We start from the raw sequence: 144,179 nt of genomic DNA, 5'->3' as shown, positions 1-144,179 counted from the left end.
CCAGAATCCAGTATACTCAGACAAGGAGAAGGCTGAGGCATTGGCAGACACGCTGGAAACAACGTGCGCTCCCAATACCAAGCCTTCCAACGACGAATTTATAGACGAGGTGGAGGAAAATATGCTCGAAGAAGACGACACCCACCCCCGTGTCGACTTTAAATTTGTCACACCGTCTGAGGTCTCGTCCCACATTAAGAGGCTACAGAACAGGAAAACCCCGGGCGTGGACGAGATTTCAGCGGTGTTTTTAAAGAACCGTCCGAAGAAGGCAATCACGTTTCTGACCAAATTATTTAATGCCATTTTTCGCTTCGCACATTTTCCGGGTAGCTGGAAAACTGCGAAAGTGATTATGACTCCCAAACCCCAATCTGACCCGACGTTCCCACAGAAGTACAGGCCTATCTCACTCCTCTCCATCATCTCAGAGCTCTTTGAAATGATACTCCTATCCCGACTCCAGGCGATTACTGACGAGCTTAATCTTGAGCCGGACGAACAATTCTGTTTCAGGAAGAAGCACGCCACTAATCTCCAGCTCCTAAGACTAATAGAAGACATTACTAAAAATTACAATGACAATAGGTACACCGGAGTCTGTTTTCTGGACATCTCACGAGCCTTTGACAAGGTCTGGCATGACGGCCTCATTTATAAAATGAAGAATTTCGGCTTCCCATCTTGTCTTACCGCTCTCATACAGAGCTCTCTCTCTAATAGAAAATTTCACGTATCAGTAAGAAAGGCGCTTTCAACTGCCAGGGAAATCATAGCTGGAGTACTCCAAGGCAGTGTGATCGCTCCGATCCTGTTTTTAAATTTTATATCTGTGACATGCCTAACCCTCCAAAGGCTAAGCTTTATATATATGCTGACGACACGGCTCTCTCCTCGGTCTCATGGCAGGCCCCTAGAGTCGAACAATATCTTCAGGAAAGCCTCTCCACTCTCGAACCCTGGCTCGAAAAGTGGAGAATCAAAATTAACGTAAATAAGTGCCATGCCACCTTATTCACTAAACGCATGGGCCGGCTCGAGGGCGGTCTGAACTTCGGTGAAGTAATCAGATGGTCTTCGAGTACGAAATACCTAGGTGTCACCCTAGACCGAGGACTAACCTTCCGGCAGCATATTTCTCATATTTCGGCCATGGCCCACAGCAGGGTCTCCAAACTATATCCATTATTGAATGCTGAAAACAGCCTATCCCCAGAAAACAGACTCTTACTGTACACTTCACTAGTGCGACCGCTACTGGAGTATGCCTGCCCTATATGGGGCACTGCCGCCGATTGCCACCTGAACAAGGTGCAATCCGTTCAGAACCGGGCACTTCGCCTTGTTACAGGTGCCGATTGGTACGAGCATAATGTTGACATTCACAACGAGTGTGGCATTACAACTCTTAGGGATAGACGACGGAACATGGCTACGAAACTATACAGGAAATTACCCCAAGCGGGTAATCCTCTCATAAATTCCTTAGGCAACTATGAAACCCAAGGCCTCAAACACAAGAGGCCAAAGGACATCTTATTTTTTATTTTTTTAAATTACATTTTGGCATTTGGTCCGTAAGACCATGCTGCCAGCTCTGTACATTTAGAAAACAGGAAAGTCAAAGAGCAACATCTTTACAACATGGGACCGTTCATGGCATTGTGACTAATTGGTGATGGAAAGCCACGGTACAGGAACTTTGGTTGGATGAGAACAGTTTAACTACAGACTACAGAACAAACGTATCACAATGTCAAATTAGCTTCACTTAAAAATTTGGCTATTGCTTGATATATACGGATGTAATAGCTGCTGAACAACGACGAAACGGAAGTGGGAAATGGAACTTTCAGTTGTATAAGCGTTTGATATAAATTGGTCACTTGTGGTTTGTATCTAGTGCATCCTAAAATTGTATGGTTGAGGTCTGCTTCTTGATTGGGGTCAGAGGGACAATTTGGAATTGATGTCATATGGCTGCGAGTTAGAGATAGTAGACTGAACCATGGTTTCTGTGGGATGTGTCTCTGGATAGCGGCGTAATGCTTGCCTTTGATGCGTTGAGTTGTTGCCCAGTAATTTGACCATTCTTTGTAAGCCTGTTTCTTGATGTGGCTTTGGAAGTCCGTGTATGGTAGGCGTAGTGCTTGGAACTGGCCTTCGGTAATGCTCTGCTTTGCCAGTTGGTCTACGGTTTCATTGTGTATAATTCCAGTGTGACCTTTGATCCACATAAGATGAACTTCTTTTCCGTTTTCCTTAGCTTGGTATATGCAACTTAGGATGTCCATGATGTATTTATTCGAACGCGTGTTCCTGCAAGGTTGTTCTAGTTTTTGAAGTGCACTCTTGGAGTCCGTGAGAATTAATATACTGCTGAAGTGCTGGACGCCGTACGTGATGGCTGATTTAATGGCAAGTATTTCAGCTGTGAATATTGAAGCTTCGTGGGGAAGGGAGAACATTTTGCTAGTGTTGAGTGCAGGACAGTAGTACGCATATCCGACTCCTTCATTGGTCTTAGACCCATCTGTGTATATGCCCCAATATGCATCGATAAAATTTGTTACTTTCTCGTTGATATTGGTATTGCAGATTATAAAATCTGGAAGATGAAATGTGGATGGTTGAAATACTGAAAGTTCATACCTCTGTCGAAATACTGGAAGCGCTGTATCTTGAAGAGTAAGGGGTATGATGTGCTGCAATTTCTTGATACTTTTGACCAGTAGAGTTGTCCGTAGTCTTCTGTTTGTTCCTCTGTCACACAGTGGAAGGAGGCGGCGCAGTTTAGATGTTATGGGTTGGCTAGTTATGGACGAGCGTTGCAGAAGAAAGTTGTTGGCAAGCAGATCTCGTCTTATCTGAAGGGGCATTTCTTTAGCCTCTACCAGTAGTGCGTTAGTAGGACTTGAGTTCATGGCTCCGAGACATATTTTGAGTGCGCGGAACTGCAGGACATCTAGTTTTCGAAGAACATACTGCGGTGCGTTGCCGAAGAAGATGCGGCCATAATCTAGTACAGATCGGATTAACGATCTATATAATAGTAATAGGACAGATGGGTCAGCTCCCCACCATACTCGACATAATGCTCTGATTATGTTCAACGTTCGGCCCACTTTAGTTGCCAGGTACTCGACGTGGGTTCTCCATGTAAGTTTACTATCGAGGTATAAGCCTAGTAGCTTGGTTGAAGTCCGTAAGGGGAAGGAGTATGGCCCAAGATGTACAGATGGTGATATTGAGTGGAATTGCTTTCGAGTGAAGACAATAATAGAGGATTTTGTTGGGGATAAATTAAGACCTGTTTGAAATGTCCAGGCGTGGAGTTTCCTTGCAGCGTCATCTAGCCATAAACATGTTAACCAAAGAGACTGCGATGATGCGTAGTTACATACGTCGTCTGCATACTGAAGAACTTTGACTGTTTTTTAAACATGTGATCGAGATCTGCAGTGTAAATGGCATACAGTAAAGGACTCAGTATAGCACCCTGAGGGAGTCCTTTTGTTACTAGTCTGGGCCCATACAAGGTGTTATCTTGGGTTCGAATATAGATTGTCCGCCGAAAAAATAAGTTATATATACCTCGCACGTATATTTCGGGAAGACCAAGGTCATGTAGCTTTTCAGAAAGTACTTGTATACTAACGCTGTCATATGCCCCAGATATATCGAGAAATATGGCGGTAAGGTAACCATGGTTTAGAAATGTATGTTCAATGTCCGTAGTCAGAATGCTAAGATGGTCATAAGTAGAACGACTTTTCCGGAACCCATATTGAGATCGAGGCAATAAATTGTGAAACTCTAACTACCACTCCAGTCTTAGTTTCAGCAGCCGTTCAAAAGTTTTAGCTATGCATGAAGATAGAGCGATGGGTCTGTAAGAAGAAGCTTCGTTAGGATCTTTACCTTGTTTTAAAATTGGGACAATAATCTGCGTTGTCCAGTCGTCAGGAAAATTGGTTTCATTCCAAATATATGTGAAAAGTAAGAGCAATATTTCCTTGGCATTGCGAGATAAATTAGAAAGCATGCAGTAATGTATATGGTCATATCCAGGCGCAGAGTTTGCAGTAGTTTTTAAAACTTGTTCTAATTCATGTAGCGTGAAAGGTGATGTGAGAATATCTCGCGTAGGACGGGAAAGTTCGAACAGTGGACGTTGTTTTGGAGGAAGTGAGGTCGTAGGTGGAGCAATAAGATCTGAAAACTCTTCTGTCCAACATTTAAGTGCTTTAGGGGTTGGCGTTTTTTTCTTCATTTTGTTAACCATCGACCATATTTGCGAAAGGGGTGTATCCTTGGTCAGTTTTTCACAATAAGATCGCCAGCTATTCTTCTTTACTCTTTTCAGAAAACGTTTGACTGCTGCATCTATATTCTTGCAATTGAGGAAATTTTCCATTGTAGTTGCTCGCTTTAACTTGCTGAGGGCCTGATTTCTCTTAGCTATCTGCCGACTGCATTCGGAATTCCACCATGGAGCAGGGAAGCTTTTTGAGATGTTGGTTTGTTTTCGTTTAGGAATGGATATGGCTGCAGCTAAATTAATGGTGTGTACGAAGGCGTTGTATTTATCAAGCGTGGTTTTTTTATGTAATACAGAGTGTATATTTGCGTCTATCGCCCTTCTGTATTTGACCCAGTCAGCGTTTTGAACGTTCCATTTAATAGTGGGTTTGACCGGTGAAGGACGAAATGGTAAAACAGGCGAAATGATGATAGCATAATGATTAGAACCCATTGGATACGGCAAGATTTTCCAATGAAAATCAGATGAGATATTAGAAGAACAAATGGTTAGGTCGACAGCGGAGAGACGTTGTCCCGGTACTGGTAACAGGGTAGCCGATCCATCGTTTAACACAAATTGAACTTATCTACTATTTATAAGCCAGCATCACCATATGTATCATTTATCTCGCAACCCCATGTTGTGCTATGTGCGTTATAATCACCACAAAAGAGAAAGGGTGGCTCTATCTGTTGCGTAAGCCGATATCATTCTTGAAGTTGAATTTTTGTTCGTGGTAGGCTATATAATGAGACCAATGTAATATCTTGGTTGTTAATGCGAACTCTTGCGGCAACGGCCTGAAAACTTGCAATCTGCGAGTGATCAATAACTGCTTCTACGTATGGAATTGTATTCTTTATTAATATTGCTACCCCTCCCTTTGATCTAGACAGCGCCTGGTGCTAGGCCACACACTGGCCAGCCAAGATAAAAATTCCGTAGTCTAACCCACATCTCAAACCATTCAGTCAGGGAATAAAATATCAAGATAGGGCATTCAAGACCGGTACCGGTCGACAAGCCAGTGCCGATGAAAGAAAGGGTGTGGCGTGGCCCAGAGTTTGACATTCCAGGCCCAGCACTCTGCCTGGATGGAGCCTTCCCACCTTGGCTCCCGTTTCTTCGGAAGGGTGGTTTTTCCCTGTCGGTCCTGTCAACCGCTAGCACTCATGAGCTAGCCCCAGCTAAGACTCCCGACAAGATGGCCGCCAAGTACGGAACTCTCCAACTCTCACGGCCGCCCCAGCTGCGCCAGCGGTCCTCGCTGGCCCGCCAAGTTCTACGACCAATCAGAGCCCTCCTGACTGACCCAGCGACCAATCAAGATCTCACTCTTCAAGAAACCGCTGCGAGGTCTACCAAGGCTCTTTTTCAACAGTCCGGCATGCCAAGACACCCAGTCCTACCTGCAAAGAGCAATTTGTCCTGGCGCCCTCGTGTCCTGTGTTCGCGACTTGTCTGTGGCGTTAACCACTTTAAAAACTACCCCTGTTGCGACTCAGGCACCAGGCAGCCCTCTGATTGGTCCGCCAAGTGCGTTTGACCCCTGTGTTAGCGCTCACCTCCCCTCCTCTCCCCGGCTACCGGATCACACCCCGATATCCCTCCTCGACCCCATGTACTCCCCAAAGTTGTACGGCCCTGGCGGACCGCCGGCTGGCCGTTCTCACGAGCAGAGGCCGCCGTCCCGCTGGGGGGAACGCTAGGCTGCGGCCCGGGGGGGGGGGAACCTGTCTCCCAAGAGGGACATGGCTAGATGACTTATCCTGGTGCCTGTGGCCTACCATGTGCGTTTGACCCCTCCGTCCAACGCTCCCCACCTCCCTGGTCATGGGATCACACCCTGATATTCCACCTCAACCCATGTAACCCCGAGGCTGTATGGCCCTGGCGGACTGCCGGCCTGCCGTTCTCACCAACGGGGGCTGGTGGCCTGCTTGGGGGGAACCCTGGGCAGCGGCTCGGGGTGAAACCCGTCTTCCAAGGGGGGCATGCCTAGAGGACTTATCCTGGTGCCTATGGCTTCAAGTAACGTTGAGGTCCACCTTCCCACAGCTCTCCAGCTGTCAGGGGGCCGCTGCGGCGCGATCCCTCTGCGGCTGCTGTCCTGTCCTGCCTGACCTCTCCTTACTAGGGACGAACCTTCCCTTTCTCCTCCCAAGTACAGAGCCCCTCAGTGGATCGAGTAGCTGAGACCCTGTACTCAAGACCAAGTACTGCCTTGCCATTTCCTCCCACCTCACCCCTCTCTTCTTCTTCTTATTCGGCCTTTCCGCTCACCACTTTCCATTGATATCTCCCAGTTAAGCACAGTTACGCAACACTGGACATGGTCAGCACTTGGATAGGTGACCACTTACCCTCCTTTTGCTCTACCTATTAACCCACTAAAACTCCATGAACTTAAAACTTATAAACCCCTCTACGGGAAATTATGACTACCTGGGGCCTGCCCCTAGGCCACTCTTTTGACCCTCCGGGGTCCAGGTCACATTCTGACCAATGCGACACCTTACAACGGTACCCCCAGCAACCAAACCATCCTGTTCTACAACCTACCTGTCGAAAGCAGCACTCAAGACCTTCGAGTCGAAGGGCTAAAATGGCACAAAGGATCCGGGCTCCCGCCCGCATATCCCTTGTGACGCGTGGTCTGTCTGTCTGTCTGTCCCAGAGTTTGACGGGCTAAAATTCTCAAGGTGCTGGCCCCGTCTGCACCAACGACACGGCTACTCTCTCCCGCTGAGTCACGGCAGCACGGCCCAGGCAGTAACGAACATCGAGACTACGGAGCTGTATATCCAAAAGAGCTAATTTGTCGAGATCCCGCGGTGTTCTTTCGCAGTGTCCGCTTGCTTCTTGCCGGGGAGACACCCCTTAAAAATTGTTCCTGAAGCAACGGCTCTGACAAGGCACACTCTCTTGCCCTCCCCTGCTATCAGATCGGCCCCGTGCCCTTGGTCATACCGATAGCTCGTAGAGCGTGCAACTAGGTAAGATTACACAACCTTGTGCACACCACTCACCTACACTGCAAAGACATGTCAGTCCGCAATCATCAGAACAGCACGTCCGGCAAGTCTGGCCGGTCTGGGGTGGATCGAGTAGCCTCGGGCCGTCCTAGCTCTGTCAGAAATACACCAGCACCAGGCTCACATCTAGCCTATAAACTCGAGGTGCGTAAACAGACGTATAATCTGCCGCCGAGGGAAACCAGGCAAGAACCTGTACCGATGACCACTGACTCCTCCCAGTGCGAACAAGAGGACGAGTACGTCGACGAAGGATACGAGGTGTATCTTGGAGACGAACCATCGCATAAACTTGTTAATCATCTATACCAACGATATGTAGATGCAGATGATAAGTTTAATAATAAGAAGAAGAATACTACCGTAGGACGAGCACACCTAAGGCCGTAAGGCAAAAGAAGACCCTGGTATCGGAGACGGTACCAGGCCCAAGTAACGAGGAGAAACTGGTGTGCCCAGTACCGTGAAGAAAAGAACCTTAGTTGACACGTCACCCGTCATCAGTGAGGAACCCCAGCTTCAGACCAAGAAGGTGCACACTACAAAGGACGCTGAAGGTTACCTAACACCACCGAGCAGAAAAACAGCTCAGCCGAAAGGGAAACCTACCCCGAAACCAGTATCTGTAAATAACAGGTACGAACAACTGCAGAAAGTAGGAGAAGAAATGGGCGTGAAGACCGCAAGTAGACCAGCACGGCGCAAACCTCCCCCCATCACCATCAAGGAGGATGCCATGCCTTATTCCTTACGAAGAGATTTCAGTAAATTACACATCAGTGGGCAATTCACTGCGCGGGTAGTCCGAAACAACGTGGTCAAGTACCAAATGACCACAATGGAAGACTACCATGCGTTAGTGAAGGCCCTAAAGGACCAAGGAGTTGCATTTTTTTACTCATCCAGTCGAACCGAGCGGCATGATACAGCCATAATCAGGAATCTCCCGCTCGACACTAAACCGGAAGACATCACCACCGCACTGTCTGAAAAAGGCTACTCAGGCTGTCAAACAGTACAGCTGAGTAAGTCGTACAGAATACGCAGACCTGTAGAAGAAAACGGCACAGAAGAGGAAATCCGAGAAAGGAAACCTATCCCACTGTTCGCCGTAACACTAAAATATTCGGATAAATCCAAACAGATATTCAATGAGAATACTCTGATGGACCTGATGGATCAAGGTAGAAAGACCGAAGAAACCAGTAGGACCACCGCAGTGCAAACGCTGCCAGCGCACAGGGCACACGCACACGCACGCGCTGTGCCCGGGGGCGCACTGCACTGCAGAATGTACCCTCACTGATAGCAAGAAATTTACCTGCGTAAACTGTAAGGGCAACCACACCGCTAATTTCGGTGGCTGCCCTGTCATAATCAGGGCTAAGGAAGGGCAGACCCTCAAGAAGAAGAAGAAAAAGGAGAGAGAGGCTCCCGGTACCGCCACTACACCGACGTTCCAGCTGAGACCGACCGACTTCCCACCACTACCCCAGCATCCAGGACAGGAGGAAAAATAAAAAACAAAGGCGGTTAAACTTGAAACGGGCCAATATATTACGACCTTGAAGAAATACATTTGTATATACACTGACTGACAGAGCAAATGCAACACCAAGAAGGAGTGGTCAGAACTTTATGCCAATTGCAGGGTGGACTGACGTCACTGAGGTATGCTCATGATGTGAAATGCGCCGCTGTGCTGCGCACGTAGCGAACGATAAATGGGACACGGCGTTGGCGAATGGCCCACTTCGTGCCGTGATTTCTCAGCCGACAGTCATTGTAGAACGTGTTGTAGTGTGCCACAGGACACGTGTATAGCTAAGAATGCCAGGCCGCCGTCAACGGAGGCATTTCCAGCAGACAGACGACTTTACGAGGGGTATAGTGATCGGGCTGAGAAGGGCAGGTTGGTCGCTTCGTCAAATCGCAGCCGATACCCATAGGGATGTGTCCACGGTGCAGCGCCTGTGGCGAAGATGGTTGGCGCAGGGACATGTGGCACGTGCGAGGGGTCCAGGTGCAGCCCGAGTGACGTCAGCACGCGAGGATCGGCGCATCCGCCGCCAAGCGGTGGCAGCCCCGCACGCCACGTCAAGCGCCATTCTTCAGCATGTGCAAGACACCCTGGCTGTTCCAATATCGACCAGAACAATTTCCCGTCGATTGGTTGAAGGAGGCCTGCACTCCCGGCGTCCGCTCAGAAGACTACCATTGACTCCACAGCATAGACGTGCACGCCTGGCATGGTGCCGGGCTAGAGCGATTTGGATGAGGGAATGGCGGAACGTCGTGTTCTCCGATGAGTCACGCTTCTGTTCTGTCAGTGATAGTCACCGCAGACGAGTGTGGCGTCGGCGTGGAGAAAGGTCAAATCCGGCAGTAACTGTGGAGCGCCCTACCGCTAGACAACGCGGCATCATGGTTTGGGGCGCTATTGCGTATGATTGCACGTCACCTCTAGTGCGTATTCAAGGCACGTTAAATGCCCACCGCTACGTGCAGCATGTGCTGCAGCCGGTGGCACTCCCGTACCTTCAGGGGCTGCCCAATGCTCTGTTTCAGCAGGATAATGCCCGCCCACACACTGCTCGCATCTCCCAACAGGCTCTACGAGGTGTACAGATGCTTCCGTGGCCAGCGTACTCTCCGGATCTCTCACCAATCGAACACGTGTGGGATCTCATTGGACGCCGTTTGCAAACTCTGCCCCAGCCTCGTACGGACGACCAACTGTGGCAAATGGTTGACAGAGAATGGAGAACCATCCCTCAGGACACCATCCGCACTCTTATTGACTCTGTACCTCGACGTGTTTCTGCGTGCATCGCCGCTCGCGGTGGTCCTACATCCTACTGAGTCGATGCCGTGCGCATTGTGTAACCTGCATATCGGTTTGAAATAACATCAATTATTCTTCCGTGCCGACTCTGTTTTTCCCCAACTTTCATCCCTTTCGAACCACTCCTCCTTGGTGTTGCATTGTCACTGTCAGTCAGTGTACATCATCTTAGACATACATTATTCATCATCATCATCATCATCATCTGTTTACCCTCCAGGTTCGGCTTTTCCCTCGGACTCAGCGAGGGATCCCACCTCTACCGCCTCAAGGACAGTGTCCTGGAGCTTCAGACTCTCTTGGTCGGGGGATACAACTGGGGAGAATGACCAGTACCTCGCCCAGGCGGCCTCACCTTGCTATGCTGAACAGGGGCCTTGTGGAGGGATGGGAAGATTGGAAGGGATAGACAAGAAAGAGGGAAGGAAGCGGCCGTGGCCTTAAGTTAGGTACCATCCCGGCATTCGCCTGGAGGAGAAGTGGGAAACCACGGAAAACCACTTCGAGGATGGCTGAGGTGGGAATCGAACCCACCTCTACTCAGTTGACCTCCCGAGGCTGAGTGGACCGTTCTAGCCCTCGTACCATTTTTCAAATTTTCGTCGCAGAGCTGGGAATCGAACCCGGACCTCCGGGGGTAGCAGCTAATCACGCTAACCACTACACCACAGAGGCGGACCACATACATTATTGACAATGAATATTATATATTAGGTTTGTATATAACTAGTAATAAGCTTAGTTTAATAACTACTGTATCCTCTCCTCTTCAGTCCCGAGCCTGTTAATGCATTCGATGTGTTATATTTTTCTCAAATAATTTTAAAAAATTCACCATAGAAAATTAGTGTGTTTCACTGTTGTTTTATTCGTGTAGCAAATAAGCTACGTCAGGACTCAGAGTTGACTTTCCTACCATTATTACTTAAATTATTTTATTAAATTATTTTGTTTTATTGTAAGTAGACAAAACCACATGTAGAGCATATGCTACATACGGACTGAGGAGGGTATATACCTTAGAACACTCCTGTCACCAAAAAAGAATCTACTGTAACAAATTAGTTTAGTACCAAACATTACCATGAGTTGCACGCTCTACGAGCCTCATATTGTAAGGATCCACTCGGTCGGTAATTCCAAGTTAACCACAGCTGTCGCTCTTCAAGCGGCAGAGGTTCAGGTTCAGGACCAGCATGGGCGCCCATATGACAGTTCGTTGGTTGGGGGTGGGGGGGAGGGCTAGACCTGTGGGTATGTAGTATTTTTAATATTTTGGAAGATGAATGGCGACCTGTATTCCGTGATAGAGTAACACCCACGGTATCTCCTGCCTGTTGGTGGGGGACGGTGCTACCACTTCTACGTAATATCGAATTTTAATCATTCTCTTGAAAGAAAAACACCTGACTGCATTATATTTTTTCCTTTCCCTGAGAGCTAGGGGAACCTCGCCCCCGGGCATGGGCGCCCTTGAGGACCAGAACACAGTGTAGCGCTTATCGCACGACACATGTTCAACAAGGAGAGACCACGACGTTCGGATCACGGATTATCTTCAAACTTTGTATACTTTTAGTAGTCCATTAGGACAACATAATGTGCAAGTAGTAAGGAGTTTTTGAGAAAAGTGCAAGAGAATTTTCGCGTCGAATATGTACCGGTGCGTTGCGGTCACGAGCACGAGATGGCGATTGTCGAGAGATTAGCGTACAAGCTCTGTAATCGCTCGGCGCTGCGTCAGTGGACCGAGTCCCGCTCATCGCTTTTTTTTTTTCATTCAACACTGGTCATATTCTTTCATATATATTGCAGGTCACAGAATCCAGGTGCAAAGCAGTTCCGGGTACCTTAACCGATTTCACTGTCATGTATGAGGGATTTCGCAAATCACGACAGGCATACATTTTCAGGAAAAATGTACATGCATTTGGTCGTTTACATGTTGATAATTATATGTTTTTTGTAGTGCGCCTCTGTGGTGAAGTGATTAGTGTGATAAACTACCACCCCCGGAGGCCCGGGTTCGATTCCCGGCCCTGCCACGAAATTTGAAAAGTGGTACGAGGGCTCGAACAGGGCCCATTCAGCCTCGGGTGGTCAACTGGGTAGAAGAGGGTTCAATTCCCACCTCAGCCATCCTCGAAGTGGTTTTCCATGGTTTCCCACTTCTCCTCAGGCAAATGCCGCGATGGTACCTAACTTACGACCACGGCCGCTTCCTTCCCTCTTCCTTGTCTATTTCTTCCGATCTTCCCATTCCCCCCACAAGGCAACTGTTCAGCATAGCAGGTGAGGCCGCCTGAGCGAGGTACTGGTCCTCCTTCCCAGTTGTATCCCCAACGCATTGTCTCGTACTGCCCTTGAGGCGGTAAAAGTGGGATCCCTCGCTGAGTCCGAGAGAAAAACCCTCCCTGATGGGTAAACGGATAAAAAAGAAGGAAAGAAAGAAAGAATGATTACAGCAAATATTTTATTATTTGTTGTTATTTTTTATTTTCATTATTATTAAATATTGTTTACAATATTTATGCCAACGGCCGTAGCCATGTTGAAACACCGGATCCTGTGAGATCTCCGAAGTTAAGCACATTGGGCGTGGTCAAGATTTGGATGGGTTGCCATGCTCTGTTGGTGGGAATGGAGGAGCGGAGAGGAACTGGCCACCCTACCGTACGTAAACTCCGGCTCAGGAACACCTCTGCGGAGGTTGGTACCTGCCTTCGGCAGAATACACACTTACATTACCTACATCATTTATAATACTTGTCACATTTTCACTGTTCGTCTGACAATGAAACGTTGACCTTGGCCCATTAGTACACAGTGGCGTGCGGTGAACACATTCGTAACCCCAGGTGAAAAAAAAAAAAAAAAAACACAATCACAGCCCCACCACACTCTCTACAGCGTATAAACACACTTGATAACTAAGTGGAAATATAACAAGCAAAGAAATTAGACAATAAATAAATACGACAATTTAGGTATGAAATGATAACTCACTTGAATAAAAATACTTTCAACCACATACTCGCACATATTCAGGGCAATGACGGCACCATAAAAGCTTAAGCTACATCAGACTTTAAATAATGTGCTTACCGTTGCACCCGCTGACGCTTGGTTTTTTTGTTGTTTTTTTTTTTGTTGCTAGTTTCTTTAATTCGCACCGACACAGATAGGTCTTATGGCGACGAGGGGACAGGAAAGGGCTAGGAGTGGGAAGGAAGCGGCCGTGGCCTTAATTGAGGTACAGCCCCAGCATTTGCCTGGTACGAAAATGGATAACCAGGGCTGCCGATAGTGGGGTTCGAACCTACTATCTCCCGAATACTGGATACTGGCCGCACTTAAGCGACTGCAGCTATCGAGCTTGGTCTGACGCTTCGTAATAGTACAGTCATATTATTCACATAAAAATACTGGGACTAACTTTCTTCTTTAACTTAAAAAGCCTAAGCTGAACTGAATGTGCAAAATTTAGAAGGTATTTTACCGTCGCCGAAGTTTAACAGTTTTACTTGCTAACTGAGCGTAGGTATAGCAACGACATCATCATCATCATCATCTGTTTACCCTCCAGGGTCGGCTTTTCCCGCGGACACAGCGAGGGATCCCACCTCTACCGCCTCAAGGGCAGTGTCCTGGAGCTTCAGACTCTTGGTCGGGGATACAACTGGGGAGAATGACCAGTACCTCGCCCAGGCGGCCTCACCTGCTATGCTGAACAGGGGCCTTGTGGAGGGATGGGTAGATTGGAAGGGATAGGCAAGGAAGAGGGAAGGAAGCGGCCGTGGCCTTATGTTAGGTACCATCCCGGCATTCGCCTGGAGGAGAAGTGGGAAACCACTGAAAACCACTTCCAGGATGGCTGAGGTGGGAATCGAACCCACCTCTACTCAGTTGACCTCCCGAGGCTGAGTGGACCCCGTTCCAGCCCTCGTACCACTTTTCAAATTTCGTGGCAGAGCCGGGAATCGAACCCGGGCCTCCGGGGGTGGCAGCTAATCACGCTAACCACTACACCACAGAGGCGGACATAGCAACGACAAAAGAGGTAAAATATTGCTTTCGACCAACCCCCCCCCCTCCCCTCCCCCCCCCCCCCTCAACCCCCTGGCACTACAGCCATCGAAGGGCCTTGGAATACTAAGCGACCGCTGCTGACCAGAAGGTCTGCAGATTGCGAGGTGTCGTGTGGTCAGCACGACGAATACTCTCGACAGTTATTCTTGGCTTTCTAGACCGAGGCCGCTACCTCACCGTCAGATAGCTCTTCAATTCTAATCACGTAGGCTGAGTGGACCTCGAAACAGCCCTCAGGTCCAGGTAAAAAACCATGACCTGGCCGAGAATCGAACATGGGGCCTCCGGGTAAGCGGCAGGCACGCTACCCCTACACCATGCGGCCGGTCCTTCCGACCTACACCACTGTTATATTCACGAAGAATATCACAGAACTCGCGAAAACGTCACCTATAATCCAAGGCGAACGCTACAAAAATTCACATTATACCACTATTACAGGTCAACCTACTCGTACATAGCAACCAAATACAAAAATCTTGTACTTCGCGCTTGGCAACCTAAATATTTTTCCGCGTACGTCGAAAAACAAACTCTACAGGCGCTATCAATGAATCGCTCCCAAAAACTTTATGCATGCCGAAATCCAAAAATAAATAAATAACTTTTATTACAATTGATTTTGTTACTGTATTTTTGTGGTAGGTAGAGGTGAAAGAAGGTGCGGGGGTGAACAGGTCTCAAAATCATCATCATCATCATCATCTGTTTACCCTCCAGGGTCGGCTTTTCCCTCGGACACAGCGAGGGATCCCACCTCTACCGCCTCAAGGGCAGTGTCCTGGAGCTTCAGACTCTTGGTCGGGGATACAGCTGGGGAGAATGACCAGTACCTCGCCCAGGCGGCCTCACCTGCTATGCTGAACAGGGGCCTTGTGGAGGGATGGGAAGATTGGAAGGGATAGGCAAGGAAGAGGGAAGGAAGCGGCCGTGGCCTTAAGTTAGGAACCATCCCGGCATTCGCCTGGAGGAGAAGTGGGAAACCACGGAAAACCACTTCCAGGATGGCTGAGGTGGGAATCGAACCCACCTCTACTCAGTTGACCTCCCGAGGCTGAGTGGACCCCGTTCCAGCCCTCGTACCACTTTTCAAATTTCGTGGCAGAGCCGGGAATCGAACCCGGGCCTCCGGGGGTGGCAGCTAATCACGCTAACCACTACACCACAGAGACGGACAGGTCTCAAAATACGAAGTTAAAGTTAGTTTAAAATTTAACAAGGTTATATTTTCTTTGCAAAATCAAGAAATAACAAGAATGGCAGGTACAGAGTAGCAAGGCAACAAGGATACAATTACAGTATTTACAGGATTTGGGCTTCGAACCCCGGACTCACAATTCTTGAGCAATTAGCCCAACTTTACCCAAAACCACGATTCAACAGAGGGGCAGAAAACCCCAATCATGCCTAGGAGCACTTACTCCTCTTTACACGGTAAAGCCTCCTCGAGGCATACAACAACTCAATTTTCAAGAAAGAGCAACCTGCTCTCAAACTTTACGCCTACCAAAGGCCACACCAAACTCCACATTCAAGTTGTCCTCCAAGGACATAGACACAGGGGTAAAAACACCCAACCTACTGAGGCCTATAAAGAAACAGAAATATTACATGGCCTCGACAATACCAACTTGAGAGGAGGCAAAACTGCACTCCTAATATACCTCTTTCTTAAAACCTAATCTGGCACTAGGCCACTAATGCAAGGGCTAATCCCATACTAAAGAGGTGACTTATATAGGAGACAATTTACATTACGTTAAGGAAGGAACGGTTGAGAAAATAAGTTCACCTCGAAGCAATATGAGTGGGAGCTCGAGAGGGTTAAGCACTCTCTATCCCAATTTGTAATTTAAACAGAAGGAATTGACACCGAGTGTCTTTACATTATTAAGGGAAAGTTACATGGAAATGGCTTCGGACCTGCCCCGAGAGTTAAACTGCTGAGCTAACAAGAAAAGAAGTTACTAAAAGGCCATTACCTAGTTGTTGTACTGTTGCCCGACGAAAGAGGCGCTTCCCGCCCCCTGCTACGTACTTTACACACAGAAAGATGTTACAGAAGTGGCGCCGAGACCCTAAAATCAGCAGTTTATATACTCTCGCGGAAAGTTCGAGGCGTTTCAGGAAAGAAAACACCCGCCCACAATCATTTATTGGTTAGGGTTAAGCAGCATATCCAATTTGAAGAAGAAACACCTTATTGGTCTTAAATTAATTAAAGAAATTCGGGATAGGCTAAATTCAAAACAAGGGGAAAGAAAGGGGTATACAGCCAACTTAAACAATACCAGCAAGAAATTTAACAAGAAACAAACTTTTGAAATAAAAATTTCTCCAAAAAACAGTTCTTTCACCTTGCACTAGGGTGCACTATTGTAGTTCTTCAGTAGTGTCCTCTAGAAGAGAAAGTTCACACTTCTTACTACAAGCAAAACAAAAATACGTCGAAAACGACCCAGTTCAGAAACTTCAAAATTTCCAAGTAGTGACATCTTCTGGGTAACTTGAAAATTAATACATTAGATAAAGTTCGGACTTCCTCCAGCAGAGGATTTTCAACTGGTGCAAAGTTTGAATTAGCGGCGTGGAGGTGTACCGCCCGGTACAGATTTCATGAAACGAGTCTTTTTATTAGCAAGACTATGTGCAAGTGGCTGTACTGTTTTCTTCTTGTAGCCTTTGGCGTGTGGCGCTGAACACTTTGAGTGTTAACTGTACCGGGAGGAACACCTCAACCCCGCGCATTCAAAACTAGCGCCTAAATGAACTCCTCTATTGGTAAAACAGTAAAACTGAAACTACACCAACTTGAAACTTCAATTAGAAGATGTCACCACCTAAAATATTGAGTAATTTTGTCATTGTGCAGTTTCCTAACCTGAGTGAATTTCTTCTTGTTTTGTTTGCCATACATCAAGAAGTTTGAACATTTCTCCACAGATGACACTACCAAAAAACTATGATCATGCACCCTCGTGCAAGGTGTAAGAAGTTATAATTTAAAGAAGTTTTGTATTTCTAGGTTTTTTTAACTTATTGATGTTCATTTATTTGTGGGTTGGCAATATTTCCTTTTTCTTTCTGCCAGTTTTTAATCTAGCCAATCAATAATTTCTGTTGAACGTTTTCATCTTCCGACTACTTTCTCCATCTTTTCTGCAGAGCTATTTGCCATTCAACAGGCATTAATTTACATACAACAGCATTCCTTGCCAAAAGCTACTATTTATACAGGCGCTAAAAGTGTATTACAGGCATTATCATCTGTTACTCCATCCTTAAATTTATATATTTATACTGTCAAATCCCTACTTTATCATCTTGAACAAAATGGCATATATATTACACTCGTATGGATACCGGGACATTCCAATATTCTCGGTAATGATCTTGCGGACACTGCTGCTAAAGAAGCTAGTCGACTTTCAACGCCCCCTTTCATAGTAGCTATACCCCCTCTTGATTTCTATCCCAGTCTTAAGGACACTGCCTACAGCTCTTGGCAAGATGACTGGAATCAATCTGCGCGTTATAGAGGCACATATTATTATCAACTCCAACCACAAATTAATACAAAACCCTGGTTTGCCAGGGGTACATACACACGTCGACGTATCACTAACATAATTAGATTACGTTTCAATCATTCTCTTACGCCGCAATACAAGTTTCGTTTTCATTTAGTTAATCAGCCTAACTGTGTATGTGGTGAATTAAAAGGGGATAGTAACCATCTACTTTTTCAATGTCCTGTCTATTCTTCTACACCCCGGCGTAAGCTACTCACTAGCTTGACACGAATGAAAATTCCTTTTCCTACAAGTCTTACTTGTCTATTGGTTGATCTCTCATCTGCTATCATTGCAGTTCTTAATCAATTTATTGACGATGCTCAATTGATCCTATAATCATTCCACGATTCTGGTCATTTAATTACTTATTTCACTGGTATATACATTTATTCACTCATTTTCATTTGATCTTAGTTTTCTTTTGGCTCCCGATATACTTCACTTTAGTTGCTACTGTTTGTCTCGCTACTTTCCACAGCTACAGTCTTTTGTTACTCCCGCTCCTCGAGCTTCAAACATTATTATACGTAATTCCGGTACATTCGTCTTTCATCAACTCAATCAGAGCATTGCGCATTACTGTTTTTAGGATAGTACTCTCATTTCTGCTCTAAATTCTCTGGTATATACCTCAACTCCTCCATATTCCTTCAATTAATACTCCTATTAGCTTTAATATTTTCCTTTCTCCCTACTACATTTTTTCTAAGTGTTTGTCTACCCCAATTGTAGGCCCGGTGTGTGTTGAGTAGTAGACAAGTCACCAAGACGGGCCACTTCGGCGTGAAGTTTAGTACCTTTGTGTCCCTGTGCTTTTTTCTGTGTCACACTTCCTTATTTTCCCCCTTCTCACCTGCATCAAATTAGTATGATCCATACGAAAATTTACATGACATTTCTGCAGCTCGATCATATTTAATGGTGCTCAATATTTTTTGCTTTCTCCACAAGTTTATACCTATCATTAGACGTTTTGTTCTGGCTTCCATCTTTGAATCCAGTGCAAGTTTTGGTTGTATGTGAACTGTGAACCCTTAGACTGCTTTCTATGACATTAATTTTCCAACCCTCTATAATATGTGCAAAATGCACGTATCCTATGATTTTGAGACTCTATTTGGCGTGTGATCTCCTTTTTTACGCATAGTGGCTGGACGACAGTAAAAAAGTCCATAAGTATCAAAAAGAAGAAGAAGAATAATTTCTGTAATTAATTTTCAACTCGAGTTCGCTTCGAACAGTGGTAGTGTGCGGTTCTACTTTCCTAATTGTATCGTGTGCGACAAGCGCAGCATTCCATAGTGCAAGCATTACGGTTTATGTATGGCTCTCTTCGATAGTGGGGGTGGTGGTACTAACCGTTCACCAGACATGGACATTTCTAGTAATATTGATCATGAAGAAACAGTGCGGTCAACCAATCATAGTGACATCACACCAGCTCTCGGTGGTGAAAACTTTTCATCCAATATACAATCTGACAAGACTGTTATAACTAATCCGATTTACTACTATTCAGGACACCGCGGTCCGTACGTAATCTATGTTGAGTCAGCTGATGAGAAAAATACTGGAAATATTCATCCCATGGCGCTTGGTAGGCTCTTCTACGATAGCAAAATTGTAGGTATAATATCTATCAAACCGAAAGGTGCAAAGCGCATTCAAATTCTATTTGACTCAATGCCAACATTTTTCTCAAACACCCCATTTTGACTTCTCATAAACTTAAAGCTTTCATTCCGGAATCCAGCTTGTATCGCATTGGATTAATTCAGGGAGTCGATAAGAAATTAACTGAGGAGGGCATTATCAAGTACATTGAATCCCCCGTTCCTATAGTTAAAGCCCAACGGCTCAACCGGCGTGTGTCAGTTGATGGGCAAGCTAACTTTGTTCCTACGGGAACGATAAAATCAACCTTCAAATGCCGAACTTTACCTGAATTTGTTAATATTTTTCATGTAATACTAGAGGTTCAGGCATTCATTTCTCGCCCTATTATCTGTGGGAAGTGTCAACGATATGGGCATACAGCCAAAAACTGCAGAACAAAATACCCAAGATGCGGTAACTGCTCTAAGACTCATGAAACTCACACATTTTCTGATTTAATGCGTAAATGCCTACATTGTGGGCTGAATCACAGTGTAGGGTCCGATAGATGTGAAGTTCATCAGCGACAAATCTCAATCAAGCGCATGATGTGTGTGGACAATATTTCCTTCCAGGAAGCACAAGAAAAACTCCATCCGAAAGGATTTTCCCCCCTTAGCGTCCCACATCTATTTCCACGGCTTAGTACAAGCAATTCGACGTCTCCACGTGAGACTCCTCGTAAACGGAAATTCACTGAAGTGATTCAAAGACCAATTCGATCAGCTCCCCTGCCAGGCTATCACGCGATCTCACGCAATCCTATCTTGGAGCATGCTCCCTGGGTATATAGTTCACAGACTCAACAGCCAAAGGGGCAAGTGGAACAGTCAACTAGCACAGTTTCCCCTTCAGAATGTCCTCAGACTTCATCTGATCGCCCTACACTCCCGCGATTAACAAAGAATGTTCAAGCAGAAATACTGCAAGACTTCAAGCGCTTAGCAGACGTTCTGGGTGAACAACCTCAATGGGCTCATTTATTAAAAATCCTCTTTAACAAGGTTAGTCAGTTTTTCGTAGAGGAGGATGCGCATTCTGCAATGGAACAGTAGGAGTATTACCCCAAAAAAGCATGAATTAATACTTCTCATCCAAGAATATCATCCCCATATTATTATATTACACGAGTCATGGTTAAAACCTGACTCCACCTTTTCCGTACAGGGTTATAATGTTGAACGACTCGATGATTGTGGATACGGTTGGGTACTTATTTTAATTGCATTGCAAATACCATATACTAACGTCTTACTACCTTACACGTTTCCTAACACATACTCCTTGGCTGTGAGAGTACATTTCCTTATCGTGAACCTCTACTGCCCACCTTCCATACAAGGCAACGCCTTTCAATGGCATCACTATTTTTCACAGTTTTCAGCCCAAGACAGTTTAATAATAGCAGGTGATCTCAACGGACATCACACTGACTGGGGATGTGTCGATACCACAATAAAAGGACGTCATATTCTTAATGCAGTCTTAAATAACCCTACGCGGCTATCTCCATCCGGGCACCCTAATAGTGCAGTAGATCTATCAATTTGTTCCGAAAATATCGTCCATAAATCAATGTGGTACACGCACGAAGACATTCATCTAAGTGATCACTTTCCTATAATTATTGATATTATAACACAACTTCATCCGCAGAACATAGTTTTAAAACTTCAGCGTAGAACACGGAATCTGCAAGATTTTGATTTTGACCTCTTTCATGATTATATTTTAAATCGCATTAAATTCGCCTCACAAACATCTTCTGCCTATACTTCCTTATATCAGCATATTCAAAACTACCTCGATATATATCACCCTTTTCATTATCGCAAATATAGCAATACTACTAGACGACTTAACATTCACTGGTGGAATAAGCAATGCGCCGCTATAGTGAAATGAAGACGCAGTCTGCTCCGAAGTTTAAATCAAAATTTCACACCTGCCAATTATTTGCAATATAAAAAGTACACTGCCCACCTGAGGAAAGTATTCAACGAAAGACGAAGAGAATCTTGGAAATGTTTTATTAACACCCTCAATAGAAACACCTGTATTAAGGATATTTGGGCTGCTATAAAAAACTAGCTCATACGGGATGCAATAAACTCGACCAACCTCACTTCGAAAGCATCTCCCAATTTTACGACACATTAACTCCGGATTTTGTTGTTCAAGAATTTCAGCAGTATACTACAGTACCTCTTCCAGATAAATTTCTCACTCTCTCCCAACCTACATCTTACCCAGAGTTTTTTAACATACTCCAAAAGAAACCTACTTCTGCTCCTGGACCGGACTATATTACCTATAAAATGCTCTCCCATCTTCCTTACCATGCACATGCAATAATCATAGCGTATTACCATCAAATACTAAACTCAGATGTTCCTCCTTCTGCATGGAATACATTTACGCTTGTGCCCATACCGAAACCAAAACTCTCTACTACCAATCTCATCGAATATAGAGGAATCTGTTTAGGGTCATGTTTAAGGAAGGTCTTCCTCAGTATTCTGTTGGAAAGGCTTTTATGGTGTCTCGCTTATCACAATTTGCTACCCGTCTATCAATATGCATTTATAAAGGGGAGAAGCACAGCGGATCCCATTAATATATTATTAACGGATTTGCTGCTAGCAAAACAACGCAAACATGGAACAGTTGCTGCTTTCTTTGATATCAAAGCTGCCTATGACAACGTGCCCATACACATGTTACTGTCAAAACTTCATAACTTACACCTCCCTGCTAATTTTATTAAAATGTTCCAACATCTTTTATATTTTCGGCGAATGGAAATCACATGCCAAACCTCTACGTCTAATGTACGATACGCGTCTAATGGGTTGCCTCAGGGCGACATTTTAAGTGGCCTATTATTTGCTCTATACTTAAAGGATTTAGAAGGTATCATAATACGCGATGCAAGAATATTACTTTATGCGGATGATATAGTCATTTATTCTTCTCATGAAAGTCTGGACGTCTGCAGAACTAATATTACTCGAGCATTAACTACTGCTAAAGCATGGTTAAACGAGCATGGTTTGGAACTTTCCTCTACTAAAATGTGGCCATGATTTTCATGCATAAACGCAAGTATAATACAGATTATTTCAGAATTGCAAATATTACAATTCCGATAGTCCGGGTTCACAAGTATCTTGGTATATATTTAGATAATAAACTGTCCTGGAAACCCCATTTTGAATACCTTTCGAAAAAGACTCAAAAATTGACCAATATATTGAAATTAACAATTCGACGAAACTGGGGTGCTGATCTCGTAACGGCTTTATTACTTTATCGGCATACAATATGCTCGCATTTAGATTATGGATCATTTTATTTTGATATTGCTTCCTCCACTCTTATTCTTATTCATAAGCTCAACGTAATTCAACATCGAGCACTACGATTATGTATAGGCGCTTTACCCTCTTCCCTAACTAGTTGAAACATGTGACATGCCTCTCCACTATCGCCGTTTGTATTTAGCTTCTAAATTTTTATTGCCCCGAATGGCGCTAGCTAGACATCCTATCCTACCCAAACTACAATTCCTGGAGAAATATCGGCAACGTTCTCAATAGCAATCACGAACTCCTGCTTTGTTAGACGAATTCAACTTGATGCGACAATATCATACTAGCATTCAACAAAATATTTCGCTTCCATACAATACAATGCCATGCAATATTATGCACTACAAACCTAATATTATAGTGTCTCAGCACATTTCCTTTAATAACAGCAAAATGCAACTTTCTGAAATACCTAAACTAACACTTAAAATGGTGATAAATGATCTCAATCCTACTCTCATAATATATACAGATGGATCCAAACAAAATGTAGGCACGGGGGCCGCATATTACATTCCGCAGTTACACATTTGTGAGAAATACACACTTCCAAACTATGCCTCAATATTTACTGCTGAGGCTTTCGCTATACGACAAGCTTTGCTATACCTAAAAAATAACCACGTCTCCAAAGCGATCATTTTTACAAATTCCTTAAGTGTGCTTCAAAGTTTAATGCCACATAAGTCCTATACAAATTGGTACATCTGCAATATTCGATGCCTTTTATTTGAACTCGATGAAAATGGTGCTGATATAACTTTAACATGGATAAAAGGTCATTCGAACAATGCACGTAATGATCAGGCTGATAAAATGGCAAAACAAGCTGCATCTGGAACTGGAATAAATGCTTCCATAGCCCTTCCCTACACAGATTTCACGCCGGTTATTAAACTTGCTATCCAACAAAAATGGCAGCACACTGGACACAATCGGCGAAACTTAAAGGAAAATATTACTATCAGCTGCAACCAAGTATTGCTAGTCACCCATGGTTTTCAACAACAAAATATTCACGCAGACATCTTATAAATTCAAATTAAAGTTAGCAGATTCACCCATGTGTTCATGTAATAATAGTATGGCCGACATTAATCACATATTCTTTCAATGTTCCCATTTTGCCCTACATAGAAAATGTTTTTTTCCACACTTTACGCTCGCAAAAAATACAAGTACCCACAACAGTTGCTCGCCTCGTTCAACAGCCTACACATTCACTTGTTCTTGCTATTCAAGAATTTTTGGATAATTGTAACATTAAACTTTAAATTCTTTTGACTAGTGAGTCTTATGAGCTTCTTAACTCGCATCCTCCTCTACATAACTGTAACCCAATCTCTTTGCTGTAACCAATGATGACGTCACATTTCTCGACCTGTAACCCTGGTGTTTCTACAAGTGTTGAACAACTCTATCCATCATAAGTAAAACTCAGTCTGTTTCTCTTGAAGATTTGTGACAATAAGTGTTGTGACTGGGTAATGGCTTTTCAGCAGCGCCCAAGAAAATCCTAAGAAGAAGAAGAATGTTCAACCTATCACAGGCTTCTTCTTCGATTCTGAGTGTAACTTGGAGTTTAACCAATAAAATTTAGAGGGTGTGGCTGGTTTAGTCTTGAATGATCTCGAACCTTCCCTGAGGGTTTATAAAATGCGGCTTTTCACGTTTCTTGGCCAACTGATCGACATCCATCTGAGTGTGTGTGTTAAGCAGGAGGCGGGCAGCCTCTTTCGTCGGCAGCTAGAACATCTACAAGGTAATGGCCACATAACTTTATTCTTTCTTGCTACATCTGCAGTTTAACTCGAGGGAAAGGTCCAACTCTTTAGTATGTAACAACTTTTCTGAAATGTAACTTTCTTCCGGCTAAAGTAAAAAAGTGATGTACCCTCTTGAGCTCCCCTTCATCTTGGTTTGAGGTGACTTCATTTTGTGACGGTTTTCTGCCTGTTATGTGTTAAAGTAATTTCTATACGAGTCACCTCAGTAGGTTGGGAATAGCCCCTGTTTCATCGACCTAGAGCCCCTTAGGATTTTTTTTAGGGTTCATATCTTGGAGTGCAAGTATACGCCTCCACTCATTTTGTGTTTGGGCCAGTTATCTAACCTGTTCTTTTTCCATGAAGGCCTGGTAGGTTGGGTATTAAATACCCCTGTAAAAGTAAGTTCAATTTATAAATGGTGGTTTGAGAAGACCAGAGATTGATGTAATGTTGCCTTGAGTAGGCAGTAAGAGACCGAGAGCCTGTTAGCTCTTTCTCAAGTTCTGTAATTGTTACGAGTGCCTCTGGAAGGCTAGATTTTGTATTTTGGAGAGCATGTGCTCTTGAATGAGGGTATTTCTGCCCTTGAATAATTTGTGCTCTTTTGTAAATTTGAGCTTAGAGCTCAGGAAAGATAAAGCGAGGGGCTTGAAGCCCAGGACCTGTAGAATTCACTAATATTGTATTTTCCTTGACTTGTTTCTAAATTGCTAATTGTACCTGTTATGTTGTTATTTGTTGATTTTTGAAATTCTAAAGAAATATAATCTTTGTTAAAGTTTTAAATTAATTTTGATATTGTAGATAGACCCATTCACCCCGGCACATTCTTTCACCTCTTTCTGCTCCACAGGTAACCCCATAACATTAATTTTTACAACTACGAATAACATGTACCCAAGCCAGCTTCTCCGCCGCCGTAAGACGCTGTGAATCTCAAGTGAGGCCCACTGCTATCACCCTGCCTCCCCAAGAGAAGAAGGCTTAAAGCATACACGTTAACCAAGCGACTTGAATTTCGCTGGTGTAGCTCTCTTTCGCGCTGGTAAAGGGAGAAGGGGAAGGAGAAGGTGGTAGTGTTTCACGTTGGTATCAACAATGTAAGGCAAGCTGATATAAGTACCAACATAGTTGGAGATGTGTGGGATCTGGTAAATGCAGCACGGGTGGAGTTTAAGGAAGCGGAGATTGTTATCAGTGGAATACTGCGTAGGAGGGACACTGACTGGAGGGTGATTGGGGATTTAAATGACACTATGAAGTTGGTATGTGGGAAAATGGGAGTGTAATTTCTAGATACTAAGGGGTGGGTAGGAGAAGGAGATTCAAGAACTGGAAAAAATCCAAAGAAAAGCAGCTCGATTTGTTCTGGGCGATTTCCAACAAAAGAGTAGCGTTACAAAAATGTTGCAATGTTTGGGTTGGGAAGAATTGAGAGAAAGAAGAAGAGCTGCTCGACTAAGTGGTATGTTCCGGGCTGTCAGCGGAGAGATGGCGTGGAATGACATTAGTAGACGAATAAGTTTGAATGGCGTTTATAAAAGTAGGAAAGATCACAATATGAAGATAAAGTTGGAATTCAAGAGGACAAACTGGGGCAAATATTCATTTATAGGAAGGGGAGTTAGGGATTGGAATAACTTACCAAGAGAGATGTTCAATAAATTTCCAATTTCTTTGAAATCATTTAGGAAAAGGCTAGGAAAACAACAAATAGGGAATCTGCCACCTGGGCGACTGCCCTAAATGCAGATCAGTATTGATTGATTGATTGATTGATTGATTGATTGATAAGGATCTGCGCTCACATGGCCTTCACTTAAACCGCAGTGATACGTATAAGTTAGGAAATTTGTTTGGAAGGGTATTAGGGAGGTACATTCAGGGAAACGGCGTGGCCTACGGAGCGGTAATAACGGAACAGGCAACAGGAAATCAAGTAGGGATGACATAAAAATGTTAGTGTTGAACTGTAGAAGTATTGTAAAGAAATATATTTACCAGATATTGTAATGGGAGTTAAATCATGGCTGAGAAATATAATGGATGCAGACATTTTCTCACGGAACTGGAGTGTGTATCGTAGAGATAGGATAGGGATAGTGGGAGGGGGAGTATTCATTCTGGGGAAAGAAGAATTTCTAAGCTACGAAAAATTTAAAGATGACACACATGAAATTGTAGGTGTAAGGCTCATTTCTAAAGATAATAGGCAACTTGATATCTTTGGAGTGTGCAGACTGGGAAAGGTTAGCACTGACACGGATTCAGAATTATTTGATAAGATAATCAGCTATGTGGGAAACGACATGGAAGGGAATGTGATTGTTGCGGGAGATTTGACTTTAGCAGATGTCAACTGGGAAGGAAATGCGAACGACAGGAAGCATAACCAACAAATGGCAAATAAGTTAATATGGGAAGGACAGCTGATTCAGAATGTGATGGAACCAACTAGAGGGAAAACTATTCTGGATGTGGTGCTGGTAAAACCAGATAATCTCTATAGAGAAACCAAAATAATAGATAGTATTAGTGATCATGAAGCTATTTTTGTCATAGTCAAAAATAAATGTGAAAGAAAGGAAGGTCTTCAAAGTAGGACTATTAGGCAGTACCTTATGGCTGATAAAACAGTTTCTAAAAAGTAACTATGATCGGTGGAAAATGGTGAATAAAAATGTAAACAGACTCTGGGATGGGTTTAAAGCAATTTTTGAGGAATGTGAAAACAGGTTTGTACCTTTAAAGGTAGTAAGGAATGGTAAAGACCCACCTTATTATAATAGAGAAGTAAAGAGACTGAGAAGGAGCTAGAGACTGGAAAGAAATAGAGTTAGAAATGGCTGTGGAAGTAAGGAGAAATTGAAGGAACTTACTAGGAAACTGAATCTAGCAAGAAGGCAGCTAAGGATAACATGATGGCAAGCATAATTGGCAGTCATACAAATTACAGTAAAAAATGGAAAGGTATGTATAGGTATTTTAAGGCAGAAACAGGTTCCAAGAAGAACATTCCAGGAATCATTAATGAACAAGGGGAGTGTGTATGTGAGTATCTTCAAAAGGCAAAAGTATTCAGTCAGCAGTATGTAAAGATTATTGGTTAAAAGGATAATGTCCAGATAGAGGAGGAGAATAATGCTAAAGAAGTATTAAAATTTACATATGATAACAATGACATTTACAATAAGATACAAAATTTGAAAACTAGAAAAGCAGTTGAAATTGATAAGATTTTGGGGGATATACTAAAGACAATGGGTAGGGATATAGTACCATATCTGAAGTACTTATTTGATTATTGTTCGGTCAAAATAGCTATACCAAATGAATGGAGAGTTGCTATAGTAGCCCCTGTGTATAAAGAAAAAAGGTGATAGACATAAAGCTGAAAATTACAGGCCAGTCAGTTTGACATGTATTGTATGTAAGCTTTGGGAAGGCATTCTTTCTGATTATATTAGACATGTTTGTGAAATTAATAACTGGTTCGATAGAAGGCAGTTCAGTTTTAGGAAAGGTTATTCCACTGAAGCTCAACTTGTAGGATTCCAGCAAGATATAGCAGATATCTTGGATTCAGGAGGTCGAATGGACTGTGTCGCGATTGACCTGTCTAAAGCTTTTGATAGGGTGGATCATGGGAGGCTACTGGCAAAAATGAGTGCAATTGGACTAGACAAAAGAGTGACTGAATGGGTTGCTATATTTCTAGAAAATAGATCTCAGAGAATTAGAGTAGGTGAAGCTTTATCTGACCCTGTAATAATTAAGAGGGGAATTCCTCAAGGCAGTATTATTGGACCTTTATGTTTTCTTATATATATAAATGATATGAGTATAGGAGAGGAATCAGAGGTAAGGCTTTTTGCGGATGATGTTATTCTCTATAGAGTGATAAATAAGTTACAAGATTGTGAGCAACTGCAACGTGACCTCAAAAATGTTGTGAGATGGACAGCAGGCAGTGGTATGTTGATAAACGGGGTTAAAAGTCAGGTTGTGAGTTTCACAAATAGGAAAAGTCCTCTCAGTTTTAATTACTGTGTTGATGGGGTGAAAGTTCCTTTTGGGAATCATTGTAAGTATCTAGGTGTTAATATAAGGAAAGATCTTCATTGGGGTAATCACATAAATGGGATTGTAAATAAAGAATACAGATCTCTGCACATGGTTATGAGGGTGTTTAGGGGTTGTAGTAAGGATGTAAAGGAGAGTGCATATAAGTCTCTGGTAAGACCCCAACTAGAATATGGTTCCAGTGTATGGGACCCTCACCAGGATTACCTGATTCAAGAACTGGAAAAATTCCAAAGAAAAGCAGCTCGATTTGTTCTGGGTGATTTCCGACAAAAGAGTAGCATTACAAAAATGTTGCAAAGTTTGGGCTGGAAAGAATTGAGAGAAAGAAGGAGAGCTGCTCGACTAAGTGGTATGTTTGCATGCAATCAGCTTCATTTTCCGTATCAAATTCTAATCACAGAGACTTACAATAATTGAAAATCTTCCACCTTTTTGATACTTTTTATTTGTTTTTTAGCAAATTATTAATTATAAACAGTACATGTTTCGTTCTCACTTGAGAACATCTTCAGCTGTTGTTAAGCTTAGGTGAATCGCTAAGTTTCTGAAAACATTATTTTCAGGTACATTGTTCCTCTTAAAGACTATTTGAATTTAAATTAAATTAACATGATGTTAAAACAATGTGAGGGTTAATGGGTTGATGAAATGAGACAGGATGAATACATAGTTAGCCTGTTTAAAAACTATATCTATTCATTGGAATAGTTGTTAAAAGTTTCAACTCTGTTACACTAAAAATATCTATTTGTCTTCCAGTTAAAATGGTTTTTTTTAAATGATTTGCTTCTTGACACTGTTCTAATTATTGCTGAATGTTCATTTCTTTCACTCCTTTCAGGTAGGCTGTTATTTATTTTGAGCTTGCTTATTGTGCCCTAAATTGAGTCTAATGCATAACTTTGGAGCTGATTGCCTATACTAGACGTAAAGCAGCTTCAAACGTTCCCCCTGCAGGGTCACGGTAGAATTGGAGTCTAACAACAGTAAGAAATTGAGACGAAGCTCCCTTCTCAAAAAATCGAGCTAAGCTTAACAACAGCTGAAGATGTTCTCAAGTGAGAACGAAACATATACTGTTTATAATTAATAATTTGCTAAAAAGCAAATAAAAAGTATCAAAAAGGTGGAAGATTTTCAATTACTGTATTGTAAGTCTCTGTAAATGGTATGTTCCAAGCTGTCAGCGGAGAGATGGCATGGAATGACATTAGCAGATGAATAAGTTTGAGTGGCATTTATAAAAGTAGGAAAGATCACAATATGAAGATAAAGTTGGAATTCAAGAGGACAAACTGGGGCAAATATTCATTTATAGGAAGGGGAGTTAGGGATTGGAATAACTTACCAAGGGAGATGTTCAATAAACTTCCAATTTCTTTGAATTCATTTAGGAAAAGGCTAGGAAAACAACAGATAGGGAATCTGCCACCTGGGCGACTGCTCTAAATGCAGATCAGTATTGATTGATTCATAGAGGAGGTTAAAGACTTTATTTGGATGTAAAATTTTGGGAGAAATATCTATTTATTTATTTATTTAATTTATTTTAAAAGTGTTATTTTTTACCGTGGACTATGAACTTAAGTCGCTCCAGGACATAAAAACGGTTGGAGATAAGTATATGCCCTTGCAGACTTTTTTGCGGTGCTTGAACAGCTCTACATTTCGTACGCTTACACTTGGGTTCTGTCGATGACGGTTCAGGCAGCGTAAGCCATGGAAGGCACGACTTTCTACTTATTCTGTAATTTATTCTAGAATACATTTTCATTTTGCTCAATAACCATAGCTATTTTCAGTTTCTAGTTGCTTTTAATCTTCTGGAATATGTATTTCACTGTAAATCATGTGAAGTTTGCAAGCGACCTTCCGCCTAAGTGTTTATATTTCGTGAAGTTACTTGTGTCTTGCGGCATGTACACGTTCGTCAGTCATGCCTCTAGGCCATACAACTAGTCTTGCCGGAAACCACACTTCGCTCCCATACAGCCGCCATTCCAGTACTACCTACAGTTCAATGGACATAACTAACCAACAGCGTCTAGCGTGATAGTGACTGCTGCTGGCCGGTAACAGTGATTTCCAGAGGCCGCGCCAGTTTATCATGGTTCCACACATTGCTAAAAGAGCGCTTTCATTTAGAGCGTTAACTTCGGACTGAGATTATGTGAAAACGGAAGTTAATTAACACTATTTAAAGTAATTTTACAAATATTATCTTATCGCAAATTTTCGTTACAACGGGTTGTGCGATTGTAATTTTTGTGAAATATATTCCTTAGAAGCGGATCTTTCCTTATATTAGGGTTCCTTAGAAGGGGGTTTAAATAACATTTTGCTTATGATGATTTGGCTGGGCCTTATGAAAATCTTCATTAAAAGCGGGAATTCCTTAAAAGCAGGCACGTTAAAACGAGATACTACTGTATAAGCAACTAGGCAGCTTGAATATATATTTTCAAATATTTATGATAAAATTACAAAATTTAGTTTCAAAATGTCCACCAGTCTTCAGTGTTAACAATTGCTGATGCTCTTGATATGTATGGTCCTATGATTCAGTTAAATATCTCAGTTCAGAGCGAATGATCTTCCCTGTTGGAGACTTGGGCAGGCTATTGACGAAGCACACTCCACCATGTAGCCACTTATGCTCAGCCACTTGACCTGCAAAGAATCATCACATACAGCTGGTTACATCAACATTGATTACAGTCACAAGTACAGAAACCTTCATTGCTGCAGCCATTAAATGATTATCAACATCACTCATAGGAATTTGTTTTACACACCGTATCTTGAAAGTCCAAAGAGACAACTCCTATAAGCATCTCAATATGCATGACTCTTATGTACAGGGTGCTTGGAAGTTGTAACCACCTCATCAGCCTATTCTAAAATTGCTTTATCAATTGTCAAGGTGGTGCTTGCAAATTCTTAGCGGCAAAATCCTCCATACTGATGGGCTCTCACGAAGATGATCAAATTTTAAGTATTAATATTGTACCAAAGGATGGAGCATTTCAGCATACCCTGACTTCGTCAGCCCACACTTCCTTAGGAACAACAGAGACAGAGCAATGAAATCACCTAAAAATAAACTATAATGCCTCTCATGAAAGTGTCACTGCTCCATGTGTCTCGTAATATTTTTTCCATCCTCAGGTTTCATCTATAAGAGGTTGTGGATAAGTCCATGGACAAGATAGTAGATTAAGGAGATGTGGAGTTAATTAACTCGGCCTTGAAAAGGTCCTGAACCCCTTCTGCATGAACTGTGTACCTTAAAATGTCTACAGTGACCCTTCCAATTTTTACTAAAATAGCTCATGTTAACTCTGGTTTTTTTTTTTTAATTTTAACTTGAAAGTTTATTAAATGGACAGTGAACTATGGAAGATGAAGCATGCAAAATATGTGGTACTCCCAGACTGCAAGAGAAGGAAAGGTAAAGAGCATTAAATGATTTCCAACATTTCCTTAAGACCATGAATGTGAGTAATGCAATGGAGGAAGCTTCCAGAACAACAGCACATTCCAAAAGAAACTCTTATGAGACTAAGAACAGCAAAAGCAGGGTGCTTTAAGAACATCTGTGAAGGTAAAATCCCACAGGTGAAAAGGTTTAGGGATTTTGGAAAGCCCATTTTCTATTCATATGATTTGTGGGTAATCTAGCTCTATGGCTAACTAGTTAGCATGCTGGTATTTGGTTCAACGGGTCCCGGGTTCAATTTACGGCCAGGTCAGAGATTTTAAACCTTCATTCTTTGTTAGGGTATGGTTGTTTGTACTATCTACAACATTAGATTTCATCCGAGGAAAAGCCTGATCCTCACAGACGTGCAGATCACCCATGGGCATCAATTTGAGATATCTTCACCAGTCCTCTCTGGAGACGACATGCTATTATTGTTATTATTATTATTATTATTATTATTATTATTATTATTATTATTATTATTATTATTATTATTATTATTATTATTAATGGTTTGTGGTGTAGGTTACCGTAGTCAAGTCCTAGTTCATTAACCATGGCTAAATGGCCTAATAAGAGGTCCTGAGAGTCGGGATATCATATACTATGGAATGGGAGTGAACATCTTGGACATTTTCTAAGTCATGACCTTCCTTGTGCTCAGGTGGCTAGGACTATGCAATCCACAGGTGGTGCCTAACCCATTAGAGGAGAGATCCTCACTGGTACTACGTGTAAGTAAGGATAGCATCCTGCTTCACAAAATTTTCACCGAGCATGCTCGGAACATTTTAAGTAAGCCTCGGACCTATGGGAGTAATGGAGTCCCATTTCCACTTGAAAGGCGAGGTATTCCTTGGAAAAAACTTGGTGAATGAAATGGAATTTGATGGGGAGCTATCAATATTAACGGGGCTTTTGGAAGAAAGAGAGCAGAACTGGCTGAGTCAGCAAAGAGGATGCACCTGGGGCCTGTTCCACGAACGAACTTTGCACCTTTTTACTTCAGATTTTGTTCCACCATCACTTTTCAGATTTAGCTTGCAAAGCAAAAAGTGAAAAGTTAGGAATCTTTTCACTTTTCAAGCCTGTTATCAGAAATCTTGCAAAGAGATGATCCCCTTTACATCTGTTAATTAACAAGTATGTACACTAGTTTCTCGGTGTAGAATTTTGTTTAGTGATATAAATATGTTATGACGAGAGCTTTTGTTATCATCAAGTGAGGATAGTGATGAAGAATCCAACAAGAGAACGTACAAAGACAGGATTAATTTTCAAACTTCACTTCGACGGAATTTTGCGAATGTTTTCATATTACCCCAACACAGGCTGACTATATTCTTGAAATGATTGGCCATTTATTGAAACATGCAACAAAAAGAAGTCAATCCCTTTCCAAAAAAAACCAAATTCTTATATGCTTACATTGGTTAGGAAATGGTGCCCAGCTGCATGGTGTAGCAGCAATGCATGGGACGTCAAAATCAATTATTTACAGAACTGTTACCAAAGTCATAGATGTTATAGTAAATTTAATATCTCTTAACATAGTACGTTGGCCTAATAATCCACATAATATAGCAACAGAATTTTAATGAAGGGTGACTTTCGTTCTGTGTACGGATGTGTTGATGGTACTCTCGTTAATATTGATGCTTGTCATCATTTGGGAGGTTATATTTAAAGTTGCCAAAAATGATGTCCCGTTTCTCCTTGAAAACTTCTAGCACAGCCAGCTTCTTGTAATCATCTTTCTTTCCCATGATCAAAACTTTAAAACTACCAGTACCACAATTATTCTGTCAAGTTCGCTGCGAAAAATAAAGCATTAAAATCATGGAGTATTATACAGTTTGTCTATGGAATAAATTTGATCAGATCACTCATTTGCAGACTTTTTACTTTGCGAAGAAATTGAAAAGTAAAACCTAGACCATGGTGGAACAGAAAGATTTTGTACTTTGCAAGAATTGAAAAGTGCAAAGTTGAAAAGTTGCAAAGTTTGTTCGAGGAACAGGCCCCTTGATGTATTAGCAGTTAATGATATTTGGATAAGGGGAAATAATGAGGAAAAAGTAGGAGATTATAAAACGTATATGACAGTTGTTAAAAAGGGAAGGGCAGAGTGTGGGGTAGGACTGTTCATCAAGAGTACTATTGACCCAACATAGTTCCTGTTAGGCACGTAAATCAGCGAATTATGTGGATAGATTTGGCAGTTGGATGAGAATTGTCCCAGTGTATCCACCATGAGGGTGCAGATGAGGATGAAGTTGACAATTCTTATGAAGCATTGAGGGACATCATAGTCAGGGTCAACAGCAAAGATAGGATAGGGCTAATGCAATTTCAATGAGAGAGATGGAAATAGAACTGAAGGATATAAAAGGGTGATTAGTAAATGTGAGGAAGATATGGAAGCTAATAGGAATGGAAAGAGTTTGCTGGACTTCTGTGCATAAGGCAATTCACTGCTACACATGAGAGGGTAGTGGCACCAGATCCATAATAAACTATATACTAACTGACTTTGAATTCAGGCAGTCTGTTATGAATGGGCGGGATTTCTGAGAATTTTTTGACGATACTAACCACTATCTGATCTGTAATGAGCCAAGTACCTCTAGGCCTAGGATAGAGAACACTGAATCTGTCTGTAAACGAATATCGGTAGAATATCTCCAGGGCAAGGAAATTAGACAGAAGCACATGGATGTGATTAGTGAAAAGTTCCAAACAATGGACAGTAAGCAGGTTCAAGATACAGAAAGAGAATGGGTGGCATACAGGGATGCTGTAGTATAAACAAAAAGGAAATTCCTAGGAGCAACTGTGTGTAAAAATGGAAGAAAAGTGAACATCTTGGTGGAATAATGAAATGAGAGCAGCTTGTAAACAAAAAAAGGAAGGCATGTCAGAAATGGCTCCAAGGACTGAAGCAGACAGGGAAGTGTACGTAGATGAAAGAATACAAATAGTTGTTGAGTTCAAGAAGAAGTCGTGGGAAGATTTTGGTAATAACCTGGAAAGGCTAGGTCAAGCAGCAGGGAAACATTTCTAGACAGTAATAAAGAAAGAAAGGGAGGGAATAAGGAAAAATATAGTGTTTTGTGTAAATCTAGTGAACTCATAATAGACCCCAGGGAATCGCTGGACAGGCAGAAGGAATATTTTCAAAATCTTCTCAATGTAAAAGGAAATCTTCCTGGTGATGTTCCAAACAGCCAAGCTCCTGGGGAGGAGGACAATGATGACGGTGAAATTACACTTGAGGAAGTGGAAAGGATGGTTAATAAACTCCATTGTCATAAAGCAGCAGGAATAGATGAAATTAGACCTGAAGTGGGGAAATATAGTGGGAAGGCAGGATGAAATAGCCTCATAGAGTATTAAAATTAGCATGGAGTGTTAGTGAGGTACCTTCTGATTGAATGAAAGCAGTAATTGCACCTATCTATAAGTAAGGAAACAAGAAGGATTGCAACAGCTATTGAGGTTTCTCATTGAACAATATACCAATCAATTTGTTCACTGGGATTTTGGAAGGGAGGGTGTGATCAGTGGTTGAGAGTGAGTTGGTTGAAAACCAGTGTGGTTTCAGACCACAGAGCGGCTGTCAGGATCACTTTTGCAGTATGTGCCAAGTAACTGAAAAATACTATGAGAGGAATAGACAGTTATGTTTATGTTTCATAGATCTGGAGAAGGTATATGACAGAGTACCAAGGGAAAAGATGTTCAATGTACTGGGGGACTATGGGATTAAGGATTGGTTATTATAAACAATCAAAGGCATTTATGTTGACAATTGGGCTGCAGTGAGAATTGATGGTAGAATAAGTTCTTAGTTCAAGGTACTTACAGTTGTTAGACAAGGCTTTGTTGTTCATAGTTCACATGGATCACCTCCTGAAAGGTATTAAGTGGCAGGGGGAGATTCAGTTAGGTGAAAATGTAGTAAGCAGTTTGGGCTATGCTGATGATTTAGTCTTAATGGCATATTGTGCCAAAAGCCTGCAGTCCAACATCTTGGAACTTGAAAATAGGTGCAATGAGTATGGTATGAAAATGAGCTTTTCCAAGACTAAATTGATGTCAATAGGTAAGAAATTCAAGAGAATAAAATGTCTGATTGGAGATACAAAGCTGGAACAGGTACAGAATTTCAATTATTTAGAATGTATGTTCTCCCAGCATGTTAGTCTGTTTTCAGACCAACTTTGCTTTACGGGTTTGAAAGCTAGGTTGGCTCAGGGTATCTTATTCATAAGTTAGAAGCAACAGACATGAAAGTAGCGAGAATGATTGTTGGTACAAGCAGCAGGGAACAATAGCAGCAGTATATAAAGATAGTTGGATGTAAGGATAAAGTTTTGGTAGAGGAGGTGACTACAACAATAAAAGCAAAGTATCTACTGAAATTTACCTATGATAGTAATAAAGATATTTACAGAAAGATACAGAAGTTGAAAATATCTGGAAATTATAAGATTTCTGGGGATATTCAAAAGGTAATAGGTTGGAATATATAGCGTGTCTCTACCTCAGTGTACAGTACAGAGTTAAGTACTGACAAAACACAAGAATAGTCTCAAATCTTGTGTTTTATTTTATGTTTTGTGGACTTTTATTTAGATTCATATAGGCTCATGACCATTGAGGACAAAATTTTAGTTACAGTTATAGACCTTGTTTCCCTGTGCCAAGGACATTAAAATGAGGAAACTAAAACAATAATATAATACTGACTTGCTACTAATTCTGCCAAACTGTCAGCTGTAACACTAGCACCAGGCTTGAGTACCACATATGCTCGAGGATGTTCTACATCAGTTGGATGTGGGACTCCAATAACAGCTGCTTCTAGTACTTCAGGATGAGAGAGGAGAATTGATTCCAGTTCTATAGGAGATACCTACAACAGCAGAAACCATCATAACCATCAGGTAGCCACTCTAAAACATGCATTGGTTAAGGTGAATTAACTTCTAGGAATTTCTAGAAACTTTCAATCTAATCTATTTCCATACATTCCAAGAATCATAGACTGAACATGATTCTAGGAAGAAAGATCCAATATATCAGTAGAGACTGGTAGGGTTTTGTGGTTTTCCTTTGCTATTTGTTCAATATTATGCTAATACACAGGTTTTTAGCAATGATAGGATAAGAAGGAGCCAGAACTCGGAAGGAATCAGCCATGACCTTAACCCTGGTGCCGTACACCTATATTTTTGTATCACCAACCTATACTGGGGCACTGGGTAGCCCAAAAATAAAATTCATTTTATACATTATGATCAAAGATTTATTAAAAAAAGATGCTCAAAACAGAAGAAATAGATCCCTTTGAATACATTATCACCCATTTTCAAATCAGAAAAGTACTACAATCACTAAAAATACAGAAAAACAAGATGTTTACCAATTTTTCAAAGCTTCAAAAGCCTTGCACTTTTTGAGATTTTACTTAGCACAATTGGACACATCCCCACCATTTGGTTTCTGCACACAAACACCTTACATTCTTCGCAGACAATTGTTGTTTATGTGTCTTTGGATCTTGGACAGACATTGCATCTTCCAGACTTCCGACTAGCTACTGCTGCCTGAGCTGGAAATTCAACTCCCAGTTGCTCTGCGGTGGAAAGCTGGATTCCTCTGCAAAGTGATGGTATTTCCAGCCGTTGCAACATCCAGGGTCTCATTAGCTCTTCTGCCAATGTAAAAAGGAATTCCACTCTTGGTTTTGCATTGTGGTTTGCAGAAACAGTATTATCTTTGTAGATGATATAGGCATTCACACATGCAATGTTCAAAATACCATAAAAAGTTGAAGTGGCCATCGCCTTGTTTTTTGACTGCAGGTGTATGTTGCAGTCATTTGGTCTAGATCATCAACTACCCCTTTAGTGCAATTACAGAAGTGGATGCCTTCTGACATCTTTCATCATGCAATGACCCTGATGCATATTTGAAAGCAGAAGTACATTTCTATTTCTTTTTGGCACATAAGAAAGTAATGTGAATTCCTTGGAGAAAACAAACATAGTTGATCCTGGTTTACATTGTTTGGTCTAAAGAATCTCCTGTGGCATCTGTGGCTTATTTTTTCTCAATGTCCCGACCATTGTCAGCTTATGCTGTTGGAGCATGTCATTGACCAAGGGAACTGATGAAAACCAGTTATCTACTGTGATATTCCGATTACTGCCATGAATGGTTTCAGACATTTTCTCTACAAAGAAAGTTGCTGGAGGTTTGCCTTCAGTATCCATTTTTTTTTCCAGTATATGATATAGCATTGATCATATACCAATTTGAAATATTGCACATCATAACTATCTTCAGTCCATTTTTCGTAGGCTTGTTAGGCATATAAATCCTAAATGAACACTTCCCACGGAATGCTAAGAGCTGCTCATCAATAGTGCAATAGGCTCCTGATGTGAATATGCCTTACAATTCTTGATAAATTCTATCCATAAATCACTGATTGGAGCAAGGGGGTCAATTTCCTTTCTAGCAGCCTGTGTAGTTTTGTCATCAAAACGTAATGTGTTTAGCAAAAATTTGAAGCGTCTCTGAGGCCTAATGTTTCTCATTTTAAAAAAGTCCTCTGGTATTATGCCAAAGAGTTTCCGCTGAGGTATGATTCTGTTTTTGTGCACCAAAGTATAGAGAGAGACCCAACAAGGCTCTGATCTCAGCTGGTGATGTTTCTTCAGTACAACTTTGATCATTATATTTTACCCTTTGAATTGAAATTTCCTGATGAGTAAATTTTACATCATCATCAATCATGCTTTTTGTTATGAACAGTTCAAAGATATTTACTTCATTTATCTCAGCCTTTGCAACTCCTTCAGGGCGAGACCTAATGACATATATATTTCTTCCGGGGGTTCTGCCAGTTCTTGAAGGGGTTTGTGATGACCACTGATAACCATTCTTGCCTTTTAGAAAAGTTTTGTCTGGCACTACGACATAATCAGGTAGACTCTTCGTAACCTGCTCTTCCTGAGCACACTGCACCTGCAAACGACTAGAAGATGGGTCATGGAGTTTCCAGCCTGAATACTAGTATCCATAATTCGAGGCTTCTTTCTCCCATATCTTTCAGGCTGTTCTTCTTCTTCTGCCTCTTCTTGGCTGCCTGAATCAGGGATGTGTTCATCTTCTGAAGTATCAGGGGAAAAATATCTTCTACCACATCATCTTCTTCAGTGAAGTCTGTTTCACAATCATTATCCGAGATATCTTCAAAATAATCACTGGTATGAGGCTCAGGCCTGCACAATTCCTGCAAAATTTGTTCTTCACTTTCTAGGCGATCCATTTCACACGTTCATTACATCAAACAAAATGTTATTCTTTCGAGAGCACTTCAAAACAAAGTGGTTATAACAATTAAAATGTTTCATTAGCCATACACACACACATTGAAATACAAGCAGATGTCACACCCACTGGAGGGAAACACACCAACTGAAAGCTTGTTAAGGTCAAGGAGAAGTCACTGCGTTGGGAGCCCGTAAGGCTTGCCAACAGCAAACTATTACAAAAGTAAAAATCTCTGGGGTGTACAGTGTCCCAGTGTATGGTTCCAGGGTTAATTAAGGTACAGCTTGAGCATTTGCCTGGTGTGAAACTTGGAAACCATGGAAAACTAACTTCTGGTCTGCTGATGGTGGGTTTTCACATACAGCAGCTACAGTGATGTACTTAAATATAATAACACTAATATCACCGACTGCATTTATATGTATATTCTCACTCAATACAAATACAATAACACTTGAAATACACACACAATAATTTACAATCAATCTGCGAAGCAATATCAATATACAGTAGTACGACTGATCACAATAGCTTGGTATATCAACAAATGACTGTCTTCACACATGACTTGCTCACTACTACAACATCACTAACTCCCTTGCAGCACTGTGCAACTCCCTTATATATACAGGCTAGGATTCTAGATAATTCTACTTTCTTAGTTATTACTATAAGATACATCAAAAAGTCCTGGTAAGTTCCTGTTCTAGAATTGTCTTGAAACAAGTTGTTACTATGGCACAGAACCTTTAGATATCTACAAACATGTAGGATACCGGTATTATACAACTTGCCCTTGGTACATGAAGATTCCAGAGCTCACTTACATGAACATACACTTAACTGGTGGTATTCTGAGCACTTGGGAAACACAGATGGTTATTTATAAGTGATAAACTGAATGTAACCTTACTCTAACTTCCCTTGAGTAATATACAGAGGCAGACAGAAGTATTCAAATCTATAGATATACAGCTTTAAATGTTGAATTAATCGACACAGAAGGCAGAATTATGTATAATTTCTTGATTCTACTGATGCGTTATCATGTGTTTCAAACACATATACAGTACACAGATGATAAGAATATGTGTGTATTATTCAACATGCGATTTCCCTTAACAACGTTCCGTTACCATATGACACAAGTATTCAAACACGCTCTATGATACAACAGTAAAACACAGTAAACGATGGAAATATTGACGTTTGTACCTTCAGAACTCCTCATTCATGTCTGCTGCCATACAGCACATAATCAACTTCAGCTACAAATGGCCACAGTCCAACTGGGGCGTAAAAGAAAAGTGACGACGCTAGAGGAGTGAAACTCATCTTGCGTATGCATGAACAAAATAAGACATGCAAAGAAATTGGAGAAGCTGTAGACATAAATCCTTCCATTGTATGGTATGTCAGCCAACACTATATAACGAGGAATACCATTGTCAGTCAACCTAGGAAAGGTGCTCCACCAAAACTTACTTCTAGAGATAAAAGGCAAATGGTGAAGCAAAATCCCAGAATAACAGCAACAGAAATGATAGCACATCTGGAAGAACATCTTGGGGTGGTGGTTCAAGAAAGAACAGTTTATAGGATTCTGAACAGTACTGGGTACAATTACAGAACACCGAGAAGAAAAGTGAAGTAAACAAGAAAAAGTGTTTAGTATTCGCCAATGAGGATGTAACAAAGAATTCTGGGATCGTGTGTTATGGTCAGATGAAAGCAAGTTCAATGTATACCGAAGCGATGGCTGATTAAAGGTGCGGGGACAGAAGATGCCGAGTGTGATTCTAAAAAATATGGAAGCTATGGTCAAACATGAGGGCAGCGGAATAATGGTATGGTGTCAAGTGGTGAGGGTGAATTAGCTTTTATTGATGGCAACATGTAAAAGTATGATTATAAGAACATACTACAAGAACATCTGCAGAGAAGTGCTCAAAAACTAAATAATTTTTATTTCCAACAAGACAACGATCCTAAGCACATCTAAGAAGTTGCTAGGTTATGGATTATCTATAATCCACATCCGGGGAGCAATCTGGTGGTGAAATAACATACCATTTCTACTTCTATTATAACGTCTAAATTTTAAAAAGTCATTGTTTAAGAAGCCTTTCTTGTAGACAGTCAAGATTTCTTCTGATGATGTAGAGCACAGTTCTCTGTGAAACATAAAGAATTTCACCTTATTTTCTTGACACGGCATAAGCCCAAAAGCCTATACAGTATCATTTATATGATTAAATGTAATTATGGTTTCCTTCGGGGAACGTCATTTTAAAATAAAAGCTAAATGCAAACAATTGTACAAGTGGAGTTACGTACCTCCCCTGGTACTTCGTTACTGCATTGTCCTACATAGGTAGTTAGCAGTGATGTCCTAGTGGTGCACTAGCCACCAGCATCTTGGAAAGGTGTGTCAATCCAACTAATGAGCCCACTGCCACACTGGGATGGAATACTGGTAATTTTGAGATAGAGAAGGCCTAAAGAGCTTCAATTAATATTTGCAATTGATGAAATTTAATTATTGTTTTCTTCAGAAATTTAATTTTGAATAATGAAAAATACCAAAATACCAAATTACCAAGATGGCGCACGCTGTACAACGTGAGTAAATGTGTTCTGCAATTCACCTGCCATATCAGCCAGATAATAATTTTAATATTCATGGGTGTGCTAGTGCTTTATTTAAGTGTGAACTTCAATACCCATGAAGTACAATGATGCTGAAGGGCGTAAATTAATGTGTGAAATTGGAGAAGCGAATGGCAGAATTCCAAGCACGCTTGGAGGAAGCCATGGCTGCTGGCACGACCGATGCTGCCAACTCCGACGACACACTAACCGGCCTCACTTCAGAGTTCCAGGACTTTCGGGAAATAATTTAGGAGGAATTAAGTGAAATGAAGAAGGAGGTAAGCCATCTACAGGAACGTCTCAACCAGCAGGACATTCTGATTGACGAGGCAGAGCGATATAGCAGAAGGAACTGCCTCCTTATTCATGGTGTCTGTGAGACCCCTGGTGAGGACACCTACGCTGTGGCGCTGGGTATGTTAAAAAACAGTCTTGAATTGTCTCGGACAGTATAGATCGATGTCATAGACTGGGCAATATGAAGAGGACAGCAGCTGAGGTGGTGTCCGCAGGAAATAGGCTGATCATCATTAAATTCCTCAGATACCATGAAAGAGACTGCATCTGGTGCGCCAAGCGAGCTCTTAAAGGTACCAAATTACTAATCACTGAATCTCTGACGTCCACAAGGAAAGAAATATTGTGTAAAGTCCGGGACTTCTGGGTATGTGGCGGGTTTCGACGCTGGACGGCCACATTATCGTTCATTTAGAAGACAGGAAAAACTTCACATTAATTCATCTAATGAATTGAACTTACATATGAGGCAGTTAGGTGGATTATCAGAGTGATATGACCATTGTGATGTGCCCACTAAAAGTTGTTGTTATTATTATTATTGTTATTATTATTATGCTTTCGTGTGTGTGTGTGTGTGTGTGTGTGTGTGTGTGTGTGTGTGTGTGTGTGTGTGTGTGTGTGTGTGTGTGTGTGTGTGTGTGTGTGTGTGTGTGTGTGTGTGTGTGTGTGTGTGTGTGTGTGTGTGTGTGTGTGTGTGTGTGTGTGTGTGTGTGTGTGTGTGTGTGTGTGTGTGTGTGTGTGTGTGGTGCATTAACCAATCTGCAGTCAACTTCTTCAGGAAATCCAGGTAAGATAATTTTTGTCTCAGTTAAAGTATGCCAGTTGGTCAGGTAGGTACGATATTTTCCCATGACAATGACCTCTCTAAGAATAGCACTCTCCTCAGTCCTTCCCAGAGCATAGATGCTGGCAACCTTTTGAAACAAGAACTTTCACTATATCCTCACACTCTCCAGTGTTGTCACTTGAATAGCCTAAGTTTGCCCGCACACTTTGACGAAATTCAGGCTATGTATAACAAAAATAGTATCCATTTGATAGGTATTAGTGAAAGCTGGTTATCACCATGAATTCCAAACAACAGGGTTTGCCTTGATGGCTATAACCTCTATCGCCATGATCATTCAAATAAGAGGGGAGGAGGTACTGTTCTTTACTGTAGAGATGACCTGAAGAGCCGTGTCATGTGTACCTCATCGACCGGTGAATTGCTGAGACAGAGTTTATGTTTATGTTTGTAGACAGAAAATACTTAATGGAGTGGTTTACTGACCACCTAAAGTATCTTACTTGACCGAGTTTGAAACGTATCTACTTAACTTGCTACCAGCCTATCAACAGACACTTAAGAAAATGGAAATTGCAACACCATGAAAGCATTGTTCGTTTGTGTTGATTTTCCAGATATAGAATGATGCCATGTAGGTATGTAAACGATCAAAGTTTCAGACCCATTGGATTGTTGCTACAGGTCTCCCCACGTGATTGGTTGCGAAGGAATCAACTCCAGTATACGGACTCTGGTGTAGCGTAGTTGACTTGCAGTCTGTGCAGTGCAGTGTTCCCTGTCAAACATGCCTCGATGACAGAGAAGAGCTATCAACAACTGTCGCCATTTGAGAGGGCTCAGATAATTGGGCTGTGTGAGGCTGGATTATCGCTAAGGACTGTCGCTGCACGTGTTGGCTGACAGGCATCTATGGTACGAGTATGGCAGCAGTCGTCAAATTAAGGTACCCACACTCGTAGACCTGGCACAGACCCAGTGAGATAGACAACTGTGAGAGAGGATCACCGCATCATTCGGATAGCCCGGATGGAACCCCATGCAACAGCAGCGCAAATTCGAGCAGCTGTGGCATCTCACGTTACACAACAAACAGTTGCTAATCGCCTGTGTGCAGCTGGCTTACGAGCCCGTGTCCCTGCAGAAGGTGTTCCATTGACCCCACAACAGCGACGTGTAAGGCTGGCCTGGTGTCGAGAAAGATCGACGTGGGACGATGAATGGCATAGGGTTGCCTTTAGTGATGAATCGTGCTTCTGTCTTGCTCACAGTGATTGCCGCAATCGCGTGCGCCGACGTACCGGGAAGAGGGGCCGCCAAGATCTTATTGTCGTGAGGCACACAGGGCCAACACCAAGCATTATGGTCTGGGGAGCTATTGGCTTTAATGTGAAATCACAATTAGTGCTTGTTGAGGGCACTATGACTGCTCGACAGTATGTTGATAGGGTACTCAATCCAGTGGTTGTCCCTATGATGGCGAACATTGCTAATGGGATGTTTCAGCAGGACAATGCCCGGGTTCACATTGCACGCATCTCCAGAGAAGCTCTCCATGACATCACAACCTTAGAATGGCCCGCCAGATCCCCAGACCTCAGTCCCATTGAGCATGTGTGGGACATGATTGGTCGACAACTGGCCAATCGTCCTTAGCCACCCACAACTCTGGAACAACTGACCAGTGCAATGCAGCAAGCATGGGCCACAATTCTTCAGGAAGTGATCCCAGGGCCTTCTTGACTCCATGCCTCGACAAATTCATCAGTGTATTGCAGCTCGTGGTGGGCACATCCTGTATTGATTGTTGTCCAAACTTGCGGTCAGAGGGACCTGAAAGTGTAATCATCGAATCACAACCAAACACACGTCCTGCATATTCAATTGCAGCAATGTAGCACCACTCCTTCTGGGTGTTGCAATTTCCATTTTCTTCAGTGTATCATTATATTAGGGACTTTATTACTAATCTACTTAGGAAGAAATACGATACTAAGAAACTAGAAGACTTGTTTTCCTCGTGTGACTTGATTATACTTCCCTCTCACCCTACTAATCATGTACATACTGTCAACATTTCCCACACCTTTACAGATCTCAAAGTGACTAACAACCCTCAGAAAGTGGTAACCCACGGACAAATATCAGTACTAGCCATTTCCACCCACGATCTTATATTTCTTGCCTACTCACTTTACATTCCAAAATATAAACCTAGGTATATAACGTGCAGGAATATAAAAGATATTGACATGTATGAATTAAAACACGATGCCTACAATCTTCCGTGGAATGGCATTTTAAATCTGACAGACATTGATGCAAAATTAAATACATTTAAAATGTTAATACACAATCTATACTACAAACACACACCAAAAAGACAAATCAGAATATCCCGCAAACCTAATTCATGGCTAACCTCTGCAGTTAAAAATATGATACTCTTTACTGACATAATAATTTTGTGTGGCTATTTCTAGCCGAGTGCAGCCCTTGTAAGGCAGACCCTCCGATGAGGGTGGGCGGCATCGGCCACCTGTAAGTAACTGCGTTTTATTGTGGTGGAGGATAGTGTTATGTGTGGTGTGTGAGTTGCAGAGATGTTGGAGACAGCACAAACACCCAGCCCCCGGACCATTGGAATTAACCAATGACGGTTAAAATCCCCGACCCGGCCGGGAATCGAACCCGGGACCCTCTGAACCGAAGGCCAGTACGCTGACTGACTTCAGCAGTGCTTTTAACATGATAAACATCCAGAAATTGTTGATGAAACTCAAATCGTTTTTCGGTAACGTTGCTTTAAAATTTTTCTCCGCATATCTTACAGATCGTATGCAATGTGTTATAGTACAAGATACTGTTTCACAGTGGTGACTCTGGAAGGCAGGAACCCCCCTGGGTTCTGTTCTTGGTCCCCTTTTGTTTGTCCTCTATATTAATGACATCTTTTCTAAAACAAAGTGTAATAGATATCACCTCTTTGCCAATGACCTCTAAATTTACTATATTTAATATAAGTGATATATCGAATGGCCGGCCCTGTGGTGTAGGGGTAGCGTGCCTGCCTCTTACCCGAAGACCCCGGGTTCGATTCCCGGCCAGGTCAGGGATTTTTACCTGGACCTGAGGGCTGGTTGGAGGTCCACTCAGCCTGCGTGATTAGAAATGAGGAGCTATTTGACAGTGAGATAGCGGCCCTGGTCTAGAAAGCCAAGAATAACAGCCGAGAGGATTTGTCGTGCTGACCATACGACACCTCGTAATCTGCAGGCCTTCGCGTTGAGCAGCGGTCGCTTGGTAGGCCAAGGCCCTTCAAGGGCTGCAGTGCCATGGGGTTTGGTTTGGTTTGATATATCGAACGCAATAAGAGATATTAACTCTGACATTCAACAACTCAGTGTGTACGCCAGTGAAAACTCTCTCCTCTTCAACCCCAAAAATCTCAAATAATCGTTATCAGTTCTCAGAAATTATTAAACATTAAGTATAAAAATGATGCTATTCCTCTGATGACATTAAATGCCACCGTAATCCTGTTCAGCAAGGAAGTGAAGAACCTAAGTATGACCCTGACTGAAACTCTTGATTGGTCTGCACACATAAGAAATACACATAGAAAGATGTACGTGACGCTACACCCTCTAAAACGACATAAGGACATTTCGCCACAATACGTAAAGATAAAACTTCTTCAAACTTTGACACTACTAATACTCGACTACTGCGACATTATCCTTGTTCATGCAACCCTTGAACAAACTACAAAACTTCAATGAGCATTAACTCTGGTCTTCGATTTGTTTTTAACTTAAGTAATGACCCCTAGGTATTTATTTGTTGAACTTTGCTTTCTTTCTTCATTATATGTTGCCCAAATCTGTAATTTTTAGCTTGTCTTTGATTTTATAATAGAATAGTATATTTCTTTTATATATGTATTATCTGTAAATTATGTGGTTAAGTGTACGAGAGGGCCACGAGCCCTAATTTCGCCACTGTGTAAGTCAATAAATGAATGAATGAAAGAATGTTGAACTTCATGTAGATGTGTCTGATTACCAATTCTAGCAGGATACAAAGAATGGTGCCTCTTCCATATTATTTTGAAGTCATACTTTCTGCATTTGCTTTATGATAGGCTTTGGTTGATTCTTGTTTTTGATGAATATTTCATAAGCATGATGGCTATCATCAAGAATACTTTTAAAGATGATGGATCCTGGAAATGCTGTAAAAACTCATGAATATTGGTGAAAGAGTAAAACTTATGAATGTGTGCTAGCCTATATATAGTTTTGGAAATTTTAATAAAGATTTAACTAAACACAGTTTAATGCAAATTTTAAGAAAAGTAAATTGGCAATCTTACATACATGCTATTGAACCAAATATTTTATGAAAGTACTAATACCATCTGTACTACAAAATAATCCAAAGTCTACCATAATTCACCCCCACCTCCTCTCAGAATATTTAAGATCATGATTCTTAAGACAAGAGGGAGGTTTTCAAAATTCTATCTTCTTCCAAGTTGAGATGGTTTAAGTATCTTCAAGGATTCATGATGTTTGGGATTATTTCCTTTGATTGAAACAAGTTAATACAATCATGTTGCCAATTCAGCAGTATTGTGGTTTATCCAGCATTTTTGGTAACCCAGTTAATAGAGAAATTTTCTTGTCTATGTCTAGCAGCTTATTTGACAAATTTGTCATAATTAGTTTTGACATAAATGCAGAAAATTTTCTGCAGTTTAAATTGCACTTCTGTGAGTAAATATGAGATTTTGTAGTCATCTTTGCACTTTTAACAATATTCATAAGTTTCTGTATTCCAACTTTCTATCATAAAGCATTTCTGTATTATATATTATGCTGGGGCTGTACCTTAATTAAGGCCATGGCCGCTTCCTTCCCACTCCTAGCCTCTTCCTGCCTCATCGTCGCCATATCACCTATCTGTGTCGGCGCGACGTAAAGCAAATAACAATAACTGTATTATATATTACTTTGAAAAAAAACTTCATACAACATTCAATGCACTAATAAGTTGGTACCGGTATGTAAGTTTCATTTTAGCACTTTACCACCAATTCTATTGAACCTTGGTATCACTGGTGCTTACGTTATTTCAGAACTTCACTGCATTTCATACACCCTAATTTATATTATTTTTACATTCAGTTTGTTTGAACAGTAAACTGTTACGGAACCACATTTATTCCATGGACTGCCGTGTCATATCTTACTGGCATATCTATGAACATTACAAGTGACACAATACTGTTTATCTTGTTTGTGTAATCTTTGGTTGTGGTGTAGATCATGGCGTACAATGTATCTCTTGGTCAGTGCAGTGAATTGTAAACTTGTTTTATGTAAATAAATTGGAGCATTTGTGTTAAATTGTGTTAACGTTACATTATAAGCACTTTTCTCAACATCTGGCGACCGTGACAGGACTAGTTTCCGCGCAAATATGGCAGAAATTATGAAATTGAAAAGTGAACGAACACAATTGCGCCGATTGTTTACACGTGCTGGCAATGACTTTGAACAGAAGTTAAATGCAGAACAACCCACAAGAGAAGAGGTCTCCGCAGGATTCAAGATCTTCGAGGACAAAGCTGAACGATTATTCGTGCTCGATGAAAAAATTCGTGATGTTTGGTACGCCGGAGAGCACGAAGAAGAAGAAGAGATCGCTGCCGAATACGAAATCATGGAAGGATACCGCGAAAGGTGGTTAACCTTAAAGACCAGGTATGAGAATTTTTTGCATGATGACACACTCAGTGACAATGGGGCAAATAGTATTGCTAGTACTAGTTCTAGTAAATCCAGGAGTAAAAGAAATTTAAGATTGCCGAAATTAGAACTTAAACAGTTCGATGGAGATGTGCGCAACTGGATAGCCTTCTGGGGGCAGTTCAGAAAGATACATGAGGATGATGAAATCGAGGAAGAGGATAAATTCCAATACCTTTGCCAGGCTACTGTACCCGGGACGTCAGCTAGAGAACTCGTGGAAAGTTTCCCACCCTCAGCTTCAAATTATCAGAAAGCTATAGAGCAATTAAAATCGAGGTTTGCAAGAGATGAACTTCTGATTGAGATTTACGTTCGTGAACTCTTGCAATTAGTACTTCAAAAGAGTAGCATGCTAAACGATATAAGTCTACGGAGTCTTTTTGATAAACTGGAGACCCAGTTAAGGGCACTAGAGTCACTAGGGGTTACTAGCGATAAATATGCGGCAATGCTCTACCCGCTTGTAGAATCAGCACTACCAGATGACATTTTGAAAGCATGGGAGCGGTCTCGTATGTCGCAGGCATGTAAGAAGGGTGACCAATCTAATTATCTTGAGACACTTTTGAGATTTTTGAGACAAGAGGTAGAAAGTGAAGAACGTCTCCTTCTGGCTCGTTCTAATTTCCTAGGTGGCTGTGGGAGTGCATCGCAAAACAACAAAGAAAAGCTACCGACAGCAGCAGTAATTTTCTCGAGTGAAGAGAAAAGGGGTGATAGGGCATGTATTTGGTGCGATAAAGGGAACCACATGTCTCAGGACTGTTTTAAAGCTAGAGGTCTCACTACAGAGAAAAAACAAGAAGTTTTGAAAAAGAAAGGAGCATGTTTCCATTGCCTCAAGGTGGGCCATAGTGCAAAAAAGTGCAAAGTTGTGCTCAAGTGCTTGATTTGTTGCAAGGGGCATCACACTATTATGTGCAAGGGTTTAAAGGATATAATTCCAGACGATAGCAGCAAGAAAAGTTCAGTTGAGAAAGGAAACGAACCAGGTAGAACAGAGAACTTACTGTCTCATCAAAAGGGTCAGACATTGTTGCAAACTTTGGTAGTTAAAGTGTCGGTGGACAAGGTTGTTAAGTTGGCAAGAGTGTTACTAGACTCGGGATCTCAAAGATCATACATCACGAAGGACAGTGTTCACAAGCTTGGGCTGAAGAAGATAGGGGAAGAGACGTTAATACATAATCTGTTTGGTGGAGTAGAGACAGGGCGAGAAGTGCATGGTATTTATGAAGTTACTCTTAGAAGTTTAGATGACAAATTTGAGTGCACCATTCCTATGTTGGACCAACAGAAAATTTGTGATTTTGTACCCCGGCTTGAGACACAGCGGTATTACCCAGTGCTTCGAAACCACAACATAATCTTATCAGATGTAGGCTATAATGTTCCTGAGGTAAAGATATTACTTGGGGCAGACGTAATGGGGCAACTGCTAACAGGCTGCAGATTAGTTTTAGATGACACGATGGTTGCTCTCGAAACTAAGCTGGGCTGGACGGTGATGGGGCAGCGTAGAATATTCAGCAACTGCAATACAGTAACTGACCTCTTTAGTATGGCAGGTTTTAATGTAGCTGATTTGTGGCGTCTGGAAGCCATAGGCATTAGTGACCCGGCAGATGTCAAAACCAAAGAAGTTCTAGAAGCAGAGACACTTGAATTCTTCGAGAAGACAGTGAAAGTTGACCAAGAAGGAAGATACGAGGTTTGCCTTCCCTGGAAAGAGGGGCACCCGCAGCTGAGGGACAACTACGATCTAGCGGAGAAGAGATTGTTGAGTGTAAGCAAAAGACTAGAAACCATTGGCAAGTTGGAAGAGTATGATGAAATCTTTCGTGAATGGCTGCGGGAGGGCATAGTGGAAATGATACCCTCTGCCAGCAAGAATGATGGTCACTACCTCCCTCACCAGCCAGTAATAAAGGAATCTAGTATGACCACCAAAATTAGGCCTGTGTTCGATGCCTCAGCCCAAGATAAAAGAGGCAACTCACTTAACAGCTGTCTGGAAAAAGGGCCCAATTTGGTGGAATTAATACCCAAGCTGTTGATACAATTCAGAAAACATGCTATTGGAGTGACAGCTGATATCAGAAAGGCATTTTTACAAATCAAGCTAGCCCAAGGTGACAAGGATTTTTTAAGATTTCTTTGGTGGAAGGACTGTCGTAACAAAGAGGTGGCAATCCTCAGGCACTGCAGAGTTGTCTTTGGAGTGTCGTCTAGTCCATTTCTACTGGGTGCGACTATATCACATCACTTGAGACATGCGCCTGAGGAACTGAATAGTACTGCAGAGCGACTCAGAGACTCTTTCTACGTGGACAACTGTGTTACCAGTGTAGCCAATGAAGAACAGTTGCAGAAATTTGTGAGGGAAGCTACTGCACTGATGTCTACAGCACAATTTGATCTTCGCGGATGGATCAGCAGCCCCGTTCATCAAGAAGACAGAGCTGCTATGCAAGATGGAGTTGTTCCAGTCCTGGGTCTCTTATGGGATGTCACTACAGATGAGCTTCTCTGTGATGTCAAAACCATTGCGATGACCACTTGTCGAGTTACCAAGAGGAATCTGTTGTCTGTGGCTCAGCGTGTTTTCGACCCAATTGGCTTCACATGTCCGTCTACCTTACTACCAAAGCTGATGCTGCAAGAAACATGGAAACACAAATTTCGATGGGATGAAGAGCTTCCGGATAGCATTACAAGTAAATTCAAGAACTGGGTGGAGCAGATGCAATGGTTAGCTAGATGTCGCCTTCCAAGGAGAATGGTACAAGTGGACTGGGGAGCGGAAGATATCAGTCTTCATGTATTTTGTGATGCGAGCAAACTTGCTTATGCAGCTTGTGTATTCTTAAGGGCAAGGAGAGGCGCAGAGGTATCGGTCCAGTTGGTCCAGGCTAAGGCGAGGATTGCTCCTGTCAAACATGTCACTATACCACGTTTGGAGCTGTTGGCAGCAGTCATTGGTACCAGAATTTCTACCCAAGTGAAAGAGGCATTGGGACTACAACGGTGCAGAACATTCTTTTGGAGCGACTCGTCAATAGCCTTGACTTGGATAAAGCGGGCGGACAACTGGAGTACATTCGTGGGTAACCGTTGTCATGAAATACGACAGTACACCAATACTGAGGATTGGCGCCACCTACCGGGGACTCTGAACGCAGCAGATCTTCCATCAAGGGGATGCAGTCCAAAGGCACTCTTTGAGAGCAAATGGTGGGAAGGACCACGGTGGCTAAAGGATAACCCAGAGCAGTGGCCTTTTTATGAAATTGCCGCACCTGAAGACGAAGTCAATATTGAGAAACGGAAGACAGTTATATCGAGTGTGGCGTGTAGTTCACCTGACTTTTGCTCGCGTCTCTTGTATTTCTCAAGTTATGTCAAGATAGTCAGAATGATTGGTTGGATCATCAGATTCTTCCGCAACCTTACTAAGGCAAAACAAGCAAGAAGAGGTGAACTCACTGGTGAAGAAATGCAACAAGCCGAGAACACCTTGTTGAGAGTTGTGCAGCAGGAATGCTTTCGAGATCACGAGCAGGAACTTGAGAAGAAAGTCAGGGTATTCAAGGACGAAATGGGAGTTCTGAGGGTTGAAACAAAACTTACCTTTGGGGAAGAAAGTGAAGCATTCACGAAACCCGTCTTGTTGCCGTCAAACCATGCCATCGTGACCAGATTGGTTTGGGACGAACATCATCGGTCACAGCATGCAGGGCTACTGACGCTGTTAGCTAGACTCAGGGAAAGATTCTGGATTCTTGGAGTTAGGAAAGTGGCAAAAAGAGTTATTGCAAGATGTGTCAAATGTAAAAGGTACAAGGCTAGTCCTACAGCACCAGCTTTTGCTCCTTTGCCCAAGGATAGAGTGGGCTCAACAGCAGCTTTCGAGGTCTCGGGAGTGGATTATGCTGGACCGCTGTACCTAAAGTCTGGAGAAAAGGCGTGGGTTGTATTATTTACTTGTGCGGTGTATCGTGCGATACATCTGGAGCTGGTGCAGTCTTTGACAACTGATGCTTTCATTCTGGCGTTAAGAAGATTCATTGCCCGGCGTGGAAGAATTTCTGTGCTGTACTCAGACAACGGGACCAATTTCATAGGACTTAATAATGCCCTGAAAGCGTTGGATTGGGATGAGATTGTCACCCACTCGGCTGTGAGAAAGATTACTTGGAAATTTATCCCACCTACAGCAGCCTGGTGGGGAGGATGGTGGGAGAGACTAATCAGAACAGTGAAAGAACTACTGCGTCGAATCTTGGGACGAGCCTCTGTGTACTATGAAGAGTTATATACTGTGTTGTGTGATTGCGAGGCGACGATCAACTCTAGACCACTTACATACATTGCGGACCATTCGTCTGAACTAAAGCCTTTGACACCAGCAACATTTCTGCAGGGTATTGCTACAAATGAGACTCCAGATTTGGATGCAGTTGACAAGGTTGACTATGTTAAACGATGTAGGTACCTCCAGAAACTACGCGAGGACCTACGACAAAGATTCAGGAATGAATACTTGGCGCTCCTAGTTCACCACGGCCAGAGGAAGACCAACAGCATCAAGGTGGGAGATGTGGTATTGATAGGAGCAGATTCCACAAAACGCATCAACTGGCCCCTCGCGGTCGTCGTGGAAGTGTGTCCAGGGAAGGATGAGGTAGCAAGAGTAGCCAAACTGAAGACATCTGAGGGAGAGCTGATCAGACCACTCCAGCGTCTCTATCCATTGGAGGTGCACACAACTCCAGAGGAGTGGAAGCAGCCTGAAACTGTGACTATCACTTCGCCTGAGACAAAGCCTCCACATGAAGAATTCAAATTGTCAAAAGGGGGGCGGAGAATTAAAGTGCCATCAAGACTTGATTTGTGAATACTCTTGATGTGACCTTGCTTTTGTGTTCATTTATTTATTGTGTTATGTGTTTGTGTTTCAGTTGTGGTACAGAGTATTTTGCAATTGAAAATAACAATTGCAAGGTGGGAGGATGTTACGGAACCACATTTATTCCATGGACTGCCGTGTCATATCTTACTGGCATATCTATGAACATTACAAGTGACACAATACTGTTTATCTTGTTTGTGTAATCTTTGGTTGTGGTGTAGATCATGGCGTACAATGTATCTCTTGGTCAGTGCAGTGAATTGTAAACTTGTTTTATGTAAATAAATTGGAGCATTTGTGTTAAATTGTGTTAACGTTACATTATAAGCACTTTTCTCAACAAGTAAACCATGACAGATGTGCGATACTTGCTTAAGTTCTGCAAGATATTGGAGAAAGATACTGTTTTGAAGGATGACTAGAGGAAGTAGCTGGGGATTCTAAAAATGGCACATTGTAAGTATTGCAAAACATTCTTCAATGCTAGGTACAGCGATCTTTCAGCACATGCCAGAAAAGATAAGCATATCCAAAACAGCACTTGCTTCTCATTTGAGTGGCAGAATAAGCTGTCATTTATAATTACCGTACTCATCTTCCAAATCCAAGCGGTCATCTTCTAAAGAGATCCATTCATTAACTGTGTTCTGTCCTTGTGATTTAAGAAACTGCCACTTATCTGTCAGTTTTTAGTTTTTTTTAGAAGTATTTTTAGTGACTTTGAGATCAAGGGTAGACAACACTGAATACAACTGATTATGAAAAGCAAAGAACAAGGGTAAAGTAGACTGGGTGAAGTTTACCCTGGGCACAAAATCTCTGTAAGTGTTTTGACATCTGCTATGGAAAGAGCAAAATAAAAATATCTCTATGATGATTGTCAACCTTCTGTGAGGAGAAGCACAAGAAGTAGCTTTTTCTGTGGGTCCTCAGGTAGCAGACTGATTCACCTAAAGTAACTAAGTATCAGTTAGAAACAGTGAACTCTTGGCCATTCAGCATGTTGAGTATTACTTTTGAAGCAGTTTCCTGTTAAACTCTACATGTCCAGGAGTGAGTAGCCATGAAGGATAAGGGAGACCAAAACTGGAACACTGTGAGTGCTAGAGCATTTGCTTATAAAGGGTCTCTTTACTGTTGGTACACAGAAGTAAGTGATTTAAGTAAAAATCTTCTGGCAAAATTAATTCCCACTGAAACAGGTACATTCCTCCTTGCAGAGCAAGTTCTACCTTCTTCCAGACAATACTTATTAATTGTCTTGTGGAATGTATAGTGATGAGCAAGTCATAAAAATTAGTCAATGAAGGCTTTATTAAGTAAAGTTCAATGCAGTTACTGAGTAACAGTGAAACTGTAGCCTTATATATACATTACTAGCAAGATACCCGTGCTTCGCTACGGTATTATACTGAAATTTATAATTGAATGCTTAACGTTTTATATATAATCCTCCGAAATTCGCGATCTGACTCGTTTTCTGAGAGATTACGGCAAAGTTCCTCACATTTTTCAATCTTGCTTTCCAGAAATCAATTTCGTACTTCCCAGGCTAGGTCCAGGTATTCCACATGGTCAGTTGGGTCCCTAAAACTTTGCCATCTTTTCCTATTCCGGTAAGCATTTTTAGTATGGATCAAATCCTGAAGGAGATCCGGTGTGGTGTAGTCTTGGGTGCCTCGGCAGTACTGAACCTGCAGCCAGACTGTATTCGTAGTCATTAACAGGCCAGGACACGTTTCCAGCGTGGTCCGCACAATTTGACGACGGTCCAGAATATTATTATTATTATTATTATTATTATTATTATTATTATTATTATTATTATTATTATTATTATTTGTCTGGAACCCACAGCAAGATGCAAGACCGCTAAGTGGCGGTAAATTACATCCTCTGCCATTATCATTGCTGACAATGTGACCAGCACCATCGTCGCACGTAGGCAAGTGCGCGAGATTTCTGGCACCACGAATCATATACTTCCGTGAATTATTGACCTTATTATAGAGGTGAACAATTCTACGGTCAATATCATTAATATCGTTTATTTCAAATGTGTTTAAATTTTAATTTATATGCCAGGAGAATCGACTGTAATCTAAGAACATTCTCCGAAGGAAAAGATGGCTGTTGAAATCGAACCCAGGAAAGATTAAAAATGATCGGTTTATGATCAGAATGAGTACATCCAAAATTCACAGCCTGTTTCCAGTCATTCGACAGGGTCAGGAATGGAAATTCTAAGTTCCCATGGAGGGAATTAGATATTTTTCCACCAATAGAGCATATCAAAAATCAGATCAAAAATTAGACGTATGGCTTTTCGGGTGTTTGCTCTATTAACCAGCATTTCGTCTTAGGTCTGACACTAGACTCTTCAGAGTGGGATGTGTCAGACCCTACCCACTGATGCTGGGGTGTATGCAGGTAAACGATGCGATGCGATAAGCAGTTATTTCAATTCTTCCCCAGGAAGGGGAAGCGGGCCATCAGCTCAACAAAGGAGCTCCTCGGCCGGAGAAAGAGAAAAGGTACATTGAAAAAAGACTACATTGAAGGTATGTATGGTACATACCGGGGGGGGGAACCATGTGTGATAGTGGCGGAGGGGACCGGGCACAGCAAGGCGGGACCCAGGGAAGACCCGCAAAGCACCCCGCACGAGCAAAACCCCAACCAATACCAGAAGAGAAAGAATTTATTATATAGGAAGGCATCTCGGGCACGTATTACAGAATAGCTCAACACAGAAATACAAAACAGATTACATCACGTGAGGGGGAAGAAGAGTGGGGTGCGGAAGGACGTTGGAGTACGGAAGAGGATAATATTGCATGAGAAGGTAATAGAGTGTGGTGGTCATGTTAGTAACGGAGTTAGCATAGAGACAAAGGAGATCGAGGATCTGGAGCGGAGGGAGGACGAAAGTAGGTTTTAGAGCAGGGAGATTAACAGCGGGTGACGGTGGGGCGGGTGACGAAACAAATGAAGAGGTATGAACAGAGGTCTGTGGGGATGGGGGATGGGTTCGTGGCGGGGAGCGAGAAGTCTCCACGCGATATGTTCGCCGATGAAAACGGACGCCAGAAGCGATGAGACGATCAATGTCAGCAACAGATGCAAGTTGAAGACGAATCATGTAAGTTGGGCCGGCGTCATTAAAGATGCGAAATGCCCGACGTGCGGGAACGCCTGCCTGTTGCAGCTCCTAAAGTAACTCCCGGTCGGTGACAGCAGGGTCAATCCCACAGACAACGCAGCTCGGAAGATGAAGCAGGTGGCTAGTTGGAGAAGAACCATCTTCATTGCCACGGAAGAGCGGCGGAGCCGTGGCGGTGGTATCCACGATGGTAGCAAGGGGCTGCTGCAGACTGGAAAGGGTCGTAGATAGGGAGGTAGAAGGCGTAGACATTTACACCCCACCGCCGTTAAATTTATTTAACCCCCCCCCAAAAAAAAATTAAAAGAAGGCGTGTTTCTTTATGTTTAAAGGAGATTCCAAACACAAATGTTCACGTCTATTACCTTCAATTTTCAGATATAAGTATTCCCATAAAAATAATTCACTTCTTTTCACTGCCTTTTACACTCCCCCCCAAGTGAATTTTCCGGCAAAAAATTACTTGCTTCTTTAATAGTAAAGGATCTTCTAAATATCAATTATCACGACTCTAACTTCTTCAGTTTTTGATTTATGTGTCCTCGTGAATTCAACTCCTTTTCACTCCCACCCCGCAAGGTGGTCCCCCCCCCCCCCAAACACGTTTTCCTTTGTTTTTAAAGGAAATCAAAATACCAATTTTTACGTCTGTAACAACTTTATTTTTATTAGATGTATGTATTCTCATACAATTAGGTCAATTAATTTTTCAATTCTTTCACCCCCCCCCCCCCCTTCATTGGATTTTCCGAAAATATGTGTTTCTTTACTTTTAAAGCAGATTCCAAATATCAAAATTCACGTCTGTAACATCTTCATTTTTGAGATATCAGTAGCCTAATTAAAAGAAATCAACACCATTTTCAGTCACTTTTAACCCCCCCCCCTCCACCAAAGTGGTATTTCCAAAAACTAAAAATACACATTTCTTTATTTTTAATAGAGATATAAAATACCATTTTTCACTTCTGTAACATGTTAAGTTCTTTGATACATACTGTAGAAATTCTCATTTTAAAATTTCACCCCTTTTCTTTTCCCCTTAAGGGGAGTTTCCAAAAACAAATCATCTATGTTTCTTTACATTTACAGGAAATTCCAAATACCCACTTTTTACGTCTGTAACATTTTACGTTTCTCAGATATTCTGTAGATATAGTCTTTCGAAAAATTCACCCCGATTTGTCACTCCTGTTTAACCGCCATCAATTGGATTTTCCAAAAACAAAAAATACGTGTTTCTTTATTTTTAATAGAGATCCCATATACAAATTTTCAGTTCTGTAATATCATCAGTTTCTGAGATATATGTATCCTCATTAAAGGCATTCAACCCTTTTACACCCCTCTTATTGGGATTTACAGAAAACAAAAAATTCGTGTTCCTTTATTTTTAAAGGAGATTCTAAATACTAATTTTTACATCTGCAAACTTTAAAAGTTTTGAGATTTTAAAAATTCACCCCCCTTTTCACCCTCCCATTAATTGGATTTTCCAAAAACAAAAAATATACGTGTTTCTTTATTTTTAGAAGAGATCAAATGTACCAATTTTCAGGTCTGTAATATCTTCATTTTCTGAGATATAAGTACCGGTATCCTGATTAAAGGTATTCAACCCCTTTTTCACCATTTTTCACCCTTCCTATTGGGATTTTCTGAAGAAAAAAAAAAATGTATTTCCTTATTTTTAAAGAAGATTCTAAATACCAACTTTTACATCTGTAAACTTTACCATAGGCCTACAGTCCGTTTGTCGATATCATGTACTTTTTAGAGCAGTTAATCTTCAAATTAATGTAAAAATGCACATACTTTCATATGTCGATCTACATTTATTCATTGAAGTCGATTTGTAGTGATCCAGAAAGGGTGTGCGTGCCTTTGTAATTAATACTTTAAAATCTATAATGACTCTCAGCGTCTGCTATTGTAATCAGTGCCCCCCCCCCCCCACATCAACTTTAACTGGCAGTATGAATGGGGTCTTTCTCCAAATCTTGTGTACCATTATAATGAATATTTTCCTTTTTTCAAAACTCCTTTACCCGATTGTGTTTGGTAGTAGGCTAGGGTGCTCACAATTATAAACAAATTTACCTATCTAAAATGTGCTTGACGTTAGGCAAAGAGGCCTGCTATTTAATGTAAACTCACCAACTCTGTGTGAGTGGCAGTAAGCTGACTGGCATTAGGAAAAAGGGCCTGTCATTATATTGATAACAGCACAATTCAATGTTCACTGGCTGTAGGGAAGGTGCCTGTCATTTTAAAAAAAAATTCCTCAATTGTTATGTGTCTGGAAGTAGGAAATGGTGCCTCTCATTGCAAGAAAAACTCCCCAAATATACTGTGACCGCGTAGCAGGCAATGGGGCCCGCCATTATAATGAAAATTCCCAAAATTGATTGCGAATGGCAGTAGGAAAGTGGACCTGCCGTTATCGTCACAACTCCACAACTCGCTCTTTAAATTAGAAGCAACGTAAGTGGACCTTCCTATGCTGTTTCTCGGATAACGCTCAGAGATATGGAATTAAAGAAGATCTTATTCACTGCATGTACTGTAATTTACTTAGATATCCGTATACAATATAGAATACCGTAGCGAAGCACGGGTACTTTTGCTAGTATCAAGATAAAATTCTGCTACAATACATACATGGTGTCCACGATATTTCATGATGTCCTTTATGCGACCAGTAACAAATATATTTCCATCAGAGTCTGCATAACCAATGTCACCAGAGTGCACCCAGCCCTCAGCATCAAATGTTGCAGCAGTAGCCTCAGGGTTATTAAGATATCCAGGACTAACTTGTGGGCCCTTGAACAGCAGTTCACCAACTTTCCCACAACCCTGGGAAATGCCTGTATTTGGGTCCACTATCTGAAAATCATATATTTATGACTGGTAATGAAGTAAATATAACACAAGGAATGTTCATTCTTAGACTAAAAGAAGATTAAGAAAAAGAAATCAGATCTCTCAAATGAGTTGGCTGAAGGAGGAAGCAGAGTCAGTCAGCTAAAATATCCTCACATGACTTGTTTTCACTTTCAGTACTGTTACCAAGGGGCTCACAATCAGACTTGAAGTTCTTCTCCAAGGTGTCCATATCTGCAGAGACAATGGTAATAAATGTGGCTTTTATTTTAATGGAACTACACTTATATCTATATATATAGCATTAAAAATATGGGCCTACAAATTCAGGGGTGTAATTATTTTCCAATTCTGACAAGTATTACTCAAGAAAATGGAATGTCTTCAAAAATGCATTGTTTGCCAGCCAAGAGCTGTCTGCCCTATCTGAATCAGTCCTTAATAATTCAGCCAAGGTATGCCCTATGTATGAATCATGAGCTGTTCCTTCACCTTCTTATGATAGCTAGATATTTGTTTCTCTACTGTACCCCTAAATATGCTATGATAGCAATGTATGATTTAATCATAAAGGAGAAAGGAAAAAGAGATATGCGACAGCTTCTAAGAGACTGCATTATTATTTTGACATGATATTAAACCAATTAAATCAATAGATGTGCATATTATTATTCCTCTAATTTATTCTTTGCTGTTTTCATGTTATGTGACAGAGGGAGAATAAATAAAACACTAGTTTAATGTTACATCAGGATGATAATATAGCCCCTCAGAAGCTGTCACATGTATCTTCTTTTCCTTTACCTATTATCTACAGTGATTAAATGATGGAATTATGGAACAACCTCATGCTGTGCAGGGATTCAGCTACTATACTGGACGAAATCCACAATCGAATGCTCATACATTTGAGTGACCAAAGTCTCAGGGACATCTTCACCCTATTCAATAGAATATGGAGTGAGGGAAAGTTTCCATGTCAGTGGCATAAAGGTGTTGTGATACCAATACCTCATGCAAGGTAAAGATCCAAAGTTTTGGGATAGGTATAGGCCAATCTGCCTAACGAATGGTCTTTGAGAGCTGCTTGAAAGGATGGTGCCCACAACCACAGGTTGTAGGGGAGAGAGGCTGCCTGATGAATTACTTATGTTGTTTTTGCTCTCATTGGTCTGCCACCGATCATCTGGTCAGAAAGGAGAGTGCTATTCCAGAGGCCTCCCTTTGGAGGGAGCACTTGACACTTGATTGCTGAGTTCTTTGACCTTGAAATGGCTTACAATATTACCTGATGGTATAGGATCACAGTATCTCCACACTACACCAGTGGAGATTCTGGGGAAATTTGCCCACGTTTATTGAGAACTTTCTTAATATTACGTTCAAGAAAAAGGAGTATCTCAGGGATGTATTGAGTGTCACACTATTCAGAATTGCTCTCAATAGCATAGCTGCCACTGCTGGGACTGCAGTCATTCTATCGCTGTATGTGGACAATTTAGCTTTACATTTCAGCTCATGAAGGATGGTGGTTGCTGAGAGACTGCTGCAGAAAGCTATTAACCAAGTCAACAGTTGGGCATTATAACACAGTTTTCACTTTCAATGGTGAAAACCTCAGTTGTATACATCTGTCAACATTGGCCTGTGCATCTGCCTGACCTGGAGCTCCACTTGCAAAACATCATCCTACTGTAGGTTTCTGAAACTTCATTCTGATAAGAGACTGAGGACAGTTTCATATCCATCATTTCAAGGTTGTCTGCATGAAGAAACATTTACATGCTTAAGAGAGAGTGTGTTTCTTTTGACCATGCAGTGTTACATGGCTATAATTCTTCCCTATATTGAATGTGGCAGTGCAACGTATGGTTCAGCAATGAGCTATTTAAACAGTGTACATCATAGTGGAGTTACTGTAGGTTGACAACCAGAGTTTTCTGGACTAGCCTGATTCCGAGCCTACTCACTGAATCAGAAGTTCCAACTTTACAAAGGAGATGGCAACAGATGCTCCTCATATACACTGCCAGAATTTGTGAAATGCTGCAACATTGAAACTATCAATGACTCTTTGATATCCAATATCACAAGAGGTACTAATACAGGCTGATGACCTACTTTACTCTATTTTTCAACATAGCCGCCAAGTTTGTTTAAACATTTATCATACTTTACAACTAAGTTTGGAATACCTTCTTCATAGAAACTTGCCGCCTGCTCTGATAACCAAAAAATAGACGCCATGATCTTGCGCTGGGACAGAGTCTGTTTGGCCTTCACCTTTACAGGCGAATGTGTGTGTCTCCATTCCATGCTCTGTTGCTTCGATTGGGTGTGATATGCGAGACCCATGTACCCATGTTTCCTCTCTCATTATGATCTGACTCAACATGTCGTCACCTTCTTCGGCATAACGAGTCAGAAACGTCATCGATCACTCAAATCTTTTGTTTTTGTGGTACTTCGTTAGGAGTTTAGGGACCCAACCGGAGCACAGTTTCCTAAGTGTAGGTTTTCAGAAACAATTTTGTAAAGCAGTGACCTAGACACGTCAGGAAAGGCATTTGAGAGAGCTGTTATTGTGAAGCGCCTGTCCTCACGAACCTTCGCTTCAACTGAAGCCACCAAATCGTCTGATCAGAGATGGGCGACCGGAGCGGGCCTCATCGTGGACATTGTTTAGGCCATCTTTGAAGTCTCATACCCACTTACGCACTTTGCCTTCACTCATAGCATTAGCACCGTAGACTTCGAAAATCTGTCGGTGATTGTCTGCAGCAGACAGGTTCCTTGCTGTCAAAAACCGTATCGCTGACCGAACCTCACACAGGGTGTGCGAGTCGATAATCTTGAACATTTGAGCAAGCACAGAACAGAACTGTACAGGTTAGTAACAGAGTTGCAACTGAGCACCATTGTTCCCGAGGCGTAATGGCACATGACGCACATGCTCTTTGCAATGCGTGCAAACTACTCGTGTCTACAACAAAAAGGCCCTTAATTAAAAAACATGCCTCGTACCTCCACGGTTAGTTTCTCTACCAGATAAATAGCTAGATCTACTCTGTGGACCTAAGGTGAACATGGATACCTCTGTTTATCAGAGGTATTCCCTTTTTTTTTTCTTTTAATGATATTTGTTCGTGGTGTCGACCTCTGCAGATCTTTTGCTACTACTATCACCATATGTTAGGAACCTCCATGTAAGTGTAATTGCAGAAGTGTAGAGTGTTGAATGTGAGGAAAGGAACATTAAGGACGACACAAACACCCAGTCCCAAGGCTGGGATATTAATCATTTACAATTAAAAATGCCTAACCTGGCCGGGAATCAAACCCGGGGCTGCTGGGTGACAGGTGGATACGTCGCCCCCTACACCGCGGGGCCGGACTTCCCATGACTTAGTTTACCAGTATGCAGAGACACAACTCGTCTTCATGGACGGTGCCAAGTTAGGAGCAAATATTGGATGCTCGCTCATTTCTGATGATGTCAGCACCAAGTTCTTGCTAACTAGCATCTGTAACATATACACTGCGGAGTTTTGCAGCATTTTAGAAGTCCTGGAGATCATGCTTAGGCACAAACAAGGCCACTTTCTCATGTGTATCGACCCCTTAAGCTGTCTGCAGTCTATTTATATGTTTCCCACAACACATGCCAGAGCAGCAGATCCATGAACTTCTATCCAGGTTGTGTGATACTTGCACCTGAATCACCTTTGCATGGCTTCCCAGCCACATGAGGATTTCAGGCAGAGGAAGCTGCAAAGAAATTAGTACTCCTACCACTCAACTGCACCAAACCATCTTGGTATCCTGGGAAATAGAGTGACTAGCTTCTGAACTCCCAACAAGCTGAGAGTAATTAAGAAAAAAACTGCTATGAGGTGGTCCTCATTCTGGCCTTCATGTAGAGAGAGTGTTGTTTTGTGTAGGCTGAGAATAGGTCATGGAAGATCTACATACTTGTACCCTCTAAAGAGGGAAGACCCCAGTGTGTTCATGTGGTGCCGAATTCACCATGAACCACTTCTTCACAGAGTGCTCAATCTCTTTGACCTAAGATGGAACCTCAGTCTGCAGGAAACATTTGAAATCATACTAGCCAATGATAAGAATACTACATCATTTGCTTTATGTGTGAGAAAGCTTATATATTTAAAGTATTCTGCTACTCAGGGAACTTGCATTCCATTTTGATGTGTTTGTGTCCATTTTGGCTTTTCAGGATCATTTATGTGTTGTTTTATTTTTCATTTTAAAAATTCATTCACTGAACAAGTTATAAGTTCAATTTATTTTTCATTCTTGTTTCCATTCCTCTTAAAATAATGGTCACCACCACCTAACAGTCATAAAATGGTAGTGTGTATCTTGGCCACCTAAGATGACCCACACCGAGCTCGATAGCTGCAGTCGCTTAAGTGCGGCCAGTATCCAGTAATCGGGAGATAGTGGGTTCGAGCCCCACTGTCGGCAGCCCTGAAGATGGTTTTCCGTGGTTTCCCAATTTCACACCAGGCAAATGCCGGGGATGTACCTTAAATAAGGCAATGGCCACTTCCTTCCAATTCCTAGGCCTATCCTATCCCATCGTCGCCATAAGATCTCTCTGTGTTGGTGCGACATTAAAAAAAAAAAAATGATGACCCACAGCTGGCAAACAAAGCCCATTTGAAGACATTCTAGTTTCTCGAGAAGTACTAGTCAGATCTTGAAAATTATTGTACCTCTAAACTTGTATTGTCCATATATCTAATGTTAGATGCAGAAAACTATGTTGTTCTATTTTTATTAAAATCATGGTTAGTACCATTATACCGTTTCACATATGAAGCCTAGAAAAATATTGTGAGACCAATTACAAGCCCTTTGATAACATTCTGAAAGTGAAAACATTCTTTCAATATCTTCAGTAGTTTATGAATTATTTGAGGTAAACACCTTTGCTGATTCATCCTGTACATTTTTAAAAACTTTTATCATATAACTTCATGGCATTTATAGGTAGTGTCATAATCTCTTACTTATTCCTTTAGTTTACCCTGTTGATTACTAGGATGAAATATTCATCTAACAGGTTTAAAACCAACCTTGAGTTTCATGGTGGGTACGAGCAACCCAACTGAACCCAATATGCGTTGACCTTTCCTTGTCATTCCTGTAGCAATGAGAATCTCTGTCATTCCATACAACTGTACAACAGATGCTCCAAAGAAATTCTCCACCAGTATTTGGGTATCCATGGCCATAGCTGTTCCTGTAGCTATCACAATTCGTAATCTTGAGAAGTCATAAGAATTCAGTGAAGGTTGTTTGGCTATGGACAATGCAAAATTGCTTGCGGTGAAGAGTACTGTTGCCTGAAACAAACCAGTTATCCCTCTTACTACATAACTTGAAACTTGAGTCTCTCATTTTGAGCAGAGATGGCCTTTATTTGAACAGCAGTGGTACATACATGTTAGAAGGTTTGTTTAGAGTAGTTATAGGGAGGCACATTTAGGGAAATGGGGTGGACTAGGGAGTGGTGATGAGGGAATGGGGAATGGCAAGTAAAATGAGAATGATACAAAGTTGTTGGTGTTAAAATGTAGAAGTACTGTAAGGAAAGGTGTAAGTTATTTAAGGATATGTATTTACCAGATATTGTAATAGGAATTGAATCATAGCTAAGAAGTGATATTACAGATACAGAAATTTTCTCCCACAACTGGAGTTTGTAGAGACAGGATAGACTCAGCAGGAGGGAGAGTATTCGTACTGGTGAAAGAATAATTTGTAAGCTATGGAAAAGTTAAAATACAAAATATTAAATTCTAGGTGTAAGGCTCATCTAGGCAACTTGATGTTCCTGTGGTGTACAGACTTGGAAGAATTTATGCTGATGCAGAATTACTTAATAAGATATTAAATTATATGAGGAATGACACAGAAAAGAATGCAACTGTAGCAGGTTATCTCAAGTTACCATATGTTAACTGGGAATGTAATGCGACTGACAGAAAACATCACTAACAAATCCATATAAATAAAGTTGTAGGGGGTCCGTTGTCTGTAATTTCATTTGTTTTGCCAATTTTTCAGATATTTATCCTTTTTAGGTCAACTCAAGACCATATCAGTGGTTGTTAGCTTTCATGTCTGTTTTTCTGTTTGTTCCACCCTCATGGCAAAACGGCTGGGTTGATCTCAATCAAACTTCATATTTAGAGTACACTCATCCAGGGGAAGATTTAGATATCAGTATGCATATTATTTAAAAATCACTAAATGACTTCAGGTTTATAGGAATACCAGAACAGTTTTCTTCCATTTTCTCTTATCCTATTGATTTTCTGTAAAATCCGTGGACTATATGTGAAACATCCCTTCATTTTAAACAACTTTTGTTATGTACCTAATTTTGCTTACTCTTCAAATGACTGAGAAAATTCGTATTTTCTACGGATTTCATGCTCTGCATTGAGTGACTGACAGATCAACAACAAACCTACCAGTTACCCTGGCAACTTCTCTGGTTGCTTGCCAGCAGGGAAGTAACATAATGCCATTTTCGCCATCTTTCCTGTAAACTCGTGGTTGTTCCTTCGGTAGAAAGTGATAGAGATATCAAGCTGCCATTTTGCGGGATATTTGAGGAATGCTGTTGCAGGTTAAAATCATCCTCAAATAGCACTAAGGGGGGCTGTTGATATTTTAAAAGTATTGCAGAATGTAGCCCATTATCAAATCAAAATATCTTTATTTGCAAATGAGGTGTCTACCTTGGTGGCAAATGGTACACTAAAACACATTATTGTCAAACACTAGATATTAAATTAACAAGAGAAGAAAATTTTCCCAAAATACAATATTATACAATTTATGCTAACATTTTTTTCTATTAAACACACAGCTCATCCTTAATAAATTTATATTGTTTACAAAATTCTACTTATAATATCTCCTGTACTACTTACAAATATAGTCAACTGATATACAGTATGTGGAATTACTTCAAATGATACTATACAACTGGTATAAGATTAAAATTTACATTGCATTTATTTATTTATTTTTCATACCCATTCTGGAACCTAAGTAGCATAACGACCTGCTGCGTCTTAACCAGAGCCCCATTTGCCACCACTTTTCAGAGTTCCTGAAGGGCCTTCACAGCTACCGTAGCAGTCCCAGGGCCCTTGACGTCCCCACTGTACTTCACCCCTACAGGCAGTACCCTACTTTGGCTGTCAAAACTCCTTAGACCAGGGGATGGAATTAATTTATTCACACACATTTTTTATTTACATTAACCTGCACCGGTCGAATGCCCTCTAACATTTCATTTATTTTCTCTGTTGCTGTTTATTCTCTTCTTTAATATTTGTACAGATTTTGGAAAAGGATCAAACACTACCCCTGGTAAACTGTTCCACTCCTTCACACCCTTCCCAATGAATGAAAATTTACCCCAGTCGCTTGGCCCCAGGGGCTCTGAACTTTGGAGCGTGGGTTGGCGACCACGGGGCCCTCAGCTGAGTCCTGGCATTGCTTCCACTTACTTGTGCCAGGCTCCTCACTTTCATCTATCCTATCCGACCTCCCTTGGTCAACTCTTGTTCTTTTCTGACCCCGACGCTATTAGCTTTGCGAGGGCTAGGGAGTCTTTCATTTTCACGCCCTTCGTGGCCCTTGTCTTCCTTTGGCCGATATCTTCATTGTTCGAAGTGTCGGATCCCTTCCATTTTTTCACTCTGATTAGTGTTATATAGAGGATGGTTGCCTAGTTGTACTTCCTCTTAAAACAATAATCACCACCACCACCACCAGTCGCTTGTGCTAAAATTCTTTCTAATTTTATATTTGTGGTCAGTCCTGCCAATATAATTATTTTCCAACTGAAGCCTCTCACAGATATCTCCCCATGCTTCTTCTCCTGTATAGGCTCTATATAATCCTATAAGTCTAGTTTTCTCCCTTCTCTTAAAGTTTCCCACCCAAGTTCCTTTAACATTTCTGATACACTACTCTTTCTCCTGAAATCCCCTGTTACAAATCTTGCTGCTTTCCTCTGCACACTATCTATTTCTTTTATTAGGTATTCTTGGTGAGGATCCCAAACACTGTTTGCATATTCCAATAATGGACGAACCATACTTAAGTAACTTTTCTCTTTTAATTCTTTGTTGCATCCTTTAAGTAGCCTCATTATGACATGTAACGATCTGTATGCTTTCCCAGCAATGTCATCCACATGACCCTTCCAGTGAAAATTACTTTCAAATCTCACACCTAAGTATTTGCACTTGTCATCTTTTGGGATAACTACCTCATCCAAAGTATATTCAAATTCAGTTTTAAAACTCCTGTTTGTAAATGTTGTAACAATTGATTTGCCTCCATTAACCTTCATATTATTCTCTTCAACCCATTGCTGGATACTCTCAAGGTCCCTTTGTAATTCTCAACAATCCTCAATGTTATTTATTTCCCTATAAACAATTATATCATCTGCATACAATCTTATTTTTGATGTTATATTGTTCCCTAAATCATTTGCGTATATTAAGAAAAGTAACGGACTGATTATACTACCCTGTGCAATTCCCTTCTAAACTTTCTCTTCCTGTGATACATTATTTCCTACTTTGACTTTCTAAACCCTTGAATTTAGAAATGTTTTTATCCAACGTGTAACCCTTACGTCCAATCCTATTCCCTCCAATTCCTTTAATAATATTCCCTGTTCCACTCTATTAAAGGCTTTGGAAAGATCTATGGCTATGCAATCTAACTGGCCTCCTGAATCCAATTGATCTGATATGTCCTGCTGAAATCCCACCAGTTGTGCCTCACAAGAAAATTTCTTTCTAAATCCATACTGGCTCCTCATGAACCAATTTTTATCATCACATATCCCTCTGATGTACTTTGCTATTAAACTCTCCAGTATTTTACAAACTATACTGGTCAGGCTGATTGGTCTGTAGTTCTCTGGTTTCCTTTTATCACCCTTTCCTTTATAAATTGGTATTATTATAGATTCCTTCCATTCCTTTGGTATTACACTATTATTTATGACATAGTCAAAGAGAAATTTTAAATAAGGCACTATGTACCATCCCATTGTCTTTAACACCTCCCCAGTAATTTGATCACTTCCTGCTGCTTTTCCTTGCTGAAGCAGTTGATTTCTATGAAAATATCTTCATTTGTGAATGAGAAGCTTCTTGTTTCCCTCTGTCTCTCTCACTCTCTATCTTCTGTTTCGGTTTCCAACTCCTGACAATCATCTACTAAATCTCTGAATTCGCTACTAAATAGGTTTGCTTTCTCAGTATCTGTTAAATAGTGTTCACTCCCTTCTCCCAACGAATTATTTCACACCGTAATGTGTTTTTTGGCATTTGCTATAATGTTTACTGTATTTTTGTTCTACTTCTGTTTTTCACTTTAATTCCTTGCCTCTGCCTTGCCTATTTAGGCATAAGTAAAAACACTGTTAGTCATCTTCTTACCTGTTTACCTAATAATACCTGCACTAAATTTCTCCTCTGTTACTGCCTTCTTATATCTGTGACTCATATCATCACAATTTATTAAGGGACATTCCATTTTCCAATACATTCACTTGATATTTATATATTTGTCCTATCCAGTTGTCCTCAGTTATAATCCTATTTTCTGTTAATATCAACTTTCTTAACTGTATTACTTTCTTCCTTAATTATTCTGTATGTATGTGAGTGTTAATCCCGAAACCTGGACGCTCTTTCCTTTGAGGAAAAATTCCAATCTTTTCAAATGTATAACATTTTGGTCCCAGAAAATATCAAAATATGGAGGCAATTTTAATGACAGTGCAGACCTTCATTTTAGGGCAACTGCTGGCTAAATGGTAAATCATTTCACAAAACAGGTTATACAATTGCTGCTGAATTTGGAGAGATCTTCAACTTTGGTCCTATGACTTATTGTTGTATTTTAATTCTTTATACGTTACAAAGCGCTGCATTTCTTGATTTTAATGAAATCTCTCCAACTTGATTGTGCATGGCATTAGGAAAAGGGGCCTGTCTTTATAATGAAAACTCTCCACCTCTATTATGAATGGCAGTTGCCAAGTGAGCCTGCCGTCATATTAGAAACTCCTGAACTCGATTGTGAATGGCAGTAGGAAATATGGCCTGCCATTATCATCAAAAGGGGCTGCCTGGCCAAGGTGGTAAAGGCGAGCTCGGTTCACCCGGAAGGACATGGGTTTGATTTCCCGTCAGGAAGTCGTAAAATTTAAGAAACAAGATTTCCACTTTCGGAGGTGCAGATGGCACTGAGGTTCACTCAGCCTACACCTAAAATGAGTACCAGGTTAATTCCTGGGGGCGAAGGCAGCTGGGTATAGAGCTAACCACTCTACCCCACCAAGAGCTGAGGTTACGGATAATGGAAGCCTTTACCTTCCACTCCTCCAGGGACCTTTATGGCCTGTACAGGGATGACTTATGATTTTTTATTAATCATCAAAACTTTCCCAATGTGCACCTTACATCGAAAACAACGTATGGCATCTTCCTGTTTTGTTTCTCGGATACCATGAAGAAACATGCAATTTAATATAATCTTACTCACTGTGGGCACAGTAATTTGCTTAGAAATCTGTATAGAAGCTACAATACCATAGTTGAAACATGAGTATATTTGCTAGTGTTTAATAAATTAATCTGGAACTGAGAAGGAGAGCTGAATTAGAAAGTGATGGAAACAACTAGAGGGAAGAATATTCTAGACATAGTGCTGATAAAACCAGAGGAGCTCTATAGAAAAACTGAAGTGATAGATGCCATCACTTATCACAAAATTAAGTAAAAATAAATGCAATAGAAAGGAAGTCTGTAAAAGCAGACAGGATTATCAGGCAGTACCATATGGTTGATTAGAAAGGGATGATGGGGTTTGTAAAAAGCAATTATGATTGGTGGAAAATGTTAAATAAAAATGTAAACAGTCTATGAGATGGGTTTAAAGCAATTGGTAAGGAGGAGTGTGAAAACAGGTGTGTACCTTTAAAGGTGGTAAGGAAATATAAAGACCCACTATATTATAATAGACAAACAGAGATTAAGAAGGAGGTCCAGGTTAGAAAGAAATAGTGTTAGGAATGGTGGTGAAAGTAAGGAGAGATTCAAGGAACTTGCCAAGAAACTCTGCTAAGAATAACATGATGGCAAGTATAATTGACAATCATATGAATTTTTGGAAAAAATGGGATGGTATGTATTTGTACTTCAAGGCAGAAACAGGTTCCAAGAATCATAATGAACAAGGGAAATGTACACAGTGAAAACTGTGAGGATTTACAGAAGGCAAAAGTATTTGGTCAGTGGTATGTAAAGATAATTGGATAAGGATAATGTTCAGGTAAAAGAGGTGACTATGACTAATACTAATGAAGTACTGAAATTTACCTAGGAAACCTATGATACAAGAGTTGAAAACTAGAGAAGCAGCTGGAATTGGTAAGACTTCTGGAGATATATTGAAGGCATATATATGGGATACAGTGTCATATTTGAAATACAGTACTTATTTGATTACTGTTTGTATACCAAATGAATGGAGAGTTGCTATAGTAGCATCTGTGTACAAAGGAAAGTGTGATTAACAAAAAGCAGATAATTACAAGCTAGTGAGCTTGAAGTGCTGCATGCAAGCTCTGTCTCCTCTTTCCGTTGCTCCCTCTTCCCACACTGACTTGTCTTTGTTTTTACAATAATATGTGCTCCTTTTCATGTTCCTTTCTACAAGGGTTGGTACTTTAGTGGTGGCAACACTTTTGCATATACACTAAGGAATGAACCCAGTGTCTCTCACTAAAGAGGAACAGCAAGGTTGGATAAAGACTGAATATTCCTGTGGCTGTACAGCACGGCAGTGTTTTCAAGATCTTTGTGAGATATGGGGGGAATAGGCATTGCTTTGTATTATAGTAGCTTGGTGGCTCCATTGATGGGTTCCAATGTGTCTTGACTGAGCTGCCATAGTGTCAGCGAAGAGGACATGCAGGTGGTTGGTGCGTTGCTGGCAACAGATACCAACCAAATTATTTGTGAGTTATATTGAGACATATGAATAACACCTAAGACTGTGCTTTGTATCCTAAATGATCCCCTAGGTATGAGAAAAACTACATCGTGATGAGTTCTTCACCATTTGATGGAAATGCAGCAGTGGCAATGATATGACACTACATAAAACCACTTGGAACACTATAAGCATAAAGGGGAAGATTCTCTATGCTGTATCATTACACTGGATGAGACATAGGCCCAATCATATAAGCCATAAATGAAATGCTAATCAAATGAGTGGGGTCATTATGGGTCCCCACAAAAAACATTAGTTCGCCAGAATCCCAGCAATGTGAACGTGATGTTGATTCTGGTGTACGATAGAGATCAAATCAAATCAAAATCTCTTTATTTGCAAATGAGGTGTCTACCTCAGTGGCAAATGGTACACTAAAATACATTATTGTCAAACACTAACTTAAATATTAAATCAACAAGAGAAGAAAATTTTCCCAAAATACAATATTATACAATTTACGCTAACAATGTTTTCTATTAAACACACAGCTCATCCTTAATAAATTTATATTGTTTACAAAATTCTACTTATAATACCTCCTGTACTACTTACAAATATAGTCAACTGATATACAGTATGTGAAATTACTTCAAATGATACTATACAACTGGTATAAGATTAAAATTTACATTGCATTTATTTACTTATTTATTTTTTTACCCATTCTGGAACCTAAGTAGCATAACGACGTGCTGCATCTTAATCAGAGCCCCTTTTGCCACCACTTTTCAGAGTTCCTGAAGGGTCTTCACAGCTACCGTAGCGGTCCCAGGGCCCTCAAAGCCCCACTGTACTTCACCCCTACAGGCAGTCCCCTACTTTGGTTGTCCAAACTCCTTAGACCAGGCGATGGAATTAATTTATTCACACACATTTTTTATTTACATTAACCTGCACTGGTCGAATGCCCTCTAATATTTCATTTATTTTCTCTGTTGCTGTTTATTCTCTTCTTTAATATCTGTACAGATTTTGGAAAAGGATCAAACACTACCCCTGGTAAACTGTTCCACTCCTTCACACCCTTCTCAATGAATGAAAATTTACCCCATACTGTGAATGTGCAGTATTACTGTTCATTTTTGGAAAATAATCTGCGACCAGCAGTGCGTTCTGCAGACTCCTCCTATCATTTTGCAGGACAATGCTTGGTTTTTTCCCCCTTTCCATTATTTATATTGACTTGGGATCTTTTCTTCTTCTGTGTTCCGAGTCTTTTACCATCTGCATTTTTGTCTCTTCCCTTTTTCTGCCTTAATACAGCTTTCTTATCCTAAACTTCCAACATCAAGACTGTCAAGGTGGTTCTTCAGTGAGTGCTAATGTCTACCCTCCAGATGAAGCTGAGAAGCAGAAATAATCTCATCAGGGGCTGAAAAGAAGTGGATTTAAAAGAACTGGGATTGATGAGGGGAGAGCCCATTTACTTGAAGGTGTGGAGATTGTCCATGTCCTTTAGTACTCCCATGTTTGCCCTTGTCCTTTAGTACTCCCATGTTTGCCCTTGTCTCCTCTTCTTACACTCATAATTTTGTATATTATTTGTTCCATGTTCTTACCTTCTTATACATGACTTGATTTGTCACTTGTTAGTTCTTTGCCATCCAGCTCTGTGGTCGAGAGGTAGGGTGCCTGCCTCTTTCTGTGAGGCCTGAGGGTCGATTCCAAGCCAGTTTAGGAATGTTTACCTAGATCTGAGGGCTACTTCCAGGTCCACTCAACCTATGTGGAAACAATTGAGGAGCTGGTGGTGAGATTGCATCTCCAGCCTAAAAAGCCAGGAATAACAGCAGAGAGGATTCATCATGCTAACCACATGTCACATGATACCATCTATGCATTAAATCCATCTTCTGGTGTAACTTGATTCTCAGAACTGCTATTGACAGTATACAATAACTTTATTACAGTACTGTAATTAAAGCGTGTGGTATTGTATTTTAATAAAAAGTACTTTTTGACAGGAGCAATAACAATAGTTATTTAAAAATTAAAAGATAGGCACCTTCCCCTAAACTGCAATTTCATACAGGGCGAATAAAATTGTTTATAACTTAGATTGTAGTTTCTTATTCCCCGACTCTATATACCGACTTTCGGCGTTGATATGGACTTGGCAACAAAAATACAAATTCATGAATATCTGTGTTATCAAAGGTGGTACGGTAACAATGTATGACTTAAATGATCAGAAATTTAATTCTATATAACTTTAGTTATGTAGTATTTATCGACAGGACCACTAATAATACAAATATTTGAGAATTCAATTTTAGGCCTTCCCCTAAACTACCATTTCACTCGGCGTGAGTAAAATGAATTATAGTGTAGATTGTAGTGGCTCATTCTCCGACTTCACATACCGATTTTCATTAAATTCTCTTCAGCCGTTTTCTCGTGATGCGTGTACATACATACAGACAGAAAAGAGAGACAGACAGACAGACAGACAGACAGACATTACGGAAAAGTAAAAAGTGAATTTCCTTGTTATTATGGACATGACCGATACAGAAATACCATTATTTTCAAATTCTGAGCAATGTACAGACAAAGCTCTTATTTTATATATATAGGTGGTTAAATAGAGCTACAATAAGGAATATTGTAATCGATGATATATCAGTGATAAACAGCGTGGTATATTTACTTATTTAGAGTAAAAGAGGACTTACCTTTTGCTGCTGAATTACACCAAGTACATGTTCCTCAGATGCGCCAAACTCAAGCACAAGAAGGACACCGTGATCCATGGAAGCGAGTGAATACAGCAATGCTGTCACCCAAAATAGCGGGGATGTAATTACTACTATATCATCTGCTTGTACATAGGCATCCTTGTGTCTGATATGAAGAAACATAATTCATAATATCCATCACATACAGTGACCTCATGAAACAATATTAGATTATAACTTAAATATTGTAATATGTACCTATGGGCACCTACTTGTTGAGTAGGGCAAGAAGGATGAAAGGAAGGAAGTGTGGGGAAAAAAGGTGGCTAGAGGTATGAAATTTTGAAACACAAGTGCGTCCAAACTTAAATGGTTGTGAACAAAGACATATTCAGATAGCGTTTCCAGGGGTCCAGAACAACCCTCCCCCCTCCACACCTCAGAAATTTCCTCTGCCTTTCTGAAACTTTGAAGACTTTAGCTGATCAACACTTACTAGAATCGACGCTGTCTGGATAATCACATAACAATGCGTAATAAAGAATATTAAATCTATATATTAATTTTTTTTTATGAAAACTAAAGTCAATCAATCAATCAATCAATCAATCAATCAATCAATCAATCAATACTGATCTGCATTTAGGGCAGTCGCCCAGGTGGCAGATTCCCTATCTGTTGCTTTCCTAGCCTTTTCCTAAATGATTTCAAAGAAATTGGAAATTTATTGAACATCTCCCTTGGTAAGTTATTCCAATCCCTAACTCCCCTTCCTATAAATGAATATTTGCCCCAGTTTGTCCTCTTGAATTCCAACTTTATCTTCATATTGTGATCTTTCCTACTTTTATAAACGCCATTCAAACTTATTCGTCTACTAATGTCATTCCACGCCATCTCTCTGCTGACAGCTCGGAACATACCACTTAGTCGAGCAGCTCTTCTTCTTTCTCTCAATTCTTCCCAACCCAAACATTGCAACATTTTTGTAACGCTACTCTTTTGTCGGAAATCACCCAGAACAAATCGAGCTGCTTTTCTTTGGATTTTTTCCAGTTCTTGAATCAGGTAATCCTGGTGAGGGTCCCATACACTGGAACCATACTCTAGTTGGGGTCTTACCAGAGACTTATATGCACTCTCCTTTACATCCTTACTACAACCCCTAAACACCCTCATAAACATGTGCAGAGATCTGTACCCTTTATTTACAATCTCATTTATGTGATTACCCCAATGAAGATCTTTCCTTATATTAACACCTAGATACTTACAATGATCCCCAAAAGGAACTTTCACCCCATCAACGCAGTAATTAAAACTGAGAGGACTTTTCCTATTTGTGAAACTCACAACCTGACTTTTAACCCCGTTTATCAACATACCATTGCCTGCTGTCCATCTCACAACATTTTCGAGGTCACGTTGCAGTCAATCCAGCCATTCTATCTGATTGATTTCCTTCATTTTTTAACTGAAAGGTATTCATGCACAGATTTGTCATCAGGTACTATAAATCACTTATCTTCTGCCTTCCTCAAATTATTTGATTTTTTCAATTTTTTGTCTCTTTGAAACAATCATGTCTTTGGTTATAACTGAGGTACGGAGTTAATTTAGTCTAAGAACACTCAGTGGATCAAGCTCTTTCATTTCAGCTCTTAACTATTCAAATTAGTTGATTCTGAGGAAAGTTATGAGTGCACATTCAATTTGACGTCTCATTTCTTCAACATTTTTTCTCATTGAAGCAATCATATCATTCGTTCTAATTCAGGTATGCAGTTCGTTTTAGTATAAAAACACTCAGTGGATCAAGCGATTTCTTTTGAGATAATAACTACTTAAATGGGTAGATTCTGAGAAAAGTTATGAGTACATTTGTCTCCATGACAAAGATCTTTGAAGGACTTTTTAACAGTTTAGCGCATAGTGTTGTCCAGGGAACGTTTAATTCAATTTCTTTGTGTGATGTATTTTCAAGTGTTTTGTTGACATAATATTACATTCTATTACCACAGCAGATCATGCGCTTTATTTCATTAACTCGAAACTTTGTAAATACATCCGTGAGGATAGTAACGAACAACACCATACTTTGTGCATTGCGGGCGGAGCCAGCAGGAAAGTGCTACAATTGACGCTGTCTGGATAATCACATAACAAAGCGTAATAAAGAATATTAAATTTATAGATAAACCTAATGGTGCTACAATTCTGATGGGCCTTGGCCTACTAAGTGAGTCAATGCTCAGCCCAAAGGCAAGGTGACATGTGATTAGCGTGATGTATTCTGCTATAATTCTTGGCTTTCTAGACCAGGACTGCTATCTGATCATCAGATAGCTCCTCAATTGTTCTCACATATGTGATTAAATGTAAGAGAGGGCCGGGTGCTTTAACTTTGCTACTCGAAAGAAACCAAATAAATAAATGTAGGTTGATTTGACCTCAAATCAGCCCTCAGATCTAATTTAAAACCCCTGACCTGGCCAGAAATTGAACCTGGGGCTTCTGGGTAAGAGGCAGACTTGCCCTAAACCGTGGATCAGGCTAATATTTACAGCAATTTTGAAATTTAGTTTGAACTTCTATTGGCAGCCTACAGGGTACTGGACTTGAACTGGACAGTGTGTCTTTTCTTTTATTATTCAGGTATGTAGGAATCCAGGTCATAAGGAGGAGATTGTAAGGGAATAGTAATATACCAGGGGTGGCCACCAACCGTAATTTTGGGAGCCGCAAATTTATGAGACCAAAAATTGGGAGCATGTTTAGAAAATGTATTATAAAATGAAGACAGGTTTTTCATTTTATAACAAATGAAGGAACATTTATTTTCTATACTACACAGAACATTATTGTTCAGGTACACACCGAGGAATGAGATTTTACTTTAGAGAAGTGCTTTTTCAAGTGTTCATTTTTGCTGTTAGTTTATTTGAAATCTGGCTGATAATTGGTAAGCGTAGTTCACTAAAGTTCACTTAAATGTTGATCAGTTAGTGCAGATCGATATTTAGATTTAATGAATTTAAGCATTGAATACAGTGAATCACACACATAAGTAGTCCAAAAGATTGAGATAAGTCTCTTAGCACACTCTTTTTTAATGGGTATTTTTCTTTTGGAACAATCTTCCAAAATTCTATGGTAGAAACGCCACTTCATTTGAATCCTTTCAGTCTTTCGTCCTCTTGCAGTTCTAGTAGCTCCAGCTCTAGAGCTGTTCTATCCTTTATTTGTGATGAAACAGGACAGCCATCTCCCACAATATGAACAGCAAAAGGATTTTCTAGGTTGAAGTGATCTCAAATCATTAAATCTACCATTGATTTCTTCAGCAAGGCCAGACATTTTAGTTTCCACCTGAACGTCAGGAAGGCTTTCAGTAATTTTCTTCGAACATTTGAAGTGAGCAAATGTTTTAGTCTGAAGGCCTTTCCCAAAAATCTTTAACTTGCTATGAAAGCTAAATACAGTTTGCGCTAAATCAAAAATAAGTTTTTCTCTTCCTTGTAAAGATATGTTTAGCATTTTTAAATGCTGGACCACATCTGTAAAAAGCCAAATCTAACAACCACTGGGGTTCAGTAAGTTCAGGGAAATATTTTCCTTTTTCTTCCATAAACTGTTTGATTGGATCAAGTAATTCAAAAAATCTGCCAAGAACATTGCATACTGATAGCCATCTTACTAAGCATTACCAAGATATGAAGCTCATCATTGTTCATATCTTCTATAAAAGATTTGAACTGTCAATGTGCTTTGGCACTTGAGCAGATACGGTAGTCAGCATTTAAAAGCCCAATAAGCCCTTGTTTTGTGCCAGTCAAAGATGGTATACCATCGGTGGCAGTGCTGACAATATTACAGATAGGCACTGAGTTTTTCTGTAAAACACCATCCAGGGCTCCTTTAATGTCAAAACTACGAGTAGCATCCTTGAAAGTAACCAGGTCTAAAAGTTCTTCAACCACCTCCAAGTCCTTTGACACATACCTCAAAAATATGGCTAGTTGTGGTTTATATTTGATATCAGTAGACTCGTCCAGAGCCAGACGTACTGCTGAGCTCTCACTTAGACATTTTTGTAAAGTATATAAAATATACACACTAATAACAGAAACTCGCCTCTCTATTGTGTGTCTAGCGACGGGCATTTCGTGGATCAGTTTCTGCAGTTCCTTATTTTCAGGTTCTAAAACAGAAATAACCTGTTCCATGTTCTTATTAATAAACTCCCCCTTTGTGTAAGGATTCTTTTTTCTTTTGCAATATTAAAAGCCAAGATAAAGCAAGCTTAGGTTGTCAAATCTGCTTCCTTGGTAAAAATTGACATAACCCTACTCTGACTATGAAGTTTTTCCTTTAGTGATTTCAGTTTTGTTTTCATTAACCGAGAGCCAACAGGGAAATCCTTATTGAAACCGCTGTGGTTAGCATCATGGTGTTCTAGGTTACTGGTCTTGAACTGTGACAAAGTTATTTGACACAAAAGTCACATTGGCTTACTGTTTCTTTCTACAAAAATGAATTCTTTCTCCCAGTTAGTATTACAAACTTGATTTTCCTCTTCATATTTATGCTTCCTACACAGCATCGTAACTGTTAGGACACCAGGCTACAACTGTACTCAAACAGCACACAACAACTGCACACAGAAAAGTACACTACAAGTGAACGTGACTCGCTTCACCTCACGACACTGACTCACTGATGCACTATCATGCTAAAAGCACTAGGCACTATCTAATGGAAGGCCCTGGAACTACTTTCACCTCCCGTCTCTCACCACTGACCTACAGTGCTAATAACGTTAAGCGGAATATCGCTGTTACTGACTGCCGCCGGCAACTATCAACTAGTTTCCATTAATTATATCAATTAATTTTCCTCTAAGCTTGGTGTCAAGAGGCACACAAGACTGACTCAAGAGCCGCATGCGGCTTGCGAGCCTCGTTGTGGCCAGCCCCGTAATATACTATACTGCTAAGCTTAGTGGTAGTATTAATAAGCAGTTCAGAAACAGTATGAGCAGATGAGCAATAAATTACTTTAAAATCCTTAACAACTACTATAATCCAATAATAATAATAATAATAATAATAATAATAATAATAATAATAATAATAATAATAATAACAACAACAGTGGCAGCTGGTGGTATCTGAAGCTGGGTGTTGCACCAAAATTTTCAGGGTCACATTTTAATAGCTTGCAGAAATAACAAGAAACTCTATTATCATTAAGTAATGAACTACATTCCTACTAAAACTGAAATATATCTGACAATTACAACCCAGAAAATAAGAGGTTAATTATACACTGTAACTACAGTTACTCTTAATGATAATGATATTGGCTTTACGTCCCACGAACAACATTTTTTGTGGTTTTCAGAGACTCCAAGATGCTGGAATTTAGTCCAGCAGGAGTTCTTTTACATGCCAGTAAATCTACTGACACGAGGCTGACATATTTGAGCACCTTCAAATACTACCAGACTGAGCCAGGATCGAACCTGCCACGTTGGGGTCAGAAGGCCAGCGCCTTAACCATCTGAGTCAGTCAGCCTGGCACAGTTACTTTTGCCTCACTTGAAATGAAAATTTGCCCTCCTGTTTTTCATTGAAGCAAGATGCTTGGTAATATTCTGGGTGGTCTGGTATGGGGTGGAAAAGAAATTACCCAGCAAGTTGGCCATGCGGTTAGGGTCATGTGGCTGTGAGGGGATAGTAGGTTCGAACACTACTGTCAGAAGCCCTGAAGATGGTTTTCTGCAGTTTCTCATTTTCACACCAGGCAAATGCTGTGGCTGTGCCTTAATTAAAGCCATGGTCAGTTCCTTCCAACTCCTAGTCCTTTCCTATCCCACGTCACTGTAAGAGCTATCTGCGGCGAAGCAACATAAAGCAAAAATTGTAAATTTAAAAAATGGAAATGAAATTACTTTTGCAAGAGGAAAGAAAGTAGGAATTAAGTAATCTCCACAGAGTGGCAGAATCTAACAGGGATATTTGGAACTGTTTCTCGATAGGGGCCTTGCTAGTCTTGTGCAACTCCCTGAGACTGATACTGGTGAGCATGCTACCTGATGCTATACAGGCTTAGGCTCATCCCTGATGAGGTACATTGCACCGCGCTGTCCACTAGGGAATTGCCATAGGAAAGCGAACCCCCTGAGTTTGATTCAAAGCCAGCAGCGCTTATTGGTCCATTATGAAGCATTAGGACAGCGAACAACCAAAGATGGTTGATTTTAACATGTTTTTGAATATATGTTAAGTTCATTAAACTAAAATATTAGAAGAAAAGATGACAAATGAAATGCAAAATTATTGGGAGTTATGCAACACTGTAACAATACCACGCACTGCCCATGAATAATAATAATAATAATAATAATAATAATAATAATAATAATAATAATAATAATAATAATAATAATAATAATAATAATAACTGAGCAAATTGGTCATGCGGTTAGGGTTGCGCAACTGTGAGCCTGAATTTGTGAGATAGTGATTTCGAACCCTATTGTCGGCAGCCCTGAAGATCATTTTCCATGTTTTCTCATTTTCATACCAGGCAAATGCTGGGTCTCTTGTCTTTAACGTATTGGAAACAAACAAGCAAGGGTTTCTCCTTTCTAGTGATTTAATTTCTCACCAATGTAAGTAGGTTTTTGGCGATGCTTGGGTGTGAAAAGGCTTGGAGCAGAAAAGTGCATGTTGGAACATCATCAGATGAAAGAGTCGCTTGATGTAGTGAGATGAAATCAGAATGAGTCTGACAATGAGCAGTTCTATGTAATAAATGACGATGATGTAATTAAAAGTTTCTTCTGTTCCTTATAAACTTATAGGTATTGACTAGGTGGAACCAATATACTGGTGTGAAAATGGGGAAAAAGGAAAGCTTCTGGGGTGCTGATGGAGGAGTTTAACCTCTCAATCCCCTGAATACAAACATGTAGATATACAACCCATATCATATAGCAAACTTGCTTGGCAAACAAGAGTTTGTCTGTTTGTTTTACCATTTTCCATCGGCATTAAAAGATTTCTGATGACACACTGGGCATTTACCGAACAAAATTCATTAAAACTCAGCTATAGATGCCCAAGAGAGATACGGTTTACTCTCTCATCTAGTACGCTTAGAAAAAAAAGTCATAAAATTTGACAAGCAGGCAGCCAGATGGCATCAAATTAAAAATACCTGCACACAATAGCTGAGGGTATTTTCTCTTTATCGTAATAACTGAAGATCTGCCAATACGTATTGTTCCTACTGTTCTGATTTTTCTAGGAATCAAGAATGAGTTTGTCAAGGACTGAGAAGAAATGTATGGAGAAGAACTATGATAAAGAGAGATCCCACATGTGATGATGAATGACAGTGTATGAAGATATGAATATGTCCTTGTTCTTTTCTGTCTATGTGTTTGTCCTTTTCTCCTGTTCTTGTTGCTTCCTCTTCCCATACTGTACAGTACATATTCTGTGTCTCAATCTAACTTTGTACCTTGTTCTTTGAAAATGATTTACTGTACCTCTAGGTGTTACCACATTGTCGATAAGTAGCATTTGGGATAATACAGTTGCATCATGATTGACTGAGAAAAGTAATATATTACCTATTACTTTATCACTCTCAAAGTAAGCTTTATCTGCCCCTGTAATAATTAAGAGGGGAATTCCTCAAGGCAGTATTATTGGACCTTTATGTTTATGAGTAAAGAAATGGAATCAGAGATAAGGCTATTTGTGGAGTATGTTATTCTGTATAGAGTAATAAATAAGGCACAAGACTGAGCATCTGCAAAATGACCTCGATAATGTTGTGAGATGAATTAAAAGTCAGGTTGTGAGTTTCACAAATAGGTAAAGTCCTCTTAGTTTTAATTACTGCATTGATGGGGTGAAAGTTCCTCATGGGAATCACTGTAAGTACCTAGGTGTTAATATAAGGAAGGATCTTCATTGTGATAATCATATAAATGGGATTGTAAATAAAGGGTACGGTATAGATCTCTGCACCTGTCTAAAGCATTTGATAGGGTGGATCATGGGAGACTACTGGCAAAAATGAGTGCAATTGGACTAGACAAAAGAGTGACTGAATGGGTTGCTATATTTCTAGAAAACAGATCTCAGAGAATTAGAGTAGGTGAAGCTTTATCTGACCCTGTAATAATTAACTCTCTTGGTGCCAGGCGGTAGTGCGAGCATCCGCCCTTTAAATTGCCAGAGCCGATCTGGTCGGCCGTTAACAATCCAGTCGGAAGTTGCCAGAGCCGATTACATCGGCCGGCTTAAAATTCTGTGATATACATAATTTTGAGGCAACCTATATGACGTGCATACTTTTGTTACAACCTGTAGTAAAGGGGCTACATGTTATTGTGTGCCTGGCCTTGCTTTGGGAGTTCTAAGAGGGTGTTATACCTTTCACAAGAGTCGTTTCCTGTGTTTACAAATACCGCTAACCGGTCAGTAAGGGATTGCTCCTTGCAGTGAGTGGATTTGTGACAGAAAAATGGCATGTTGTTCACGTGGTACGTTTTCAGCAGGTATTGATAACAATAAATTAATGCAGTATTTAGAACAGTGCGAAGTTAACGCGGATGATTTATGGGATAGCGACAGGGAATTTAGTTCAGAGAGTAGCGACGAAATTATACCGGACACGTCCGCGCAATCACAGCAGCTAAAGAAGAGACGTTTAATTGTGTCTAACAGCACTAAAGCTACTCTGAATATGGTGGTAGATGAAACTAGTGATAACGAATATGATGATGATGTCTCTGGAGAACATTTTGTAGAAATTTGTCCCAATGAACCCGACAACATTCCTCAACCTCCTGTCTCCTTCAAGGAAGTTCTTGGACCTAAACATGCCCTACCGTCTGATTCTCCGCCCATATCACACTTCAATTTACTTTTCACTTACTCTCTGCTAAACCTCATAGTTACATACAGTCCTCTATCATTACCTAAATGCCGGTCTCCGCGGGCCAACTGTAGCGTGCCTGCCTCTCACCCGGAGGTCATGGGTTCGATTCCCGCCCAGGTCAAGAATTTTCGCCTGGTCCTGAGGGTTGGTTCGAGGTTTACTCAATCTAAGTGACCCTAAATGATTGCAATTGAGGAGATATCTGAGGGTGAGAGGGCGACCCCGGTCTGGAAAACCAAGAATAATTACTGAGAGGATCTGTCTCACTGACCATGATTCACCTCGTAAACTGCAGGTACCGAACTGAGCAGCGGTCGCTTAGTAGGTCAAAACAAATCACGGCTTTAGTGCCATACATTTCTTAATTTCGTAAATTCTGTTGTATTATAAAATTATTTTTCTAATATATACTACAACCGAGAACGAGAAACTATTTTTTCTGAAAACAAAAAACTATAATATCAACTACTATTTTTTACTTATTTAATAATTCAGAATTATTTTAATACTGTGTTGTCCGCACATAGAAAATTTGTTGTCAGTATTTGCCAAACATCGATACATACACGCGAATTTTATCAGTGAGTAAAATTGCCTTGTTTTTACTAGCGACATATGTTTGAATTTTTATTTTTTACGTTTTTATTTTTTCGTTCAAATTAGTTATTCTATAGACTTGTATTTAGAAATACATTATACATAATTACATATATTCTTTTGTATCGTAAATTATTTTTTCAAAGTAGATATTGAGAGAGAAAGTGCGAATTTTCCTTTCTCTTCCTAAAAATAAACGTTATCGACAACTATAAATCAACAATAAAACGTCTTTGGCTCTTTATATCACTCCAAACCAGTTTCTTATTCTACGTAGTCGATATGTAGAACATTTCATGCCGGTATTTGCTATACACCGGTAGATATACGCGAATTTTAAAATGCATGTATTTCCACTGAAAACGGCCTGGCACTTTACAGTAGTAGAGTGGAGGCAGAGCTCTGGCCTCTTCCAGCTGATGGGGAGCAGCCAACCAGATCGGCTCTTGGCTCCAAGAGGGTTAAAAGGGGAATTCCTCAAGGCAGTATTATCGGACCTTTATGTTTTCTTATATATATAAATGATATGAGTAAAGGAGTGGAATCAGAGGTAAGGCTTTTTGTGGATGATGTTATTCTCTATAGAGTAATAAATAAGTTACAAGATTGTGAGCAACTGCAACGTGACCTCGAAAATGTTGTGAAATGAACAGCAGGCAATGGTATGTTGATAAACGGGGTTAAAAGTCAGGTTGTGAGTTTCACAAATAGGAAAAGTCCTCTCAGTTTTAATTACTGAGTTGATGGGGTGAAAGTTCCTTTTGGGGATCATCGTAGGTATCTAGGTGTTAATATAAGGAAAGATCTTCATTGGGGTAATCACATAGATGGGATTGTAAATAAAGGGTGCACATGGTTATGAGGGTGTTCAGGGGTTGTAGTAAGGATGTAAAGGAGAGGGCATATAAGTCTGGTAAGACCCCATCTACAGTAAAGTTCTAGTGCATGGAACCCTCACCAGGATTACTTGATTCAAGAACTGGAAAAAAATCCAAAGTAAAGCAGCTCGATTTGTTCTGGGTGATTTCCGACAAAAGAGTAGCATTACAAAAATGTTGCAGAGTTTGGGCTGGGAAGACTTGGGAGCAGCTCGGCTAAGCGGGATGTTCCAAGCTTTCAGAGAAGAGATGGTGAGGAATGAATTTAGTAGACGAATAAGTTTGAGTGGTTTCTTTAAAAGTAGGAAGGATCACAATATGAGATAAAGTTGGAATTCAAGAGGACAAACTGGAGCAAATATTCATTTATAGGAAGGGGTGTTAGGGATTGGAATAACTTACCGAAGGAGATGTTCAATAAATTTCCAATTTCTTTGACATAATTTAATAAAAGGCTAGGAAAACAACAGATAGGGAATCTGCCACCTGAGTGATTGCCCTAAATGCAGATCTGTAGTGATTGATTGATTAGTAAGTAAATATGATGGAACATTAAAATGAATTGAAGTGAATATACCAAATAAGGATCCTCTGTTAAATTCCATGTGCTAATAAAAGAATGGACAATGAATTTAAATATAAAAAAATGATTAATGGTATGCAGCAGGTAAGCTTATTTAGAATCTAAAAGTTTGTTTTAGGACCAGTTGTCAAGGAATATAATTTATGAAGAATATTGTGATCATACAGTATAAGCTTCCATGGCTCAGGTGGCAGCACACCAGCCTCTCACCGCTGGGTTGCATGGTTCAAATCCCGCTCACTCCATGTGATATTTGTGCTGGACAAAATGGAGGCAGGACAGGTTTTTCTCTGGCTTCTCTGGTTTTTCCTATCTTCTTTCATTCCAGAAACACACTCTAATATCATTTCATTTCATCTATCAGTCATTAATCATTGCCCCAGAGAAGTGTGACAGGCTTTGGCAGCCAGCACAATTCCTATACTCGCCGCTAGATGGGGCATCATTCATTCCATTCCTGACCTAGTTGAGTGACTGGAAAGAGGCTGTGGATTGTGATGATATAGTATGTGCAAAAGTAATGTGAATTACAGAAGTATGCTCATGAGCATTTTAGATGTATTCAAGTTCCAAAAACCAAATACAGAAATGATCAGAATAAAACTAATAAAGTTTATACAAATTTGGATTAGTATATAAACTGTTCATTAGTGTAATACACATTTAAATTGCATATGGTAAGTGCCATCTGACCTCGTGTGCATCCATCCTCCAACCCTGCAAAAACGCCTAATATGTCCCTCCCCATGTCCTATCAGTTTCAAAGTTATTTTAGGACCAGTTGTATACAAATTTGAAGCTGTAGGAAAACTTGACAGAACAGCTATAGTATTGTGACCAAAATGAGTCTGAAAAGGTGAAAATTATTAACACTTTAAAGACGAGTGGCATGCGCCATGCATCGATGGTAATGTTCCGCGGAGGATGAGCGACTTACACAGTATGGCATTGAGTTTTAGTGCTTGTATATCTGCTTCAACGTACTACAAATGTTAACAGAGTGCTGAAACACATTCCAAGTGTTTGAAGATCATTAAAAAAATGCCAGGTTGCAGCACATCATCGGAACCTAATTCTATTATGATACTAAGTTGGTACTACTGAAACAGCCTCAGAGCCGCATGGACTCGCACGGCCGATGACTAGAGCCAATTTCCACCGTTTATCTACTTTTTTCATTTCTCAATGATATGTATGTATGTATGTATGTATTTATGTATGTATGTATGTATGTATGTATGTATGTATGTATGTATGTATGTATGTATGTATGTATGTAGTGTTACGTAAATATACCATGGTGTGTGCAAATATGTAACTTTCATGTTTTTAATATACATTGTTAATTTAAAAAATAAATTGAAAGTAGAAAAGGTTTATAAATGTATTTATAAAAGTTAGTGGTTTTGCTCCAATTTTGAAAAACAAGGTATGCATGCATAGCTCAAATGTTGCTGAATCCAAAATAGGTTTGTGACTGTAAGGAAGGTTATCAGTATTTTTGTATAAACATTTGAAAATGCACTAAAATGCTTAGTCCACAGTGTAAGATCTAACTTCACCAGCTCATTCTTCAATGTGTTAAGAATAAGAATGGAAAAGAAAAGGAAAATAGAGTCAGCTATGAGAAACAGGAAATATAGTAAATAGGATCTGTAGGAAAACAAAAGTATGATGAAAAGAAGTTAGTTCAGTGAATGATATACAGCTGTCTGATAGAATGCAGAAGCACATCTGATCTTATAGCTGTATATGAGACAACATGACAATGAGCACCGTAAAATTTTCTCACAGAATAATAGAGTTTCTTTCAGTGGTCCTGTTTTAAAAAGTGTATTTTTAAATATAGCAAGAACAGGTGTATGTGTGTTTTTCTGTTTTTTAAGGACTACTAAACAGTATTTTTATGCATTATTTTTTCCTGATATTAGTGGAGATAAGTGCATGTTTCTTATTTATAGGAATCATGAGTGTATGACAACTCTTTACTGCCTGTACATGACTATTTTTAATCTATGCTGGAAATAAGTGGCTGATGATGTCTCAAAGAGACAAAATATGTCCTGCAAATATTTTTGACATTAATGTAATTTAATCATTAACGTGATTATATTATGTAATGAAAAGGTGGAAACCTCATGTCTTTTTATTTTGAAGTAAGGTACCTTTACTCTGCCAACAGCAATGAGCTCCATGCCTAATGAATCCTATGATGGAAAAGAAAAAGAAAATAGAGTCAGCTATGATAAACAGGAACTACAGTATACAGGAGCTGTAGGAAAACAGAAAGGAAAACTTGGCAGAACAGCTATAGCATTGTGACCAAAATGAGTCTGAGAAGGTTGCTATGCTGTTGAGCGGGGAGTGACGAGTCAGTGTGAGGCAGATAAGCACGGTGCACCTGCTGGCCAACCGATGAAAGAAACTCACTGTGTCTTCTTCCTGCAGTCTTTCACAATCTGGCCCTGCAGTAGTTGTAATGCTTCCGATTGCCTTGTTCTGAGTCTATCAGCATCTGGTCTCTGGCACATTGACAGCAGAGTGGTGACAGTGTGGTTCCATTGTCTTGAAAAGGTTGGGGTTTTTTTTGCTACGGGCTTTACGTCGCACCGACACAGATAGGTCTTATGGCGACGATGGGATAGGAAAGGCCGAGGAGTTGGAAGGAAGCGGCCGTGGCCTTAATTAAGGTACAGCCCCAGCATTTGCCTGGTGTGAAAATGGGAAACCACGGAAAACCATTTTCAGGGCTGCCGATAGTGGGATTCGAACCTACTATCTCCCGGATGCAAGCTCACAGCCACGCGCCTCTACGCGCACGGCCAACTCGCCCGGTAAGGTTGGTTTTACAGCCTTAAGACATGGTTTTCGGTGTCTTAAAGCGACTTAGCGAGATTTGTTCTTTGCATCGCAAGACTTAAAATGAGCTTTGTCCTTGTGCAACAAATTTGATTTTTGCCTATTGCTATTGTTTTATTATTATGATTATATACAGTCGTATCAGCACACACTTTATTAAAACATTTAACAGGTTTTTGGACACTAAGGTCCATCATCAGTGTTAAAATTTAAATTTAATTTCACTGACCGACCGACTGACCGACGGACCGACCGACTGATGGACTGACGGACCGACTGACTGACTGATATATATAGCATTTTCATTTTTATGGCTACCTAACTTTGAAGAATTCACCTTCATCTGTATCATTATGGAGAAACATCATGATTCCTTGCAGAATGTTCATTTTGGTATATACTTAATTACTTTTACGGCTTGTCTCAACTTGCTAGATGTATTACGAAGAGTGAAAGACTACCTATTAAAACCCTTGTCAAAAGGTCAGTTTAAACCCTTGAACTAATTCTTCACCACAGTGCAGTCTAATAGCAAGATGCCAACTCAGAGCAATGCCATTTCAAATCAAATCATCAAGCCAGGTCTAAAGGTCTTTTTTACTTTTGCAGACAAGGTCGTCCCAAAGAGGGTTATAGTCCAAGAAAGGAGAAGCACTAGAAATTAAAACAAGAAATTACCAGCTGCAACATCTAATACACATAAACAGGTCAGCCATACTACAATCCATGCAGATTGTACAGAAACTTATGGGTGACAGTCAAGATCGCCAGATCACCCGAAAATGAATTGAGGTGTCAATTTTTGGCTCAATAACCATGCACAATATGAAGGATGGGATTGTTCATTGCAGTATATTACCATATATCTTTCATTCTGGTGGTTCTGCAGTTCTGCAAATCATATTATGAAGCCTCGCCTGCTGTTAATACTATGCTAGGAAAGAACTCTGTGATTTCAGAGACTAAACAAAAAATATCCCTTACACTTTGGGGAACATTGTTTTTGTCACAATGTCGTGAATATGTCACAGGAATGAAGTATGTTTGATTATCTTATAAAGTGTGTTCTACACATCCCCATTCTGCAAACTAGCAACATGAAATGTAGAACGTGCAGCACAGCTAACAGTGAAAACTCATTTTAGTCATGTTGAGTTTCTCCAAGTTGAAGGAAACTGATATCTAATGGAAAACATACCAAGTTCCAAATAGGCACAGATTGAAGGAAGCTTGATGGATATCTCAAAGAAAGCTTGTAACTGAGAAACTTATGGCTGAGAAATACACAAACATTCTGGACAATAATACACTTTCCACATTGTGGCAATAGTTTGGTGATCATCCTTTCCTGTTCCAACATGGTAATGCCCTCATACACAAAACAATGTGGTGATTTGGGTATTCAAGAACTTGACTGGTCTGCGAAAAGCCAAAGACCATATTTGGGATGTAATAGAATCTCAGCTGTGAGCTATGCCATGTCCAATATCTATATCAGACCTGATGGAAAATTCAAAATCATTTACTGTGGAAACTTACCAAAATATACTGTAGTAGACGGCCTCCCCGGAAGAAGAGAAGTTATCGTACTCATTCTATTATAAACCTATACTGACCTTTGCTTCAGCAGCCTGGACGTTAACTAAGTGGAACCACAGTAAGATACAACCAGCTAAAATGAGGTTCTTGAGGAGCATACAGGGAAAGACAAGACGAGATAGAATATAAAATGAAGGAAATAATGAGAAATGTGGGAGTGTGTAAACTTCAAGAAGAGATTGATATAGCAAAGCTAAAATGGTTTGGACACATGATGAGAATGCCAGGAGAGAGAATACCAAAGAGAGCATTCATGGATACAGAGACTGGAAAGAGGCCTAGGGGACGGCCTAGAATGAGATGGAGGAGCTCTGTTGTGGACTGTATTGCAAATAGAGGAGTCAGTAACAATAAAGTACTAGAAGAGGAATGGTGGAAAGATCGAGTAAGATGGAGGGCTTTGGTACACTACCCTACCCGGAAAGAATCTGGAAAATGGAATGGAAGAAGAAGAAGAAGAAGAAGTAATTCCTTTCATAGGGGAAGGAGTAGTGAATGAGACTGTGTCCAGAAACTTTTGGCCAGGTACTGTACCTGCATGAATAAGGAGGATATGAACATCAATGGTAGTGTTGGAAGATCAGAGATTTAAATCATTGTGCCACTTCTATTTTCACAGGAAAACTTACTGAATGCTCTAGTGCAGCCATGGCAAAATGTGACTCATGATTACATTTTTACTTGCTACTTATTTCACTTGCTTCCTAACCACTCTAACACCCACTCCTTCCTGGTCGGTAGTCGACCTCGTTTCCATTTGTGTTTGATTTGCTGCTAATGATCGGACAGTTGCTTACTCCCTCTAGATAGGTACTATGTATGTTGCTTTGCCTAAGTACGTTGTGGCTCAGTGCATGATCACATTTTTTCCAGGGCTTTAATAGAGACAGAATCAGAATTGATTTATTCTTAAGTTTCCACTTGTAAAGAGTTATGTTTCTTGTCTTAGTGGTAACAACAACCACCATAATCATGTAGGCTCAGCTACCATATGCAGGCATTTTGATTTAATGCCATTTAGGCTGCTTGCACATCAATTTTGATGTTCTGTTTTACTCTACAGGTTGACAGAGGAACAGCCCTGGGTGATCTATGACTGAGTTTTAATTAATTTTATTGAGCAAACACCAAATGCTAACATTGTGACTTGGAGTAATGAATGGACTTATTCCTGGCCTTCAAGAATCAAACTACTTCTGCCAGGTTTTAACCCACAATCTTAGGATCCAGAGATCAACTCTGTGCCACTGATCCACAGAAGGAGGGCTGATAATAAAGTAAAAGTTTGTTTTCTCCAATATTACCACTTACTTGAAAGCCATTAGTGAAGTGAACAGGTTGGCTTGTGTGATCTGTACTGCTTTAGGTAGACCTGATGTTCCACTTGAGCACATGATAGCTGCTACATTTGTGTACGGATCTATTCCTTGAGGTTCATGGTAAGCTATTTTATTGTTTATGAACCACTTCCATGTATCCTCATCATCAAGAACTATCAGCTTTGGAATTGTTGCCAGTTGTGATAATGCAGGCTGCAACTGGGGCACAGCATCAGACATTGAGAATACTACCTTGGGCTGGATTATCTCCATCAAACGCCTGAGATCTCCTGCAAAAGAAAGATAAATATCGTGATAACAGAAATATAATGTCTGCTAGATCCTGCACTGAGTTAAATCACCTCATCAAACAACCCATATTTCCAGTACAGGAAAAGGAAATATTTTTACAATATCAGTAATGTCTGCTAGATCCCTTATTAAGTTGAATCACTCCATCCAACATTCAACATCCAAGATCTCGTATGCAAGAAAGATAGATATTATAACATCAAGTTGAGCTGAGGCAGTGAGAGAGTGAGCTATGCCAAGAATTTGGTAAAATTGAGTCATTGGTACACTGGTGTAGTGCATACATTCATCTTTCAGTGTGCATAATATCAACCACATCTGTAGGCATCTTCCTGCCTAGTTTAAAGAACTTCCTTTATGCGAATTACTCATCTCATGTTTATGCTGCGAAACAGTGAGCATTCGTGCTGCATGCTGCCTGTCAGCCACACAAGTTGGTCAAAGCTGTGCCTGTCCTCAAACACGTGTTAGTTGTGTACAACACGATGGACGGTGGAGAAGTAATGATTAGTTATGAAAAGAAAGATAATAAGTAGAAAAGAAAAAGGGCTTAAATGCATAGAGACTCAGGATTAGAGCATATCAATGATGAAATGAATAAGGTGGTTCCTGTAAAGCAGCAAGGTGTTGGATGTGAGAGTGGCATACATTCAATAGCAACTAATGTGAGCTGGTGTAAATACCGCGAAGTTATAAAAACTGAAAATGATATATTCTGTGCTGTATAAAAGTGGTGACTTATCATGCATAAAATGCTTTTTAATATGAACTGATAAGTCGGCAAGAATGTATCAAAATTTACTCAAATAAAATAATTAATGAAAATTGAAGAAGGCGCATATCTTTCAAATTGAAAAATTTCCGTGCAAGAGGAAGAAAAATTAATAAAGCTAAATACAAGGATTTGATGTCTGTTCTACCCTATACAACACAGAATTACAATGTGTTCCAGCCAGATTACTAGAGTACGGCTGAGAATGTTGAGGAAGACTCCAAAATCTGAAGGTACTGAAATATATTTTTTACCTTGGCATTAGTTCAATATTTCATTTACTTGAAGATGTAAATACCTTTTGTGAGGAAACAAAAGATCTATAATAACCATGTACTGAAGGTGATTTTTGGGGAAGTACCTATTGTGTTAGACTGATGGGATAGTGGGTAGATGGACAGAGATTTGGGTGATGCTTTTTTTTTTCATGTGATATCGTAATTTGTTGGAGGAAAGAAAACTTTATGACAAAAGAAGAGCTAACAATACAGAGGGGATGAATCAATTGCAATGTATGGTTATTTTGTTTGTTTGCAGGTGAAAAGAACCAAGTAGATGGTTATATGACGGAATTACATCTTGTAAATAATTTTCCTAAAGAGATTGATATGTATACTTTGAGATGGTAAACAATGAAATGCCAGTATCCAGTAATCGGGAGATAGTGGGTTCGAGCCCCACTGTCGGCAGCCCTGAAGATGGTTTTCCGTGGTTTCCCATTTTCACACCAGGCAAATGCCGGGGCTGTACCTTAATTAAGGCCACGGCCGCTTCCTTCCTATTCCTAGGCCTTTCCTATCCCGTCGTTGCCATAAGACATATCTGTGTCGGTGCGACGTAAAGCAAATAGCAAAAAAAAAACAATGAAATATAAGTAAACAGGAACATTTTCCACTTTATTAGGGCAAACACAAAACTCAAAATCGTGTGAGTTGGCTGTGCGGTTAGGGGCGCGTAGCTGTCAGCTTGCATCCAGGAGATAGTGAGTTCGGAATCCACTGTCAGCAGCCCTGAAGGTGGTTTTCCATAGTTTCCCATTTTTACACCAGGAAAATGCTGGAGCCATACCTTAATTGAGGCCACGGCCACTTCCTTCCCACTCCTAGCCTTTTCCTATCCCATCATCGCCATAAGACCTATCTGTGTCGGTGCAACGTTAAAAAATAACACTCAAAATATCTCGGTTCCATCTAACTCTGGCACAGTCCACTCTGTCACTCATCGCCTCAGTTGCCTCCATCAAATGTCTGAGATCTCCTGTGTAGGAAAGATAAATATTATTATAATAACCATGATGTCTGCTTGAATCATCTCCATCAAATGACCAAAATTTCCTGTATAGGATACGGCAGTATAGTATAGTATCAATCAATCAATCAATCAATCAATCAATCAATCACAACTGATCTGTATTTAGAGCAGTCACCAAGTGGCAGATTCCCTATCAGTTGTTTATTTAGACTTTTCTTAAATGATTTCAAGGTGGTTGGAAATTTATGAACATCTCCCTTGGTAGATTATTCCAGTTTCTAATTTATCTTCATATAAACAAATATTTGCCCCAATATATCCTCTTGAATTCCAGCTTACTCTTCATATGTGATCTGTTGTGCGGAAAGGGACCTAAAGTAAGATTTTTTTATTTTTGATATTAGATATTGATCCTTTTGTTGTTCTAAAATTGGCTTAAAATACTGAGCAGCTTAAAAAGAGTTCCTAGGTGAAGATATTAATTATTGACTTGCTGTTACTCCTGCCCTCTACCCATAGAGTCTCTGGCAAAATTCTTCAGGGTCATTAATTGGGTATAAATCAAATGAGCATCAAAAATATATAAATAACTTAGCGGCATAAAGGGTAGGAAAATATGGGGGTCATATAACCATAATCGAATGAGAACAATATTTTAAAATTTAAAAATCAAAGGATTTATTATACCCCTAATGTTGATGAAAAATGACGCAAATATACATGGCGAATACATAATCGAATTTCACAAAATTGAACTTTGGATACATCGAGCATTGTTCAAGTTTTGGGAAAGACCGAGTATAACCATTCAAGAAGAATCTATTCCATGACTCCACATGTATGGAATATTAAGTATTAATCACTAAAACTACTCCCAATTTTACTGGGCAAACAAAACAGTGGTACTCAAATATAAACAAATCTGAGTGACACCTAATCTAACATTAATAAATTTCCCACTGGAATAACCTTAAGTAATATAACATAAACAAACACAAACTTCAGATGCCTTGGGTTCAAATTGAACCCCACCCATATATACAAACCCGTTGCACCATTGGTTGACACCAATGCCAACCCTGAATGACATCACAATACAATAAACACATAAACACTCAAGAGAAAAGAAATTATATACACAACACAGATGAACTCTAACCACAAGTCCCAACATTTGTGGGTCTGCCAGTTACACACCCAGAGCCAAACCCAGGATCTTAGATGTTTGCAGAGGGCCTGAAATCCCTACTACTAGTCTTTAGATGTATGAAAACAATTAAGAAAAAGGAACCGGGTTATTGATTTCTGACATTTATTTAAGTCGGCTGAGGAAATGAATCAATTAGCACTCCACACGGGAACAATACTAGAAACCTTTTACATGTCTCAATTTGGACCACGATTTCACAGTATGGGGTTGCAAACACACACACAAATACACAACTTTGGACAGGGAAAACTTAGGAATAAAGAGACGAGCTGCTCAATTAAGCAGTATGTTCCAAGCTGTCATCAGAAAGATGATGTAGAATGATATAAGTGGATGAATAATCAAAGAGAGCTTTTTAAAGTAGAAAAGATCATAAAATGTCACCCATTGGACAGAAAGGGACCCAAAGTCAGCAATGTAAATTTTACAGCAGAGCTGAACATAAGTGTCTATGGTGCAAAAATTACATTTCTACATTCTAACTTCTTGTGCTAGCTATGGGTCTTCTTAACAAACTGAGTTATGCTGCAGTTTGAGTCTTCACCACTCACTGTCATGAAAACTTTGACCAATTGGTAAGAAAATTAGTGAACGCTGTAATTGCATTTTTATCAAAATACACTTTTCTTAACAGTGTACCCGACAGGGACATGAACCATGGACGCACATTTCTTTGTCTGGGAGTGAGTTCGCAGGAACTCGAAGCTTAGAACAGCACGGGCGTGGCTAGAATGTATTTCCCCCAAGCAGAGCTAGGGAATCCCTGAATGAAAATAAGGGAGAAGTTATCCCCACCACAAGTTGTTGGTGAGTGGGAGAGGAGATAGTTTTCCACAGATTCCCATTTTCACACTGGATCACTTGGCGTACTTTCTGTGATGCTAAAGCATTGACGATTTCCATGATATCAGCAGATGTCACATTTGATGCTGAGGAGGCCAAGTCCGTCTTGCTCATACCATTTCATAGGTAATTCTTTATAAGTTTGAGTTTTGAAAATAATTGTTCTGCAGAGAAAGAGTAACAAGAATAATTAGGTCTAAAATATATTTTGGTACTGTACTAATTTTCTTTGGTTTTTCCTTGTGCAGGTCTGTTTGAGAGAGTGTGCCGCTCATGTTACAAGAGATGGCTGCGCTAGACTCAACACAATAACAATAATTTCAGACAGATGCTACCACCTGATAGTTACTCTATTTACAAATTGTAATACCAATAATTTTTCTTCCCGTTCTATAACATCATGCTGTCACCTGTCCCATGCAGAGTGGCATTAGTTATTTTTTCTGGGAAAGTCTGCAGTTCCTTTCAGTCCCGGGCCTAGCTACAATGCAGGCCCTAATATTATGCCACTGACTATCTATGATTCCTGGTGTTTATTTTTTCCTGATCCTATTATTGAAGAAATAAGTTTTACAAATGTACATCTACAAAGCATAAAAGCATGCTGCTCCTGAGATAGCAGTATTATGGAGACAAACACTGGGGAAATAAGGACTGTTATAGGCTTGTTATACCTCGCCAGAATGTAGAAGTATGAATGTAAGTTTCACTAAGAGGAAAAGTCCTCTCAGTTTTAATTACTGTATTGTGTTGTGTATTGTGGCCGGCCCCGTGGTGTAGGGGTAGCGTGCCTGCCTCTTACCCAGAGGCCCCGGGTTCGATTCCCGGCCAGGTCAGGGATTTTTACCTGGGCCTGAGGGCTGGTTCAAAGTCCACTCAGCCTACGTGATTAGAATTGAGGAGCTATCTGACGGTGAGATAGCGGCCCTGGTCTAGAAAGCCAAGAATAACGACCGAGAGGATTCGCCGTGCTGACCACACGACACCTCGTAATCTGCAGGCCTTCGGGCTGAGCAGCGGTCGCTTAGTAGGCCAAGGCCCTTCAAGGGCTGTAGTGCCATGGGGTTTGGTTTGGTTTGGTTGTGTATTGTGATAGTACCGCATGGGGAACAATGTAAGTACCTAGGTGTTAATATAAGGAATGATCTTCATTGGCTAATCATATTAACAAGTTGTTAAGAAAGTTTACAGATCTCTTCACATGGTTATGAGAGTATTTAGGGGTTGTAGAAAGGATGCAAAACAACACCAGGGCAACTGGAGTGGGACATTGATGATGATGATGATGATGATGATGATGATGATGATGATGATGATGATGATGATGATGATGAGAAAGGATGTAAAGGAGAGGGCGTATAAGTCTCTGCTAAGACGGCAGTTAGAGTATGGCTCCAGTATATGGCTTCCTCACCAGGACTGCTTGATGCGAGAACTGGAAAATATTCAAAGGAAAGCAGCATGATTTCTTCTGGGTGATTTCCAACAAAGGAGTAGTATTATGAAAATGTTGCAAATTTTGTGCTAGGAACACATGGGAGTAAGGAGACGAGATGTTTGACTGTGTGGTATGTTTGAAACTGTCAGTGCTGTGTTGGCTGGAATGATGTAAGTAGAAGAATAAGCTTGAGTGGAGCTTTTAAAAGTAGGAAATATAATATGAAGACAAAGTTGGAAGTCAAGAGGAGAGATTGGGGAAAATATTCACTTATTGGATGAGTAGTAAGGGATTGGAATAAATTATCAAGGAAATGTTCAATAAACTTCCAAGTTCATTGAAAATATTTATGGAAGAGCTAGGTAAACAATTGATAGGGAATCTGCCTCCTGGGCGACAGTTCTAAATGCAGATCAATGATTTGTTTATTTATTTATTTATTTATTTATTTATTTATTTATTTATTTATTTATTTATTTATTTATTTATTTAAATTCTTTGTTTGTGGTTTATTTGAAGATTTATGGGCTACAGATGGGATTGCACCTGAATTTTTTTCCACTTTGTATGATGTACAGGAGGCTTCGGTTGCTGCTGAGAGCCCTCAGGTGACAACCAGAGAAATATGAAAACTCTTGGATAAAATTGCAGCTATCAGAAGTACTTTTGAGGTACTTGTTGCGTACTCTCAAGAATAGTATAGTGAAGGGGAGTATATGATTATAGACGAAATGATAGTCATTCTGTGGCAAATGTTCATTCAGACAATTCATGCCCAAATAGCCTGCGAAGTATGGATTGAAGATATTTGCAATGGCTGATGAAAAAATGTACTACACTTCAACAATTGAGATTTATGTAGACAAACAAACAGGATGGGCAATACTTTGTAGAAACAAAGCATTGTGAAAAGATCTCCGGTATTCATGACTCTGATGGAATTGACAAAACATCAGTCGACTTTACAAAATCTTGTGTTAACACCTTCTACAACACAAAAAGAGAAGTAGATGTGGTAGATGAGATGAAATTGCCTTGTACTGTTTCCAGAGTATGCTACACATGGCCGCTCCATATCTCTTTTACTATGCTTGACAGGATCTAACACAACCTCTTCATTATGAGCAGATAGCATATGTAATGGGATGATCTCAAACAGGCCATGTCCTTCCCAGGAATGCAATAGTTTGCAGACATCTTTCCACACTCCAAAATGTCATGCCTATCAGTTGTCATCTATCCAGATAACGTTCTTGATACTGTTCATTATCACATTTCCCACTGTGCTCTTGCGATGTAAGCTGCTGCGAAGCTTGACATGCAGTGCACAGTTCCCAGCCTATATATTACCTGCTCCTGGTCTGTGTGTGCACCTCCTATTGAAAGATACGTGTTCTTCATATCTGTGCTCATTTTACAGGTTCATTCAGGGTACCCATAACAAATTAATAGTGGTACTCACAATTCCTGCTGTCTTCTAGTCCATAACCACACATCTCACATATTACCTCAGTTTAAGGAGAGGGACCAATGTATTTCAGAACCGTAGTAAAAGTGGTGGGATGCAAAAAAAAAACTATATCACAAGGGGCTAACAGACCACCTGGCATATTAAATGGATATAGATTGCATTAAAATATCTGCTGTAGTTAAATCTATATGATATTGGTTGGTTTTATACAATTTCTTTGAGGGGACCCAATTTTGTTTCGTGCAGGTGGACCTATATCATATTAGTTATGCCTCTGGTAAGAGAAACTGTATAGGGTTTCTGAGCTATATTTAGATGTATTAAATACCCTTCCAAGCTACAGAAATTTACCATTATTAATTACAGCTTCTTGAGGATGGGTATCTTAAGAAATAAAATACAAAGAGATGATTTCTACAACATACCTGTCCGACTCGTTGGCTGAACGGTCAGCGTACTGGCCTTCGGTTCAGAGGGTCCCGGGTTCGATTCCCGGCCGGGTCGGGGATTTTAACCTTAATTGGTTAATTCCAATGGCACGGGGGCTGGGTGTATGTGTTGTCTTCATCATCATTTCATCCTCATCACGATGCGCAGGTCGCCTACGGGAGTCAACTCGAAAGACCTGCACCTGGCGAGCCGAACATGTCTTCGGACACTCCCGGCACTAAAAGCCATACGCCATTTCATTTTTTACAACATACCTGACCAGAAGACGCTGAAAAAAGAAATAGGTCTAAAGAAAAGCAAATATTAAAACACGCAATGATACATTAACTTATATAGTTATGGTAGATTAATTTCTGATTAACTATATCAATTTTTTCATTCAGAGACTACAAAATGTACTGACCTGAGTCAAACTTATTATTGAGAGTGGCACAAGCTGCTCCACAGCAAATAGTACCGAGGAGTAGTGAAGAGTAGTGTGGGTGAATTCCACAACACACCACCACTCTGTCCCCACATCCTACTCCCAGGGACTGCAAGGTCGCAGCATAGCGGACAGCTCGCTCAGCAACTACTGCTGCAGTCACAGTCTCATTATATTGAGGATATGCCTGGAAGTTACAGAACTTTTAGCTTAAATAAAAGTTTAGTAATGTTGAAATTATTGATAGAAAATTACTGTATGACTATCACTGTGGAAAGGACAGTTCAAACACCACCAACATAAAACAGATTTCAAACTGTCTGAAAAAAATTAAATGAAAAGAAACTGAAGACAATACGACAAACATTACCGGTATATACACGTAAAAACTTGAAACATCATTGGACAACGCACAGACAAGAGCTGGGCTATTTACAGGCCTTAGAAAGATGTATAACACAGTACAGTAGATACAGCTTTTATTTTGAAGTTGTGCAAGTTAGACATGATGCTATTTGTACAACGACCTCACCACAAGCAGTGGCAGCAGCAGACTTATCTGCAGCCTCAGGTCAGTAGTTGAACTTGGTGGCACAATGTTAATATTAGTCATCTTATTGGCTTCGACAAAGGTTAACTAATTTTGCCATTGCTCTACAGTTAATACGTTAATTTAAGCCATGTAGTTTCTGTATGTTTTTTTTTTTTTTTTTTTTGCACAGAGCTGCTTGAAAAAGTGGATGTTTACAGTAGAACAACATGTGTTTGTAGTGGAGTGCTATGCAAAATATTTGTTTGTTAAGGAATGCCAGGTTCAATTTATTCACAGATTTCCTGGGGTCTGTCTTCAAAATAGAAGTACCGTATGTAGCATAGTGATGAAGTTCTGTACTACAGAACATATTCATAAAAAGAAATGAAAGAGATGAACTGAACAGAAGAAAAGCTCAATGAAATAGGAACTCTCTTGGAAAGAAGCCCCTCTAAATCTCTGTCACATCTCACTGTACAGGCTGGCATGTCACTTTCTTCAGCTTGGGAAAGCAACTAGACTGTTAAAAGCAGAACTGAACAAACTTGGAGCTGTCCAAAATTTAATAGAGCCTGAAAGTGGCATGAGGATTTGCTTTCATAGCTGGTTTTTACAGTCTGTTATGTACTCGTTTAAGATGTGCCAAATGGGTTTGAGGACTGAGGGCCATCACTTTGAGTGTTTTCTTTAATGCCAGGTGAGTTTTTGTCTGTTAGTTTCACTGGAAATAGCTTTTTTATGACTGTTACTTGATGCTGAACAGTACACAAATACAGTACATTATTTACCAGCCAGCAGAAGAGGGTCAATGTGGCAACTTGCTGCGACTTTGGTGGTGCTGTTGCACAGTTATAAAATAAAGACTCTGTACGTCTCCATAAACTAAGATAATCAATCATACTGTACTATGGACTTTGTCTCATACAGTTGCGGTATATGCCCTCCGTCAAGAGTGGAACTACTAAAAAGACTGAACGTACCCTACAGGTACTTCAAACATCTGCACTGGTGTTTTAATTGGGTCACCTAAGCCGATGTCTGTTAATGAATTGAATGCAAGAAAGGTTATGTATTTTTCTAATGTGTTGTAGGTTAGGCTATGTTTTCTGTAGTCCTTGATATGATGAGTAATTCAGGAAACTTCTTGTTGGATGTATTGCACCCATCTGATCAAGTCTGATTAAAATAAAACATTGGCTTCAATAAATATTAAATGGTTTCGCAGCCAGTACAGCAGATTTCAGTCCAAACTTGGCAGCCAAACTGTGGTATATGCCCTCCGTCAAGAGTGGAACTACTAAAAAGACTGAACGTACCCTACAAGTACTTCAAACATGTGCACTGGTGTTTTAATTGGGTCACCTAAGCTGATGTCTGTTAATGAATTGAATGCAAGAAATGCAAGAAAGCGTTTAAACTAGCCAAGTCTCCAAATGTCACGTTTGTTTTGATCATAAAAATGTTATCTTTGAAAAGACAGCATCCGACATCCGGTGCAGCTGCAGGTGAAAGCTATGACAAGGAAACAAATGTGGGAACATCTCCGTGGATGGCTAATGAAAGAGCCCTCCTTCAGGAGTGGAACTACTAAAGAGACTGAACGTACCCTACAGATACTTCAAACATGTGCACTGGTGTTTTAATTGGATCACCTAAGCTCATGTCTGTTAATGAATTGAATGCAAGATAGAGAAAGAAGATCAAAACAGGCATACCAAACACCTCTTATTCATCTTGGAATCATCCAGACCGAGGAACATCGAAAACCTTTGAGCCAAGGTTGCCATTTTTTCCAGTTTTAAAACTAGCGAGCAGGAATATTCAGCTGATCTCTGAAATGTGACTGAAATTAAAGAAGTATTTGTGTGGTCCTAACATTAGGTTAAAATATGATAATTTAAGTGCAAGTAGCAACTTTAAATCTGTAACGTGTAATTAATAACTAGAAAGTGCGCAGTAGCGATGCATGAGTTGGAGGCTAAAGCTGCACCTTGGTGCGAGATACCTGACATCAGCAACTGCACCAAGAAATGTATCACCACCCGAGCCATCAAAGTCATCTAAAAATAGATGATCGATTTCTGAATCAAGATATATCAATCAAAATGCAGTGATTTTGTGAGTTAGGCAAGGCGACACATGGGTTGGATGCTAACGCTGCACCTTGGTGTGAGATACCTGACATCAACAAATGCGCCAAGAAATGTATCGCCACCCCAGCCATCAAAGTCATCTAATAATAGATGATCGATTTCTGAATCAAGATATATCAATCAAAACGCAGTGATTTTGTGAATTAGGCAAGGCAAAAATGTGAAGCAATACGACTTTTGGTATGGAAAGTGAATGCTCTGAGTAGCTCAATCAGCAACGTATAGTAGTATCCTTCCGCCATAAGATGAGGGTAATATTGAGAGAGGGCTGCGTCCTGACAATTTAGTTGTGCTCCGAGTCGTCACTCTATTAAGATGTCAATTGTGATCGATCTCCACCAGTGAGTGAGTTGTCTTATACTTTGAAAATATTGTGGGGTTAGACACAGGACAATGTCCAGTAACTTTGACTTTGGTACGGCCCTGCCGATTTTAAACCAATGATCTTAAGGATCCAAGGGAAGATTTCTAGGAACGAAGTTGTTCTAAATAGGAGATTTTATGGGAGGAATTGACACTTCAAGTCTTATTTCAGTATTCAGCCATGTTATAATCTCGCCTCATAAACTTTACTCAGCAGACAGGACACATGCTCTGTATTAGCCAGCTTGTAGTAGGTGAAGACTTTTCATTTCATTCATTTGAGAAAGAACGAAGCAAGGAATATCATGCTAACAATTGTACAAACTGTTTCTAAGATTTCTCAGAGGAACCGAGGTAAGCCCGCAGGCAGAGGCATTCCCAGAAGCAAGGGGTTAACAACCAGACACCCAACATAAACACTACCAATCGACCTTGCAGTGGGAGCGTGCTAATTAGGCCAGGTAAGGAAATTGTAGTAAGTCAGCTGACAAAACAGTAGCTCACAAAGAACATGTTCAAGTTAACAACTTAGAATCAGAAGGTTATCAGAGTGTAGATTTAAGTATGTTAGGGAATGTAAATGTATTAGTGTCATGTATCATAGGATGTGTTTAGAATTAAGACTTCAAGACATGAGTAGCAAGTTTGTAATCATTTCAATGAAGGCCACTTGTGGATGCAGAAGATTATTGAAATGTCTTGCATCCAGGTCAAAATGTTCTAAATAAGCAGGGCGGAGGCAGGCGGATCAAGGATGGAATAGGATTGCAACCTACGAGTAAGTCATATGCAATCTAAGTTGTAGTTTACACTAAATGTACGTTATCATCACACGAGTTGTCGGTAGTAATGATTAATCAATCCTTTGTTTGTGTCATGGTTAGGAGTGCAGTCAATATCATCTTATAATGATCTTTCCCTATTTACGCACAATAATAATAACAATCATAACACAAATTTAGGAGTTAATGTATAGGCCAGCATTTAAATCTAAATAATGTGCTGTAAATATTTAAATTGGCATTGTTGTAGAGATGAATAATGTTTGCTTTAAAATTGATTGATAAATTTGATGTAGAGGGGTAAACCAAGTAAGTTGCATTATAGAAAAAAAAAATAATAATAATAGTTAATTATTGATAAATTAACCACATCAGTGTGTTCAAGGAGATTAACTAAACAATGTAGGTAGGCAACCATAGCTAAGTGTTGATTATAATAATATTGGGTCACCGGTAACAGTCAGGATAATGCTGCGACTGAATCTCTAGTAAAATTTTCATGAGATTATCGTTGAGGAAATCCAGGAAAATCAACTGGGATTTATTTTTTATGAAATGCAGGAAGTTATTTGATTTGCTCATAGGTGCGGTGTTGAGTGGCAGAGGGTTTGGTGTGAATGTGAAGGAGGTCCAGATAAGTTGATTTACACAGCATTCTTGTTAAGACTTCTTGATGGGAATAACAAGTTAAATGAGAGAAGAAATGTGAACTTCTATGCCAGAAGATAAGCTGATGGAAATAATTATGTTAAGTACCGGTAGCTAATGTAGGAGTTGTTTGACTGTGAATCTCAGTGTAATATAGTTTGTTTCTTTTTTCAGTGGGAGAGTTGTCCACAGTATCTCATTTAGTGTTAGGAAAGATGACAGCTTGCATAAAATTAGGTACCGATAAACAACTTCTTAGATTCGTTGATGATGCTCAAGCAACAACCATAACAGTAAAAATGTTGCTAGACAGAAAATTTATAAGGTAGAACAATAGGACCAAATCATGTTTCTTATGAATGTCAATCATAGTTGTTCAGTTGACCGATGTATAAAATTAAAATATGAGATGAATTGAAATCTCAGTGCACTGGGTTTATACAGTGATGACTGTATTTAAATGGTGATATGATGTTAAAGAAATCTGGTTTTCAATCAGTATGATAAATTGTCATAGGTATTCATATTGTCAGATGGTGCATTTATATTGGAAATTCAATTGTAATGATGTTTAATGTAATAAAAACCATAATGGGAGCAATGACTCCATCTCCTTGAATGTTCTGAGGTATAATAGTTATACACCCACATCATACTAGGTTATTTCCAATTAATTGGTGATTTACTGCTGTTATTAATACCAATGACACCAGACTCAATCAATCAATCAATCAATCAATCAATCAATCAATCAATCAGTCAGTATTGATTGATTGAGACACAAGGCAGTGAGGAGTAAACCAAGCTGTGCTTGCTGAAGACCACACCTCCAGACAAGATCCCTGCAACAGAGCAGCAACCAATGAACCAACCCCTTTGAGTCCAGCGAGGGAATCTGTTCCAGCTGGAGAGCAGGCGGACGCTGATGTGGCACCAATGACCCCAGATACACAGCAATCTAGCGATGATAAAGAGGAAACTGAACCCACCGAACTAGAGGAAAATTCAGACCCAGAAGGCATGATGGGTAAAGATGCTGAGCCAAGACATGATATGTATCTCAGAAAGTTAAAAAAATTGAAAAATTGCTTTAAGTTATAGGGGGGATAATTGATGCAAGTTAGATTATGTGTACAACTGAAAGCAAATTTTCATATATTTGGGTCTAAGCATGTGTACAATATTTAGTTCATGTACTATAGGTTAGGCTATATTTTCCATAGTCCTTGATGTGTTTAGTCATTCAGAAAACTTCTGGTTAAGTGCTTATTACTCAAGGGAAGTTAGGTTAAACTTACATCAAGGTTATCACTGTAAATAACCGTCTGTGATTCCAAAGTTGCTCAGAAAAAAACCCCAGTGTGTGTGTGTGTGTGTGTGATTGATTGATTGATTGATTGATTGATTGATTGATTGATTGATTGATTGATTGATTGATTGATTGATTGATTGATTGATTGATTGATTGATTGAGATTCTCATTAACTTTAAATTGTGAGGTACCTGTACATACTTCTAGTACAAAGAATTACAGTAATATTTTTCACTGTTTTTTATCACTTAAATATAATATTATGGAAAGATAGCTTTCTTCAGCAGATAAATTTGAAATATTGAAGACTTCCTGTTGACAAGAATATAACAAATATAAAACTTTTCAGAATACAAATTGGGAAGCTATGATGATTAGAAAAACTAAATACCGGTACATGATCAATTGTTCATTATAATTGAATTAATAATCTCCCAAGAAATCGGTATAAATAAATTTGTAACGACCGTGTGTCTGTACATTGACTATTTTGGCGAAATTTCCGTGCAGTTATCCGTTTCAGGTGTAGGTTTGGTGTCTGTTTGTCTGTTTGTTTGTCTATTTGTCTATAACTTGAAAACTACTCGATATATTTCTACCAAACTACATATTTAGAAACCACCTGTCCTTGGGTAGATTTCAGGGTTAATATTGTTTCTAAATCCCTGAACTGACTGGGGGTTAATACGAAACCGAAACCGTGATTTTGCACTCCCACAAAATATACACAACCAAACATAATGGAAATCTACCTGCCTTAATGGAAATCAATTTCTAAACCTTTTTTTCTAATGTGCATCATTTCGATACGAGGATTAATAAGGGAGATATCATTAACGGACCGCTTTTAAGTCCCACCGGACTTAACTCAAGAGCGGGTGCGTGTAAAGCGTATTGTATTGTATTGTATTGTATTGTATTTTATTTCGTCCAACTTATCATACAGTGATACAGGACACGTCAATAATCATATTTACAGTAACAAAGGATAAAACAGTAATATACATGCCATGATAAATAAAGAGAAATATACAATGTGGTAAAGAGGCACAGATTTAAAAAAAAAAAAAAAAGTGATACATAAGTTAATTTTCAAGAGCTAAGTATTCTTCAATAGAATAAAAACAATGGTTAGAAACAAATTTGAATAATTCTCTCTTAAATTTTGAACATGGTTTTATCTGCTTAATGCAGTCTGGTAATTTATTAAATAAATGTACTCCTGCATAACTCAAACTTGATTCATATACCTTAGTTTTGTGTGGTTCTATGTGCAGACTGTGTTTATTTCTAGTATTATACCTATGTACATCAGAATTTATGGTGTAGCTGTTTACATTCTCCTTCATATATACAAGTGTATGGAAGATATAAAGGCTAGGCAATGGTAAAATAAAATAAAGTTTAAAGTATTTCTTGCAGCTTGTCCTCCTGCCGATACCGGCCATTCCTCTAATTATTTTCTTTTGTAACTTAAAGATGACTTTGCTATATCGTGAATTCCCCCAGTAAATGATTCCATAGGTTAGTATGGGATGGACATATGCAAAATACATAATTTGGCAAGCCTTTAAATTAAAACTATTTTTCAAAGACATTATCATGAAATAAATTCTACTAAGCTTTTTCCCTATAAACTCTGTATGTTTATCCCAGGTTAATGATTCATCCATCCACAAGCCAAGAAACTTTGTTGATGATGAGTACTCAATTATGGTCTCTCCAAATGATATTGGACTAACTTCCATATTTAAATTAATCTTATGGTGAAATCTAATCACAGAAGTTTTCTGTTTACTTAAAATTAATTTATTATCCTCAAGCCAGCTCAGGATATTACTCACTATATTGCCTGCCTTCAATTCTAACCCTTCAGAACTTTCATCAGCTACAAAGACAGTAATATCATCTGCAAACAAAGTTAATTGCACTCCTTGAATATCATCAACAATTTGGACGATATCATTAATAAATACTAAAAATAATAATGGTCCTAAAACTGACCCCTGTGGAACACCATGATCTATGTTTCTGGCACAGGAATACACATTCTTAATTACATTTTTGCTCAAATCAGTACCGGTATATGATATTTCAACAATCTGCCTTCTATCCCCTAAAAATGATTTGAACCAGTCATAGGCCATTCCCCGAACTCCATACATGTATAACTTTTCTAAAAGCAAGCTGTGGTCAATTATATCAAAAGCTTTTGTTAAGTCCAAGAAAATACCTAAACATGCACCCTTCCCATCTAGTGTGTCATATATCCGTTCAATAAAGTTAATGAATGCTGTGGTAGTTGATCTATTTTTACGAAAGCCATTCTGGCAACCAGCTAATATATTATGCTTCTCTAAGAATGATAACAGTCTATCGTACATAATTCTTTCCAGTATTTTGGAGAATACAGAGGGGAGGCAGACAGGCCTATAGTTACCAGCATCTTCTTCACTACCCTTTTTATGTATCGGAACAACTTTGGTTACCTTGAATTTGTCTGGAAATTTACCAGTGGTTAGTGACAAATTTATCAAGTAACAGAGAGGCTTGATTATGTATTGGTAACAGCATTGAATAAGGTAGTTTGAATAACCATCTAAACCAGAAGACTTCTTTTTACCCATCTGTTTTATTATCTTATCTATCTCTTGCTCAGTCACAGGAGTAAGAAACATGGATGATACATTCCTGTGAACTGTATTCAAGTTTGTTCTTGTCACTGATGTTTGAAAATTTTCCGTTAACCTCAAAACTGCTTCTATAAAATAGTTACTAAATATTTCTGCAACTTCTTCTGGATCACTGATTTCTTTCCCTGCATTTGTAAGAGTAATATTATTTTTTAATGGAACTAGAGTACCTTTCTCCCTTTTTATAATGTTATAATTTCTTATAACTTGAAAACTACTGGAGATATTTCAACTAAGCTTCATATTTAGCATCCATCTGTCCAAAGGTAAGTTTTAGGTCCATAGGTACCATGTCAAATTCCTGGAATGGACTGGGGGTTCATAGGGAAACGAAACAGTGATACACAAGACCAGCCTGACTGGAAATCGACCAACCTTGATGCAAATCAATTTCTAAAACTTTTTTCTCATGTGCATTTTTTTGATAGGAGGATTAATAGGGGAGATATCATTAACGGGCAGTTTTTCAGTACAAGTCCAACCGGCTTTAACTCAAAAGCGGGTGCGTGTAAAGCGTATTTCTTATAACTTGAAAACTACTGGAGATATTTCAACCAAACTTCATATTTAGCATCCATCTGTTCAAAGGTCCATACCATGTCAAATTCCCGGAATGGACTGGGGGTTTATAGGGAAGCGAAACAGTGATACACAAGACCAACCTTGACGGAAATCCATTTCTAAAACTCTTTTTTTCCTCATGTGCATTTTTTCGACGGGAGGATTAATAAAGGAGATATCATGAACAGTCAGTTTTGCAGGTTAAGTCCAGAGGACATAGCCCAAAAGGTGTTATACGTGGAGCAGATTCCTTATCTATAAAAATAAAATCGTAACGACCGTGTGTCTGTACGTTGACTATTTTGGCGAAATTTTCGTACAGCTACCCGTTTACTGGGTACCGGTAATAATAACCATCTGCATACTTTTTAGCTTTAGTTTCCGGGAAAGTTCTAATTTTTACCCCCCATCGCCCAAAATGAAGATTGCGGCACAATTTGCCAGACGAGCTAGAGAATTGAAATTTGACCAAATTATACGTTTTAGCCTATAACCGACTGAAAACTTCCAAGATCTTGAAATTTTTCACTTTTATCCCCGAAGAATATCGAAATATGGAGGCAATTTTAATGACGGTGCAGACCTTCATTTCGAGGTATTTCGTGGCTAAACGCTAAGTCCTATCACAAAATGGATGGCGCACTCTCAGTTCACGGTTTAAAGGTAGCAACATGGCGGATAGATGTGTGAAGTGCTCCGAGAAATTTAAAGATAATAATATGAAGGTAAAGTGTAAAAAGTGCCTTAAGTGGTTTCACATGAAGGAAGAATGCATGAGGTCAACCAAACACGAAATAGATCGCCTCCTTAGTCTTCCAAAAAAGGATAGGCTATGGATATGTTTGACCTGCAACTCGGCGTCACTCGAACCTGAGCTTGACGTTCCACCTGACTCAAATTTACAAGATTCCATTTCCACAAAATTCAACGTAATATTAAGAAAACTTGGTGAACTAGAGTCAGTGTATAAAGAACTGAAGACTTCTGTTCAGTTTGTCAGTGACAAATTTGACGATTTTAGTGTTGAGGTGGGCAAAATGCAATCAGAACTCATAGTGCTGAACAACACAGTACTGTCCGCACACTTTATCTTGATGCATTTGTGTACGGGGTGAGGAGTAAGGAGCGAGCTGTCCCGGTATCGATAGTGCTGCCTGGTGCTGCCAACTGAATGAAAATGAAATCTGAATTGAATCGAGAATATGATCTATCGATGTGAAATTTCTAAACCGTTATCATCTTAAGCCAACAACTATGTCACATACACATTATATAACATTATAAAACATATCTCTCGATGCGAATCTTGTTCCTAGCATGAATTCTATACTTTGACTTTGATGTGTAAACAACAACAGTACTAGTACGTAAAGTTTACGCCAGATGTCGCACAATGATGCTTAAGCGATTCATAGTTTGTGTTGCAAAGGTTGCCAGTATGAATCTCGAAGATCGCCGAGGTCGACCGATTCAGCACTAGGATGTAAATGCACCAAGATAAAGTGTGCGGACAGTACAAGACTTAAACTCGAATAACCGCACCCTTTCCGGAGAAGTGACACAGCTGAAACTCGACGTTGAAGAACTAAAACAATATTCAAGAGCTAATAATATGAAAATATCCGGGATTCCGTACCACTCAGAAGAAAACTTAACCGAAATTGTCCAGAAAATTGGAGAAATCCTTGATGTACCAATACATCCGGACAGCATCGACACTGTTCAGGGTTTCTTCTTTCAACAAAACCAGTGTGAAGCCCGTAATAGTCAGATTTGTCCAACGCTGGAAAAAGGATGCTCTTTTGCAATCAGCAAGACGCCAGAAGATCCTAACCTCTTCTCTCCTAGGCTTTGGTGGTCCAAAAGTGAATATATACTTGAACGAACACCTTACGCCCTACAATGAATCTCTCTTCAAGAAGGCTCGTGATGCTAGGACAAAGGGAATTGAACGTGCATTTGTGAGACAAGGGAGAATTCTGGCAAAAATCTCTGCCACCTCCCTCGAAGTATTTACAATAAAATGTGAAGACGATATTGAAAAATTGATTAGGCTCGCAGCATCTAGGCCTAAATGAGCTGTCAGTCTTCACAGATTCCTTCTTATGTTTTATATTTATGTATATTTGTTTCTCTTCCTCTTCTTTTAAACTACACTAATGACAGAAAGACAATGGAACTCATACTTTCAATATAGCGATTTGGTTACCTCACTTGGAACAATTGCTCCAACCTTGAGAATAATGTATCTCAATTCACGTAGCATACGAAATGGTAAGTTAGAGATGATTGCTGATCGCATAGAGTTAATTCAGAATATCGATTTTATAGTTGTTGTCGAAACATGGTTGTCTGTAAACGGTGATGAGTCTAACTTTTACAATATCCCAGGTTATGAAGCATTTCATTCCCTTAGAATTCCTTCTGAAAAATCACTTAAGGGTGGGGGAGTATCAATTTACGCTAAAAACAAATTGTGGCAATGTAATATCATCTATAATGTCCAAAAGCATCATAATATTCTGGTTCTGGAGATTTCTAAGTCAGGGTGTAGTTATATTATTATAGCTGTTTACAATCCATTCACTTCAAACTGGACACAGGTATGTGATGACAGAAATAATACTCAACAAAATAAAACATAGAAATATAATTGTTGTTGGTGACTTTAACATAAATTTACTCTCAAATGCAGTATTAACTAATGAATATAAATCGTTCATGCAGAGCTATGGCCTTAAAAACTGTAACACAATATACCCTACCAGACTGAGTTCGAACAATTCATTAATCGACCACTTTTTATGCAGCATACAACTTAATAACTGGTCTGTAGATAACATAATTGATGATATGAGTGACCATAATCTCTTGCTCTTTAGTTTAGATATTTCAAAAACATCTAATTATAGGCCTACTCCCAGTGAGCCAAAACGACACTCATATAAACATATAGATTATGAAAGGGCTAGATCATATTTTGAGCAACACCAATTCCAGTGGGTAGATAGTGGGGGCATAAATGCTTCATATGCTGCTTTAACCAGATACATTCAAAGTGGTCTTGACTATGCATCGACAGTTAGAAAATTTCATCATCAAAATGCAAACACCATTCTGAATGCATGGTGCACACCAGAACTTGCATCACTCTGCAGGCATAAAGCACTTCTCTACAGTAAATTGAGAAAACACCCACACAACAGTATAATTAAAGAAGAATATAAAAGTTACTGCAATAGAGTTACAACCCTGAAAAGGACTCTCAAGAAGTCGTACTATGATAATCAATTTAAAAACAATCTACACAACACTAAACACACCTGGCAACTCATAAACGAAGTTCTTGGTAAACCTTCAAAGTCAACAATCAATATTACACGTATCAAGCTAGGGAATGAATGTTTTGAAGACAAAAGTGACATTTGTAATGCCCTGAATAATAATTTTATCTCAGTCCCTGCCACACTATCTTCAAATATTGTTCCACATCCTGAACATACTGCTACAATCAATAATCATCCTAATTCCCTTTTCCTAGAACCATGTTCTCCAGAAGAAGTGTCTACAATAATCAATTCTCTCAAACATGCTCGCTCAGTTGCTAGTGATGGTATTTCCAGTAAACTTCTCAAAATCTGTAATCGAGCACTCTCTGGTCCAATATCTGAATTTATCAACTGCTCTTTGGCAAAAGGCATTGTCCCTGATTCATTAAAGATCTCTAGAGTGGTTCCTATACACAAACAGAATGATAGATCCGACCCTGGAAACTACCGACCCATCTCAATACCACCTGAATTATCTAAAATCTTAGAAACTGTTGTCAAAGTTAGGCTTATTAGTTACCTCGAAAAATGCAATTATTTTTCCAGATTTCAATATGGCTTCAGAGAAAAGGCTGGGGTGAATCCTGCCTTAATGGACATTATAACTGAGCTTCAAAATTATATTGATAAAGGTTACAAGACTGCTGGGCTGTTTATTGATTTAAAAAAGGCTTTTGATACTGTTAGCCATGAACTTATGATATACAAACTGGAAAAGGCAGGTGTGAGAGGTCCCTCGCTGCTCTGGTTTAAGGATTTCTTATCAAATCGACAACAATATGTTCAGATTGGCATGAATAAAAGTGAGCTACAAAAGATCTGCTTTGGTGTACCACAAGGTTCCATATTGGGTCCAATTTTGTTTCTTATATATATTAATGACATAGCCCTGTGTTCTTTTAAGGGTAAAATATCACTTTTGGCAGATGATACTTCACTGTTCTATTCATCAAATTCTGAAGATGAAATAGTTGCAGATATCCAGCATGACTGTTGTATCTTAGATGAATGGCTGAGAAAAAATCTTCTAACAGCCAATTACTCAAAAACTGTCTGTATGATGTTCGATAAATCACAAAATGACCTAAATGCAACTACAAATATATTATTTGGCACTACGAAGTTGAAATGGGTTAAAGAAGTTAAATATCTTGGACTAATAATTGATAGTGCCCTCTCCTGGACACCTCATATATTAAACGTAAAAAATAAAATCTCTGTCTTGGTTGGTATCATTGGCAAGATTAAGTACCTACTAACAATTGACACTCTTCGTCTAATTTATTTCACAATGATACAATCTCGACTTTCTTACTTGTGTTTCATTTGGGGCAAAGCAACCCAAAATAACTTAAATACTTTGGAGGTCTTACAAAACAGAGTTATTAGATTTATGTATGGATTTCATCAACTATATTCTCGAAATAAAATGTACTCTGAAACAAATATATTACCTCTTAAGAAATTAATCTCATTAAACGCATCACTTCTTATTCATAAAGTCTTGCATAACAAAATGTTCACCAACTCTGAATTTCCTAAAGTCACTGACATGGAAGACAAGGCAAAAAAATAAATTACATGTTCATCAAAATTATACAACAAGGTTTGGCACTAAGGGAGTGCAACACTTACTAATATCTGAATATAACAGCATTCCTGACAACATAGCAATCATCTCTAAAACTGTGCCATTTCGTAATAAGCTTAAGAAGTACCTGTTAGGCACTATAAATGTGTAACAGTTATTTCTCTGATATTTTCATTTCCAAATCTTAAAAGTCAAAAAGTTGTTCCTCATGTATTGTTACTCTGATGATAATCCACTTAATATAATCCTATACATTAGATAAATTGTGATACTTAAAGTATATGTAAAACCACTATTATTACTCTTTCACTTTTAGACCTTATGCGATAATCCGCCATTGTTGTGATTATCTATGTATTGTTCCTCTTGACAGAGCTCTTGCTCTCTGGAACCCTATTTATCAATAAATAAATAAATAAAATAAAAAAATTTGGAGTGATCTACAACTTTGGTCCTATGATGTTTTGTCGTATGTCTATCCCTTATACAGTACGTTAGATTTGTCTCTATTTCTCGACTGTAAGTAAAGTTTGCACTTTTTACACGCGTAATTCATAATTGGAATCACTGATAGGAAAGATAGAATCATCAAATTCTACACGAACATTGGCCCACCCAGTAGCCATGTGAGCCAAGTCCTATGTTTGGAGCTTTTTTTTCTTCTTTGGCTCGTGGCTTTACCTCGCACCGACACAGACAGGTCTTATGTCGACGATGGGGTAGGAAAGGGCTAGGAGTAGGAAGGCCTTCATTCAGGTACAGCCTCACCATTTGCCTGGCGTGAAAATGGGAAACCACGGAAAACCATCTACAGGGCTGCCGACAGTGGGATTCGAGCCTACTGTCTCCCGGATGCAAGCTCACAGCTACGCGCCCCTAACCGCACGGCTAACTCTCCCGGTTTTGTTTGTAGCTGTCACATAATTATCCGAAAAGCACTGTGAGACAATCCTACCCGAATTTCTCCCTGTTAATAATAATAATAATCGTATGGCCTCAGCTACCGTGTGCAGACATTTCAATTTGACGCCATCTGGCTGTCTGCTCGTCAATTTCGACGTTCCGTTTTACTCTAGGCCCCCACTAGATGGCAGACCGAGTAAACCGAAACTCTCTTGGGCGTCTATGGCTGAGATTTAATTAATTTTGTCGGGTAAACACCAAATGTGTCACCAGAGATCTTTTACATGCCGACATCGTACGACATGGAGTGTCGAATGGACTTTTTTCTGCCCTTCAAAAATCCGACTACCTCTGCCGGGTTTGATCCGGAGGCCGACACTCTACCGCTGATCTACAGAGGCAGCTTTCTCCCTGTTGGACGTTTCTAACTCAATCTGACCCAATCTGAGATACGAGAAAATATCATAGTAGACATTTAGACCGCTAAATACGGCGTCTTGTGGTACAATCCGTTTGCCGATATGACGTACAGTTTAGCAGCAAGTAATCTTTAAATGAAGGTCTGCAATATTTTAAACATGCATATCGTTTCGTATAACGATCTATACATATTCATTGATGTCGATTTGTAGCGAGTGAGAAAAGGATTGTCTGCTATTGTAGTCAGTACTCCCCACATCGACTTTGACTGGCAGTGGGAATGGAGTCCTTCTCTAACTCCTGTATAACTGGCATCAGTAAGGAGGACCTACCATTTTATTGAAAAATTCCCTTCTCGATTTGACTTGCAGAAGGCAAGGGAGCATGCAATTTTGTTCAAACACCCCCCCCCCCCAATCCTCCGGATTGTGTTTGGCTGTAAAGCGTCCCGCCATTATAAACAAATGTACCCATCTAAAATGTGGCTGGCATCGGGCATAGTGGCCTACTATTTTAATGGAAACTCACCAACTCGGTGTGACTGGCGGTAAGCTGTCTGACAGTAGGAAAAGGGGCCTGCCATTATAATGATACAGCACAACTCAATTTTGACTGGCAGTAGGGAATTTGCCTGCCATCATAATAAAAACTCCTCAGCTGTAATATATCTGGAAGTCGGAAAGGGGGCCTGCCATTTAAACGAAAACTCCCTAAATCGATTGTGACCGTATAGTAGGCAATGGGGCCTGTCGTTATAATGTATGTAAACTTCTCTGTTCGATTGTGAATGGCAGTGAGCCTGCCGTTATCATCACAACTCCGCAACTCACACTTTACATTGGAAACAACGTATGGGGACCTCCCCATGCTGTTTCTCGGATAACGCTAAGTGACACGGAATTTAAAAACATTTTCTGCATGCACAGACATTTACTTCGATGTTCGTATACAATGTAGAATGCCGTAGCGAAGCACGGGTACATTTGCTAGTATAAAATATTTTCATTTTCCTTATATTAAGACATTACTTATTTTTATGAACTTTTCTCAACCCAATTGCTAAACATGTACCGAGATTAAACTGATAAGTGGCCTGTAGGGACTGTTGAGCACCAAGCATAATACAAGACTGATGACCCAATATATCAAAATGTAGAACAGTCACTTTATAATTTTAGTTTTGCTGTGTTGAATCATGTGAGTGGGAAGGAGTGAATTGTTGTGTTATTTTTGTTTTGAATTTCAACTCACATTGACCTATAGAATAATTTGAGAGTAGGAGCCCAAAAAGCTGTTGATTTGGCCCTGCCCAGGTCATATTTCACCTCGAAAATACCAGACCATATGTTGCTAAACATAACATTCAACTTTTATTGTAGCTCACAAGGACTGCCATATTTATTTATTTATTTATTTATTTATTTATTTATTTATTTATTTATTTATTTATTTATTTATTTATTTATTTATTTATTTATTTATTTATTTATTGTCTGTTAAAAAGGAAGCTGTATGTTTTCAGCTTCAACTCAGTTAATAAAACTTCATTTCTCAGACCTGGGTGTAAAATATTGTATACGGTACTTCAAAATATTTCTCCCCTGAGGGGTCTAGATGGTGGTTGACTCTCAAAAACACAACATCCATTCTTCCAAAACAGTTTCAGGCACGAAATTATTTTTTATGAAGGGTGGTCCTCTACATCCCAGATGTTAATAAATATACAAAAACATTCACCCCTTAAGAAAGTATTCATTCCTCCATTACTGTTCGACGTACAAAATCAAAATTTCACAGGTTGGTCGCTTTTACATGCTAGAAGTTAAATAAGGCAGGGTTTAAAACATTCATATTCTTCCATATGGGGTTCAAATGAGTGTTAGATCAAAAAATAAATAATCATTCCTCAAAACCGTTTGACGTACGAACTGGGGGCGTATTTTACAGCTCAGCTGACAGTGAACTCTCCAAAATGTAAAACTTTGAATAATAACTTTCAGTTTAAAACCGTAACGAAGCACAGGTATCCTACTACTACTACTACTACTACTACTAATAAGGCCTACCCTTCGTGTTATCGCGCACTGGTCTTTTTGAAAATTTCATCCAAAATTGATGGGATTTGTATCTGGGGCAACTGGGAGCCAAGTGGTTAGAATATTGTTCCAGCACCCCTCTTCATATGTATTACCTCTTAAAACAATAATCACCACCACTAGATGATCGATCAGTCGAAAACACTGAGGAAAACCGAATCTGTTTGCATAACCCTTGTACCGTTTCTCCACACGGTCGAGTATGTAGTGATACTATTTTACGACCGGATGCCCTTCCTGACATCAAAGGATTTAATGAGATTAAATGAATGACGTGATATTATTATAGTAGGAAATGAAAGTGTGAAACTCGGTGACGGCACATAGCCTTCTCCTCTCGATTAACACTAAGGGGTCTGCTCAGGGCTTAATGTCTACACACGACGGATGATTCACCGTCAACAGCGTCATATGCCTTCACTCCGTATGAACACTGCGGAGAAGTTTGGATTCAGGCTTTTGGCACGCAATTAAATGATCAGAAGTAGTATACCTCCCACCACCACCACTACCACTACCACCACCACCACCACCACCACCACTCCTACCCTGCCGGCCAACATTCTGATAGAGACCAATTTTTTTCGACGACCATATACTGTATACGATGTCTTAGCGATCATGGCCACCAGGGGGGCTAGAGAGGGCAAACGAATCTTGCACAATTATTCGACCGCTAAACTGAAAATAACGCAAGTATAATATTACATTCTGAAGTTTCTTTTCATGAAAATGTTTTTGTTTGGGAAGAATGTGAGAATTATTTCCAAGTAATTTGATTATGAATTTTGCCGGATATCCTGGCTTGTCGTGGTAGCTGTTCTACTGATGGGCGGTGGTAGCCGCATGGCATCGTCACTGGCTTCTCAGGAAGGAGGACGCGGTTCGAATTCCGGTTGACGCTTTTGAAATGAGAAGGCACCCTTGTGGTTCGAATTCTACGTAAATCTCGAGGACCCGTGGCCATGAACACGATGTCAACAGTCACATTTAATTACAGGCTTTTGCTTCTATTCCACTATAATAATAATAATAATAATAATAATAATAATAATAATAATAATAATAATTGTACCGAGGGTACACCTTTTCCGTCCAGTTGAACTGCGCGCCTCCTAGAAGGCCTTCTGTGCTGTGAATCCTAAACTATGTATCTGAAGATACTTGGACCTTTAATATTTAGATGTCTCTACTGTCGGCCTATGTACTCCCTTTGGCAGGAGGACGGAGAGTTAATTTTTAAGTAAATTTTCAAATTTCAATATTGGTAAAACTGAAGTTTTTGTAGATTGGTTGTTTTATGTGCTAAGGTTATCAGCACTTCTACGGCATCCTTTCTTCCTTAGTTATTAACCAATCAGGAATTTTGTGTATTTTTCTCTAGCCAATTAAAATTGGGGGTGTGTACAGGCGTTCTGCCTACTGTAGCTCAAGAGAGTTCTGGAACTTTCCCCTCTGAGTTGCTATAAAAGCTGGGCTTTTAGGGCCGTATTGCCATCTTCATCGTTCCGATCTAATGTGTGTACGGCGTATTATGAGGCAGGGGAAGCCTTGCCGTCGTCGGAAGGCCCAACAACTCAAGGTAATGGCAGATATCTCTTACCAAGTAATAGCTCCAGGCAGTTAACTTGAGGGGAAGGTTTCAAACTTCTTTCATTAATGTAAAATTCTAAAGACTTAGTTTAAATGTAAATTTTCGGCAAGTCTGGCGACTTTGTTCAAATCCCTGCTGGGAAACATGTAGTATAGGCTTAGCCTCTGAAACTTCGAGCCATAATCCCATGTAGGATTTTAAGTGTCTTTCTAAGGGAGTGCCAGTGTTTCGCCTCCTAGCATTTTGTGTATGGCCGATCTTTTAAATCTTTTCCTTTATACATTTAGGCCATTTAGAATGGGCACTCATTGTCCCTGTTTACATTGAACTTATTTATAGACGAGAGTGTGTAACGGACTATTGAACAGAAATGGCAGTAAACACAGCTTTTGAAATTTATCTAGTGTCAATTTTGCGAGAAGCTTGTACCTTTGAGAGGCTGTACTGGAGTAAATTTTGGAGCTCAGTCTCCTTGAATGTGAGTGAGTGGAGCAAATACGCTCTTGTAACATAAAGTACCTTTAGAGCTACAATGCTCATTCCTTGTAAACGATTGTGTGGATAATCTTCTCTATTGTACCTGATTTTTGACTTTAAGTCATTGTTATTATGGGAGCTAATGAGCTCATCTTTATATTAGTATTGTTAATTCAGATTTTCTAAATATCTATCAAATTTTAACCCCCCCCCCCAAAAGGAAAGAAATAAAATTTCAAAATTTAGTGCTTTAACTTATACTCTGATCTTTTCACTGTCCCCCCATTCATTCCAGCACCTTCTTACACCTCTGCGTTCCACGTTATCCCCAGAATAATAATAATAATAATAATAATAATAATAATAATAATAATAATAATAATAATAATAATAATAATAATAATAATGCATTCGGGATGCTATTTCAGGCGGATGCAGCCTTTGTAAGATAGACCCTCCGATGAGGGTGGGCGGCGTGTGTCGTGAATGGGTAACTGCATGTAACATGTTACTGTGGACTGTGGTAGAAGATGGTGTGTGTGGTGTGAGAGTTGCAGGAAAGTTGGGGATAGCATAAACCGATCCGAATGAATTAACCGTTTATATTTAACATTCCACAGTCCAACCGGGAATCGAACTTGGTGCCCTGAAGGTCGGGTCACCGACTACTGAGCCATGGAGCTGCACTCTTCTTCTACTGAGTGGGTCAAAAGATAGGGAATAGAGTGAGTAGTCGGAAAAACTCACTTCACCGTGGTTCGGACTCGAACGTTTGAACTCAACTTTCTAGTCCTCTCGTATAGTTAGATACTGTATCTTGTTCAGTTCTCACATGCATAATTCGGACAAGTAGTAAATACGGTATAATTAGGTAGCCTAACTACACTGACTGACAGAGCAAATGCAACACCAAGAAGGAGTGGTCAGAACTTTATGCCAATTGCAGGGTAAACTGACGTCACTGAGGTATGCTCATGATGTGAAATGCGCCGCTGTGCTGCGCACGTAGCGAACGATAAATGGGACACGGCGTTGGCGAATGGCCCACTTCGTACCGTGATTGTAGAACGTGTTGTCGTATGCCACAGGACACGTGTATAGCTAAGAATGCCAGGCCGCCGTCAACGGAGGCATTTCCAGCAGACAGACGACTTTACGAGGGGTATGGTGATCGGGCTGAGAAGGGCAGGTTGGTCGCTTCGTCAAATCGCAGCCGATACCCATAGGGATGTGTCCACGGTGCAGCGCCTGTGGCGAAGATGGTTGGCGCAGGGACATGTGGCACGTGCGAGGGGTCCAGGCGCAGCCCGAGTGACGTCAGCACGCGAGGATCGGCGCATCCGCCGCCAAGCGGTGGCAGCCCCGCACGCCACGTCAACCGCCATTCTTCAGCATGTGCAAGTCACCCTGGCTGTTCCAATATCGACCAGAACAATTTCCCGTCGATTGGTTGAAGGAGGCCTGCACTCCCGGCGTCCGCTCAGAAGACTACCATTGACTCCACAGCATAGACGTGCACGCCTGGCATGGTGCCGGGCTAGAGCGACTTGGATGAGGGAATGGCGGAACGTCGTGTTCTCCGATGAGTCACGCTTCTGTTCTGTCAGTGATAGTCACCGCAGACGAGTGTGGCGTCGGCGTGGAGAAAGGTCAAATCCGGCAGTAACTGTGGAGCGCCCTACCGCTAGACAACGCGGCATCATGGTTTGGGGCGCTATTGCGTATGATTCCACGTCACCTCTGGTGCGTATTCAAGGCACGTTAAATGCCCACCGCTACGTGCAGCATGTGCTGCGGCCGGTGGCACTCCCGTACCTTCAGGGGCTGCCCAATGCTCTGTTTCAGCAGGATAATGCCCGCCCACACACTGCTCGCATCTCCCAACAGGCTCTACGAGGTGTACAGATGCTTCCGTGGCCAGCGTACTCTCCGGATCTCTCACCAATCGAACACGTGTGGGATCTCATTGGACGCCGTTTGCAAACTCTGCCCCAGCCTCGTACGGACGACCAACTGTGGCAAATGGTTGACAGAGAATGGAGAACCATCCCTCAGGACACCATCCGCACTCTTATTGACTCTGTACCTCGACGTGTTTCTGCGTGCATCGCCGCTCGCGGTGGTCCTACATCCTACTGAGTCGATGCCGTGCGCATTGTGTAACCTGCATATCGGTTTGAAATAAACATCAATTATTCGTCCGTGCCGTCTCTGTTTTTTCCCCAACTTTCATCCCTTTCGAACCACTCCTCCTTGGTGTTGCATTTGCTCTGTCAGTCAGTGTATTTTAGTAGGGTCGAAGATAGTGAAATTTCTGACTTCAACGTTTCGTCGTCTAAATCGCATTCCAACATTTCTAGTTGTGAAGGGAAAGGTTGGGTGGTCACGAACTGTAGAAGGAAAAACCTAAGACGTCAAATCTTTTGTTTGAAGTCCGGTGTGTTATTGGAGGGTCAGGATTTTGATTGAAATGACTGCCCTGGCTGACCTCGTGGTGTGAGGCAGTCCGCTTTCTTCACCAGGAATCTTTTATGCATCAAATTACTACGGGTCCTGTGAATAGAAGGCTTCATCAAAGCATCGTCATGCAATGATATGGAAGCAGAAACAAGATAGGCATTCATGGTTCACAATATACACTTGCAGATTTATGGCAAGACACTTCTGAACCAGCAGAGGGCTACAATCTACTTTCAGGACAATTCTGATATACAAATTCCTTATGGGGTAAAATCCCGTTTCAATACAGAGGAAAACATAGACGATTCAGTCATTTATCTGGCTCCCTTTTGATTACACTAACCTAGCAGAAGAATTCAGAAGCTTGGTTATGTTCGCTGATTTTATTAAACAAGATACCTAAAACTTCTTTAACATCCATGAAAAACAGTATTTCATGACAGAGACTGGAAGCTTACACTGAAACTAATCATTATAAAATGAAAAACTTACACAAAAACGTCTGTCGTCAGTCTGTCTATTATGTATTCAGCTCGGAGGCTGGTTGGATCCTCAATGTTATGTGGGTATGGGGAAACAGCAAAAGTTGATGGTTGAGCTATAATGAGGCGTTCAAGGCAAAATGAGGTGTGAAGTAGTTCGTCTCTGGGCTGGAAAGTGCTAGTGCAGTAGGCCCTACGCCACCCCTATGAGCAGCACCTTTCATAACATATATCAGTCGTTCTCCGAATGCTTCCATACTATCACAGCCATATATGAGTCTGAGACTTCGGTGGAAGCTACATTTTTCTCTGGTCTGTACTAAGTGACAGCTGAAAAACTACTGCACTCTTCAAGAAATAGCAATAGTCGGCGCCTAAGCTACAGTACTTTGTTTACGAAGATTACTCGAAATGAAAGCGCCATTTATCCATCTCACGCACAATGTCTCGACTGCTTTCTTCTTCATACATGTGAGTGACAAAAATTCTTCTTTCGCAAAATTTGTAGACGATTTTCAGTATTTTGTCCGTTAAAAAAGGTTAGGACAATTTAAATATGTTCTGTAATACGTTCTGTAATACGTTAGGAAAAGTGACTAAATTAAACTCGTTTATTTTAGATAGGCCTAATGAAAGGAGCTGACCTCTGAAAAATGTAAAAGAAATAGTTATTGGGACGTAATTTCAGTAACATTATTACTATGAATCGATTAGATGAGAGGAGAGCATTTCGCAGAAATGTGATCAGAAGAAGAGCTAGCACTCCTCTTGGTACACCTAAGACTTGTTTGGTTGATTTAATAAGGGAAGTGTTGGCGGTAGGAACAGTAGGGATAGATTAAGACATGAATATGACAAACAGAGTAGAGTAGATGTCGAATGTAGTACAGTAGTTACGTAGAAGAGAATGAATAGAGAGCTCCATCAAGCCGTTCTGAGCACTGATGACCGAATAAAAACAACAGCATTTATTTTAACTTAACGACAACGCTCAGCCGTTTTCTACTGGCCACATTCATTTAAAGAACTTGTAATATCAAATTCAGAAGCTCGACTTCAGACCACAGTAGCTTTCGATGCCTATCCTGAATGTGTGTGATATTTCGCAAAATTAAATGCACTCACTACACATTAAGAAATGTCTGTGATAGAACCTCACTTCAAGTCGAAGGACCCTTTCCAAACCTGAGATCCAAATAATTATTGTTACACCTAAGATACCGCTACAGGTTCGATCCCGCCTAGTCTGGTGATGGGTAATCAAATACGCTCGTCGTGTTTGGTAGATTTACTGTTAGTAGGGCGTATAATTAATTGCATTTCATGGCAGAGCCGGGAATCGAACCCGGGCCTCCGGGGATGGCAGCTAATCACACTAACTGCTACAACACATTTAAATTTTCATTTGCACAATTTTTAACAATTATAAACACATTAGTGAACAATGGTAATGATGTATGATTTACAATATCGTCTGATTTGTCATTTGTTTCTACGAGAGGCCAGCACTACAAGCTCCTATAGCCTGACCTTGCTATAGCCGTCTCATTCGTTCAGATGTACTGTTGGTTTTACTCGATTCCTCATAAAGTAGATCACTCATACGTGCGTTTTAAATTGGTTTTTATCCGCTTATTGACTCATATTATGGATATTTTTGTGAGGAATGCCAAAATCGTCAATTTTCAGCCACAAAACCTGCACTATTATGTTTATTTCTTCTTCTTAATCTGTTTACCCTCCAGAGTCGGTTTTTCCCATGGACTCAGCGAGGGATCCCACCTCTATAGCCTCAAGGGCAGTGTCTTGGAGCTTCAGACTCTGGGTCGGGGGATACAACTGGGGAGAAAGACCAATACCTCGCCCAGGCGGCCTCACCTGCTATACTGAACAGGGGCCTGGTGGGGGGATGGGAAGATTGGAAGGAATAGACAAGGAAGATGGAAGGAAGCGGCCGTGGCCTTAAGTTAGGTACCATCTTGGCATTTGCCTGGAGGAGAAGTGGGAAACCACGGAAAACCACTTCCGGGATGGCTGAGGTGGAAATCGAACCCACCTCTACTCATTTGACCTCCCAAAGCTGAGTGGACCCCGTACCACTTTTTCAAATTTCGTGCCAGAGCCGGAAATCGAACCAGGGCCTCCTGGGTGGCAGCTAATCACACTAACCACTACACCACAGAGGATCTTTATTTACGGTCACAATTTTAATCCTTCTATTGTTTTCTGGAATAATTCGTGGAGATAAATCACGTATGTCTGTCTACCCCTTAGTCCCGCTTCCTGATACACGATCGGGAATGAGGTGAGATGAAATTATATGGCATGTTTTACAGCCGGATGCCCTTCCTGTCACCAATCTCAGTTGACGAACTAATGAAGGTCTAATGAATGATGGTGAATGAAATGTGCTAAGGAGAAGGAAGGAATTGACTGTAGCCTATGAATAGGAACTGTCCCAGCATTTTCCTGGAAGTGGAAATGGGGAACTACAGGAAACCATTCTCCGAATAGCCCGAATGCAGAATTTGGCTCCATAGCTAGAGCGCTTTAACACTCCGCTCGGACCAACAGGTCACTCGCCTCTGCACATAAATTAGACCTGCGTTATTACTGCAAGCGACGCCTCTGCATGCTACACGCCAAGCTCCATACTTTAATTTGGCGGTCATCTTGTAATGACCGAATGAGTGGCCGCGCAATTTGTATTACGTAACTGTCACCTTGCATTCGTCCGGCTCCATGGCTAAATGGTTAGCGACCGAGCTCGATAGCTGCAGTCGCTTAAGTGCGGCCAGTATCCAGTATTCGGGAGATAGTAGGATCGAACCCCACTGTCGGCAGTCCTGAAGATGGTTTTCCGTGGTTTCCCATGTTCACACCAGGCAAATGCTGGGGCTGTACCTTAATTAAGGCCACGGCCGCTTCCTTCCCACTCCTAGCCCTTCCCTGTCCCATCGTCGCCATAAGACCTATCTGTGTCGGTGCGACGTAAAGCAACTAGCAAAAAAAAAAAAAAAAAAAAAAATGGTTGGCGTGCTGGCCTTTGGTCAGAGGGGTCCCGGGTTCGATTCCCGGCGGGGTCGGGAATTTTAACCTTAATTGGTTAATTTCGCTGGCACTGGGGCTGGGTGTGTGTGTCGTCTTCATCATCATTTCATCCTCATCACAACGCGCAGGTCGCCCACGGGAGTCAAATCAAAAGACCTGCACCTGGCGAGCCGAACTTGTCTTCAGACACTCCCGGCAATTAAAACCTTACGCCATTTCATTTCACCTTGCATTCGAGATATAGTAGCTTTCAACCCCACTGTCGGCAGCCCTAATGATGGTTTTCCGTGGTTTCCCATGTTCACACCTTAATTAAGGTTACGTTCGCTTCCTTCCCACTCCTAGCTCTTTCCTATCCCATCGCTGCCACAAGACCTATCTGTGGTGGTGCTTGTGATAGCATGTTGCGCCGGCCCCGTGTTGTAGGGGTAGCGTGCTTGCCTCTTACCCGTAGGCCCCGGGTTCAATTCCCGGCCAGGTCAGGGATTTTTACCTGCATCTGAGGGCTGGTTCGAGATCCACTCAGCCTACATGATTACAATTGAGGATATATCTGACGGTGAGATGGCGGCCCCGGTCTAGAAAGCCAAGAATAATGGCTGAGAGGATCCGTCGTGTTGACCATACGACACCTCGTGTCTCTTGGTAGGCCATGGCCCTTCGGGGCTGTTGCGCCATGGGAGGGGATAGCATGTTGCCCATTAAGTCAGCGACCGTGGTCACGTCTCGTGCATTCAACCTCCTGCTTTGATATAATACATAACATATTCCCGCAAATAATTGTTGTTCCTAGCACCAATTTGCAATATTTAACCGGTTATGCATTGCTTATGGTTTAACAAGATTACGAGGTTATTCTGTTGTCCTGTTTCTGGTTTTATAATTACAGTCCAAACCGTTTATTGCGACATTGCTTTTAACGACGTATTGGATATAACGGCGAAATCTAATATAAACACTGTATTTAAAAAAATCTCTTATAGCGACATCGCTTATTACGACGTATCGTATAAAGCGGCGTATATTTATAACATTTTCGGAGAAAAGTTCGTTCGTTCGTAATCTGTTTACCCTCCAGGGTCGGTTTTTCCCTCGGACTCAGCGAAGGATCCCACCTCTACCGCCTCAAGGGCAGTGTCCTGGAGCTTCAGACTTTGGGCCGGGGGATACAACTGGGGAACATGACCACTACCTCGCCCAGGTGGCCTCACCTGCTATGCTGAACAGAGGTCTAGTGGAGGGATGGGAAGATTGGATGGGACAGTCAAGGAAGATGGAAGGAAGCGGCCGTGGCCTTAAGTTAGGTACCATCCCGGCACTTGCCTGGAGGAGAAGTGGGAGACCACGGAAAACCACTTCGAGGATGGCTGAGGTGGGAATCGAACCCACCTCTACTCAGTTTACCTCCCGAGGCTGAGTGGACCCCGTTCCAGCCCTCGTACCACTTTTCAAATTCGTGGCAGAGCCGGGAATCGAACCCGGGCCTCCGGGGGTGGCAGCTAATCACGCTAACCACTACACCACAGAGGCGGACTTCGGAGAAATGTATCGACTATAACGTTAAGTGTTTGGAGATTGCTGACAACAATATAAAGCTTTTTTTCAAACTCTAGTTTTCAATAGATTGTAGATTTCAAATCAGTCTGTCTGTTAAATAGTCAAGAAGATGTCGCATAAGAAAGGGAAAAAGTTTAATATTGGAGAAAAATCACAAGTAATATGGCGATTACAGAATGGGGAAGCAAACGTCAGCGTCGCGAAGGAATTCGGAGTATCACACTCAAAGATTTCTACCATGTGGAAGGACAGAGAGAACGTCTCACTTATTAGCCAAGAGCATGTGCGATATTACTGATCAATTTACATTGTTGCTACTTCCTTCCTCACTTATTATTTTATATTTTGCTGACATATTATTGCTGTACGTTCTTTGGAAACATTAGAAGAAAAATTCCTCCCAGTCCCACTCCATAAATACTGTATTGCACATACTCATTTCACTCATGTTTTTTGAAGTTTTGACTCTATTATGTTAATTAACCATGTAAGTGTGTGGTCTAAAACTTACAGACATGACACTTTTAGCAACAACAACAAAAACGGCTTAAGCTACTATGGCCTGTAACAACCGTTAATTGGTGGTGCTTACGAAGTCGTTATTACCGGTTTCGACTGTATATACATTATCATGCATACATACCCTAAATCTGCTTCTTCATCCTGTACCAAAAGTCACTGAATCGTACAGCCTCACAGAGCAGGCTGTTAAGTAACCTACTCTCCAGATGGTGAATAATTTCAGCTCCGGTAATGCTGTGTGGGAAGAGTTTGCCACTTGCCACTGACTTACTTGTATGATCCGATCTCCGTGAAGCTTGAGTCGTGAAAGCAGGTACTGTCCTAAGAGTTTGTTGGGAGGTCTCCAGTCTGGAGAATCTCCCCGCACAACGTTCAAATCCTGGTCCATACCAGCAGTTCAGAGACCTACAGTGACAGTGAATGTACTACAGTAGTTGTGTGCAACCTTGGAGCTCTGCCAACAACTCTATGACTTGCACTTTCAGTTATCTAATGTTCGTTCATTACTGTGTATTCTTATACTCTAAACTTCAATGCTCCACTTGTCTCTTCGGATTACTTCTCTTTGACGATAAGAGTCTCTGCCATCAAATTGCCAGTCAATTGTCTATAACGCTACGTTCACATTTGAAGAGCTGATAATACACGCATACCAAAGTCCACTTTCGGTCTATTTTGAATTAAGTCCACAGACAAGTAGCACATTGCCTCGCTTTTCGTAATACAAATAGATCATGTTCCTCTGAAGTTCTTTCCTGTCTCACCGTGGACTGAACTGATTACGAGTAGAATGAAGAAGGATCATTTCAAGTTCTGCAGCAAATACAGGGTCGTGATCGTAAGAGAGTTTCGCTTAAGGTTGCAACTTTGAATATACCACATCCAAATAACCATCCTCTCAAGAAGGAGGAACTGAATGGCATGTTTCATCTCCTTCGGTACTTTCCTGAGAACTTTCATCACAGGTTTTATACAATGACTACAGATAGTAGGGATCGGCGGTTGCAGCCTACAAGTGGCCACGGCTGGTCCGTTCCGAGAGCTCTGCACTCCGACCGACCAACCGGGCAGAGGAGAGGTGGCCGCGGCTCTGCATTCGTAAGACGGAGAGGGGATGATTCCCACCGTCGACTGTCCTGAGAATGGTTTTCCATGCACTAAGACGAATGCCGGAACAGTTTCCAGGATAGGCCACGGCCACGGCCGCCAACTCTCTCACCTTCTCCGAACATCTCCTTCACCGTATCGCATCTCCCTGGTCTGAGAGACGGCGTTACCGTCTAGGAGGCCCACCCTTCAGGGACGGAATGAAAACGTTTTTATGGTAGTAATAGATAGTAGGTTGGCGATTGCAGAGCAGGCTCCGGCCTAGAAATGGCCACGGCTGGTCCGTGCTCCGACAGCTTTGCACTCCGATCGACCAACCGAGCAGAGGACAGGTGGCCACGGATCTACCATGGCTCCACACCTCTGCATTCGTGGAACGGAGAGGGGCTGATCCGCACCCTCGGCTGTACTGAGAATAAGTTTCCGTGGTTTTCCATTCTCGTGCGCTAAGGCGAATGCCAGGACAATTCCTAGTATAGGCCGCGGCCGCACCCACCTCACAGATCACCGTACTACATCTCCTTGCCTGAGAGAGGGCGTCAGTCTCTAAGAGGGCCGCCTCACTCCTCAGGCGAGGAACGAAAACCGAGTATAGTAGTAGTGACAGATAGTGATGACTTTTATGGAGAGACAGAGTACGAATCAGAAACCATGTCCCTGCTCAGGCGGTCTTCTTCATTCTCTTGATGTAGATGTTCAGTAAAGGGATTCAAAATATATTTTATTTTTACAATCTGTTTTACGTTGCACCGACACAGATACTGTAGGTATTATGGCGACGATGGTATAGGAAAGGGCTAGAAGTGGGAAGGAAGCGGCCGTGACCTTAATTGCCTGACGTGAAAATGGGAAACCACGGAAAACCATCTTCATACCTGCCGACAGTCGTTTTCGAATCCACTATCTCCCGAAAGCAAGCTGATAACTACGTGACCCAAACCACACAGCCACTTGCTCGGTATTCAAAGTACTGTATCCATGAATAGTTATACAGGGTGAAGTCGAACTTCACCGAAAAACTTTCAGAAGTTTTTTTCGTCGCACCGACAAAGATAGGTCTTATGGTGACGATGGGACAGGAAAGCCCTAGGAATAGGAAGGAAGCGGCCGTGGCCTTAATTAAGGTACATCCCCAGCATTTGCCTGGTGTGAAAACGAGAAACCAGGGAAAACCATCTTCAGGGCTGCCGACAGTGGGATTCGAACCCACTATCTCCTGGATGCGAGCTCACAGCTGCGTGCCCCTAACCGCACGGCCAACTCGCCCGGTTCAGCGGTTGTTCAGGGACCCGTGGTCTCAGGTGGCTCGTTACAGAGCAATTGCATTTTGTTTTTGTTTGTTGCCTCAGTTAGCGTTTTACCTATTTTAAAAAATGACAAACGCCAGGGAATCAGAAGTTTGCCCTGCATGAGTTGTTTAACGTGCCGGAAGCCAACGATGCCGTGATGATGGTGGTCGGCATTTTGAACAGCTGTGCATTTCTTACGTACTGTACAGTACACTGACAGAACAGGCTGAACACACTGTGACAACAGTGTACGAGTTTCGTCTGAAGATTGTTGCATTTTTTTCGTGTTTACGTTTTGATTATTGCATATTACAGGCTTAGCATTACTCTGTGTTTCGTGTTTACGTTTTGATTATTGCATATTGCAGGCTTAGCATTACTCTTTGTTTCGTGTTTACGTTTTGATTATTGCATATTACAGGCTTAGCATTACTCTTTGTTTCGTGTTTACGTTTTGATTATTGCATATTACAGGCTTAGCATTACTCTGTGTTTCGTGTTTACGTTTTGATTATTGCATATTACAGGCTTAGCATTACTCTGTGTTTCGTGTTTACGTTTTGATTATTGCATATTGCAGGCTTAGCATTACTCTGTGTTTCGTGTTTACGTTTTGATTATTGCATATTACAGGCTTAGCATTACTCTGTGTTTCGTGTTTACGTTTTGATTATTGCATATCACAGGCTTTTTCACGTTATTTTCACAGAAACAAGGATCATTGGGGTAACAAACCGAATAAATCGTAATTAGGCCTACATTATTACGAGCCACCTGAGACGACGGGTCCCTTATACCAATATACTCAGAAAGTCTCCCTGAACGACCTCCGAACGTTTGTGGTGGAGTTCGGCTTCGCCCTATGTACAAGTAATATGTCTTAAAAGTTGAAGTAATTAAGCAATGCCCGTAAAATAATGAGTAATGCCTATAGATATGTTCTACCTAAGATACATGTATCTCAAAATAATCGTATGTTACATAAGAGAGCAAGTCGTCCGACTCCGTGGCTTACTGGTTAGCATGCTGGTCTTTAGTCTAAGGCGTCCCCGGATTGATTACCAATACATCCGCCGAGTTTAATCTTCGTTGGATAATTCCTCTGGCTCGGGGACTGTGTTTGTGCATTAAGATATAATGCTACGTACAGCTCCATCTTCACCGACGTGCAGGTCGCCCTAGGATGGCAACTCGAAAGACCGGGATCAGGCTTCTGCGGATGTCATACACCATTAATATTAGGACCAAGTCTACTTTACTCTTCACCGGGCGAGTTGGCCGTGCGGTTAGGGGTGCGCAGCTGTGAGCTTTCATCCGGGAGATAGTGGGCTCGAACCCCACTATCGGCAGCTCTGGAGATGGTTTTCCGTGGTTTCCCATTTTCACATCAGGCATATGCTGGGGCTGTACCTTAATTAAGGCCACGGCCGCTTCCTTCCCACTCCTCGCCCTTTTCTATCCCATCGTCGCCATAAAACCTATCTGTATCTGTGCGACGTAAAGCAAAATTGAAAAAAAAAACTTTACTCATCATCTCAAGTGATTGTATTTTAAAAAGAATTATCTGAAGATTTAAAATAAAAGGTATTTTATATTTAAATATCATTTTTTTAAATTACTGTGCAGAAACTTTAAGTCCACTTTTCCAAAACAAGAATAATGTGAAGAATTCACACTCTTTAGGCCTCTTCGATCGTGAAATTACCAGCGCTTCGCCCCAGTGTGACAGCAAGCTCGTTAGTTGCACTGTCATATCTTTCCAAGATGCTGGCGGCTAGTGTGTGATTTAGCGTGTCCTCCCATGAGTTCCGATTCCCATGAGTTCCGATTCCCATGAGTTCCGATTCCCACCAGTTCCGAATCCTTTCGCGAATTAGCTATCTGCCACTTACACTACGTGAGTGAGTCCCGTCAGTTCCGAACACTACCTGAGCGAGTTTCAGCTTAGTTTTCTACAACAAAATTGTATTAATTTGTTTATTACTGAAACAAATCAAGGTCCATTGTTAGCGCCAGCCAGGAGTGCGTGCCTTATTTAATGAATTAGCTCCTCTAACAGAGGAGGGGCGGACGCCATGGACCGGTAGCTCCCACAAGCAGCTTTCGTCTGGTCAGTATCTGTATTAGCATGTCGCGTCGTCTTTGAACTGTTTTTTTAAATCTTATTTATAAGTCGCTTAGTAATCAGCACGTAGTTTCGTCAAATTGATCTTTTAACTGAATTTTTATCTTATTTACAAGTCACTTAGTCGTCAGCACGTAACTTTGTCAAATTGATCTTTTAACTGAAGTACCGTATTCTTCTCTTTATACTCTAATCAATATGTACAACAAACGAAACATTTCTTAAAAATACTGTTAAATCACCGGTCTCTTCAAAATGTTGAGTTGCTCTTTGGATTCTGTCATCCATTGCAACATTTTCTTTTCCTTTTTGTGACTTGCAAATTCAACTCTGCCCGCATAATTGTTTCGACTGAATTTTGAGACTCCTTCTTCAAACACAACACCAAGTCTCTTACATGGGGATGTGGTTCTCCACATTTCAAATTCAGCTTATGGTTCCAACCCTCTGCAGAGTTATTTTTTCTATGCCTATTCCCATGGAAATTCCACATTTCAAACGGAATATGCACGTTTTCAAGCCATTGCTCGACAAAGTAATCAAAAACTCGATTAACTTTTCATTGTCCGGGGCCGTGCTATGAATGTGTAGCCAACCGTCTTCTACTTTTTCTGGTTTGAGGAATGCAAGTGCAGCACAATGGCTGATGGTGTTTCTGATTTCCTGGCTAGTTGTATACATACCCGAAAGCCCAATGTCTTGCACTTTTCTCCAAATACTTTGGCTTAAGTGGAAAAAACAACCTTGCACTTGGACTCTTGGAAATACTTCTACTATCGCTTTGATAGCTCCAACCTCTATATGAATGGTGTACACTTGACAGAACTGCCTACTGACACTCTTAAATGTCCCGTCCATTAAGAAGCTTTTTTGTTTCGATAGTTCTTTGTCTCTAGGGCTCGGAAATATCAATAATCTGTCGACTTCACAGACGTCAGCCAATAAGAAGTTTGTGCCATCGGGCATACATAGTTTCTTCAGCTAAATTTACTTCATATCGATGCATTGGTTCTCTCTGCACTCCTTGTGCTTTACTCCGCTGTCTGTATAATGATCTCTTTAAATTTTGGAACTGAGGCGTTCGAGTCACTAACTCGTATCCTGTCTGATGCAAGTGTCCGAATTCTTCATCGTATATATGAAAAAAAAATACATGGCGTTAGAATGGTTCCCTTTACCGCTTGTAATTATGTAATTAATTATTACAATATTATTAAATTACAATAATTGTTAAATAAGTAAGCATATCACATGAATCATATTAGATCCCTAAGCATGATAATATTATTCCTAAGCATATTAGATGGGGATAAATATTATATTATTTAATCATTTGTGTTTCAATATTAGCCTTATATTTAATATAATAATTTGAAGTGGCTCAAAAGTCCAACAACCCTATGTTCATTTTCTGTATTTGGTTAATAAAATAGCTTGTAAAAAATAAATATAGAGAAGCAATAAGAAAGTTATATGAATCATCCTTACCTGTGAGACTGAAGTGTTATTCTCCTCGCGAGCTCTTTTCCTGGCCATGGAAGCTGCTTTGAACACTTCAACGCTGGCCAGATCAGGAACACAATCATGGTCCACTTCTTTAATCAATTCCCGATTTTTTAAAATCACTTTTCCGGCACATGGTTTTTTAGCATAAATTCACACTTCACTTGATTTTTGTCGCGTTTCTAATAAAAACGGTAACCATTAAATAACAAAATTTGGTTTCCTTTAGTGCTAGTTGTGAACTCCATGTTTATCTGCTCCACTCAAAGAACAAACAAATTACTTGAAATAGCTCTTCGGTACCTGGTGGTAAGGCCATGAACTCTTCGCGGTCGCATCGTACTATTATTAGCCGGTCAAACCTCAGAACTGACAGCTGGGTTTTCCAGAGATATTCGGAACTAGTGGGACTCATTAGCTTATTTACTCAGGCGTGAATACGCGGTAGGAACTCGCGGGACGTTTCTCCTAAGCAGTTTGTTTTCGGAACTCACGGAAATGGAACTCGTGGGACGGAACCGTGATTGAGACACCACTGCAAGCGTATTTAGTAGGGCATTGCAGTGACGGTGCACTAGGGGAGATTTGTAGAGTACCTTGTACGGTATACGTACTTATTACTGCTTTCAAGTACTATTATTCACAGTATTATGGGCAATGAATTCACGGACTACTGCAGAATTAGCTATACTAGAATATATCGGTCTGCTGCGGACTTAGCCGAAGTGTTAAAATTACGATTAAGTGAATTAATTTAAAAATCACTTTCGAAGCATTAAATAAAGCATAAGTAACAGCTGTTCCAGTGTATAAGTATTATTTCGACAATTGTTATCAAATTGCGTCATACATCCAATGTTGTCCTCTTTCATCAGGAGCGCGGCATTGTATAGGAGTGAAACATCAATAACTAGCTCATAAGGAATAGAAGCTTTCGAAATTCGGTGTTATGAAAGGATGTTGAAGGTGAGATGGTTCGATCGATTCACGAATGAAGAGCTACTGAATCGAATTGGTGAGATGAGAACGATTTGGCGAGATACCCAGAGTGGCCAAATATCATGGGAAGACACTTGACGTGATGTTAATAATGAACTGCTCCTCAGCGAGCCCTCAAAACGGCAGCAGTACGGCGAGGCATCGACTCTACAACGTGTTGGAATCGTTCTGGAGGGATCTGGAGCCACGGATCTTGCACTGCTACCCACGATTGGTCTTGTGTAGTTGGTGCAGGGTTCATCAAGCGTACACCAGCATGCACATCATCCCATAAATGCTCGAATAGATTAAAATCGGGACATATGAAGAGCCAATCCATGGTCGTAAGTTCACTGGAGTGCTCCTCCAACCACCTGCGTGCCACCATAGAGCGGTGACATGGCGCATTGTCCTGTTGAAACATGGCATCTTCATCAGGGTACTCTAGGGCCAGAAAGGGATGCAGATGGTCTGAAAGAATGCCCATATAACGTGCACCCGTCAGCGCTCCCTGCAGCCGGAAAATGGGGCCTAATTGCGACCATGAGAACGCCGCCCAAACCAGAACTGAGCCACCTCCCGCCTGGACACAACCTTGTTGACACGCAGGATCTATAGCTTCATGGGGCATACTCCATACTCTCACGCGCCAATCAGCTCAATACAAAGTGGAACCCGGATTCATCGGACGATACCACACGCAACCACTGCTCCATGGTCCATTGCCGATGTTCGCGGGCCCATGAATGTCGTTGAGCTCTGTGTCGAGGTGTCAGCAAAGGTATATGAGTTGGTCGTCGGCTGGTGAAGCCTATGCGATGGAGTTGCTTCCTTACGGTCCTGGTAGAAATGGGTTCCTGACTCCCAACATTCAACTGGGCGGTGATCTGACTCACAATAGCCCGTCGAGCGCCCAGTATGTTCGTGCGGTGGCGACGTGATGTCCGTTCGTTAAACACTTGTGGTCTTTCCGTGCGGCTGTTTACGCGGGTGGTAACATTCGCTCTGCGATATTGAGGATTCACTCTCGACACTGTTGACCTCGGAAACCCGAATTCGCGGGTAATCTCCGCAATGCTATGACCCATGCGCCGTGCGTCGATGATCATTCCATGTTCAAAGTCTGTTAACTCGCGACGTGTTGCCATCTTCACGACATGGTGTCTGTGACAAACTGCTGAGCTACGCCGCAGCTAGCCGCAACGCTCAGGGGTTATACACGGCACATTTTCTAATGGGACACCCCTTCCCGTAACTTTTTGCCACGCAGTATACATACTGTGTATACAATTTGCTTTACGTCAGGGTCTTATGGTGACGATGGGATAGGAAAAGACTAGGATTAGGAAGGAAACGACCGTGGCCTTAATTCAGGTACAGCTCCAACATTAGCCTGGTTGAAAATGTGAAACCACGGAAAACCGTTCTTCAGGGCTGCTGACAGTGGGTTCGAACCCACTATCTTCCGAATAAAGATGACAGCTACGTGACAGAAACCACGCAGCCACTCGCTCGGTTTGGCGAAATTTCACCAGAAGAATAGAATGATAGGAGACATCTTAAGACACCCAAAACTTGTACGATGAGAGTAGACAGAGTTGGGAAGTTACCGAGTAACGCAAAAGTAATTGCAATACATGTAATCGTACACCGTCACAGTTCACAAAATGATCGAAGTAGACTTTCAGCTATCGGAACGAGTCTCTGAACTGGTCGCGAAAGCTGACTCCATTCAAATTAAAAGCGAACTCCTCCGACAGGATTAGGGAGGCTCGCAGGGCGGCTAATTGTGTAGCAATTGAATTATAACTTTACTGCTGCTTTACCTCAGCGTGAGGAGAAGGACTGATCGGCTTTTTACGTTCACTAGATCCTTATACTCTGATGTAAATGCATAGTGCCTTTGGCGGCAGCATGGAAAAGCTTCAGTTCTTATCTTGTATTTAGAAGGCAGGCTTCTTCAACGTGAGAATATGAAAACAGAATATTGATATTTTCAGTGGATTAGAAAATATATTTTGGTGCAACATCTTTTGAGAATAACCCTGTACTGCATATATACACGGTCGACATAGTTGTACGGTGAGTACATTGTTAAATGTACCTCCAATCTCTTGCAGATCATTCTCCTATTCAGAGACATATATTTACGTACCACCTAAGTATAATAACATCAATAATAATAATAATAATAATAATAATAATAATAATAATAATAATAATAATAATAATAATAATAATAATAATAATAATAATAATAATAATAATAATAATAATAATAATAATAATAATAATAATTGTACCGGGAGGTACTCCGCACATTTAAAAGAAGAGCCTTAAGGAACGCTATCCATCAAACAAAACGTGAAACAGCTACTGCATGAAGCTGGGACATTAATCAGAAGATGTCACTCATCAATAACAGAGTTTTATGTTATTTTAAAGTTTCCTAAACTGACTGGATTTATTTGTTTTGTTTTGGTGTACAGCAAGTAGTCTGAACTTTTCTCCATATTTGTCCTTACAAAAACGTGAGGTCATGCACTCTGGTGCAAGGTGGAAGAATTTGTGATTTAAAGAAGTTTTGTGTTTCTAGGTTTTCATAACTAAATCGACGTTCATTTATTTTGTTTATTTCAAGGTTTGCAACACTTCTTTCTCATCCCGCCAGCTTTTGAATCTGTCCAATTAGACATTTTTGTATTTATTTTTCAGCCTATCACAGGCTTCTTGATGATTTTTTATTCGGCCAATAAAAATGAGAGGGTGTGTCCAGATTTAGTCCAGAACCTTCTCGAACCCTCCCCTCGGGTATATAAGCTGCGGCCTTTTCAAGCTACCTTGTCTTATTGATCGTCGAAGTACTGAGAGTGTGTGTGTTAAGACAGGAGGCGGGGTGCCTCATCCTTCGGCAGGCAGTTCATCAGCCCAGGTAATGGCCACCAGTTTTCTATCTCTGCAGCTGTCTTCGCAAACTTATCCGAGGGAAAGGTACTAATCTTTAATTATGTAACCACCAGTTTCCTAAAAATGTAAACTTCTTCTTCCTAATGTAAAACTTCATAAAGTCTTTACTGTAAATCGGGGATAGAGAGTGCGTTACCCTCTTGATTTCCTCTTCAATTTTTCTCGAGGTGACTACGATTTTGTAACTGTTTCTCTTTCTGTAAAGCATTAATCAACCTTCTTTCTAGTCACCTCAGTAGCTTGTGATTAGCCTCTGCGTCATCGGGCCACAGGCCCAAGTAGGGTTTTAACTGAGTTTTCAAGGAGCGCAAGTGTACACCTCATACATTTTGAGTTTGGGCCAGTAATATTAACCTGTTCTTCCTTTTCACGAAGGCCCTGTAGTGTGGGTACTAGATACCCCTGTGTAAAGGTATTGTAAATTGTAGATTGTGCATAGAGCGGCCAGAGATTGTAAGGCTTTGTGTAATGTTGCCTTGAGCAGGCTGTACGAAATCGGGAGCCAGTCTCCTTTTGAATTCGGAGAGCTTGTAAACTCTTTCTGGTTTTTGTGTGATACTAGTAGTGCCTTTGGAAGGCCGTAAAATTGTAACCGTTTGAGTAAAGTGCTCTGGAAATTGTTGTCTGATTAAACGCTATATCGGCGTTATTGTATACTTGTAAATTTGGAGCTTGAAGCCTAAAACTGTTAAATTCCCTATTCTGGGGTTTTCTAATTCTTATATCAAAATTGTTATTGTACCTGAACTTTTTTCTTCCCTAGTGAAGAAGCTGGTTAAGTTTGAAATTTGAAAAGAAATATAACCGTTATTTAAAGTTTTAAATTAATTTTTGTTATCGCAGTTAGACCCATTCAAGCCCACACCTCCTTTCACCTCTCTGTGATCCACGAAACCCCGGTAATAATAATAATAATAATAATAATAATAATAATAATAATAATAATAATAATAATAATGTTTAATCCCGCAGGATTTATTTTACGTGGTGATAAATCTACCGATATAAGGCTGGCGAAATTGGGCAACTTCAAGTACCGCCGGACTGATCTGGGATTGAACTCGCAAACTTGGACTCAGAATGCCTGTGCTTTTAGCATCTGAGCTACTCAGCCCGACTCCAAAGGTAAACTTCCGATCGTTTTCCTGAGGACAACGTTTCTATTAGCATTTAATATTGCGCAGGTTATATGGTGTTCTCAAAGAAATCAGTAACAACAACATTCTTTTCCACCCTCGAATTAGGGCGTATTCTTCATGATTCAGATGCTCGAATCCAACTTGAAGTACACGTCCTAAGAGAGATCTTCGTGCTCTCTAGTATTAAATTTGAGGGATCGATAATAAATGGACTCTAGCGCACATATTTCCGAACCCTAGAAGTAACAATTGTGCCTCACCTCATGATCTTCATATCTTACTTTACTTATATCGTATTCTTTACGATGCCATAGATCAGTCAGTTGTGACTGGTTAGTATTCTCTATATCTAATGTGACGTGTAGTTCATCCCGATTAGACAGATGGCACCCCATGTAACAGAGGAATGCCAAAGCATTTCTTTCTAGCTCATCACTGATTCGTGTGATCTCTGATCTGGGGATAATAATGGCTTGGATAAAAAAAGACGGAGACGTTAGTCTACGAGACGATTTTCGTCTCATATAAATGGTATTTCAAAAAGATTCACACTTTACCTTGTATGGCTCTCTCAGTTCAGATTCAATTAATATGATTACTTAGAATCAGGGCTTTTTTCTGGAAAAAGAGGTGCCGGAACTCACAGGAGAGAAATTAAGGAAGAAGACATGGGATTTAAGAAAGCATGTAATTTCCATCCAAACCTACTTCACTGATTTCAAAACAATTTCCAAATTTTTGACATGTCATCATCCTCCTCAGTTCGTTTCCTGGTCTTGCTTTTTGTATCTATGGCTGAATGACGACCTTGTAACAACCAAGTTTTGACATACTTCGTTGGATCAAATACCGTCAAAGGAGGTCCAACAATTCTTATAAATAGTAATGAGGTAATGGTTTTCACTGACCAAGATGATCTTTCTGTAGTCACTATCAGGTTCATCTGAGAAAATTGCCTTTCACACTCACTTAAAGATATACCGTAGCTATTGCGTTGTGAATCCGTACCCGAGAAAGTTCCCTGGGCATTTCTCTGAAATTCAGATGATCTCTGAATTTCAGATGATCTCTGAAGGCCCGGATAGCTTCTTTCAGTTGGGATCTTATTGGAAGTGTGCCTATTTCTGCTTCTCCATACAGAATATTTTATCTTGAGTTTGCTGGCGAATTCTTAGAATCCAGAACTCTTGCACATCTTGACAGTTCAGTGTCGTCTTCGGAAAGTAATATATTCTGTAGAGAAGTTTTAAGTTGTTCATAGAAAGCATTCGGGGAGATTGGTGGATCATAAATTATGTTTTTATTATGCAATGGAACACCCTTAAACTGTAGATTTGCAGCTGCATAAAGATCTTTCTGATAGTAAGCCCTGGGACAGCCCTCCTCTTCTCACAAATATCAATAAGACACTCAATCTTGCTGCGGGCTTTGTAAAGATCAGCATTTCTCTCCTGCAGATCTAAGCTTAGTTCAGACAGTTCTTGCAAAGCATCGCAAATTAATCCCAGATCCAAAATAAATTCCGCAGATGTTATTTTACTGAGAAGACCTTCATAAGTGCATTTTACCTTTCTGTCACAACCATCTTCTGATTTACCTCTTTCAAAATGAAGTACCAGTGCTTCAAAATCATGCCAAACAGCCAAAACAGTTCTATAGCTGGATGCAACCCACTTTGTGGACAGAATTCTTCCAATTTTTAAAATCTGCATCTCCAGTGTAGCTGCACATGACTGTGGTTGTCTTGCATTCTTTGGAGAGACATGATACATAATATATAATTTGTCCATAAAACTCTTAAATCTATTGATGCCAGAAACCTCTTTCACAACATCGTGTACTGATAAGTCCAGTCTATGGCTAGCACAGTGCCACAAAACAATGGCAGGAAATCTGTCTTTGATAAATTTTGAAACTCCTCCATGTACTCCGAACATTACTGCGGCACCAACACACGTCAGTGAAACTAAATTTTCCTTTAGAAAATCTTCTGTGAACCCTAGTGCTCCTGTAGAAGACATAAAACTTTTGTGAATTCCATTCGCTGTTACGTCATTTAACTCAATTAAATGAATGAAAAGATTGATCGGTTCTGCCATTTTTATTTCTTCAATATAGGTGCGAACATATACTATCAAAACAGACGTTTGACTTAGAGTAGTTGATTCATGAAGAATAAGAGAGAACTTGCTCTTTGAATCAAGTATATTTTTTATCAATCTTGCTCTCATTTCACTGCCTATGTGGTTTACTATATTTATACAGGCATCTAATGCAAAATTCTCCCCATATCAATCCCGTTCAATTCTTGTATATCAATTTCGGTTTCAAAATTGTAGAAAGACTGGTTATTTTTTGCCACCTTATAAGCAGTACGAAATACTTTACAAGTAATTTCCTTTTCTCTCTCTGACGACTTTAGACATACTGTCTCAAGTTTTCTTTTTTCCCTTCTTCAGTTATTTTATTAGCACTTTTATGTCCAGCACTTTCTTTGTGGTCAAAAGTATTTTTCCTGAGAGATGTTAGCTTCTGATTACGATTTTCTCTATAAAACAAAATTTCACAGTTTATCACTATTTTGATAGTCGCATACCCACATTTTTCTGTGCACCTAAACCTCTAACATTTTTGCATACTGAGCAACCTAACTTGCCGTCATGAAAATACAACCAATCGTTTTTCTTTACAAAAATCTTTCTTTTGTTCTACAGTCCAACAACTAGGCCACAGACTTTGAAATTCACTTTGAACTCTTTAGACCGTTATGGAACTCGTCGATACATCTGTTGCTTCAAGTTCCACACTTGAGATTGATGATACTCCAGCTTGATGGACTGGCAAACTGCTTGGGCAGTTTTTGCGTTTGGTGGTAGGCACACAAAAATATTCTAAAATTCTTTTAATTCTCGCCTCCCGGTCGACAGATTTAGGTTATGTCTATTGCCGCGTAAGAAGTAGTACAAACAACGGCTCAGAATGCAACAAACACAGGCAATTATCTACATCAACGAACAACAGTACTCTACATTGAGGGCAATTCAGATGAAACGTAACTAGAACTGGAACCAATATACAAAACAGCTACAAAGTGAGCAAAGAAAGAACAAAATCGAGTACCGTTATCCACGCTGCCCGCAAACCGAAAGAATGTTTTCGATTTCGATTCTCGAAATAACAAGGCGATATGCGATATTTCCTTTTCAATTAAGGTCATTTAGCGCGGGAACAGTAAAAATAATATTTTAAAATTTCCTTAACCTGAAAATTATATTTGAAGTCTAAATATTTTTTTTTTTAAATTTGTATCCACGAAGAGGTTCCGGAACGCCGTTCCGGTGCGTTCCGCCAGAAAAAAGTCCTGCTTAGAATCAGTGCAATTTATTTCTTCAATCTCCAGGTATTTATTCTATTTATCCTTCCTTGGCTTACCATAGTTTTGCTGGTTTTGTTTACTGAGAGATCCCTGTTCGGTGTATTATTTTCTTTTATTTATTTATTTATTTATTTATTTATTTATTTATTTATTTATTTATTTATTTATTATTTGCTGCAGACTTATTTCAGTGTCCTTCCTATTTCTTCATGTCTGCTTATTATGTTATCGTTCCTACTTTGAGCGAAAGGTAGCACTGATACGATTGGTCGTGTGTGTGGTGAGTTTGTTTGTGGGTTTTGATTGGAGACCTTTTATTTCTCTTCGACTTCGACGTCTGGCTTGAGCTTATGTTATGTAATATTGTTAAACGCTGATGCTGTACGATTCTTGTTCGCCTTGATGTGCGATATGAATGCGTGTTATGCGGCGTGTAACTTATTTTGGTTATGGTGTCTACTGGGTGAGCCAGGCCTATTTCCGGCGACCCAGATATCTGATCTGTGCTCTCAGATCAAGCTCATGAGCCATCAACTAATTCTTGTCATGCTTTTACGATTCTTATCGTAACGTGTCTTGTTATTATATTATTTATTAATTCTGCTTCGCATATTTGATCTATGAGTGTGTGCGTGCGTGGGTGTAGTATGGTTATCGGACCTGTGTTATTTTTCAGTTTCTTATGGATATTTGCTTTTATCATTATTCTTATTTTATCTCGCTATTGTTCCCGGCTTGTCCAGTCGATTTACCTGCATATTTCGAGATTTTACTCTCATTTTACTTGTTTCATTTGACTCATGTTTATTTGTTTCCGTAACTATGGAAACTCCTTTTTAACCTCCTTGTGTTCCATATTTGTTTTCTTTTCTGCCAGCATTGCTTCACTGGCGTTTTCGATTTCTGAAGATACAGTCTCTGTGGATATTGTTGGGAGCCATGTTTCTTTAAAAAATAAAGCCTTGACTTTATCTGGGAAGCTGTGATAATATTTTTCTTGTGTGAAAGCTGCTACTTTCACTTCTTTATGACATCTGGTCTCTAAGAAAGAAATACTTTGGATCACGTTTTAATTACCACTGTCTGGCAAGGATTGAATAAAATTGTATCACTTTTCAGATACCTCTGATGAGTCAAACGACTCGATTGCGATTGGTATATCTTCACAAACTACAGTATGTATGTGAGTATTCGACTCCCTGTGTTTCCCCATTTTGCTTGTTCTAAGTCCATATCTTAATCTTTTCTTGCTAAGCTTACGTTAATAAACCTTATTCGTTTTAATTGACCTCTGCTGTACGCAATTGTCTCTCTGCTTTGGGGGCATCCTTTTACACTTTGTTTCTCCAGTCTAAGAGGCCCGGATTCAGCTCCTGGCAGTTTCTAGCCAGTTTCGACCGATCCAGAGTAAATAGGTAGGTAGGTGGTGTAGAGTTAAGTTTTCATATAACAGGATAGCGAGTGACAGAAAAAGTAATGTTGGAAAAACGTAATATTAGTTGATCAAATAGGCTATTTTGATGATTCGACAACTGGAAAAAATCCAAAGCAAAGCAGCACGATTTTTTGTGGGTAATTTCCAACAAAAAAGTAGAGTAATGAAAATGTCGTAAACTTTGTGCTGGGAAGACTTGAGAATAAGGAGACAAGCTGTTCAACTAAGCGCTATGTTCCGAACTGTCAGTGAAAAAATGGCGTGGAATGATATTAGTAGATGGATAAGGCTGTATGGTGTTTTTCAAAGTAGGAAAGATCACAATATGAAGATAAAGTTGGAATTCAATAGGACAAATTGGAGCAAATATTTGTTTACAAAGAGGGGAGTTAGGGACAGGAATAATTTACCTGGGGAGATGGGGAGATATTCGATACATTAATCATTTAAGAAAATAAGTAAACAAATGAGAGGGAATCTACCACCTGGGCGACTGTCTAAATGTAGATCAGTGGTGACTGATTGATGATAATTGATTTTTGTTTTTTTACTATTTGCTTTACGACGCACCGACACAGATAGGTCTTATGGCGACGATGGGATAGGAAAGGCCTAGGAGTGGGAAGAAAGCTGCCGTGACCTTAATTAAGGTACAGGCCACTTGCCTGGTGTGAAAATGGAAAAGCATGGAAAACCATCTTCAAGACCGTCGACAGTGGGGTTCGAACCCACTATCTCCCGGATGCACATTGATTTTTACTACTTTCTTTACTCATATTCAATATTCGATATTCAGAACAGCTTTATATTAGCAAATTGTGATTACTTGGTTCCTTTATTATATTACTGTCCACCTCATTGGCTGAGTGGTA

General features: G+C 40.3%; 1 protein-coding gene across 1 annotated transcript; it reads right to left on the bottom strand.

Moving 5' to 3' along the window:
• Positions 1 to 31,163: 31,163 nt before the first annotated feature.
• Positions 31,164 to 127,816, bottom strand: LOC136877362 (luciferin 4-monooxygenase). Its single transcript, XM_067151339.2, has 8 exons — positions 127,660 to 127,816; positions 99,842 to 100,049; positions 91,684 to 91,981; positions 74,893 to 75,061; positions 65,179 to 65,448; positions 59,855 to 60,082; positions 36,969 to 37,134; positions 31,164 to 31,402 (listed from the first exon to the last, which is right to left on the bottom strand). Exons 1-8 carry the CDS (start codon positions 127,774 to 127,776, stop codon positions 31,287 to 31,289), a joined length of 1,572 nt encoding a protein of 523 aa, XP_067007440.2. The 5' UTR covers positions 127,777 to 127,816; the 3' UTR covers positions 31,164 to 31,286.
• Positions 127,817 to 144,179: the final 16,363 nt, after the last annotated feature.

The sequence above is a fragment of the Anabrus simplex genome, chromosome 1 (assembly GCF_040414725.1).
Source record: "Anabrus simplex isolate iqAnaSimp1 chromosome 1, ASM4041472v1, whole genome shotgun sequence".
NCBI classification, from domain to species: domain Eukaryota; kingdom Metazoa; phylum Arthropoda; class Insecta; order Orthoptera; family Tettigoniidae; genus Anabrus; species Anabrus simplex.
This window is presented reverse-complemented; position numbering and strand designations above follow the sequence as displayed.

Coding starts and splice junctions, on each gene's coding strand:
- LOC136877362 (XM_067151339.2), bottom strand. CDS start 127,776: ATGGACCAGGATTTGAACGTTGTGCGGGGAGATTCTCCAGACTGGAGA. Junction 100,050..127,659: donor ACGGAGATCGGATCATACAA/GTAAGTCAGTGG, acceptor TGTAACTTCCAG/GCATATCCTCAATATAATGA. Junction 37,135..59,854: donor TGAAATATCGTGGACACCAT/GTATGTATTGTA, acceptor CTGCTGTTGTAG/GTATCTCCTATAGAACTGGA.